The sequence below is a fragment of the Carya illinoinensis genome, chromosome 11 (assembly GCF_018687715.1).
Source record: "Carya illinoinensis cultivar Pawnee chromosome 11, C.illinoinensisPawnee_v1, whole genome shotgun sequence".
Classification (NCBI taxonomy): Eukaryota; Viridiplantae; Streptophyta; class Magnoliopsida; order Fagales; family Juglandaceae; genus Carya; species Carya illinoinensis.
Window position 1 is genome coordinate 28,088,139 of NC_056762.1, and position 144,179 is coordinate 28,232,317.

Consider the following 144,179-nt stretch of genomic DNA (forward strand, 5'->3'; position numbering starts at 1 on the left):
ATAATTAATATACTAATTAAAAGCAGTGAAAAGCATTTAATAATCTAAAATGGTAATCTAAAGCTGGTAAGAATGAATCAAGATGAAATATGTATGCGGTATGCTACGCTAATATTGTTTGGAAATTTCCATGAGCCAGCTCGAAGATTTTTTATGTCCTATTCCACCCTTGGCTTCTCATAAATGTACGAAATAACTGAGCAAAAAAGTCTCAAAAAACAAAACACATTCTAAGAAACCCAAATGGCAAAGAAGTAAAAGCATACAGAAAAAGAGAAGAAACCAACCAGGTAATATCCAAGATCTCAATAATTTGGAGGGGGGTTCAAAATTTCTCTTTGTACAATTGTTGTACAATTTCTCTCAACAGCGAAAAACAAACATTGTTCTCTCTGCTGAGTTTGGGCCGTCTGTGACGGCGTTACACGACTGAGCTTTGGGTGTTGGTGTGTTTAGAATGGATTTTTCAAGAGACATTGTGATAGAATCAAAATCTTTTTCACTTGTGAAAAAGGGGTCTCTCTTGGTTATTATGGAGACAAGCTAAAGGGTGGTGAAAAAGTTGTTACTGGTACTTTCAATGATACAATGTCTGGTAAAGGCCTTGGATGCTTGCATAAAGGAAGAAAATAGAGATTTTTTCAACACAGTCAAGGAAGGTAGTCGCTGCTTTATAGAGTAGCACTGTCAAATGGTCCCAGCCACTATATCGCAGAGGTGGAATATGGTGGTGGTGGTAGGAGGAAATTTATATTCATTCTTGAGGAGGAGGGTAGAGGGTGTATAAGGATGGGGAAGGCATTGTGGGAGTTTACTCATGAAGAGAGGGCCACTTACAATGACAGAGCATTGAAAAGACCATCAGCGGCGAAGGTCTAGCCACAACCTCACTCCTACGTCGTTGATGGTGGAGCGACCTTGTGAATTTTGAAAAGTGGACAGGAATGGCAGAGAGGTGCTACTACTAGGAAGGGTAACAAACATGGCTCTGATAGAGATTTTCATCCAGTACAGTGGTAGGGTGGCAGTGGTAGACCAGCAAGTGGCGTGGCAAAGGGGGAAGTCCTTAGTACACTACTGGACGTGAAGGCTCAGCTGAGTACTTTGCAAAATAAGGTGGATTGGCTTATAAGGGAGGAGGTGGGCTTGGAAAAAGGAGGGGGGGGGGGCTTGTTTGGGCTTGGGTGTAGGAACTGGGCAATGTAACGAGGACTTAGACCAGTTAGTTGAAGGCTCCAGTCAGTTGGACACTGTAACAGAGGATCACTTGATTGGGCCTCAACTTGCGGGGAAAAAAGGGGGAGAGCCTCAGCCTCAGCTCATTGGGCCCCTTCCCGTATGAATAGGGGTGTAACTGGTCTTGTTCGGTCCGGTTTTAGATATATTTTATAATCAAACCAGTATATACCAATTTTGAAATTTGAAGAACCGATACCGCACGGGTTATACTGCAAAACCAATACTTCCAATTTTCCTAGTTCTAATCTAGTTTTTACGATATATTATATAGTATATTTAATATAATATTTATATTGTAGTGTATAATAATATAGTGATTATATATTATTGTATATTATAATATATAGTGATATAGTATTAGTATAACTACAAATAAAATAGACTATAGTGATAATATATAGTTATTTATATAGGATTTTGAAATTTAATATTATATTAATTAATAATTTATCATATAGTACAAAATTATTTTATATATAATTATATATTATATATAAAAATTATATATAATATAAAAATCATATATTTTTTACAATATAAAAAATTAAAAAATATATGTATATATATATATGAACCAACTTGGTTTGGTTTGATCCAATGTTAGAAAAAGGAAAATCAAAATCGGATCGATTTGGACCAATTTTGAGAAAAATGGAGCCAGTATTGAATCGTACCAAACCCGATCCTGAATAAAACCCACTAGTTTAGTTTGGTTCTATCTAATTCACTGGTTTTTTTCACCCTTATGTATGGAGCATTTGTAAAGGGATTGACTATTGGCCCACCATTGATAGAAACCTTGCAACCCTACTAGAGAAAACATCGAGTGCACTGTGACCAGCTCTGGGATCATCGACGGTGGTCCAAAAAGCCCCAACGATGGTGGTGGAATTGATGGCAATGATGCAAAATGGAGAAACAGAGGAGATCCCGCCACAGAGTGTCGCAATCCTGGTCTATTATGGCCAAAAAACACCAGCAAACACCCTAGAAGCACCACTTACTCAGGCAGAGGCTCCACAACAACCTGAGGAGCACCTTGAGATGCTATTGGAAGGAGATAGGGTGAGGAGAGGCTGGATTTCACTGATGATGTTGTCAATGTTGTTGTAGACGGGTTATCTCAGATGCTCAATCCTATTGATGGTAGTGATGAGGAGATGGTTCCTGAAACACATTTAATAACTCCAATCTCTTGCAATGATGTGGGTATTGTGGTTGAATGGGAGGGCATAAATCTTTTTTTTTTTAGTGGGGGGGGGGAGGAGGGAGGAGAAGGGGATGTCATTGAATTCACAATGGGGCATTCGTCTGAATTGTATGTTACCAAACGAGTTCAATGTATCTAACTGGGTGCTCTGCAAGGTAAAGGGCATTCAACATTGTGTGGGCTTTGAGGAATAGTTTATGGCTCTTCTCACCATAAAGGTGGGTCACTCTTAGTTTAAGAAATCTAGGACCAAGAAACAGCGGGAGCTTAGGAGACTCAAATGGTCGTTGAACAATAAGGGCAGCTCAAACCCTGATAGATCCAAAGGGAACAAGATTGTATCTCCTTTATAAAGCCAAAAATGGTGTTTTGGAATGTCTACAAGTTGAATGAGGCAAATAAGCGTCTTCGCATAAAAAACTTGCTTCGAGAATGGAGGGCAGACATAGTATGTTTACAAGAGACCAAGCTGAAATTTGTTTCCAGGAATATAGTATGAAGTGTTTGGAGCTGTCCTTATGCAAATTAGGTCTATCTTGCATCAAATAGAGCTTCGGGTGGAATTTTAGTGATGTGAGGTAGAATGGTGGTGGAGAAAATGGAAGATTTTGTAGGGGAGTACACTGTGGCCTCCTCCTCCAAAAGTATGGAAGATAATTTTTTGTGGGCTTTTGCATGTATATATGGGCTGAATTTAGACAATATTATAAGACTATTATGGGAAGAACTTGCTAGAATACATAACTTGTGGGACCTTCCCTGGTGCATAGGTGGAGATTTTAACGTCATAAAGTTCCCTAGTGAAAGATCTGAAGGTAGCCAGATGTGCCTAGTCATGACAAAATTTTCAGCATGTATTTTTAACTTGAATTTGGTGGATCTTCCTCTCATTGAGAAGCCCCATGGCCCAATAATCAGACGTGATCTCGACTAGACAGATTCCTAATCTCATCAAATTGGGAAATGAATTACTTGGAGGTGTGTCAGAAGAGGTTTCCTTGCCTTTGGTTGGATTATTTTCCCATCTTGTTGGATTGCGGTGGCATCCAAGGCTGGCATCAATATTTAAGTTCAAAAACATATGGCTTAAAAGTACAGGCTTTGTGGACAAGATAAGGTAATGATGGTAATCTTATCAGTTTCATGGTACCCCCTCCTATATACTTGCAGGAAAACTAAAAATTTTAAAGAATGATTTAAAGCTTTGCAACTCTCAATCTTTTGGAGACAAAGGGGAGCGAAAGAAAAACCATGGCAGAGGAGCTATAGGAGTTAGAGAGGATCCTTGAGGATAGAGTCCTTTCCCTAGAAGAATTATTGCGAAAGGGAGAGCTGGCTTCAAGGTTGGAGAGAGTAATTTCTCTAGAGAAGATCTCTTGGCAATTTCTCTAGAGAAGATCTCTTGGCGGTAGAAGTCAAGAGTGTTATAATTTAAAGAAAGAGACTGATGCACAAAGTTCTTCTACAAAGTAGCTAATTCTCATAGGAGAAATAATACTATTGAGATGATGAATATATATATATATATATATATATATTTATAAGTAAAATCAAATTGTATTAATAAAAGAATAGGCATAGCCAGGTGTTACAAAGAAAGCCCTACTTTAGGTGGGGGCAAAAGATGCAAGGAAGTCATGAAAGGTTTGGCCATGAAAGTTAATGGTAATGGTCCAAGTACAAAGAGTTCTAAGGAAGAAAGCTTTTAGTTCCTCCATCGATCTCTCTTTGTCCTCAAAAGTCCAATCATTACGCTCCTACCATAAACACCACATGATGCAAATAGGAATCATCTTCCAAACAGCCTTAATCTGTTGCTTGCCTCTTAAATCTATCTAGCTAGCCAGTGCCGCCACAATTGTCTCAGGCATAACCCAATTCAAATCTAATCTATTAAATACCTCGTTCCATAACCCTCGAGATATATCACAGTGTAATAAGAGGCAGTCCATCGTTTGTCCCCCATTCTTGCACATACAATACCAATCTGTGATGATCACCCTTCTTTTTCTCAAATTATTTGTTGTAAGAATCTTATCCAAAGAGGCAGTCCATACAAAAAATGCAGCTTTGAGAGGTGCCTTATGTCTCCATAGTTTTTTCCAAGGGAACTGAAGAGGATGTTCTTGTAAACGAGACTTATAAAACGAGCGAGCTGAGAACATACCCTTACTAGTTGGTAACCACCACAAAAAGTCAACCTGCTAATTTTTATTTTGAAGGGAATACAACAAACTAAGAAGAGCTTCTATACTGTCCATTTCCCAATCATTTGCTGCCCAGCTGAAATTGATGTTCCACTGGATTTGTCCCCCTGCTATTACCCTCACTTCCTCCACTGAAATGTCTTTGGCATTAGCGATCCTGAATAGAGCAGGAAATAAGTCCTTTAAAGCTGCATTACCGCACCAAACACCTTGCCAGAATTTAATTATGGCTCCATCAACTAGTCGTAGTCTTGAATGGCGAGAGAAAACCCCTCATTCTTTCCTTATGTGTTTCCACAAACTCACTCCGTATGCCCCTCTCACTTCATTGGAGCACCATCCTCCCCATGAGATTTACTCTCTATCACCATCTTCCATAGTGCTTCTGGTTCTTTATGGTATCTCCATAACCATTTTCCAAGTAACGTCCGATTAAAATTTCTTAAGTTTCTTATGCCCAAACCTCCATTATAAATGGGGCTACATACCTTCTACCAAGTGGAATTTAAATTCCTCACTTATTCCCCCCACAAAAAATCCCATTGTAGTTTCTCGATGTGAAGTGCCACACTTGCTGGAATAGGAAACAAGGACAAAAAATACGTCGGTAGGTTGGATAGTGTATTCTTTATCAGAGTAATCCTTTCACCTTTCGACAGGTTCATTCTCTTCCAACCTGCTAAGCAGCGCTCTACTTTCTCAATCACTATGTCCCAAATGGAGGCCGCTCTTGAGGCTGCTCCCAACGGAAGGCCAAGGTATGTCATAGGAAGTGAGGCCATCTTGCACTCCAAGGTATTAGCCAACTGTCTTAGATTCTGAACACTCCTAACAGGCACCATCTTTGATTTGTCCAGATTCACTTTCAACCCAGAAGATGCTTCAAAACAAAGTAAAAGGGCCTTCAATACTTGAACCTGGTTACGGTTTGCCTCACAGAAAAAAAGACTGTCATCTACAAAAAAGAGATGAGAAATGTTCATAGAGCCCCCTCCTATAGGTCCGATTGAATACCCTGACACCCTCCCGTTGAGGACCAAGGCTGAAATCATCCTGCTTAGCGCCTCCATCACAATAACAAAAAGTAGAGGGGACAACAGGTCTCCTTATCTTAAGCCTCTTGTGTTGTCGAAGAAACCTGTTGGGCTTCCATTTAACAAAACTGAGTATTTCACCGTAGAAATGCAGTAATGGATCCAAAATTGTCATTTCTCTCCAAAACCACATCTCTTAAGAAGATCGAGTAAGAAATCCCAATTAACATGGTCGTACGCCTTCTCCATATCCAACTTGCAGAGTATCCCTTCCTTGCCAAATTTCAGTCTACTATCCAAACATTCATTTGCAATAAGCACTGCATCTAGGATCTATCTATCTTTTACAAAGGCATTTTGGGACTTTGAAATGATCTTTCCCACAACCTCACTAAGGCGATTAGCAAGCACCTTAGAAAGGATCTTGTATACCCCATTTACTAGACTAATGGGTCGAAACTCCTTAATCTCCTCAGCCCCAACCTTCTTCGGAATCAAAGTCAGGAAAGTAGTGTTAAGGCTTTTTCTGAATTTTCCTTTCCAAGTGAAACTCCTATAAGACCTTCATGAAGTCATCCTTTAACACATCTCAGCAAGTTTAGAAGAAACCCATAGAAAACTCATCTAGACCCGAGGCCTTATCTTTAGCCATTTTTTTCTTAGCACATCCATTACCTCAACCTCCTTGAACGGCCTCTCCAAATGGTTACCTTCCAATGGACCAATAGAATCAAAGACCAACCCATCAAGCTTAGGCCTCCAACTCACCTGCTCTGACAAAACTTGCTCAAAAAAACCAACTACATGAGAGTTAATTACATTCTCTTCCCTACAAAGAACCCCATCAATCTTCAGCGTCTCAATATTATTGGCTCTCCTGTGCGAGTTGGCTATCCTGTGAAAAAACTTGGACTTCGGTCTCCTTCCTTCAACCATAAAGCTCTAGATTCTTGCCGCCTCAAAATTTCTTCTAAAAGGACGATCCTTTCAAGATCCACAACCAGTACTAGCTTTTGGGCTAGTTCCTCCTGTGTTAATGTCTGCAATTCTTGTAACCTTTCCAACACCTAGATCTCTTGTCTTACTTTCCTTTTGTACCCCTATATCGCCAAATGACTATCTATTTCATAATTTCAAATCTTGTTTTAAAGCTTTCAGTTTACTCGCAAACATAAAACTAGGAGTACCCTGAAACTAATAGGAAGCCCACCATTGTCTAACCCTATCCACAAAACCTTCCGATTTCAACCACATGTTTTCGAACTTAAAGTACTTGCATCTTTTTTTAATTTCCCCACAATCCAGCATGATAGGCCAATGAATAGAACATAGTCAAGGAAGTCTCTTTTGCCAAACCTCTGGATAATGAATTTCCAACTCCGGGGAAATTAAGAATCAATCCAGACGAGACCACGTCTGATTATTTGCCCACGTACCTGAACCCCCCGCCAAAGGTAAATCCACCAAATTCAATTCAAAGATGCACTCAGAAAATTCTGACATAGCTAGTCGCATTCTTCTGTTGCCAAAACACTCACTGGAAAATCTTGTTACATTAAAGTCTCCACCAATGCACCATGGAAGATCCCACCAGGTGTGTAGGCCGACTATTTCATCCCACAATAATCTGCGATCAGAGTTGGCATTGGGCCCATAAACACCTGCAAAAGCCCACAAAAAACCATCGGCCACACTCCTAAAAGAACATGCTACTGAAAAAGACCCAATGAACTCCTCCCGTTTTTCCACCACCCTTTGGTCCCACATCACCAGAACGCCTCCTGAGGCCCCATCTGCAGCCAAATAAACCCAATCCACATGTACACAACTCCATATGCTTCATACAATTTTTGTCGTTATAACTTTCATCGTTGTCTCTTGCAAACATATGATGTCCGCCTTCCACCCTCGCAGTAAGTTTCTTATTTGAAGACACTTACTGGCCTCATTTAATCCTCGGACATTCCACGAGACAATTTTTTGTTTCACTTTGGATAGACCAGCCCCTTCCCCTTAGACCTATCCCTACTTGACCCACCTTCCGAGTTCATCAACCAAGTTAACCTCTTGAGTCCCCGTTGTTTCTTTGAATCCGCTTTCCTATGTTGTTAGTGTCCCGCTTCGATGGCAGTAAGTAATGCCATGAATTGCTCATCATAGCCTTCACATTTCAAACCCACCAAATCCTAGATATCCCTCACAGTGTCAAACACCCAGTTCGACACACTTGACTGATCTGGAAACAAAAAAAATTTAGAGGGATGGGATTCTGTAAATTGAACTCTAACTGCTCCTCTAGGCACTCTTCCCCAGTCAGAAAACCCACTTGGTTTTCCTCATCAGAGAGAAATAGATCTTCACTAGCTAAGTCTCCTATTACCCCTTTCTCATTGACCACCAACTCTGGGGTCCCACTTATCTGCACATTGGAGCTCACCGAGCCATCAACTCCCCCCCCCCACACACACACACACCATCGGCAACTTCTGTGTCGTTCCCAGGGGAGAGATGTCATTCGGTGTTGAAGAAGCATCTCTGCAATACCCTCTGAAATTATATTCTCGCTGACCCCCTCTATAGATACACAACTCAACTCAATGGGACTCGCTGAGCCACCATCTCCTACCCCCGAGACCATTGGCAGGTTCTTTGTTGAGAAAGGGGCTAAAAATGGCTCTGTCGATGATTTCAGCTTCTCCAACTGGTCCGCTCGAGCCACCGACGATACCTCCACCGTCGCCGGCTTCGTCTGTTGCTGATGCGACCACTCCGGCACATCTGCCGCCCTCTGGTGGCGTCCCAGCATCAACCTCGGCCCAAAGGGCTTTGCCCCAACCTTCTCAGGACCAGCCCGGGCCTTCCACATTTGCCGGGCTGGTTTAATCTTACTGGGCTTGTGTGTGGGCCTGCCAAAGCCCACCCTGCCAGAGCCCTTGTGTATGCTTGGGGCCTCACAGGCTTGAAAGCCCAACCCTTCTCCCACCTAAAGCCCCTTCTACCTCCCACGTGAGTTTTTAAAAAATTCCTCAATAAACGCACCGTTTGTGAAGCCTCTAAACACACCGTTTCCCCCAAAACTCCTCATGTCATCCCTTTCCTTAATAATCCCGACCATCCACACCACCTTTTCCAACTCCCTCACCATATAGTAAACGTCTCTTCCATAGTCCCTCTCTCGTGATAGACCCCAAGGGGCTCGATGCACGTCGCCATCACGGTCCCCCTCATCTGCCCCATGACTTGAAACACCGTGTCTTTCTGCCGGAACGAGAGCCTCTCTGTACGACTTCCCTCCCCCCTCTATCTCCTTCCATGGCTGCCTCTGTACAGCTCCATCAGACCTCTCTCTAACCTCCTTAGAAGCTTTCAAGACCATCTCCTTCAGTCTCCACCATCCTCTTCCCCCCACTTCTTCCGAGATAATAACTACACTTTAACGTCCCCCATCACCAAAGACTACCACCTCCAAAAATCTTCCACGATAATTATGACGTCTCTGAGCTACGAAGCATCGAGAACCTTCTCTCTTGGAGGCATAATAATCTTTTCTTTCACCCTTTGCACAGTCCTCCAACACCCTCCATAACCATTGTGCAGTACCCAGACCCAACCATAACTCCTGTTTACACCTTCTTCCTCTGTCAATAATGCGAACTAGACCACATTATGTCATGACAAAAACAAGTTTAGATTCAATCACTAACTCCCGTGTGAAAGACATCAAGAAACCTTTATCAAACTTAATACTAACTAACGCCCATCATTGGCAACGAACAAGAAACAAAAAAAATTGAGATTTTCTACATTAACTTTTTCGCACATGTACGGAGAGAAAAAAGCAGCCAAGGAATATAGGATCATGCATTCCATGAAGTTAAGTGGCTACTTGTATGCTAAGTAATTATAACAATGATTGTGTCGTGGATATAGTAATCAGTTTTATCTCCCTTTCTCAAACAACGATAATCAAAGAGATCCTTGTGATGTAATTTTTACCTTGATAATTTTCCTTTCGGCATGAGCTGAGGTCAATATACTTTCTGATCACCTAGAGTAATATCTAACTTTCACTGGTATAGGCTACATTAAGGCTCCTGTGATTCGGAATCATGTGGTGGATTTCTTTGAACGGTTGTTTATAGAATGAGAGGGATGGAGGCCAAAGCTTGGTGGACTCGGTTTTGACTCTATTAAACCACAAACAGTGTCTTGGTTGGAGAGACCTTTTGTGGAAGTAGAGGTCTATGATATAGTAAGAAGAATGGTTAAAGACAAAGCACCAAGTTTAGACCACTTTTTTATGGGTTTTTCCAAACATGTTGGGAGGTAGTGAAAGAGGATATAATGAATGTGTTTCAAGAATTGTTCTCGACTGGGAAGTTAGAGAAATGCCTAAATGCTACTTTTAATGCATTGATCCCGAAAAAGATCATAGCATCGAAGGTGAAGGATTATAGTCCCATTAGCCTCGTTAATGGAGTGTACAAAATTATCTCCAAGGTGCTGGCAAACAAATTTGGGGAGGCTTTGGATAAGATAATTAAGAAGCCATAAAATGTATTTGTAAGGGGTGGAAAAATCCTGGATTCAATCCTTATAGCCAATGAATGTCTAGATAGCAGATTAAAGTCTAGTATCACAGGGATTATATGTAAGTTAGATATGGAGAAGGCAAATGATCACGTAAACTGGGAGTTCCTTCTATATTTGTTGGGGATATGTGGTTTTGGGGAGAGATGGTGTATGTGGATGAGATGGTGCATCTCAACGACAAGGTCCTCAATTTTGATTAATGGTAGCTCAATTGGTTTCTTTAGCAGTTCTCGTGACCTAAGACAATGAGATCTATTGTCCCCATGTCTCTTTGTTATCATCATGGAGGTCTTTAGTAGAATGCTATTGGTCATGGTTATGAATGATTTTGTGGCTAGATTTTCGGTAGGTGATCCCAACCGGGTCCTTATTACTATATCTCATTTATTATTTACATATGACACACTAATATTTTGTGAGGCAGACAAAAATCAGCTAAGGGCACTGAATGCACTTTTACCATACTTAGAAGCAACGTCAGGCTTGAGAGTGAACTTCGATAAATTAGAGTTAATGCCAGTTGAGAACGTCAACAACACTCGGCAATTGGCTAGCACACTTGGGTGTAAGGTCACCTCTCTTCCCATGAAATATTTGGGACTATTGTTGGGGGCTGCCTCACGGGCTTTATCCATTTGGGATAGGGTTATCGAGAAGATAGAACGAAGATTGGTAGAGTGAAAGATAATGTACTTGTCAAAAGGAGGCCAGATGACTCTAATCAAGAGTACTCTCTCTAACTTATCAACATCTTTTTTGTCTTGATTTCTAATTCCAACTTGTGTGGTCGCATGAATTGAAAATCTCCAACGTGATTTCTTATGGAGCGAGGTGGGGGATTGATTCAAATTTCATCTAGTCAGTTGGGACAAGATATGCAGGCCAATCTCTTTAGGTGGGCTGAGGATAAAAAAAATATGAGAACTTTCAATAGGGCCCTACTTAGGAAACAACTATAGAGATATAATATAGAATATAAAGCCTTATGGAAATTGGTGATTGATTGCAAATACGAAAGCTTATGGGGTGGTTGGTGTGATAGAGAGGTGAATAAGGCCTATGGAGTAGTTGGGAGCACATTAGACAAGGGTAGGGGGTTTACTCGCCATACTAAATTTGTGCTAGGTGCAGATGCTCAAATAAATTTTGGAGGGATATATGGTGTGGGGATGAGGCTCTAAAGGATTCTTTTTCATCCATTTTGTAGGTGGCACGTAATTAAGAAGCTTCAATGACAGATCTCATGGTTTGATCAGGGGACAAGTCCAATCAAACGTCTCCTTCAATAGAGCGGCCCAAGATTGGAAAGTAGACAACTTTGAGGCTTTTTTCAGCCTAATGTATTCCATGAAACTGAATGGATAACGAGCCGATAAGTTGTGGTGAACACCTGTAGGTAAGGGTGCATTCTCAATTCGATCCTGCTATAAGTTCCTCACACATTTACCAAATACTCAATTCCCATGGAGAAGAATTTGGAGAAATAAAACACCCCCAAAGCACTCTTCTTCACTTGGACAGCTACCCTAGTCAAGATTCTGACGATCGATAATCTGAGGAAGAGTCCAGTCATTATTCTAGATTAGTGTTGCATGTGCAAGAAATCCAACGAGACAGTGGATCATCTCTTGTTATATTACAAGACAACTAGAGCCTTGTTGATTGAAGTGTTCAGCTGAGTAAAGTTAAATTGGGTAATGCCTACCATAGTGGTAAAGTTCTTGGCCAGCTGGACACTTTTGGGAGGTGCTCCACAAATTAAAGCCATGTGGATTATAGTCCCTATATGCACTATGTGATGCATATGACAAGTGTAACAATCATACATTTGAAGACAAGGAACGGACACCAGAAGAACTTTGATCCTTGTTTTTGTGTATTTTATTTCTATAGACCATAGCTATAGACTTTAATGGCTTAAATTTACATGGTTTTCTTGTTTTCAATACTGCGACTAGGTCATACCTCTTGTTTACCATCTTGTGTACTTGGATTATGCAAATTCTTATTAATAATATCGTTTACTTATAAAAAGAAATGTAACATTCTAGCAAGACAACGTGTGCCAAATCCTTCATGATAGTTTCTCATTCAAGCAATCATAAATGTGGCAAAGGTGATTCGTCTTAATATGATATTGGTATGAAAATTCTTGGATTCTAAACATAAATAGGTTTAATGATACCTAGTATATGAAGATTACATCATTGGGCTCCTAATATCCAAAAGCACCTCGTTCAATGTTTGCAGGAAGTGGTTTTTATAGCTTGAATGGAATTGGAGATGAACTCTGTTCGGTCAGTGATGTAACAAAAACTAGAGAGAGAGAGAGAGAGAGAGAGAGAGAGGCCACAAGTGTTTGACAGATATACTTTTAATACAAAGTATCATATGAAAATGGAGCAATGGGTGAAAACTGAACAATGAAATCTATCCTCTATCTCCTTTACGTAAGTACCACTTAATGATCGCTCAAAAATAAAAATAAATAAATAAAATAAAAAATAAAAATAAAAATCTGCACTCTATGTTGCTATGAATACTATTAATTACAGTGGACAAAACTGGAAACTATACTCTGATGCCTTCTTTCATACGACTATCAACATATTCACAAAGCAATGTAGTTGTAACTTTCCCGAAGCAGAGGATCACTGACCTTCGGCATTTGAGAGAGGGGCTGAGATTGATACTCACAATGGAATACCTCCTTTTCATTAGTTATGAACTCGGCTCGTACGCCCAAAAAGCATCCGGATCTGGACAGAACAGTGACAAATCTTCGATTTCTAGATTTGCAATGTGCCAGTTGACAAAACGACCTTGTATTGACTTGAACAGCACAAGGATGGTTGGCAAAAGCCACCATTTATCATCGTCCCTATAAGCAAATACAGAAGCCAGTTGACAAAACGAGCTTTTAAGACATTTGAACAAAGAGGGAAAAAAGTACTAAGATAAAACAAACCCAAGAAAGGAAGCTAAACTGCCTAAGCACATAGGCCATTCATTTAAGACCATTCAATGTAAGCCAGAGCTTACAGTGAGGCTGCTTGATCCACGAGAGATAGAAGCTCGCAAGTTAAAGATTTCCTTGGAGCATAAGACCAGAAGTTTTATTAAGTTTTTACTCATACATGGAGAAAGAAAACAGGTTGAGATTCTGTTGATAATATAAGTTGCTGGGTTTTTCGAAGGGAAAAGCTATTCTGCCTGGGGTGTTTTCGCAAGAAATTTAAGCTATCTGCTAAAAATGTTTTAATATGAAGTTTTTTTGTGTAAAAAAAGTTGAATGGCTCACCTTCTAGTGTTCCTAGCACTTGGCTTGTCAGGCGGCTGGAAAGAGGAAAATCCATAATGGAATATGCCACAGATAAAAGCCACAGCCTGCAGAAAAAGAACTAATCACATTACACTAGCAAAGATACTTGATACGACCAGATGAATATCAATCATCAAACATATGATCCTTTTGAAACACGTCTAGAACCCTAAGTAGTTGCCTATAGGTTGAGTGCCGAATTCTTTTACACCCATCAGAGACACCTTGAGCACAATTTCTCATTTTTGCTGCAGCCCAGTCCTTCCATAATGGCAATTACTATAAACTGCCTCCGAGAGTAACAAGTAGAAGTTACGGAAAATCGAGTTTTCTACACAGCATAGTTTGTTTCTACAAATCAAATTGTAGGTTTAGTACAACAAATTTCCACGGAACTTTACTTTTTATAAGATAATGATTTCATAAATATTAAAAAAGATTGTTTCTGTCATACGTAGGAAGAATACAAGAAATCCACCAAACCATAGAAATGAAACAGTGCTAGGAAATCTAGAGAAGTAGAAACAAAGGGAGTTATGAAAGGAAATCTACACAAATTTTGGACCACTATCCAATGAAAGAGGGAGTTTTGAAAGGATGTCTTGAACTCCCAACAACTTTTCACAATCTTCAAAGTTGTGCTCATTTCTTTCTCCAGACAATCCACAATCATCTTCCACAATACCGTGCACAGGTGGATACAAAACTACCCTTTCCAACATGTTAATAGATCCACATTTCATAAAGCGCTGCCATATTCAAAATACAAGAAAAAGCGATCCATTGTTTCCCCATGCTTCTTGCACATATAGAACTGATATGTCACCGTAAGTTTGCTGATTCCTCACGTTATCTAGTGTAAGAATCTCCCCAAGGTCACTGTTGAAGTGAAGCAGATCATTCTAGGAGGGTCATTACTCCAAATAAGTTTCCAAGGGAAAGGATTTTTATCCTGGACACGCACAGCATTGCAAAAGACTATACTTCGAATGCTCCTTTCCTAGATGGACTCCAGACAATTTTATCTTCGCCATTATGTCCCCCTTGACATGAATACAACAGGTCAAAAAACGATGTGAAGAGATCCACCTCCTAGTCATTAGGCTCCCTAACAAAATTGATACACCAATGGCTAGAATCAGGCGAGAGATTATAATGATCTGGCACATAAACATCTGTTGAGTGGAAGGTTCTGAATAACCCAGTAAAAGTGCTTTTCAATGATTGGTCACCATCATGGCAAAAAAAAAATTTGGACTTGTTACCCACAATAAATCTAATAAAGCAGGAAAAGTCCCCCTACCAAAAAGAGCTCGATTGAAGAGAATTAAATCTCATCCCTAACCCACCTTCAATCAGCAAATATACCTTGGTCCACTTCACAAGATGGGGCTGAGGCGGGCAAACACCAAAAACAAAAAAGAAACCCCACATAGGAAATTGCATTGCAGCTTTGCCAATGGATTGGCTACTCCCACCAGTAGTGGGAAGATACATGTAATAAGTGGGTAAGTTGGATGCTGTGCTCTGGATCAAAGAGTTGCTACTGTCTGTAGGCATATATAACCTGTTCTAGTTCTATAATAACATCCCAAACAGCTTTGCTTTGAAGGGAGCTCCTAATGTAAGACCAAGATAAGTTATGGGTAAGGTAGAATTATCTTTTTCTAAGCATATGAGAGGCATATATTTTTAGTGTTATTCTATACTAAGGCCCCATTTCCAAACCACACATGACACACCACTTACGTTGCGTCATCAAGTCAGAAATTTTTTTTTTTTAATTTGAAAAATGCTGGATCTATTTGGAAAAAAAAAAAAATCCTACCCCATTAATGAGTCCTAAATCCTGACACCCACCGATCTCCTTAACCTAATCTATCTCTCCCACATTCCAAAATCCAATCCCAACCTCCCCAAATCTCCCAAACCTAAACTCAACTCCACCTCAAAGTCCAACCAGCATCATTCTCTCGAACTTGCCAAATCAACTTTGCTGCTCCATTTTTATCAGCTACTCCAACTCACGGATTGTTTCAACCAAATGGAGAGTACCAATTTAGGTTAGGACATTGTACAATAACAAGCCCAAAGAGATTCAAGGAGAGTATTTGGTCCAAACAATCATGCATTAAGGCCTCGTTTGTTTTCATAGATGAGATGAGTTGAGATAAAAGTTGAATCAAATATTATTAGAATATTTTTTTTTAATATTTTTTTTTTTTTTTGGATTTGGAAAAGTTAAATTGTTTATTTTATTTTGTGTGGGAATTTGAGAAAGTTGTAATGATGAGACAAGATGACATGAGAATAGTTGTGAAAACAAACGAGGCCAAAGGATCTAGGGCTCCTTCTTTGATGTTCCTAGTTAATATGAGATTTGAATCCAGACCTTCAAAAGAGAGTTTGAGTAGCTTCAGAAGAGAGTATGAGTTTCCAAAGGGGAGAGAGAGAGAGAGAGAGAGAGAGAGAGAGAGAGAGAGAGACTTTGGTAGAGAGAGAACACGAGCTTGAAGGGGAGGAAGCAAGCCAGATTTTTTTAAAACCTCTAATGTGGCCGTCCATATCATGGGTGTGTGGTGTGTCCAGTTACAAGGGTTCTGAGAATAGAATTTTTCATTTTTTAATGGAATTAATATTGTTTGTCCACCATCAACATATTCTCATTTAACATATAAAAAAAAAAAAAAAAAAACTCTATATTAATCTAACGCCATTAATCCTATTAGAAAGACATGTACCTTTGATATGCTCAAAGAACACGTGGTAATTTAATAGTGTTCCTCTAACCCAGTTTGGAGGAAATTCTTAGAAAGAACTAACAGTAAAAAATTTTAAGGATCTTGAAGCTTTATCTAAGCATCCATTTTGAACTCTCTACGTGCAGTACACTGTTTAATCTGAGAGTATTGGTCTGTGAACTTCTCAACTATAGATTGTTATACTACTTACCATCTACCATTATGCAATTACAGTAAGAAGCATGAGTAGGTCATATCACAAACTATACATGACATGGGACACATTTTAAGTTGTAAATATGTAGATTTAGGCAATCTTAAACATTAATTACTTTCATAAAATAATATTGTAGGAAAAGATGAAATCATTTTCACACAGGTAGTTTCCCTAAGGATGCAATAATCCTATGAACATCATCATAATGGCATCTAGTATGGCTTGTGGCTTGAGGTCAGTATTTTTCCATATTTGTCCAAATTTCTTAAGTCCTTCTAACCAGCACTTACAAAAGAAGAGAAGGAAAAGGTAACTGGTAAGTTTCTCGTGAATTGTACCGCAAACTTGGTATAACTTACAATATTCGATAGAGATGTAGCATTCCACAATGCATAGATACGAGCAAGCGAAACTCTTCTAGGTTCTTTGCTGAACAAGGCATTCAAGCCAGCTGGAAAGGGGGAAAGTAGGGATAGGGGAAGAATGAGCAGCACAGCAAGGAAAGCCCCAAGAGAAATCCAATAGAATTGAAGCAACATAAGTAGAGTGACAGAAAGATCTGCCAAAATCATGACAGTGATCAGCAGCTGCAAGCTGTCCTGGAATCCAGAAATTAAAGTATTAGATAATGTACAATAGAATAATTACTCACTAAACAGTTAAGGCGATATATGTATCATCATTAGAGTACCTGACGACCAACAGGTCTTGAATTGTGCAGTAAGAGATGAAGGGGAAAGGCAAAATCCCTTTTATAATCCAGAAATTTCAACGTAGTATCATTTACAAGTCCTCCATTAATTCCCCCGGTGACTGTTTTGAGAGATAATGCATGGCTTGTACATGCCCAAGTTTGCTGCTTGAGACTTTTTCTTGGGCATGCAACCTTTTGCCTGAAATATTAACCAATAAATGACCAAACAAGTCAACTATAGATTTGTTTTGACTAACAACGATATGAACAAGACTAAATAATCAGCAACTGAGTCCTATGATAATCGCCATCACACTATCTAGGGTCTAGAAGGAGAGCTAAATTTATACATATCCTAACCGCATAAGATAATAATGAAGTTAAAAGTCTTATTATCATTTACCCACACCACATGTTGCAGTTAAAGGCCCATGTCTAAGGATACTATTGCTGTACACCAATGGAAGTGCCCTATTCCGACATGCAAGGGTGGACTAACTAGATCCTGAACCATTCTGCTAAATCTTGTGCTACGCAGGTAAACTAGTATCCAAATCATGACGATTACACTAATTTATAGCATTATCCAGACAATACTTGTTAATAATTTTGCTTTGCAGAGTGCAGCTCGTTTCATTTCTTCTTTTCTCTCTCTTTTTTCCTCATTTGTCCATCAGAATGACAGATCATATTTATCAGCTTTTCCATCCTGGGAAAAAAATTTAAAATTATTTCAAAGGTAGGGTACACAATTGTAATGATCCTCTAGAATGTTTTTGGGTATTTTACCAAATAGATTTAGAGGAAATCCTAATCTTTTCCTTTCAAACTAAATTTTTGCAATTTACAACATCAACATTTATTATTTTCAAATATGTTAAATATGGTAAATACTAAGATGATAAATGTGAGGCTGACAGAAGTAATGGATGCTAATGTGTTAAAATCTGTCCTTTGATTTGAAAGCTATGGTTGCGATGTAAGAGTCATACGTGGTAGAATACCATATGTATAAGGGATCCTTATCCGGCTATATGCATGGCATAGTACAGAAGGTTGAAGTACAGTTCATCTGGGAAAGAAGATTGACCGCTTATGCCATATGGCACTATAAATTTAAATCTACATCCATCTAACATATGGCACTATAAAATTTAAATACAAGATTAACGGCTTATGTCATATTAGTCATGAAATGAATAGAATCTGCACTGCAGGATTTGTAAGAAATAGAAAACACTCTGGTTCAGCAATTTTGCAGGCACAACTATTTAAATTCACCTTGGAGATTCATCAGCACTTCTGTCCAACAAATCCGGTGGGTGCAAATTGTGGATAGAATAATCACCAACAGCTACCAAAACACCTAGCTGATAGTAGCCAGAAGCCGTTGCTTGGAACCATCCCAGCTCAATTTTAACCCCATGGAAGTCCAGTTGTGAGTTTGCGTGACTATTTATCCAGTTAATAACAGGAATAAGTGCGGAGCGGATGGATCCATGCCTCACTGTCCTTAACTGAGCATTCAAACCAGCCACCAAACGAGTCCAAACAGTTGCTGGGACATGCTGTTTAAAAAAGTACATTTCTCTTTGTATTTAGAGCTACCAACATAATTACAAGAGAAAGAAGTGTTTTGAAGCTACATTAAAAGATCATAAACAACCAAGAGACCTGGCCAAGAAGATTTGTCAACAATGTATCACTGTGAAGATTGTAAGGTGACATATAGCTTCCACCTCCACCAAAAATTATACACATGGGGAATCTCTTCTGTATAATTGATACCATGTCCAAACGCTTCTCGTCGCCACCAAGAAAAAAATCAATATATGCCACCATCAAGTCTGGGGTTGCCCCAACCTGTATCAATGTCCATGCTTAAAAAGCCATGATAAAGTAAATGAACTGGTAGAACATTCAAATCTGAAAGCAAAATGAATGCTTTTAAGGGATTTCTAAATGCTATTTTCTTAATAAAGCAGTGAGTAGTTGTAGAAATGCCCGCATCTCATTTACCGACAGTCCAGGTCAGAGGGATGGAGATAACTTGCTAAAAATCATTCAAGAAAGAAACTCCCAGCAGTTCAATGCTAAAACTCAATACACTGTGTACCAGCAGAGCTTACAGACACAAATGAGGTTATGAGCCGGGGTTGTGAACACTAACATACCAGTAGTATTGTTGTAGTTCTTAGTTAATATCAGATCCCCTAATATGATTTTGGAATATCCGAGTGAAACTTATTATACAAAAAAAATGGCTCCACATGAAAATTCAAACCTTCATCCCCTTGTATAGAGCTCGGGATCTGCATGAGCGCAGACACGAGTGGTCATATTCAGACTTGACGTATTCCTGAAGGCGATGAATTTTATTTCTCCTTCGCCACTGCTTCCAAGACCAGGCGCAAGGATATGCAAGAATTGAAAGTATGATGTGAACTGACCCTTCCCACCAATCATAGGCAGCAACAGAGTTAATCTCATCAATAAATCTGTTAAAAGCATCTTCATACCTGCAGACCAAGAAGGGTTGCACATGATAGATAAATTTGTGAGACATGAGATGTAACAAGTTGGTGCAGATTTACAATTGCAAATGCAATCTTATGGCCATTATATTTCATATGGATGTTCAATAAAATATTGTCACTAAGAAGTGTGCATCGGGATGAAAACTACTCCAATACGGTAATGCATAAAGAAAATAGTTTCTTATGGGCAGTCAATAACACCAGAATAACAGTTTGACTCATATTGTAAGTAGTAAATACCAAGAAGTTGGAGATTATCAGGAATAAAGATTCTGAACATCACAATACGAAATTGAAAGTAGAATAGGCCATCATAATCCCTTGGAAGTTGAGAGTTTGTCTTACACAATTTCAATAATTGCATTGGGAGGAGAGTAAGGAAGATGCCATGGTTCTCTAAAAGTATTGGGACCCATGAAATACATTCTGTGAACATGGCTTTGAGTTTCCTCGGCTCTGGTTCCCCGCACCTAGGTTTAAGTGGTATATAATCAGGCTCAAAAAATACATAAGCTGAAACAAAGGAATGCTTTTTCCTCTCTGATAAAAATGAAGGAATGCTTGTTATAATCACCAATGTACCTCTGATAAAGAAAGAAGGTACGGAAAATGGTTATGTCTCTGGTGTTCAATTGTATTTTCCCGATGATAAGTTCTTGATCCAACCACTTTTATTCTCAGAGTATTTAAGAGAAAAGCTAGAAGGACCATAATGCATGACAACGCAAGTGAAAAAGGCCAGAGCCCCCCAAAAGTATATATGAGCTCCTCAAAAGGCGTGTAGCAACTTGGCATCCTATATTTGTCAGAAAGGCATTTATAGGGACAAGATGGCTGGCTAACTCCTCCTGAAGAAAGTGAACTCACAAGTGAGATATAAGCTCAAAGAAAAATAAGAGACAGAGTTTAGAGTTAAGTCATACATATAAATATTACCTCGCACATATATGAAATTAGCACGATTGGGAAGGAGTTCAAGAGAACATGGCGTGCAAAGATGTTCATCAGAGCCCTCAACATCTTTGTAAGTTCCAATAGGGCATTCCTATATGACATTGCATTATCCAAAATTCCTTTAACATACCAAGACTAGCTCACAATGTTCAAATGCATAATAACAATAATTTTTTATTGATAAGTAATCATTTTATTCAAAGAAATAGGCATAAGCGCAAGTACATAGGAGTATACAAAGGAAATACCTACAACTTCCAGAATGCATAATAACAATAATAAACATGATGTACACTCAAAGGCCATATTGAAACATCATATAAGGAGTCGAAGTGAACATTCATAATTACCCAATGACACTAACAAATGGGAATGGATGTATGCACATCTGTACACACAAAAATCTTAAGTGTTTTCAAGTATTTGAGACAGACAAGATCAATACGTAGTAACTGCCATTTGGTATTAAACATAAGTAGCAGCCCTCATTCTAGGAATCTTTTAAGAACCTACAACAAAACTAAGAAACGGGCCTCAGATGTAAACAATTGTATTTTCACAGAAAAAAATGAAGCATAGGTGCATGTTTCTGTCAATAAGGCTGCAACTAAGTTTGAGTTCGCAGGGGGGTCAACTCAATGGATTTTTTTGAACACGAGGAATTCTTCAAAATGGTGCACAGCATTTTGGACTGCTAAGACACATTATGTAGTAGTAAACACTGTAGTGCAGATTAGATTTGTGACCACAAGAGTTAGAGGTATAAATCAAGATATATCATCATTGCATGTTATCATGTGACATGGAAGAGTAAGAATCAAAATGCTGCAGAAACACAAGGTCAAGGTAAAGTAGGCTATGATGATAGTGATTCACCACAAAACCATCCTTAAAATGTGTGATCGAAGATAACTCTGACATGCGTCTTTCAATAATTGACCCCCACACAACACATCATGCCAAAAGTAGATCTTGGACCCATCAGCTACCACAAGATGAAAAAAAACTCCCCCAGCTTCTTCTAATACTCTTCCAAAGCTCAACCCTGAAAAACCCATTTATTTCAAGACCACACTAACCGCCACCCAAGCTACCCTACTTTGTGTCCACGAGCACCCTCCAAAGGCTCTTTCATAAGCATATTGTCATAGCCATTTCCCCAAAAGAGCTCAGTTAAAAAGTATCAAGTTCCTCACCGCCTACACTCCCCCTAGGCCTGTGCAGAAAAATCGCAGACCCGACCTGATTCACCAGTTAGAATCGGTTTGAACTAACTTTCGGGTAGAACCCACTAAATGTCGGTTTCAACTCAAGCAACCCAACAGTAACGCGTTTTAACCTTAAGCTGACAAATCAAACCCTAGCCGCTAGCCCTCCCCAGTTCTCTTCATCATCACCTCTGTTTCCTATCGCCTCCGTTCCCCTCCATTCGTCATCGTTTATTCCTTCCCCTCCGTTTGTCACCGCCTTATTCCTTCTCAGATTGCCGTTGGATCTTTGGGCAAGTTTCCACATCCCGATGTTCTAAGAGCATCTATAGCCGACACCGATGGGGCCAGCGGAGGCGCTCACAGGTTCTGACTTTTTGTGTTAATTATGCTGGTTCATCTGCACAGCTGAACGAGATAGGAAAGGAAGTGAAAATTAAGAAAGAGAAAAGCCGACTTGGGTCTATTTCTAAAAGATGGAGCTTCAATGACCCAGAATTGCAGAAGAAGAAGACTGCTGGATACAAGGTCTGTTATGTGGAGGGCAAGATGAAAGGGTCTCTGAGGAAGAGCTTTAGGTGGATCAAGAAATCGTACACCCAAGTGGTGGATGGATGGTGGTGACAGATGAGAATATCTTTCTTTTTTTAGCAATTTTAGAACTAGGAAACAATGAAGGTGGTGGATCACATGATCGATCTACTAAAAATGGGTATTCTATTATAGTTCTAGGATTGCTTGCTTTGACTCTTTTTATGAGCAATGATGTCAATATTTTTCTGCAGCCACATTCTCCAGATAATCGGGCTTTAGCAAGAGAATGCAAAGATGTGAAAATTGACAGATGTACATCAGATCTTGTACAGGAGGGAGGACAGAGGATTTTATGGCTGCAGCCAAAGTTTTCCAAGCTTCAGAAAAGAGCTGTATATCTTTATCATATATAAAACCATTGGGCATTTTTTTGCTCCTTATATAATGGATTGAGTATGGTGTTATTGTTAGATATCTTTTGTTTAAAAATTTAATCTTAACTTGAGTATTGGAAGTTTGATTGCCAGTCTCTGAATTGCTTTGTCTTTATCCATTTGTTAAGAATCATGAGAAAAATTACTACTAATCTGTCTGCCTTATATGAGTAATTTCATATCATTCATAAGCATGAGGGATGTTGTTTTGTTCATGAAACATGCATCTTAATAACTTCTGTACTGCAGTATGCCTTTTTTGCATATTTTTTGTTATTATATTTGACATACGAGCTTTTTTGCTTAAATGAAGAATCAAATTAAGGCTAAGGTATAGATTGCACTTAATGCTTTTTTAGGAGTTACTAAGACTTCATTGTTATGTTGTTTGTGAATGCTGTTCACAGCCTCTAACCAGGTCTATTATAAGTTTTTTTTTTCGTTTTTCATTTTATCTATATCATGAGCCCTGACACTTCAATGGCTCATAATGAATGTCCTTGACTTTCACCACCAAAATCGTTTTCTACTTAATTGGTAGAGTGCTCAGCCTCGCATACTAGTGAAATGCAGAGGCACTTTCTCTGATGTTTTTAGAACAGAACATCCTGACAGGTAAGAACTCCACAATGGTAGTTGATCAATGACTACTAGTTTCCTAACAAAAAATTGAATCTTGATCTGACCGTTAAGTTTTTTTTTGTCAGGAAAATGTACAAGTACGATATATTTGAGTTCTTGTAGTGTAGTTTGTATCTCATTTTCATTGGTTTTTTTCATCCTTTTCACAATTTATTCTCTTTTTAGACAGCTATCACATATTTTGTGGTGAGTGGACACTTTCATCATTGTTGTTAGAATCTGACCTTTGACCTTCCTTGATTTGTCCTTGTTTGTCCACCTTGAGTTTTCGCACAGTTTGTCCACCTTGAGTTTTCGCACAGAAGAGAAGCATACACATGCTGGCCGTAAAATACAGGTGCCGAACTGTTTAATTATGGCACAAGAATTGATCATATTCAATGTGCTGGATCATGCTTACATGAAGAGCATGACCTGCAAGGCCATAACCTTATCACTTGCCATGTGGAGTGTTGTGACACATTGATACAGTAAAGATGGTGGAAACTTGGGAATTCAGTTAGGTAAAGGATCTGGCTGTGTAGTTGTATTGGGTAATCAATGATGCTGCAAATACTTTTAAAGATAGTAAAGTTGATAGTAATCTTCCTCCCTCCCTCCCTCCCTCTGTTTGTATCATGTGTACAACTGCTTTTGCGTCTTTGTGCCTCTATCCATGTGTTTGTCTTTGCATGGTTATGCTACATTCTGAAAAGGAGATGCTATTATGCAAGGAATTTGAGACATTGTTTCCATGTTCAATATGTTTAAATCAGAATTATCAGAGCTGGCTAAGTACATGGAAAGTTTATTTGTAAGTCATAATTCAGAAAATCACTTTTGCAAACAATCTTCTTATCTTCTGCATCTCTTATATGAAAAAAGATTAGGTTTGTGAGAGATAACGAGTGTAATCATTAGTAATAAAAATTTTATATAAACTTAGTAAATTAATTCTTTGTAAACGCCACCCAAAAAAAACTCAGGTCTGACCCAACCCAAGTTTTTTATTTTTTGGCAGACAAATGACTGGGTTGGGTCCAAAACCAGTATGGGTGGGTCGGGTTGCAGGCCTAACACCGAACCAGTATGACAAGAGATGTAGCTTATGTTCTGTTCCCATCCCTTCCCACTGAACAAAATCACATTGTAGCTTTTCAAGTTGGTTTGGAACTCCAAATGGAGGTTGGGAATGATGACATATAATAGGTAGGCAAGTTGGATTCCATACTCTTGGACAATGTCCTACCAACTTTGACAAGTACACATTTCCTTCCTCAAACTTCCCTGCAATCACTTCAAAGACCCATAACTCTTCAAAGAGGAGCTTCATTCTTTTACAAACATCACAGAACACCTCTGCATTCCAAACTCGTAAATCCACTTTAAGAGGTTTTAGTTTATGTGCCAAGTATAACTTGGAAAACCTTGAAGACTGCAAGAATCCCACTGCTTAACTTATTCCATGAAACCTTCTAGTTCTAGCCACATTTTTTTTAACTTCAAATACCATTTGCCACCCTAAAACTGCTCACAATAAAGAAGAATGGAGAAATGATCAGAGCAAACTCTAACCATCTGCTTCTAAGACACACGAGAAATGTGAACCTCCCACTTTGAGAAGATGAGAAAGCAATTCGAACGTACCCCTTATTCGACCATGTAAAAGCCTCCTCCCACTGGTGGGATATCAAGGAAGGTTCCTCAAAACTGAAGTCTGAAAACTCTGCCACTGAAGGAAGCAAACAAGTTTGAAAACTCTGCCACTGGTGGAAGCAAATGAGTCTCACTCGATTTTCACTAAGGAATCAGGTAACATTAAAACCTCCAATTCTCACCCAATTTTTGCCTTTTTTTTTTCATTGGCACTAGGAATCTGTCTGGAACAAATTCTTGAATAATCCTGGGGTTCACAGGCCAGTTCCTTGCAAGTAGGGGTGTACAAGAAACCGACAAACCTGTCGTGACCGACACAGACCAGCCGCCGGAGTCCGGAACCGCCAGGGAACTGGTTGGCGGGCGGCAGAAAATTAACAAAACCGACTTCCGTCGGTTCGGTCGCGGTTTGAGGCCGGTTCAAACCGCTAAACCGGCCGACCACATATACATATATTTTTTTTTAATTTATACCTATACAAAACGATGCCGTTCCACTTAAACTTAAGTGGAACGGTGTCGTTTGATGCTACCATTTGTGATTAAAACACATCTAAACGACGCCGTTGGATTTAGAACCAAACGGCGTCGTTTTGATCTTCTTCTTCCTTCTTCTTCTTCCCCAATTCGCGTCCGTTTCTGAGTTTCAAATCCTCTCTCTCTCTCCCCTCTGTAACTCTCTCTCTCTCTACTATCTCAGAGAACCAGCGCCGCTAGGAGAATCGAGAACCAACCGTGAACCGCCAGAGAACCGCCGGAGCAGATACGGACAGTTTTCCTCCTCCCCATCAACCGGTTACAGTCGGTTCCTCCGAAAAATCTCACCTCGTCGGTTGGCGTCGGTTTTACCCAAAAACTGCACCAATGAGGTCGGTTTTCACCCCTACTTGCAAGTTTACCTCGGGCAATTCAATGAGACATTCTCCCAGTCTGATGGCCTCTAAAAATTGTTTACACCACCTAGAGGGAGAATACCACCAAGACCAAGGCTCTTACCACTTGAGCCAACCCTAGGAGTTACCCCATTTTTTGCCTTTTATAACAATAAATCTTTACCCAAAAAGGAGGGAAGTCATGTACACATAAAATAGATCATGATTCCCAAAAGTTCTAACCTAAGGTTTAGAGTGAAAAAGAGAGAGACACGTGATGCAGATCCTACCAAAAATTGTAACAATAAATGTTTTAGGACCCACTTCATGCTTCTCTTTCTCTCTCTTACTCTAGGGTCTAGAGTTTGGGTAGGAACTCTAAGGATTCTAATCCATCGGAAATATACCCAAGTTTCTCAAGAAAGTTATAATTTGAAATTGAAAAGAGAACAATGAAGTGTAGCTTTCCGATGTAAGAGATCTGTATTGTGATGGTAGACAGATTTCAAATTTATGACCCTCCACAAATATGGAATAATCTCAAACTTAAAGCTATTCATAGAATGTAATGGAAAAACACCCAATGCTTTCTAAGACATGATGCTATATAGGCAACACTGATCCTTTTATAGAGCAAGGCAGATGCATATTTCAAGTATTAAAGACAGGTGTCAATGTAAGACTATAAAATTGAATGGGGGCATACCTTGCAGAAAGTACCATAGAGGCCCTTCGGGCATTTTTTTCCAGTAACTGTGCCTTCCTCTCCACGAAGACCACCATTGTGCCCAGCACCTCCGCTGTTAGACACAAGTATCATGCAGTTATTTTTTTCATAGGCACAACTATCATGCAGTAATTACATGAACAGGTCCTAAATCCATCTTCTTAAGAGCTATTTAAAATAAAACAAAAATTTAAGTTTGTTTATTGTACTAAAGAGTCCTAAGATGACACATTGAGACCTAAAAGGAAGGACTAACAAAGAGACATGATGAGCATTTTTTCATTTTCAAGAAAAAATGCATAAATAAATAAAAGAAGTTCAAGCATCTTGAAAGCAGCTAATTTCTTCAAAATATATGCTGAAAACCATATCTGTTTTTCACATTCATCTTATTCATTGACTAATCCTTCACTTTCTCAAAAGTGGATCCATTTTTCTTTACCATTCTATATGTCGCAGATATTTGTGATGATTCTAAGGTTTCTAGTTTTGGTACTTGCGAAGTTGCAACAGTAAAGCCCAATATTGGCTGGGCATGTGTCACACACTCAACTAAATTCAAGCAAGCCTTAATCCAATTGATTTAGTAACTTATATAGACTTCTTGCAGAAGTATCAAATATGAAATTCTTAAATGAACTCATGCTGAAGCAACTGAATGAGTAATATGTCAATTTTGGTCCACGTGAAAAGTTCACTTCAAAAATCATCCCATGATCTTACATTCTATTATGGTATTAGTTGGATGAAAAATCATTGACAATATTATAAAAGTATTCACTGACATTATTTTCCCCTTAAAAAAAAAATCATGAAGTATTTACTTTAACAACTATTTTCTTTTCTTATGAGAATCAACCATTCTTATATGTGTGTGTGTGATATATTTTCTTTTTTTTTTTTTTTTTTTTTTACTTCCAAGCCCCACAGATATGTGGGGGCTTTGAGGTTGTGAGTATATATTCTGCCATGCGTTATTTAATTACCAAAAAAAAATACTTTTAACAGATCAGTTTGGCTCAAAATAATGTTACTAATGGATAAACTAAATTCAGAACAGTGTATATTGTTGTTCCCCGTGTCATGTTCTGACATAGGCAAGTCCTCTATGCCCCCACAGCAGCTGGGATCTTCACAATCAATAAATAAGCTGTTGTCAAGGCAATAATTCAATATGCACACTGTCAATGTGGTCTTTAAAGTATGTTAAGCCTAAACCCATCAATCTATAAATAGGGGCCTCGCCCCAGTGTAAGAAGCGATGGAAAGAGAGTGGCAGTCTCTTAATGTGTTATTCTACAATCCATTTCTCTCTTTTCCAACCATTCTCTTGCCTTCTCTTAGTATACTAAGCTCTAGTCCAACTTTTCAACCTAGTACATATGTGCCTTTTGGTATCAGAGCCATTTGTGCTAGGAAACTACTAAAAAAATATAGGTTGTATCAAATAATGCTCCACTGAAAAATGGTAGACAAATTTTTTAAAAGAAAAAACGGCATTCTAGACTTCTAGTTAAGGCTCTCTAAATAAAAGTACTCTCTCTATCACCTGTTTTATGAGAATGCTCTCTTTATGGAGAACCTATAAAATCTCATATACATGCATCCTATTTTGGGTTAGTATCAGGATATGATGAATATTATATTGAAACAGGGTCATCCACCCATGCATATTACAATTTCAGCTAATAAGGGAAAAAGGAAATCTCAGATTTGCTAGAACAACAAGTACACGTACCGAACATGTATTACTGATATGAAAGTTATTTCTCAGAATAATAGGGATACCTATTGTTTATGGAGCCATTTATACTTGCAACTGGAGCATATTCATCACCAACATCTATCTTAGACCAGTGAAAATGAACTCTCCCACCGCCACCGCCACCCCCACCTAGAGGGCCACCATTGCCCCCAACAATAGATAAAGACGATTTCTTTGAAAGCCTAAGCTCTTGAAGGAAAAGGAGGACTGTCCCACCAGAACCTCCACCAAGTCCACCAATCAAAGAACCGTTGCCATATCTCACTGCTCTACCAAAGCTTTGACCGTCAGCCCTCAAAGATCCATAAACATCAAGCTTTACGAGTGGCCACTGGATTGATCCCATTACTAGTAAAAATGATACATGAATTTGTAAACATATCTAGGTATAATCTTACAGAGATACAGGTTGATTGATGTAAACCCATGAAGCACAAGAAAAGGGCAAAAAGTTGGCTGCTCATTAAGTTAAACATCAGAGAGCATTCATAGGTAAATAATCAAAACCAAAGGAGAACATTTTGGTCGATAAACACTGGTTTCATTGTATAAACATTACCTATCATCCCGCCTCCAACCACATGCCCATATGATTGATTAGGGCCTACAGTTCCACTACCCAATTCACAGGGGAGATCAGCATTACCATATTTGTCACCCCCATTGCTCACCCTCCCGTTGAAATTCCCAGAGCCCCCTCTGCCCCCATGTCCAGCACCACTACCTGCTCCATTGGAATAGTTTCCCCTTCCAATACCTTCACTGCAACCTGAAAAAAAGATCTCTGACTATTAGAAGCCTTAAACATAAGGTGATTCGTTTTCCAAGAAATAGACATTGTTTTTTTATACTTAATACATTTCATCAATAGAAAATGACAAATTGTTAGCATTCCAATCTTGCTAGAAGAGAAACAAATTGGGAACAAGACAGCAATCTAAAGACAGTAATAATCAGACTCTTTTACCTAATTCTGAAGCAGTAATCACACCACCCGTATCAATAATAACAGTCCTTGCCCTGTGGATGTGAATTATACTGCCTCTGATAAGTCCATTCACAAGAAGATCCTCAACACGACATATCTGCCAAGGGTCAGCAGAAGCCATTTCTTTTATATAATGCTACAGGTAAGACTAAAAATTGATCTTCTCATGGTAAGCTGTCATAAAAAACAGTTTCCATGCAAGATGTCAAAGACTCAACAAGCAAAAAAAACAAAGCCTAATTCAGAACAGAACAAAGACCAGGACCCAAATGATAGATGTAGGCCCAAAACCATGGACCATGACTTGTTTAAAGATATCCACACTTGAATGAAAATATCACCAGTCTCTTAATTAAACACAAACAAAATGCCCCTAGTTTGGTAGACACAGCAGAATATGTTGCCGAGCCAAAATGTGAACATGTTATCATGGAAATACTGCAGGGAGTAGAATATGAGTTTGAATAGAAGATGCAGAAGATAAGGTAACCCTGTACATAATTAACTTTGGTGTGTTAATGAATCAAGGGCCCAAGCCAGATGGCTTGAGACAAATGAATAAAAGATCTCAAGATTATGCACCGAACTAAAAAAATTGGAAATTGGACTAAGAGAACCACAAATCTGTTTAGAGTTTCCAATAATAATCTGTTGACTTGCTTGTGGGAAAGGTTTTTTTCATGGACTCCAAATAGAAGAATTCATAATTTAGTTCTTAATGCCATATGACTACAATTGGGTGGGACAAAATGCAAAGACAATTTTTTTTTTTTTTTTTGATAAGTAAAAGTTTTATTCAATGAATGAAGTAGGCAAAGCTCATGTACACAGGAAGTATACAAAAGAAACACCTAAGAACATTCAAGTACTAAAACAGCAAAAACAAAAACTCATGGACTGCCCCACCATTAAGAACAATGGCTGAAAACCAAGAAACCAGGGAAAACATAAAAAATTTCCAGAGATCATCTACAGAATGTTCCCTATCATTAAAACACCTCTCATTCCTTTCCAATCATATGCACCACATAATACACAAAGGAATCATCTTCCACGCCGCTGCAACTTGAGAGCAAGAATGAATTCTAGGCCACCAAGCAAGTAGTTCTGTCATTGATTTTGGCATAACCCAGGACAGTCCAATTCTTCTAAACACCCCTTCCCATAACCCTTTTGCCACATCACAGTGGATAAGAAGATGATCCACTGATTCTCCAGCTTTCTTACACATGAAACAACACTCCATAACCATCATTCCATGCTTTCTTAAATTGTCAACAGTCTGAATGTTTCCAATTGCCACTGTCCAAAAGCAACTTTTGACAGAACACAAGCCTTCCAAATATTCCTCCAAGGAAAAGAAATATTTTGCTGACCATTCATCATCTTATAAAAAGATCTAACAGAAAACTTATTGGTCTCTGTACTTTTCCAGAGGATATGATCCCTTTCATGTCTTCCCTGGATACAGCAACTTGAAAAAATCAATAACCTCCTCAATTTCCCAGTCCTGAACAGATCTGAAAAAACAGACATTCCAATGCACCTCTTCATTAGAAAAACTCATCATCTCTGATATAGAAGCCTGCTGATTAACAGCCAATCTGAAGACATTCGGAAATGCTCTATACAAAGTGGACTCACCACACCAAACATCAAACCAGAAACGAATTCTTGAGCCATCACCTACCCCAAAATAAACTCGTTTCACAAAATTATCCCAACCTTTTCTAATGAATTTCCATAAACTTATCCCATAAGTCCCCTGCTCTCCTTAGTACACCAACCCAACCCCACCCCGCCCCCCAAAACAACAACAATCACTACCATACTTCCGGACAATCACCCCTCTTCACATCGCACCCTCTTCCTTATTAAATCTCCAAAACCACTTCCCCAATAAAGCCTTATTGAAACTACACAAATTACGAACACCCAAACCACCAACATCAATAGGACAGCATACCTTTTTCCAATTAACTCAAGGCACTTTTTTCTCCTCCCCCAAACCTCCACACAAAAAAGCTCTATACAGTTTTTCAATACAATTAGCCACACCAACTGGTAAAGGGAATAAAGAAAGAAAATATGTTGGTATATATTCGAAATGCTACTCTTAATAAGGGTGATTCTAACCCCTTTAGATAAATACATTCTTTTCTCCATGCCACCAACCTTTTCTCAATCTTCTCAACCACCCCATCCCAAATATAATTTGCCTTGAACGATGCCCCCAAAGGGAGGCCGAGATATTTCATGGGCAGAGAAGAGACTCTACATCCCAAAAACGATGCCAAGTCATTAATATCATGAACAACTCCTACCGGGACCAACTCCGATTTACCCAAGTTCACTTTTAACCCAGAAATGGCTTGAAAACACAACAGTACAGCCCTCAATGCTTTAATTTGATCCTCAATGGCATCACATAAAATTAAAGTATCATCGGAAAAAAGTAAGTGAGATACGGAAGTAAAGCCATTAGAAGAAGAAGCCACTGAAAAACCTGAAATAAATCCACCCCCTACAGCAGCCTCCACCATACGACTAAGAGCCTCCATAACAAGAATAAATAAGAAAGGAGATAACAAATCTCCTTGTCTCAAGCCTCTTGAACTCTTTAAAAAACCACAAGACCGACCATTAACTAAAACTGAAAACATAGCAATCGAAATACATTGTCTAACCCAACCACACCATTTGTCACCGAAGCCACATCTTCTAACGATGTATATCAGAAAATCCCAGCTTACATGGTCGAAAGACTTCTCCATGTCCAGCTTACAAAGAATCCCCAATTCACCTTCCTGAAGCCAACTATCTAAACACTCATTTGCAATCAACACAGAATCAATAATTTGTCAGCCTCTAACAAAAGCATTTTGAGATTTTGAAATAATCTTCTCCATTACCGTGCTCATACGTTTAGCCAAAACCTTCGAAATTATCTTATAAATTCCACTCACCAAACTAATAGGTCGGAAATCTTTTAACTCTGAAGCACCTACTCTCTTAGGGATAAGAGCAATAAAAGTTGCATTCAACGACTTCTCAAACTTCTGATAATCATAAAATTCATGGAGAACATGCATCACCTCCGCCCTCACTATCTCCCAACAACCTTGAAAAAAAGCCATGGTATATCCATCCGAGCCCGGAGCTTTGTCTCTTCTCATCCCACAAACCACCCGATACACCTCATCCTCTTCGAACAGCCTCTCAATTCAGTTTGCTGAAACAGAATCCAAAGACTCAAAAATCAGCCGATCGAGTTTAGGTCTCCAATCCACCGTCTCAGTTAAAAGAGAACAATAAAACTGTACAGCATGCTCATGAATCTCATCGGGAGAAAACAGAACAGTAATATCAGCTTTGAGCAACTCGATGGCATTATTACATCTATGAGAATTAGCCATTTTATGGAAGAAACTAGTGCATTTGTCCCCCTCTTTAAGCCATAAGACTCTCAATTTCTGCCTCCAAGAAATTTCTTCCAACAAAAGCACCCTCTCAAGTTCTAACAACTCTTCGTTTTTTCTTGACAATGATTCCTCACAATTCCTCTCTGACTCTTAAGGCTTGAAGCTTTTCCCAAAGAGATTTTTTCTGCTGCTCTACATTCCCAAAGACTTCCTTATTCCACATCTTCAAGTCGGCCTTCAAAGCTCTAAGTTTACTTGCCAACACAAAACTAGGAGTCCCCTAAAAATAATAAGAATGCCACCAGCTTCTCACCTCATCTACCAAACCCTCAACTTGAAGCCAAATATTCTCAAATTTAAAATAACGTCTAGCCTCGATAATGTCACCACAATCAAGAAGAACAGGAAAATGATCAGAACATACCCTAGGCATACTTTTTTGACTTACCCTCAGATAATGAGACTCCCAAGAGGAAGAAACAAGGAATCTGTCCAGCCCTGAGCTGCCTCTACAATTAAACCACATGTATTTCCCCCCAACCAAAGGCAAATCCAGCAATTCCAAGTCAAACATAAGCTGAGAAAAATCCTCCATAGCAGAAGACAAAAAAGAATTACCCTCCCTCTCACTAGGAAAACGAGTAGTATTAAAATCCCCACAAATACACCATGGCATATCCCACAAGTAATGTAGGCCCAACAATTCACCCCACAACATAAATCTATCCCGGTCTCTATTTGGCCCATAAACATTAGCCAAAGCCCAAAGCCAACTGTCTTCAATATTTTTTAAAACACAAGCCACCGAGAAAACTCCAACACAATCCTCCACCAACTCAACAACTCTCTTATCCCACATCACCAAGATACCACTTGAAGCCCCTGAAGAAGGTAAAGGGATCCAACCAACAAAGGCACATCTCCACAAGCTACAAATGATATTACAATCGATAAATTTCAATTTGGTTTCTTGGAGACAAACAACATCAACCTTCCAACTACAAATAAGAGCTCTAATACGAAGGCGTTTATTAACGTCATTTATCCCCCTAACATTCCAAGACAAAATTTTAGGCTTCATTAACACCAGAAAAATCCCTCCCTTTTACTCTGTCTCTCCCAATATTTCCCTTCTTATTGTCATAATTAATAGAACATTGCAAGCACTTCAACTCTCTTTCCTTCCTCACAGTTGATTTCGTTGCTGTGGAATTAGCAGCTTCTATAGCTACTAGGAGAGCCCTAAATTGATCTTCAAACCCCATGCATGAAATTCCCACACAACCTTGTAATTCCTCCACTTTTTTTTTACAACCAATCTGAGTTTTCCTTTTGATCAACCTGAGGAGGAAGCATCTGTAAGGGCATCAGACGACCTGGCTCCCCCTCAGTGCAGGTTTCATCATCTTCAACCAGCTGAGTAGAAGAACTGACCACCCGAAAAGATTCATTTGAAATCTCACTCATTAGATTGATGGTCATGTGGTAAGAACCTTTTTTGACTAACTTATCATTGCAGTCATTTCAAGATTTTTTTTTTTTTTCTTTTGATAAGTAATGAGAGATTTTATTAGAAACGAATATATAGGTGAAGCCCATGTACACAGCATACAAAAGAAAACACCTAAATACATCCTAGAATTCGGAAAGCGACATCAGAAAATCATGAACGGAGGATCTGTTATTCACTAAAGCTGAAAACAAAAACAGCAAGGAATGTACAAAAAAAAATCCAGATTTGTTCAAGAGAATGCTCTGTCATTAAAACACCACTCATTCCTTTCGATCCAAATGCACCATATAAGACACAAAGGAGTCATCTTCCAAGCTGCGCCCACTTGAGAACAACCATGAAGCCTGTTCCAACATGCAGGAAGGTCAACCACTCTCAATGGCATGACCCAAGCCAAGCCGATTCTACAAAAGATGCCATTCCACAAAGCCCTTGCCACCTCATAATGCAAGATAAGATGATCCACGTGACAGCAAGACCTCCTTAGACAGTAGGACCTTCCTTATTTAGCTTTCCTACCTTTCTTATTTAGCTTTCCTAATCTGTATATATATACTTCCTTACTTAGACAGATCATCTTCCTTACTTAGACAGATTATGTAAATAGTCCTAGTTTCCTTTTGTACACAGATTTGATTTCTGTAAATTTGGCTTAATTCGAGCCTTGTATCATGCACACTTGTGCCTATATAATGACATGGTTTCAGAGCCATAACTTTAAAATATTCCTGGTTCTTTCTAGTGGGATTTTTTTTCGTTAGTGGGAAACAGTCTCCCGACTGTCAGCTAAAATAGTATAGAATGGTTAAGAGGCTAAAAGGAAGACAAGAAATGGCTAATTCCTGTCAATTTTGGTCTGAATACCCTTCCCATTGGGTTTGCTATCATTATATATAGAAAAGATTTACATAAATGCTGCCAGATTTTCAGCGCCTAAATGTGCTATACAGCGTAAGTATTTCTAACATTATTTACAGCCTAAATATCTGCTATATACAATCTAGATATAAAGGAAAATATCCCTAAATATTACAAATCAAATCCCATAATATCCTAAATTTTCTCCGTAAAATCCCCCCTCAAATTAATTCTGGTAGATCAAGAAACATCAATTTGTCAACCAAGAACTGATGCCAGTGTTGATAAAGAGCTTTAGTGAATATGTCTGCAATTTGACGTTTGGTGGAAATGTGAGAAAGAGTAATCACATGTTTGTCAAAGGATTCACATATGGAATCGCAATCGATTTTGATATGTTTCGTATGCTCATGGAAGACAACATTAGCGGCAATCTGAATAGCACTGGTATTATCAGTATGAAGAGGAGTGAAATGAAGCTAATGAAAACCAAGTTCACCCAATAACCCAGGAAGCCATGTGATCTCAGAGCATGCGGAAGACATAGCACAATACTCCAACTCAGTGGAGGACTTGTAAAATCAATCTTGTTTCTTACTCTTCTAAGAAATGAGTGCATTGCCTAAGAACATGCACCAGCTAGTAACAAAGCGACGAGTATCCGCACATCCAGCCCAATCAACATCACTATACCCCACCAACTGTAAGGAAGATTCTTTAGGAAAAAACAACCCACGTGTAGAGGTGCCCTTTAGATATCAAATAATATAGTGGACAGCAGCTAAATGAAGATGTCGGGGGGCCTGCATAAATTGACTGACTTGCTACACAGCAAAAGAAATGTCAAGACGAATTATCTTCAAATAGTTCAAGCTCCCAACAAAGTGCCAATACAAGGATGGATCTAATAGAAGCTCGCCTTTCTCCTGACGAAGCTTAAGATTTATCTCCAAGGGAGTAAGAACATAGTTACCCAATTGGAGACCAGCCAATGAAATCACTTCCGACGAGGAACGCCGGAAAAAGGAAAATGGAGACTCATGAGAGAGAGAAAGAGAGAAATGAAAAAGCACTTTTTACACCTTTTGGAATTACCAGATCTACTTATCTTTAAATATTGTTTAATTCTGTGTTTCTGGCACTTCTCTTGTACATTCCCATTCTACTAAATTACATCCTTTTCCCTAATAGAATTTAGTTACTTCTCAAAAATAACTTAGTAAGTTCCTAAGGATCAGAAGACACTAGGAAGAAAATGAAACACTCTTAGTGAACCACAATGATAAATCCCTCACAAACAAATTGCATGAGAAATAATTGTTTTACACCAGTTTATTGAAAAAATAATAGGCAAGGGACCAAGTACATGGGACGTATACAAGTTGTATAGAAATATTTACTATGAGAGACCCTATGTAGCAACCCAAGGAAGGCTTACACCACATCTGAGTTATACTCCAAAAGTACTAGTCAATGGCAATGTGGGACCACATTCACCACCTATACTCAATATGGGGTATCACAATCTCCCACCCCATAAATTCTCAATGCCTCATGCATCATAAGTGGCACGGCTCAAGTCCCACATTTCTGGTTGGGATTGGCTTTGATACCTACCATTTGTAATGATCCAAGTAAGACCCAAGCCACACGTAAGCCATATTTTAAAAGGACTAATCAATGGTACAACTAGAGCCCTTAGAAATCATTTTTTTATTATCTATAAGTAAAAATATTATATATATATATATATATATATATATATATATATATATCAATAGGAGTATACAAGAAAACACCTAGCCCCTAGAAATCATTATAAAGAGCATGAGATTCTCCCTCCCAAGTAATGTGGAATCCCACTCATCACCTTTACTCACTCAATGTGTGGTATCAACATTAAGGCTACCATTTTTTGATAGTTATTATGACAACCACTTCTTTGTAAGTATCACTAACACTTCAAACCAAAGTGCCTATATTTCGTAAGAAATTTCATTGAAGAAAGGGGATGACGCCACCCAAGTGCATGAACTATGCAACAGATCACAACTGATGACAGAAGAGGAAAGGGTATCATTAACCGTGACTAAAATCTGACCCTTACTTGAAGGGAAAAGGAGAGTGTATAATTGACATGGCAGTCATCTGGTGGAGTTATCAAATCCACTGGGCATGTCTGACTCTCACAAAGGGAGTTTGTTACCCTACAAAAAAGCATTCAAATTTATAAACTTAAGATATTCCAACACTAAATCCATGAAACAACCTTAAAAGTCCTAATAATCACAATTTATTCTCACATGCTTCTACTTCCATCATCATCAAGTGGAGCTTGAAGTAAAGAACCCTGGCCAACCTGTCATGAGCACAAAGATTCAAAATGGCTTCTCACAAAGGGAACCCAAGAAATGGAATCATTTAGGCGGGAATTAAAAGTAAAGAATAATATACAACAAACATAAACATCTCGCATGCAAGAAGTTCAAGTAAAGGCATGCAAAAGATCACAAGTTTATAAATGACAGTGAATATTAGATTGAAATGAAGAACAATCACAAATTGAGGGAAAATAATTGTTTTCTTTTTTCACATATTATCTAGAAACATTAGTTGATTGCCACAATTTCCCACATTGGCTGACTCAAGTACTAGTGAACCCATGTACAAAATGGGAAAGCAGTTTGTAAAGATGAGAAGGTTGAGGAATTTCATTGTTAAACATATAACAAGGAGATCTAGGGCTTTTTTTCTTTCTTTTTTTCTTGGGGGGTAGGGGGTGAGGGAGGTGGGTTGGAGAAATCATTTTATTTTAAGTGTCTGTTTGGTGTTGGTGTCTCTATCACAAACCAGAACACTTTCCAATTATGAAAACTCTTCCCTAAAAATAAAAATATATATAATCAACCTCATAAATAAATAACTGAGTCAGATTTTTTGTTGATGGCTTACAGTTATGTTGTAAAAAAGAGACAAGGAAAGTCGCTGGCCTTGGATTGTGTCACCACGACCAGACAACTTCAGCAGTCCCTGACCATATACACCCAAGTTTGCATTTGAACTAATAACAGAGTATTCCTGCAAAGAACAATGGATGATCGTTGGCCCTCTATTTTTAATTCACCCACAAATAAGAATATCAATTAACAGGCAACACTATTTTGTATGAAGTCTAAACCATTTTACCCTCAGAACAACCAGATTCCTGACTTCAAGGACAGAAGCAGTAACAACAGTATTTCCACCACCATCAATTTCAATCTTGGAGTTCCACATGAGCAGCATTTTGATGGCAACTCTAAATGCGCCAAAAACCTTCAGTTACAAAACAAAGTACTTCAGACTTCAACACTAACTGCGACACATACTTTCTAAAGCCACAATTTACTTACAAAAACTATATATGATAAACGTAGGAGTTTTCTTGCAAAACAAAAAAAGAAATAAATAAGGCAGCCTTCATGGTTTCTTAAAGGCACAGAAGGAGAAAGAAATTCTTTTCAAGAAAAAGCATGAATCATATCTAGCCCTAAAATCATATAATCTGTCAAGTTAATGATATCTCTACTATCAAATGAAGAATAGTGACAAAAAAATGATTGGACATTTACATTACAAGGCAATGAGATCCCTATAACATCCTATACCTATCACCACAGACAAGCACTAGATGGTAATACAAGGAGAAGTCAAACCTTCACCATTCTTTGCGGAGGTTAGCATTGGCTTCACATAATACCACTCCTTTTCACTATAGATGATTCCATATGAATAGCCAAACAAAGTTGTCTTTTTACTTTTTCTAATTTTTCCCCTACAGATAAATTCAAAAGCTTCCAAAAGCCTGGATACATAATATCTCCCCATCCAACCTATTTGTCCCATTTACTGATTTAAGTTACAGTCTTATTTTTCTTCAGTGATTTGCTCACTCTGCTTTATGATGAAAATACTAATGGAAAATAACAATGGCAGAATTAAAATGCAATTTTTTTTAAGAAAATCATTGCACCGGAATTACTCAAAAATAGAAAAGAACTAGCATATCATTTTTTTCATTCATCACAGACAAGGTTTGGAACAAATAGTTCTCAGAAAAACCCTTGCAAACTCTAGCAACTTGTTTCCCCCGCCTGGGGGGCAAGAAGAAAATGGATGTGTAGGAGAATAATGGGAAGAGCAGCTGAATGTCAAGTTAAGAAAGATTAGACCAGGACCAGGATGTTAGACTTTAGAGCAGACACACACAGGGAGTGTGTGAGAGGGAGAGATGTATTTATTTGAAGTGGCAATCTTCACACTATATTGAAGATAAAGAGTTTTATTGATGAAGAAAGATAAGACTATTATATGGTGTCTGACATACACAGATAAGATGTCAGGCATAGAGGGTTGCGTGCCATGCCACGAGGATTCAACCAGGAGCATAACTTGCAACCTTGTGAAAAGCCTTGCTTAGCAAAGGGTTGCCCTAGAACCCATGGCAATGAAGCCATCATCTAATTCATGCAAGCTTCTTATAATATCCCAAGCAACTCTTTCAAACCAAATATGCATAGCCAATATCAAAATATTTATTCCCTCGCTAATTGCAAGAGATTCAACTTGCTTTGCCGAATTAAATTAAGCTGCCTTCACTGCCATAGCTTCCAAGTGACCACTCTTATCCTAGAGGATAAGAAAGCACACTGATACTATCATACTTCGTCAAAATTCTTTTTTATCAAATCATTCCCTGAATCTCTCCAACTACATTCTGACACAACCTATGAGATTCCAAGGCAAAGTGGCAAAACAGAACTAATTTGAACTCATTATGTGACTATGTCGCCCTCCTTCATGTCAACTAGATACAGCATCCCGTTATTAAAGGTTGCCAATACCTCACATGGCTTTCCAAACCATAAAGCTTATCAAATTGGGAACCCATCTTCCAAACAGAGACAAATCCAACAGAAGTAAATGAACATACTCTGGCAAAGGCATATCCATGCGTGTCTTAGGACACCTTCTAGTTTTCAAAAGGCATATCATTTTTTTATCCGAAAAAAAAAATGATATGCCTTTTGAAACATGCCTTTTCAAAAGGCATATCATGTATGTGTATTAGGACACCCTCTAGTTTTCAAGTATGAATTCCCCAATTCCAAAAAACATGCCATCAAGAAAAAAATAAATAACAATTGTGCTCCAAGTTGACAAATAAACACTACAAAAATTAAGCACCGTAACAACTATGGTGATAGATTCTTCCCTTGGAAAAGTAATTGGTGCACTAAGGCCACTTCGAGAGCAGCCTTCTTTGCATGGACAGCCTCTCCAAGAAAGATTGTCACCATGGATAATCTAAGACAAAGACACATTGTGGTGATAGATTGGAGCTGCATATGCAAAAGGAGTTGCAGGTCCATTGAACACCTTTTACTTCATTGCAAGATAGCTAGTGCTACGGGTCATGCACAAAAAAGCTAGTGTTAGGAGGAATCCCACAAATTCCAGTAGTGAGTGGAAGATCATCCTACTTGCCAACATGGGTGTATTTTGAGGGGAAGTAATGACAAGAATTTTGAGGATCATGTACAGATGTTGGAGGAACTCAAAACTTCACTTTTTAATATCCTACTCCTCCGGACAGCCTCTATAGACCTTTTTTATATATATAAGTCGACAGCCTCTATAGGCCTTGATAAGCTTACTTTTCATGATTTCTTTTCTCTTTTTTCACTTCTAGATAGGTGCTCTCTTGTATACATCCTGTGTACTTAGATTTAATGGAGTTTATTATTTATCAAAAAAAGGAGCAATTGGATCCAAGCACACAGAAAAATTGCATTAAAATTTGAGCATCTCATGCAGAATTATTTTACTTTTTCAACAAGTAAAATAAAGAGATCATATGTTTCCTTTCAATCTGAAAACAAGATTCAAAGGCAGATAGGACAATATCTAATGTAAAAATTTAAAACAAATACTTCTCAAAGACCGCCAAAAACACTCAAATGTGTGTGTACAGATAATTTACTCTGTGTCATATATGTTTCACAACCATAAATAGAACAGATTTCCATTATCTGAAACTCTCAAAATAGAACCCCAAATATTTTATCTCCCTAGTGGCACAGAATGGTCAGAAAATAATATCAGATCATTCAAGAGTTCTCTAGCGTACCAACCATTTACTAAACAACCCCTCCAGTTTGTTACTAATTTAAGTTGCAGTTATAAAATATATTGAAAATTTTAAGACCACTAGATCAGCAGTAACCTATTGTTATTCTAAAGGATTCTTTGGAATGCTAGCACTCAAACCAGATGGATATAAACCAAGATACACCCAAAAAAAATATATAAAAGCTAGGGTGGCTAACCAAACAAAATGTAAAGAAGTCAAGCATCTTAATTATATGGTTCATCTCCAAGTAAATTATTTTTCAGTCATATTCTATGTAGATTTGATCATCATAGTTCAAGGGAAAAAGGTATGACTAGGATAGTACATAAGCAGAGTTCATGGATCTATCTAGTGGCCCTCTTCAATGGAATATCATTTTCCATAACAGTTTCTAGTTCTTAAAGCAATGTTTGCACATGTATACTTCCAGTATACCTGGCTTACGCCTTTCTGTATATCAATAAAATTTCTTATTACTTATAAAAAAAAAATCATTTTCCATAGAGATGCCCAAGATTGGGAAATTGATACGTTTACAGTTTTCTTCAATCTTGTGTATAATTGTAGAGTGAATGGAGGAGCTGATAAGATTTTGTGGTCACAGTCCAAGAAGTGGAGATTTGAAGGTACAGTAGCACTATAAGCCCCTTATGACACACTCCACAAGTCCAATCCCATGGAAGAACATATGGAAGACTAAGGCCTCCTTAAAAGCTTCTTTTTGTATAGACAGCTCATTGGGGAAGATTCTCACTTTAGATAATCTAAGGAAACGGCGAATCATTGTGTTCAATTGGTGTTATATGTGTAAGAAAAGTGGGGAGAATGTGGATCAACTATTATTGCATTGTGATGTAGCCATGAGCTTGTGGAATGATATCTTTGCTAGAGTGGGGCTCCATTGGGTGATGCCACGAGGGGTTGTTGATTTTCTGGCCAGCTGGCAAGGCATCCTAGGTAACTCAAGTTTTTTTCATATGGACAGCATCACTTGGAAACATTTTGACGATTGATAATTTGAGAAAGCGTGGTTTTGTTGTTATGGAGTGGTGTTTCATGTGTAAAAAACAAGGCGAATCTGTGGATCATTTACTTCTGCACTGCGAGGTGGCAAAGGCATCGTGGGATGGTGCTTTCAGTAGAGTTGGGCTGGTTTGGGTGATGCCTATGAAAGTAGTAGATTTACTTGCATGCTGGATAGGGGCTTCAAAGTTCTCCTCAAGTGGCTGCTGTGTGGAAGATGGTTCCTTTGTGTCTCATGTGGTGTATTTGGTGGGAAAATAACAAGCAATGCTTTAATAATCATAAGGCACTCACTATAAAGGAAATCTGGAAATTCTTTGTATTTTCTTTGTTTCAAAGGTTTTCTGCATGGTGCTTGATGGAGCTTCAGCTCATGATTTTCTGTGTTCATTTTCCTCTTTATAGAATGTAATTAGGTATTTGTTTTTGTATACTTCCTGTGTACATGGGCATCGCCTATTACATTCATTAAATAAAACTCTTACTTTCTAAAAAAAAAACTCTCAAATAGCAGCTATGTGGAAGATGATTCCAATCTGTTTATGGTGGTGCATATGGATGGAGATGAATCATTGGAGTTTTGAGGATTGTGAACGGGACAATGCAGATTAGAAAAGTCTTTCTAACACTATTTCATTGGTTGATTGTAATAGACTTTAATGGCATGAACATACATAATTTCCTTGTATCTTTAGACCCTCGTGCATAGGTGTTGCTCTTGTCTATGTTCCGTGTACTTGGCTATGCCTATTTTAGTAAAATTATTATTTACTGATCAAAACACAGGCACAAAAATCTACCAAAGTAACATACCTTAATGACAGAATCACTCATCAAAAGTTCCTCGGCGACAAGCTCAAATTCAGAGACTGGGTACTCAGACAGTCCAAAGACAATTGTCCCCCCACGGTAGAGACTAATTTGGCCCCTCACCTTCACAACCAAAGAAGTAAAATGATATCACAAATTTAGTTTGGAGCAACTGAACTATAAAGACAACATCAACGAGACTCATGCAGAATATAAAGTACAGACTTTAGAAACAAATACATGAATATATCTGACCAAAGAGACTATTGAACTATGATTCTTACAACTTAAAAGAAAAAATTATAAGAATTCAACTCAAGCCCAGGCCAATGATGGGAAAGAAGAATGCCACTGTATTCAAACAGATAAAGGCTAACACCCCTATAAGGAAGAAATTCAGTTCCAAGCTCTTCAATGTTATTATTGCCTAGTAGACAAAACAATGTATGAATCTCTAGTCAAATTTGAAACTATTTCAAGTACCCAAAATAACACTACATTATTTTTCATTAATTTATACCCTAAAAGTCTCCTTTCAAATCGTCTCTCCAATGTGATTTGAATAAACATCATTAAGTACTAGGCTGACATGAGCTCCAAACAAAATAACCTTCAACATCACACTATTTACCCATCAAGAGATGTTGAATTATCAACTCTCTCGCAAAAAGAGTGGGGAGTCCATTAAATATTTATTACTTCACGGTGAAGTTTCCATGACCCTATTGAACGAGATCTTTGCTAGAGTAGGAATAGCTTGGGTGATGCCGAGAAGGGTGGTTGAGTTTCTAGCAAATTGGAGAGGCCTTCACGTTAACTCACAAATCATAGCAATTTGGAAGGTGATCCTGACTTTTCTTTGGTGGTGCCTTTGGAGGGAAAGGAATTAAAGAAGCTTTGGAGATCACAAGTGGTCAATGGACGAGCTTAGAATGTCTTTATTTTTTTTTTCACAAGTAAACGATAGTGTTAATAAGGATAGGTATAGTCCAAGTACACAAGATGATATACAAGAGATAAGACCTATCTAGGTTGTAGTAGTGGAAACAAGAAAATCATGTAAATTTAGGCCATTAAAATCTATAGCTATGGCCCATAGAAATATAAGAACGGAAAAATAAAGATCAAAGCTCCTCTAGTGTCCACTCATTATCTTCAAATGTCAGCTCGTTAAGCTCTCACCATCACATAATGCAGATAAGGACCATCTTCCACATGGCTTTGTTTTGAGAAGCACTGCCTGGAATTGACCAGCTAGCCAATAACTCAACCACTGTAGCAGGCATTACCCAATTTAACTCTAGTCCCTCGGATGAACACTTCACTCCACATGGCTCTATCTGTCTCGCAATGTAGCAAGAGATGATCCACTGTCTCGTCAGTTTTTTTGCACATACAACACCAATCTCAAATAATTACCCGACACTTCCTCAGATCATCAGTTGTCAAAATCTTACCCAAGGCAGCTGTCCAAGTGAAAAAGAGTGCTTGCGGGGGCACCTTATTCCTCCAAAATCTTCTCCATGGGAAATGAGTATTTGGTAGAAGTGCAAGGGACTTATAAAAGGATCAAACCGAGAACGTACCCTTACCTATAGGTGTCCACCACAGCTTATCGGCTCATAATCCATTTAGCTTTACGGAGTATACTAGGCTAAAAAAAGCCTCAAAGCTGTCTACTTCCGAATCTTGGGCTGCTCTACTAAAGGTAACATTCCATTGGACTTGGTTCCCCGATCGAACCATGAGGTCCGCCACGAAAGCTTCTTGATCACATGCCACCTGGAAAACAGATGGAAAAGAGTCCTTTAGGGCCTCCTCCCACACCAAATGTCCCTTCAAAATTTTATCCAAGTACCCGCACCCACCACAAATTTAGTATGGCGAGTACGCACCCCCCGCCCTTGTCTTATGTGTTTCCAAACCCCCACTCCATAGGCCCCGTTTCCCTCTCTAGTACACCAACCCCCCCCTGAAAAAAAAAAAAAAAAAAAAAAAAAAAAAAAAAAAAAAAAAAAAAAGAACTTCCATGTTTGCAATCGACCACCAATTTCTATAGGACTTTCGGTTCCATATTATATCTCCATAGTCATTTTCCAAGTAGGGTCCAATTGAAAGTTCTCAAATTCTTTATCCCCAACCCACCTTAAGGAATTGGCTTGCATACCTTGTCCCAATTGACTAGATGGAATTTGAATTAATCCCCCAACCCGCTCCTTTCGACTATGGAATACCCGTGCAACCACACAAGCTGGAATTAGAAATAAAGACAGAAAATAAGTTGGTAAGTTAAAAAGAGTACTCTTGATTAGAGTCACCCAACCTCCTTTAAACAAGAACAATCTCTTCCACCTTACCAATCTTCTTTCTATCTTCTCAAAAACTGTATCCCAAATACGTAATGCCCACGAGGCAGCCCCCAATGGCAATCCCAAGTATGTCATAGGAAGAGAAGCGACCATACACCCAAGAGTTACTGACGGTCCCAACTGGCACTAGCTTTGATTTATCGAAGTTCACTCTCAGGCCTGACATTGCTTCTAAGCATGGTAAAACTGCCTTCAATGCCCTTAGCTAGTCTTGTTGTGCATTGTAGAAAATTAGTGTCATCTGCAAATAATAAATGAGAAATCATAACAAGGCCCCTATTAGGATCACCTATTGAAAATCTCACCATAAAACTGTTTCTAAGTATCTAACCACAGCCGATAGCATCCTACTTAGGGCCTCCATGATGACAACAAAGAGAAGTGGAGACAACTAATTTGCCTATCTTAGGCCACGAGAAATGCTGAAGAAACCAGCTGAGCTGCCATTAATCAAAAGTGAGAACTTTGCCGCTGAGATGCACCATTTGATCCATGAACTGATTCTCTCCCCAAAACCACATCTCTCCAACAAATAAAGAAGGAACTCCCAGTTTACATGATCGTATGCCTTTTTCCTTTTCTAGCTTACATATAATCCCTACAATACCAAACTTTAATCTACTATCCAGGCATTCATTTGCTATAAGAACTAAATCTAGGATTTGATGGTCCGTTAGAAATGCATTTTGTGACTTCGAAATAATCTTACCTATGGCCTCCCCTGGCTTGTTTGCGAGCACCTTGGAGATAATTTTGTACACCCCATTTATAAGGCTAATGGGCCTATAATCTTTCACCTCCGATGCTCCGATCCTCTTAGGGATCAATGCAATAAAAGTAGCATTTAAACTTTTCTCAAACTTCGCAGCCAAGACCAATTCCTGAAACACATTCATTATATCCTCTTTCACTACTTCCTAACAAGTTTGGAAAAACCCCATCGAAAAGCCATCTGGACCTGGTGCTTTGTCTTTAACCATTCTTCTTACTACATCATAGACCTCCTCTTCCTCAAAAGATCTTTCTAACCAAAACGTTGTCTGTGGCTCAATAGAGTCGAAACAAAGTCCATCAAGTTTTAGCCTCCACCCCTCTCGTTCTATAAACAATTGTTCAAAGAAATCCACCACATGGTTCCGGATCACAAGAGCCTCTGTGCAGTCTATTCCATTGATGTTCAAAGAATGTCTTTAATACTATATTCCATTGGTTGATTGTAATAGATTTCAACAGCATGAGTAATCATGACTTCCTTGTATCCCCAAGCCCGTCTACTTGGGCTATGCCTACTTTCCATCATCAATAAAATTATTATTCTTACCAAATTAAAAATATATATATCAACTCTCGCAAAAATCTGACAGTGCCAAAAAGAAACCAAGCCATAAAATCCCTCAGAGACAGATTCAGGGAATGCACTCATTGGACCACATCAAGAAATGGTCCAAAGGTCAATATGCCTCTCTGAAAATCCTAATAATTCTGTTCTGACCAAATAACCATGGTTGAAGTTAGTATACCCAATAGCACTAATAACTTCAATCTTCTCCAAATAATCTAAATTGGTTGTTAAAAGCACAAGGTCCCATTATTCATTCTCGTGCCAGAACACTGACATGGCAGACAATGGATTTTAGGAAAATCAAGGTCGTCATGCACACACTTACAATATTGTTGTTACTAATACATTAAATAAATTTCATATTCAAATCCCACAAGATAGTGATGTGAGAGAAAAATTATGTCCATTCCCACTATACGTTTCATGTATATAGAAACAACTATGGTTGCAAATGAGATAAGTTCGATACTGCCCTGCATTATATAGAAATAACAAGTTGTTGCTCTTCACAACAATGAAGCCCATACTCATTTCAACTCAGCTGATCAAGCTTGTCGCCAACTTGTCTAATAAGTTATATGTAGAAGCTCTATATATTACTTGAAAAAAAAAATACTCAGGTGATAGATGTTTTTTAATTAATATAAGTTTCAAATATGGGATTCTAGGCATCAATTTGGCTACAAGCAGTTTATCGACCTCACCTTTTATCATGATATAAATTTTAGTGTTTCAAGCTCTCATATTAGAGGAATCTCCACTAGATTAAATGTTCCTGAATTATCATAATTTTCCATTAATGCTTGGTACCCAAGACTTAGCCCAACAAAAGGGTTGATGCTTCATTGGAGAATGTACCACCATGTCAGTGATGGGAACCTTAAGTGCCCAAGCAAGGCTCAACCAGAAACCAGTTGAGCTAGTGAGCATTTAGCAAGCTCCTCAATTATCCATAGAGCTGAGGCAATGTGTCGTGGTTGTCCCCATGTTGTGATAGGAACCTTATGAAATGGCCCGGGTTTAGTATGGCAGGGTGATGAATGTGATCCACATTGCTTGGTATAGAGAAGTTCTTATCCTTTATAATGATTTCAAGAAGTTCCAATTGTAACATTGATTAGTCCTTTTGGATTATAGGCTCAGGTTTGACTTAGGACTTCTTGTGTTGTTAAAAATAGTACTCGAGCCAATCCCAACAAGAAGTATAGGACTTGAACCAAGCCACCTATGATGAGAATGTCAGAGATTTAAGCAAAGAAGATTGTAATTCCATAGGTTTAGCATGAGAGTGTGGTGAATGGGATCTCACATTGCTTGAGAATGAGAAGTTCTTGCCTTTTGTAATGATTTCTAGGAGCTCTAATTGTCACATTGACTAGTCCTTTTGGAGTATATGCCCATATGTGGCTTGGTCTTTCCCTGTGTCGTTACACCTTAACTGATTGAGCTAAGCTCAACCAAAAATATTAAGCTCAGATGCTTTAGTGTTTTGGTCAATGATGGAAGCAGAAAATGAAGGCAAAAGCCCAATCATAATGTCTCCAAGCACACAGAGGTAACCCACATAGGACTAATAGCACAATTTTCTCCAATGTGCATTTTTTAACTGTATACGAAGCACTCATTTGCTGCAGATATGACAAAAAAATGGCATAAAAATACAAATGTAATATGAACATCCACCACACCTTTTACTACCAATTTTTAATGGAATGTAAAGAGAACAAAGACATTTAAAAAGTCACAAATATGTAATTATTTGAAGGAGAAATGGAAACCTGAATTCTGGTCCAAAGCAAAGGGACTAAAACTTTTGCGTTGTTCTCTACAAAAACATGTGACCATAGAGGGATAGTCGGAAAATCAAGCAAAGGGGTTTCAGTTTCTGTTGTGACATTGTCATTGCCAACCCTTAAACTCAGCAGATCTGCATTGAAGTATGTGCCAGCTGCGCCAGAATTCCTTGGACAGCCAAAACTCATACCACCTGAAACCAAAAAATATATATACTCTAGAAGTCCCATGTTTCAAAATTTACTATTTACAAATTGCAATTCCCAATAAAAAAAATTGCAATTATATTTTTAGTAAAGCAGCCATTTTCACTTTTAACTTTTAAGTATTGTCCAATATTGACTGTAAACACACGCAAGCTGTTTAGGAATCGATATATATGTACTTTTTTTTTATAAGTAAGATATATATATACTTAAGGTGTGGAAAATGGATATACCACTGGTCAGAACCTAGCATCTTGGAGAGGTCTTCAAGGCAAGTCTCAAATTGCAGGAATCTGGAAGATGGTTCCGATATGCCTATGGTGGTGGCTCTGGAGGGAGAGGAATGAATGAGGTTTTGAATATCATGAGCGATCAATGGATGAATTTAGAATTCTTTTCTTAGTACTTTATTTTCATTGGTCGATTATAATTGATTTTAACGGCATGAACTTCATAATTTCTTAGATCACTAGATTTTTTTTTTTTTTTTTTTTTTTTTTTTTAGGTAATCAAATGAGGGGTGCAACATGAGGACTTCCCAAGAGGTCCTTAGATCACTAGAATGTCATGCATATGTGATGACCTTGAACATGTTTTATGTCCTTGGGCTTTTGCCTATTCTTATTATCGATAAAATCTTGTTTACCTATACAAAAATAAAATTGCTGGGCATGTTCCAGCTTCTTCTGGAAGCTTATGCTCAATCTTTGCACCTATATCAAATACTTCATCCTGCAATTTTTTTTTTTTTTTTTTTTTGTAAGTAACAAGAGAACTTCAATCCATCAAAATCAAGCTATGAACAATCATTTCCCTGATTTGACAAGTACCAACCCAAGCCACCTGACATTGGTCCCATAGTTCTTCCATAACTTATATTTCTCTATCTAAACCTTGGATGCTAAGATCATAATACTTCAGTTTTAATGTCTAATATGATGTAATGGTTTGCTTTTAGGTACTTTTTCCATCATTCAAGGACCCCACGATAAAAAAATCCTAAAGATTCATTAGATTGGCATGATTATATATAAGATGCCAATGGTACAACATAAAAATGAGTTATCTTGCAATAAAGACTTGACTGGCTAGCTGTTTTTAAATTGTCCGTAACTGAATGTATTAAAATCTACTTCCCCCATCCTAGTTTAAATGTCGTGCTTTATGAAAACCACAAGATGAAGTAGGCAGAATGGAAGATCTTCACCGCATCAAAGTCATAGGCCGGTCAAATGAGACATCTGACCTGTGGACTAAAGCTTAGGGTAGCTCACCATAGGTACAGGTGATATGCAAAACTTTGAAACTTTAGATGGGTTGTAGCAGTGTAGAGAAAATGGGTCTGGGTAGTCCACCTAATTGTGCACTTTTGGGGAGACTGGTCAGGATGGTCGTGGAGAACTTGGCATCTACACCAGCTAATTGTAGATATAGCATCTCAACTTCCTTTTCTTTTTTTTTTTTGGGTCATTCTTGCAAGAATTATACGGCCTTCAGTTGTTTGTCACTCTATGCAATGAAGTTTTTTTTATTGTATCTGTCTGTATGTGTGTGCATGCAGCCAGTATGTTGATAAGCGTCCATGCATGCATGTCAATCAACGAATATGCTTAAACTAACTACAGAATATACCACCGCAACAAATGATATAGTCCAAGTTATGACATAATAAGGGAAAGGAAGGTTGCAGAAAAAGGAAACAATAAAAATAAAAAAATAAAAACTCAGGGTCATCTTATTAGTTTAGCACAATAAATATTCAAGCGGTGACTCTTCAGGTGTAACTCAAACCAAGGTTCTAGTGTTGGAAGCAGTTGAGGGCTTTTTCAAAGCACGGGAAGCAAACAAAACTGTGACATCTCTGGATGTGCTAGAGGAAGGGGAGGTGAATAAGTCTGTATCAGAGTGGGACATTAATAAGGAGATGTGGTTGCTGGAAATGGAAGGGGAGCCAGAGGGGGGGGACATTGGGATGTTATCAGAAGGTATGGAGGAGGTTGAGCTAAGGGATATTGAGACTAGCAGGGCTGAGGGAGATATGGATAGCCCTATCCCGCTACATTCTCTATCTCCAAAGTCGGTGTTCAGATTTTCTTCAGACTGGGTGCTAAAAGAAGTTGAGAAACTTCATGAATGTGTGGGAATTTCAGGTCCTGGGTTTGAAGATCAGTTCAAGGCTCTTCTAATTGCGATAGAGGCAGGGAGAACTACAGTTCTGAAATCAGCTGTGAAACAAGACTGGGAGTTGAAACGCCTCAAGAGTTCTATTAACTATAACAACAAGGAAGGAAGTGTAGGGAGGGAGAGGGTGAAGGGAAGGGGGCCAGCGTCTTTGATTAATGCCTCAAAGTCTTTTGTGGAATGTAAAGGAAATCAATGATGTGAATAAGCGCCTTCGCATTAGATCTCTTCTCCGTATCTGGAATGTGGACATTGCTTGCCTTCAAGAGACCAAGTTGTGTAGTATTGACAGACACATAATTCGTAATTTTTGGGACTGCTCCTTTATGGGGTGGTGTGGGATAGGCGGGTGGTAGAAATGGTTGAGGAATGTATCAGGATGTTTTCATTGGCCGTATCTTTTAAGAACATTGAGGATATGTGGACGTGGGCTCTAGCGAGTGTATATGGGCCCAATGCGGATAGAGAGAGAAGTTTTTTGTGTGAGGAACTGGTGGGTTTACATTCTGTTTGGGACCTACCTTGGGTTTTTTTGTGGGGATTTTAATATAGTTAGGTTCCCTAGCGAAAGGGAGGGGGCATCTACGTTGACAGGTGCAATGGAAGCTTTTTCAGAGCTAATATTTGACTTGAATCTTGTGGACCTTCCGCTATAAGGGGGGGCATATACTTGGTCCAACTGTCAAGGGGGTCCCGGCTGGATAGATTTCTAGTCTCTTCTTCTTGGGAGATGCATTTCCCAAATCTATGCCAGAAAAGGTTGCTGCGGGTATGTTTTGATCATTTCCCAATTTTGCTTGATTGTGGTAGCATTCATGGGGGTAGGCGTTCATTCAAATTTGAGAAAATGTGGATGGAAGTTGAAGGATTCGTGGAGAAGGTAAGGGCTTGGTGGGATGGTTATTCTTTTGATGGTACTTGATGAGTGTGCGAAAGTGCACTCTATATACCCTATTATTGGACTAAAATGCTAAAATGTGAATAGAAATCATAGGAATTAATGTGTATTCTTAAATTGAATTTCTATTTACGTTGGGATACTCCTAAGCAGTTTTTTTATGTCTAATTTCAGAGTTTATAAAAGAGCAAGTCAAGCCCAGTCAAATTCAAAGGAGGACATTCATGGGGTTTGAGAGCAATTTGGAAGAAAAGAAAAAGAAAAAAAATCACAAAATGAAACCACAAGAAGTCCAAGTCCGAAATTCGCTAGGAGACAGTCTGGACATACTTTAGTCTTTTGATTGTATCTTTTTACTCATATATCGGATTGATGCGATTCTTGATGCATTGGAAAGCTATCTTAAAAGGCTATAACTTTGTCTCTAATAAGGATTTCCAAATTCAAACTCTTGAAGGCTGTACGTGGCTGCCAAGATAAGTCCTAAAATTTAGGCGATTTTTTTATGCGGAAATCAAGAGGACATTAGGGTTTCTTTCTTACCCTATATAAGCATATCATTAGCACGAAATGGAGAAGAGGAAGAGGCACAAGAGGCAGATCTGAAGAGAAGAAAATCACTTCCATGGCCACCGTTCGCTTCAGTTTTCTCTGAAGATTTTTGTTGTCCATTATATTTATGGGTAACTAAATTCTCAAGTAGGGTTAGGGATGAACTTGCACATTAGATGGTATTTCTAATTTATTGTTAATTCATGTATTTGATTTTCAATTGCTAAAACTCTTTTGTTTTATCATTCTCAATTCATCGTTGATATTTTTTTCTCCGAATAATCATAGAATTTATTGTGTTTATGGATTCAGTCATGCTTTTTCTATTGAATGAATTAGTTCTTTGATTATGTTTGGATCAATTATTTATCTATATTGATTTAGTTTTTTGCTGCAATATCGCTTCCTGAGTATATTGTCGTCATTGGATTTTATCCATAGGGGTAGTAATTCACGTTTTTTAAAAGTGGTGAATATTTTTTCAAAAGGTTACATTTGATTTAAGTCTGGTTTATAAATCTATACCTTCCGATTGGGAATTACGGGAATTGAGTTCCTAATTGAGTTATCCAATGAATTAAGAATAATTAAAATACCAGATTTGTGTAAGGGATTCCCGACGCTCTACTGTTTGTCAAATTTGAGTACTTTTTCTGTTGATCAATTTGCTTCACTTTAATTTACATTTAAAATTAATCTTTGTTCTCTATTACTTATTTAATATTTTTTTTTAGTTTCTTTGTTCCTCTTGCTATTCTTTTAATTTGTCTCCCTGTGGAATCGACACCCCAAAGCTGTGCTACAACTACCGCGTTATTCTTTGGGTGTAATCAGTACTCCTAACTTCATTGTGGCACGTAAGCTTAAAGCTCTTAAGTTTGATGTAAAGAAGTGGAATGTAGAAGTTTTTAGACATACAGAAGTGCAGAAAAATATTCTATGGAAAGAGTTGCATGCTTTGGAGGAAGGGGATGTTCATGAGGTTTCTTTGTCAACGAAGAATACGGTTGTGACTGAAATTGAGAGAGTTTTGTTGATGGAAGACATATCTTGGAGGCAAAAATCTAGGGCGTTTTGGTTGAAGGAGGGGAATAAGTGCACCAAGTTTTTTCACAAGGTGGCCAATTCACATAAGCGCAACAACGCTATTGAAGTCCTCCATTCCGGCTCACATGTGTTGCATTCTACCGAAGAAATTCAAGACCACACAGTGCAGTATTATGAGGAACTCCTTGCTGAAAAAGTAGATTGGCGCCCCAAACTTGATGGTTTATGTTTTGACCAGCTGGGTTCAGAGGTAGCAGGATGGTTGGAGAGGCCATTTGAGGAAGAGGAGGTGCATCTTGTGGTGAAAGGTATGTGTAAAAACAAAGCCCCGGGCCCGGATGGCTTTTCCATGACTTTCTTTCAAGAATGTTGAGATATAGTGAAGGAGGAAGTGATGCAGATTTTTCATGATTTTCATACTAGTCATAAGTTTGAAAAGTCACTAAACGCTACCTTCATTGCTCTCGTCCCAAAGATAGTGGGTGCCAATGACTTGAAAGACTTCTGGCTTATCAGTTTGGTAGGTGGGATTTATAAAATCATCTCTAAGGTGTTAGCTAATTGCATGAGCGTGGGGATGGATAGTCTCATATCCAACCCTCAAAATGCTTTTGTTCAGGGCCGGCAAATTTTAGACTCAGTTTTGATAGCAAATGAGTGTTTGGACAGTCAGTTAAGAGAAGGCATCCCGGGGGTCCTTTGTAAGCTAGACATGGAAAAAGCTTATGGCCATGTGAACTGGGACTTTCTTTTCTATATGCTTAGAAGATGTGGTTCAGGGATAAGTGGTGTGAATGGATTAAGCATTGTGTATTGACCACTCAGTTTTCAGTTTTAGTGAATAGAAGATCATGTGGTTTTTTTCAGTCTTCTAGGGGTTTGAGACAAGGAGACTCGCTATCCCCTTTCCTCTTTGTTATTGTGATGGAGGCTTTGAGTCGCATGGTGGAGGCTGCCGTAAGGGGGGGCTTTCTCGCTGTTTTCTCAATGGGTAGCAACAGTAACATTAGCTCCATTTCTCATTTACTTTTTGTGGATGATACCCTCGTTCTTTCTGATGCAACAAGTGGCCAGATTCAAGCCCTAAGGGCTTTGTTGTTGTGTTTTGAAACTGTATCAAGGCTCAAGGTGAACTAGGAGAAGTCGGAGTTGGTCCCAGTGGGGGATGTGAGCAATATAGTCTCTTTAACGGAGCTATTAGGTTGAAAAATTGCTTCCCTTCCTATAAAATACTTAGGACTTCCCTTGGGGGCATCATATAAAGCAAAGAGCATTTGGGATGGAGTGGTAGAGAAGATTGAGAAAAGATTATCAGGTTGGAAGTGGTTATACCTATCAAAAGGAGGCAGATTAACTCTCATTAAAAGCACCATGTCCAATCTCCCCACCTACTATCTTTCTCTTTTCCCATTACCGGTGAAGGTGGCAAACCAGATAGAGAAGTTGTTCAGAGCTTTCCTGTGGGGGGGCATGGGGGAGGAATTCAAATTTTACCTTGTGAGTTGGCAAAGGGTGAGCTGGCCGATCGCGAATGGGGGGTTAGGGGTGTGAAATTTTTGTGTGTGTTCAACAAGGCATTATTAGGGAAGTGGTTGAGAAGATACCGAATGGAAGGGAACTCGTTGTGGAGGGAGGTCATAGATCACAAGTATGGTTGTGCGTGGGGGGAATGGTGTTCTTTAGAGGTTAGGGGGTCATATGGAGTAAGCCTGTGGAAATTCATAATAAAGGGATGGAATGCTTTTGAAAAACATCTAATGTTGGAGGTGGGTGATGGAGCACGAACCCGCTTTTGGTTGGATGTATGGAGTGGGGAGAGTCCTCTTTGTACTACATTTCCAGCAGTCTTTAACTTGGCTGGAAACCAGCAAGCCTCAATTTCAGAAATACTATGTCGTGCCAATGGGATGGTAACTTAGAACTTGAAGAACTGGTAGATTTTTACAGCTATTTGTATTCAGTAAATCTATGCATCAACGGGGGTGACCATATGTTGTGGACTCACATGGGGAGCAAAAAGTTCACAGTTAAATCTTTTTATAAGGCCTTGACAATCCAACAGCCTACTTTCTTTCCATGGAAGAGTATATGGAAGGTGTTAGTACCTTCTAAAGTTGCTTTCTTCATCTGGACAGCCACACAGAGGAAGATTTTAACGATTGATAACTTTAGAAAGTGAGGTATGGTTGTCATGGAGTGGTGCTATATGTGTAAAAAAAGTGGGGAATCAATAGATCACTTGCTTTTACATTGTGAGGTGGCTGGGGAGTTGTGGGCTGGAATCCTTAGTAGAGCCGAGCTGAAATGGGTTATGCCTAAGAGTGTGGTGGAGGTACTTGCGTGCTGGAATGGATCTCACAATAGCGCTCAACTGGCAGCAGTGTGGCGGATGATACCTTTGTGCTTAATGTGGTGTCTATGGTCAGAAATGAATGAAAGGTGCTTTAATGACAAGGAGCGTGGAGTGGGGGAAATCTGGAACTTTTTTGTATTCTCTCTGTTTCAATGGTTTTCTGCTATTGTTCTAAAGGGCAGGAATGTTCATGAGTTTCTATTTTCTTTATAGCCTACTAGAATGTAACTACAGACATTGTATACTTCCTGTGTACTTGAGCATTGCCTAGTTTCATCATATTTAACAAAGACTATTACTTATCAAAAAAAAAAAATATTCAAGCAAATAATAGTTCTAAAGTTGCATACTTTTTTCCACAAATGTTACAATTTGGACAAGAATAAGTCTTGAAGAATTACCACTAGTAATATATTTATCAATGGTTAGCATTAAAGGTTTCAAAAACCAATATGCAGAAAAGCTTAATATTAGCTCTTTGTTTCAAGTACAGAACACCAACATTGAAAAATCAACTAACAGTGATGCATCTCACTCATTAAGATTCAAACCTGGAAGACACCACAACAACCTAACACAACTGCAACAACTCCATGCTGCCTTATAGCAGTCACCCTTCCATATTGTGGCAAAGTTAGTATTAACCCCACCAACTTATTAATTATCAGATAAAATTATGGATGATTATGCAGCCAAAACAAATTGGTTTCAGAAAACTTTGATGGCTCATTATAATAATTTTTCATGTAACAATTCAGATCTATAAGGAAGTCAGGACTCGTGTAAAAAATCTATATTTAGCAGTTGACAAATCATTGCATTCTACTACCAGATACAGATTTGTGAGCAGTACAAACCATGCACAGTAACTTTGACATCTTCTTGTATGCTGTAACAATCCAGAGATATTCTTCCACCACCACCTCCTCCCCATCCCCTCCCACCTGCTGCACTTATTCTGCCATATCCCTTCCTATTCAATCAGACATGACACAAACAGTCAAGAACAAATTTTGTAAGTATTGAGAGAACTAATTACTTCTGTACTTTATCTATGACTAAAACATAGGTCCATTGTAATGAAATGAGCATAATATAAACAGTACACCATTCACCTATGGCAACTTTATTAAAGATTATATATAAAATAGTCTTGAAAATATGAAAAAAGAAACATATTCCAAAGATCTGGGGTAAAAATGTATCTTAGTCGGTTCGCACCAAGAATGTTTTGTAGTTTTAGAAGCTTCTACAAGCTTGAGATACTTTGTAAGCCTCCTGATGTACTTGTTCCGCTAGTTTTCAAGAGAATTTCACTACCTATCAAAAACTATCATTTGGTGGAAGCAAGAACAAAATTAATGTGACCCAAATCACTTAGTTGGTAAGGATTAGTCAATGATGACTCGCACACACAGCATAAGCACTGCCCTAAGCAAATAATTCACAGTTCTGTAGGGTCTGCTATTCATGCATATTCCAGTTTATTACACTGCTCACATCTTTGTGAGACAACTTAGATGAACCAGGCCAGAAACTCAAAGAGTGTCATCGAGCTGAAAGGAAAAGATACCCCTTTTTTATAATTAATAAGAGAAATTTTATTCCAAGTAAATAGGCATAGCCCAAGTACACAGGATGTATACAAATGAGAACACCTACTTACAATCAAAAAAAGAAGTCAACTAAAGCAAAACATTACAATCCTTCCCATTCCTTACAAGATTCTTCACCCAAAAGCTTAAAGTACTAAGGAAATACTCCCTAAGTTCCCTTATAGAATGTTCACAATTGTCAAAGCACCTCCCATTCCTCTCTAACCATAAACACCAAAGTAAACACCGGGGAATCATCTTCAACACTGCAGTGCTGTTACTTCTCCCCTTGATACCTTGCAAACATGCAAAGAAATCCACACATGCATAGGCATCACCCATAAAATGCCAACCCTTGCAAAAATCTCATTCCACAATGATGTCGCTACCTCACAATGAATGTACCATAATTGGAACATTTTGTGCCACCAAACTAGAGGTTTGTTAAAAGTTTCATGTGTAATATATATGGGATTATCCCTACATTCATATATATATTTTCTGTTGCCTACATTTGGAATTTTTGTGTGCACGCATAGAGATCTCAAAGCAACTTTTTAACAAAAGTGAAGATCTGGGAAACTTCAATAACTAGCGAGTTTCAAGTTCTTAGGAGGCTTGAGCTTTTGTGTTTAGACATAGGCACATTACCTCTGGAAGTTGGTACTCACTAGTTGTTTTGTAGTTGTAACAAGTAACATTGTCATTCTTAAAAACAAAGTAAGTGCTGGCACTCCCAAACCTCAACCAAGGAAAACCTATCGGTTCATTAAATTTGCATGTAAGCATGTATGAGATCACTTAATGTACTCTTTTTACCATTATCTAATAAAAAATTTTGATTGGCACCTGATGTCCAAGAACAGCATCCCGACTAATCCCAGGGATGCACAAGCCCTTGGCAAGGAGTTTTCTGCAAGTGCACCTCAAGTAATTCAAGGGAAAAATACCCCAGTCTAATGGCCCCTAGAGACTGTTTGCACCTAAGAGAATTTGAACCTTAGACCTAGGGGAGCATACCCTCAAGCCCAAGGCATTTACCACTTGAGCCAACCCCTAGGGGTTACCATTATCAAAGGAATTGAATTCACTAGGATGGATGTTCCCTTGACAGATTAGGGCCTCTCTTTGTTGGGGACTAGCCAAGTTTTGTGACACCAAAACAGAAAAACTAAAGACAATTCAAAAATTAGAGGGGCAATTCTAAAATAAAGACGACAAAGGACGGTCAAATGAGTAAAAATGAATTCTTGCTAACATAGACAATTGTATCTACCCCAGTTATGCATATGCAGCTTGAAAGTGTAGAGACTCATGTTCCCATGGTAAAAATAAGAAAAGAACAGCATAATAAGAAAAAAAAAAATCAAATATGGCCAATGCGATTTCTAATCTAGGTAAAACTTTAAACCACATATTTTAATCCAAATTGGTAAAAATACTTGATTGTATCATGTGTCAAGTATAAGCTGAACTTTCATAAACCGACTACTTTTGCTAAATATAGCTCTTTGTCCAGACTAGTACTTATTAATAATACACAACTTCATTAGAGTACCCTTTATAACTAGTAGCTATTAGTAACAACAGAAGCTAAGGTTCTATCCATATATTTGATCTCTACCTTTGACAAATGAATCTTATATGTAGAGTGTGTGCATGTGTGGTAAGTGTGTGAGAACCAATGATGCAATTTTGTAAATTATGTGATGATTTTCAAGAGCACCAATTTTGTACTCACAGCTTTACAGCATGTACAAAGATACTTCCACCAGATCCACCTCCCCCTTTTTGTCCTCCATCCCCACCTTCTGCAGTTATAGATCCATTTAAATATAGAATATCCTTGACAAGAAGCTTAACACGTCCTCCACCATTCCCGCCAAATGGCTTTTCAGCAGATGTGCCACCACCCTTACTCCCATAACTCCAAGGTTCAGACAAAGATGACCAAGAATAAACATCACCACCCCAGAATTTAGTCACATTATTTTTCAGGCAGGAAGCACCTCGGCCACCATGCCCTCCACCAGCACCATCATAGCCAACTGGTGTACCACTAGTTTGAGAAGGTGGTGGTCCACCCAAGCACGTAGAGTTAATCGAAGAATTGCTTTCAAGGGTCAGATTTGCAGCAGAAAATATTATAGAACCAGCACTAATTGTTGCATGTTGACCAACATTAACATTTCCGGACATGTTAAAAACAATAATGCATCCTTGAATAGGACACTCAATCAAAACGTGCGGGAGAATCTCTAGGTTTCCGGTACCATAGATGTAAAGATCGGAATTCAACTTAAAATTTGAGTTTAGCAAGCAGGTGGTATTAAATGAGCCAACACCTTCCAGATCCTCACAAGATACTGAATTATTAGGCTGGGATGAAAAGCTTGATCTTTTGACATGTTTATAGATGCTGGTTTCAGAACCATTACGTAAAGCTGAACCAAAATCACTTGACCAGTCTTCTGTCCCAAATCCTCTGCCTCTATGGTGCCCTGAGCCAAGACTAAGCCCAGATACAAAAGGATGCCCCAGCAGAATGGCCCAACAAAGGTAACCATGCATTAGCATAAGATGCATCATCCCTCAAGACAAGTAATACTAAGATTTTCTGTCAGACTCTCATAAAACTTCACATAAATTATGGGTTCCAACTCAATATCAACAGGTAGTACGTCGAACACTTTTCAGAAAAATATCAAGTTGCTTCAAACCATCTTCAGCATTCATGCAATCCTATAGCCAGATCTTCCGAATCCTGAATAATACCATCAACAAGAAATAACTCGGCAAATGAGAATATGAACAAGCAGGAACTTAAACATAAAAAATCTCACAATGTGGGATTCTGGAGAATGTAACCTGCAACCAGAACAAAAATGAGCTTGTGAATCAAGTTTTAAGGTCCAAAGTTGGCAATCAATGGGAAAATGAACCTTTTTTTTTTATAAGTAATGGGGAAATGAACTTTTGAGAAGATTATAAAAATAAAGAAGTTTTCTGAACAGCATCAGTGACATATGTGCAGCTAACATGTTGAACAAAATGATACACAAATCAAGGAACAACAAAACAACAATGGTGCTTTATGTGAAAAGAAAAAAAATATATATATATATATATATATATATATATATGAGAGAGAGCTCCTAAGAACATGGCAGCACTGCAGTAAAGAGGCAACTTCCTTTTTTGGATATTTTTTATAATTAATAATTCTTTATTAATAAGAGCTAAGGCACAACTCAAGTACATGGGAAGAATAAAAAAGAAATGCTAGATAGAGGCTAAAGATACAAGAAAATCAACTAGAATTGGGCCATTAAAATCTATGAAGGAGTACAAGATAGAAGAGTATTGATAAAAATAAATAAAAATTTTGAGCCCCTCCACTGTTCTTTGACGATTCTCAAAGATTCTATCATTCCTTTCATTTCAAATGCACCAAACGAGGCAAGTAGGAACCATCTTCAACACATCCAAGATTTGAAGGTTGCCCCCTAATCCTCTCCATGCATAAAATTGCTCCACAACTCTTCTGGCATGACCCAAGCCAAACCAAATCCAGAACATTTTTGGAATATTAGGAACACCATCCATTCCTTAGACAAAACAAAGGAGGGCTCTTTGTAGAAGTATATGTTGGTATATTAGCCTTTACAGGCATGTTTCAACAAATCTAGTATACAAAGGACCTGAGAAGTACTAGTACTAGATGCAATGATTGCAAAGCTGCATTGAAAAATTTTTGGATCAACTAAAAGGCACATAGAGTTTACATTACACCTGTGTTAACCCACAGTACGCTAATCAATCTTACATCAAATATCCACAGCGGCCTAATTTTTACTCCATATTATAAAACGTTTTGCCGAATGATTTTAATGAAGGAAGACTTCACGATGAAATTTCCAAGCACAACTAAACGAAGTAAATTGAAAGCATTTCCTTTACTCTTCAGTCATCTCTTACAAGAATCAACCACAATTCAATATGCAAAACGTATTTCAAATGATCATTTATTGATACAAGTTTCCGTTTCATGGTCCACACATTACTCATTTGAAGAGACAGAGAGAGAACATTCACCAGAGGAGAAGGAAGATTATGTGTAACCATATCAAAAAATTAGTCAATCAGTCATGCAAATGCCACTGCCGATCATTTCAAAAGCACACATTTGCATGCCCGCCCTCGTATGCCCTCAGTTAAAAAAGACTCGTCACAAAAAGCTGACATCGAAGTTCAACAACAAAATTAGAGCTGGAGAGAGAACCACATTTCAGCCACGGAATTAGGAAGAAAAAACACCAAAATCTCGTGCAATTTACAAATGACATAGCTTCCAGCGCAAAAGCTCAAATGAAATACTCGGACAGGGAGTTAGAGAACTTTACCGTTTGGCTGGCGAGAAAGCGAGAGAGAAGGGAGAAAAAAATATATATATTAAGTGGAAATTTCCAGCAGAATGTATGGGAAACTTCGATCTGCGTGAAACTTTAAGACTCTACCTGGGCCAGAAATGGTCTGCGCTTTGTCTCATAGCTTTTCGTTGTCTTGTACATATAAAAACACCATTGATTGAGAGGAGAAAAGCCACTGAAGTGTATGCGGGAGAGAGAGAGAGTGTCTGTACAAGTCCAAGCTACGTTTTCGCATGATAGCTGGACACCGATATAGATTGACGCGCGTGTTATTTAGGAAACAAAGACTCTTCCTTCATATCATTAACCCTCCCTTTTTGCCATATATTTCGGGATTACCATTCCTCTTCGATTTGAGTGAAATCTTCATTCTGTTTTCCTTTTGTTATTTTGTATTTTATGATTTTATTTCTTGGGCTTGAAATTTTTGTTAATTAGATATTTTTATCATATTTTTACAAACAAATCTAACGGACCACACCGGAAATGGTAAAATCTGAGGTTTAAAACATTGAAAGTAAAAATTAATGGAAGAAAAATAATAAACGTGTAAAATTCGTTACTCTTTTAGTACTTTTAACTCCTATAAATTAGTACTGCCTTCAAGTGCAAAACTAATTTTTAAAATAAAATACATTTTACACTTTTTAATTATTATTTATAATCTTATATTACAAAGGTCCTATCTAAATTAGCATATTTAAGGATAAAGTTTCTTTCTAGGTTAATAATAGACACAAGTCTCATGTAGACAAATCCCGTGCAAACTTCTTGTAAAAATGTGGGTCCTACTAAAAAAAAGTATACTTTTTATTTTGGAATTATTTTTTTACAAAGGTCCTATACAAGAATTGTTTATTGGAGCTTGTACAAATCATTTGTCTTCCTCCAAATTGAATTGGAGCAAGTTTCCTACAACCCATATAAAAAATCGATACATGCAAATTCTTCTATTTGCAAGATGATGTATAAAACACAATATCTATATCACTTAAATGATAAGATTTAATTTATAATATTCAAATTTTATAAGCTTTCTTCAAAATCAAATTATGTCATGTAAAGTAAAATCATTTAAGGCATATTCTTGAATCTCCTCTCTTTTCTCTCTTGAGAGAATAGAGGTAGTGTAACTTAATCACTAGATTATAGTGGAGGGGGAGGGGTTCTTTTTTTCATACAAATTCCTCTATTTGGTGTTTAATTATGGAGGATTACGAGAAATGTAGGGATACTTAAAATAGAGTAAAAAATAAGATGTAGCCATTGAACTGGAGGGTGAAGCAACTACAGAAGTTCAAAGAAAGGGTGAAAGGTGTTTCATAGGAAAGATCTAGACAAAACGACTGATAGGCAAGAATATTGTGGAGTTGACGATTGCTCTGAATGGTGCTAAGTATTGGATTCCCCTGCAATATGAGAAATTATCGAAATTTTGTTTCAAATGTGGAAAAATACTACATGAAGGGGAGGTTTGTCAACAATTTTCTCAACTCAATGATGAATCAAAACAATTCGGGCCTTGGTTACTTGTAGATTTGGGTGGTAGAAGAAGGCAACATAATCTGGTGGGGAATTTCAGTACAATGGAAAAGAGTAACAAAAAGGAAGTAGGATAGAATATGGCAATGAGTGGTGGTGCTAAGGAAACTAGAAAATCTCTGACAAGGAACACAAATTTGGAGTCCAATGATGGTGAAGGAAGATGCGGGAGTTCAAGAGGAAATCATGGGAGTGATCGAGGGAGGGAAGAGCTTATTAAAGGAAATGCGATGATAGAGATGTGGGAAAGAAAGGATTAGAAAAGGCAATATTTTGACTGTAACAAATATTTTGCCGAAAGAGGTAGATATGAACACTAAGGGGCAACAAGATAAAGATGGTGATCTAAGAAAGGAAAATGCACTTTATCTGGACTTTCTTCATATAAAGATGGTGATCTGGCAACTTTAAGGCTTCTAAACAGGCTAGTAATAAGGATTTCTTGGATGGACTTGAAGTAAGGATAAACACAAACACATATATGAATGAAAGGCTCTCTTAGGAATTTAGTGCAGATGAAATCTCTTTGACATTGAGACAAATGAACTCTACTAAGGCTCTAAGGCCTAATGGCATGGTTCTAATCTTTTTTCAAAAATATTGGGTTGTAGTTGGAAAGGATGTAACAGATGATGTGCTATGTACCCTTAACAGTGGGCAGTTTTCAAATGAGATAAACCACACCTTCATTACATTGATTCCAAAGAAGAAAAAGCCTCAAATTGTTTCTGACTATAGGCTAATAAGTTTACACAATGTTATTTATAAGTTAATTTCAAAAATCCTTGCAAATAGACTTAAGGGCATTCTATCGAGTGTGATCTCAAACTCACAAAGTGCTTATGTTCCAAGGAGGCTTATTACTAATAATGTCTTTGTAGCTTATGAATTGATTAATTTTCTCAAATAAAAGGGAGCCAGAAAGAAAGGCTTCATGTCTTTGAAACTTGACATGAGTAAGGCTTATGATAGAATTGAATAGGGCTTCTTAGAAAAAGTGAAAAAGAAGATGGGTTTGGGTGAGCAATTGGTGAATTTGATCATATTGTGTACGAAGCCAGTGTCCTTTTCTATCTTGGTGAATGAAGAGCCTAAAGGCCCTATATATCCCATTCGAGGTCTAAGACAAGGGGATCTCATATCCTCTTATCTATTTCTATTGTGCACTGAAGGCTTGATTTCATTAATGCAGTAGACTGAAGTGTATAAACAGATTGATGGAATAAAGATCTGCAAGGAAGCACCAAAAATAAATCATATTTTATTTTCAAATGACAGTGTTCTCTTTTGCAGGGTAAATATGTAGACAAATTTGGATATTCAACATCTACTTGAGGTTTATGAGAAAATCTCGGGTTAGAAAATGAACAGAGAGAAGACCTATATGGTATTTAGTAAGAATGTTCCTAACAACCAACAAGACGTGATCATGGCATTTTGGGGGGTAAAAAATTATCAACAGTATGAGAAATATTTAAGACTTTCTCCAACGTTTGGCAAAGGAAAGAAGAAAGTTTTTTTCTAAACTGAAGCACAAAGTATGGACTAAGCTTAAAGGCTAGAAGGAAAATTTGCTATCTCAAGGGAGTAAGGAAGTTCTTATCAAGGCTATGTCATCGTCCATTCCAACATACACAATGAGTTGCTCCAAACTCCCTAGAACCCTATGTACTGAGCTGGAAAATATGATGGCAAAATTCTGGAGGGGTCAAAATAAAGAAGCATGAGAACAAAATTTGATGAGTGAGTTAGAAGAAGATGTGTGAGTCAAAAAACAAATGGAGGAATTGGATGTAGGGACTTGCAGACTTTCAATCAAACTCTACTAGCCAAGCGGGGATAGAGGATTTAAAAGAAGACACTACTTTGCTGCATAAAGTATTTAAGGTTAAGTATTTCCCAAAGACCAATTTCAGTTGGTCAACATTAGTTGCGGCCCATTTTTATGTATGGATAGATATTTGGGAAGCTAAAAAGAATTTGATGCAAGAATGTAGATGGAGAATGGGGATGGAAAATTTATTAATATGTGGACATATTTTTGGCTGCCAGACCGTAAACTTATACCAAATACTTTCCACTGCACCCACTGATCAAGATAATGCAATACTGGCAAGCCTTATTGATGATGCCACAAAGTGGTGGGATGTGAAAAAAGTCAGAAGAATCTTAGCTCCCTGAGAAGCAGCAAAAGTTTTGAAAATTATTATTAGTTCAAAAAATAGACCAGATTGTCTCATATGAGAACATGAAAAGAATGGGACTTATAGTGTCAAAAGTGCATATAGATTCTTTCATGCACTTGGACAATCCAGGCAGGTAGGTGAATGCTTAGATGCTGAAGAATAGAGAAAAGTGTGGAAGAGGATATGGAAAATGAATATATCAAATAAAGTGAAAGTGTTTGCATGCACAACCTGTAAAGATGGGATCTCAACTCTAAAGAATTTAAAACATCAAAAAGTAATTAAAGAGGTGGAAGAAGATGTGAGTCATGCACTCTTCTACTGCCCTTCCATAAGTGATTGTTGGCAAAAACAATTTAGCTACTTGATAGTAGCTAAACAGAAAGAAGACTTTGTGCATCTTACAAAGAAGGTTATGCTCAGAGGGAGTAATGGGGATGTGGAAAAGTTTTTTCTTATGGCCTGAGGTATGTGGTATAGAAGGAACCAAAAAATGTACAAAGAAAAAATATTAAAACTTGAGCAAGTTGTAGAGTATGCCCGGTCTTTATCTCAGGAACATAAGGAAGCTCAAGAACATCGAAAGCAGAAAAAGTTGTCTAGTTGCAATTGGCTGCCTCCTCCTTTAGGGGTGTTGAAATTGAATGTTGATGGGGCTATATTCCATGATCAATGCAGAGTAAGAGTGAGGATTCTCTTAAAAGATAATAAAGGTGGGGTCATCTTATTTACTAGTAAAAGAATAAAATGAGGTGAATAATCTAATGGAGATTGAACTGATTGCTATCTTGAAAGGTTTACAAGTTTGCATATCTTTGGGCATACATGAGCTCTTCATTAAAAATAATTCTCTACTTATGGTTAATGAGTTATTTGCTGATGGAGAATGCATGTCTTTGCTATACAACCCGTTATATGAGATAAAGAAACTGATAAAGTTTATTCCGAAATATACTATCCAACATACTAGATGTATGGCTAATAAAGCAGTTCATAGAATAACAAAACATGCCTGAAATTTTGATGACTTGATAATTTGGTGGGATTCATATCCTGATTGTATATCACAAATTATTTAATCTGATTCTATGATGTAAGTGTGGTTGTTTTGAATCAAATGATTCCTAGACACAAAAAAAAAAAAAAAAAAAAAAAAAAAAAAAAAAAAAAAATTATGCCATGTAAATATTTTGCTAGATGTGTTATCCACATCAGCATGTAAATAGAAAATTTATTTTTTTAATGAATGGACACATAATAATTTTTTAAACTAAAATTTAATTAAAAAAAATGTACTAATCGCATGCTTAATGAAAACTTGTATAGTTATAAACGAGTCGGAAGAAACTCATCTTAGGAAAACTTTGTCCCACTTGTAAATTGTAATGTATTAAATCTCAAAATTAAGTTAGAGGAAACTCTTTAAATTTGTCACATATCCTTTGAGACCCTCTTACATCTCTTTATAGAATGCCCGATCTCAAGAATCTTGTGGAGTCAGAGTAAGTGGCCTTTAAATCTCTCGTCCCTATCTATAAACTCTATGAATGATTGGTTCTCCTTCATATTAAATCCATAATAGAAGCCGGGTCTCAATTCACAAGAAGAACAACTGTTTATACTTTTTGCAATACTGATCACGGATTACATCTGGAGGCTTCGAAATGATATAGTCCATAATGATACAGTTTTATTTCTTCAACAAGCATCAAAACAGTTGAACCTCTCATACCAAGAAAATCTTCATGCTTGGGAAAAAAAGCAAAATGCAAAGGCAGATAAATTATGGCAAAAATCATTTCAAAACCAAATCAGTATCTCCTTTAACGCAGCTATCAGAAACACTTTTTCTGTAGTCTCAGTAGTAAGTAAGAACACAAAAGGGGAGATTATTGAAATATGGACTGAGAACAATCCAACCATAACTCTGTTGATTGTAGAAGCACTCGCAACAAATTTGACTCTCAAAATGGCTACACATCTTACTCAACCATCTATCAATCTAGAAGGGAACTCACAGTTAGTCATTTCTTCTATCAATAGAGAAGATGCAGTTTGGCAAATCGTTCCGATCACAGAAGATATAGCAAACTCTTTAAGATCTCAAAAGAACTAGATTTTCAAAAAAATTGATAAATTTCAAAATCGATTCACGCACTCAGTGGCACAATGGGCCGCTACAAACTCTAAGTTTGATAGCATTTTATTAACTAGCATTCTTAATAATATTTTGTATATTGATAGTAGAAAAAACCCTCCTTAGACGTTTTGTATTTTCTTTTCAATATATATATATGCAAGCTTGTTTAGGGAAAAAAAAAAGTGATTAACATATTTTTAACATTACTTTAAAAAAAGTTAAAAAAAAGTTTATCACATATTGGGTTGGAGGATTGGAAACTTCTTCTAATCCATTTAAAAAATGTTCATCGAATATAAAAATAGATTACCTAACACATGATGGTTGGATTCTAAGAAAAATGCTGATTTTTATGACCTTTAAATAAATGGACAATAATATAGTTCAAATTAATGGTCTGGACGTGATATACAAAAATAGTGAACAACTTTGCCCTTTGGAATAATGCGATAAGATCTCTTTTACCCTTTCAAAAGATTATGATGTTAAAAAAGATATTTAAGAGGAAGATAGGGACACGTTTATGGGTCTTTGGAGCCATTAAAGTTTTAAACTCACATCATGACCGTTTTCATTCCATTGGTGGGGCCACGGTCGCTCGGATTATATTATCATTCACGGGACACTTGTATCAATTTTGTTTCAAAAAATTTATAAAATAAGAATATATTATATAGCCAGTCATAAAATATGTGATAATATTTTTATAAAAGAGTGAGTAAATATGAGATTTATATAAAAAATAATAATTTTAAATAATAGTTATAAATTTTATTTTTTAAAAAAAGAAAAAATTATAAAATATTTACATATTTTATAACTATATCTAACATTATTTATTCGGTATCCTCCCTCTCGTAGTAGCATCCAATACATAAAAGTTATTTGTTTTTTCTAGGTTGGATTTATTTATTTCCAAATTGCCAATCACTTGGAGTCACGTGTAAATGGCAGAGAAAGGAAATACACTTAGCTCTTGTTTGGTTAAATAAATCATTTAATTTCATTTTATCTAATTATTATATTTAAAAAAAATTATACATCTAATCTCATCTATGAATCTCATCTATGTAACCAAACGGGACATGAAAGAGCATGGAGATACACTAGTACAACCAAATATTTACAACCTTAACTAATACTTATTATATTTTATAAAGAATTCAAAACTTAAAAATGATAAGCCTTACTTGAAAAGAATGGTTGGAATTTAGAGAACTCAATAGAATAGAATAACCCTCTGAATTCAACAGAATATTAATCTCTTTTTAAAAGCTAGAAAGTTGCGCTCATCACTACTTATACGTTTAGTTTATGTGAGAAAAATGTTAAATGAACATTTAGTACATGTTTGAAATTGAGATGAAAAATATAACTTATAGTTTTAGGGTTTATAGCTTATAACTTAAGTAATAAGTTATACTATTAAAATTATTTACTATTTGGTAACCATATATTTAAAACACTTTCAAACATATTATATTTGTTTGGAAATAAATTAAAAAAATATTTTCTGAGGTAGAAATGAAAATGATTTATTTTTTTTTAAATTATAATTATATCATCAAAAGTTTGAAATTCGTAATTATCTGAAAGTTATATGGATATTTTCGCCCATTGACAACTTTTTTAAAATTCAAATTACCTTTCGCATTATCCTAAAGTTGTAATGATACTTTTTCATAAACGTAATTTTTAATTTATTTGAAATTAAAAAGTATTTTAATATGTAACACTCAATAACTTAATTTTTTTTTTTATTAAAGATCTTTTAAAGCTAGTTAAACACTTTTTTAGATTCTTAATACAACTTCAAACATACCTTTAAAGTGGGAAGGATAAAAAAATTGTGAGACTTTCATTTCAATATACTTTTTAAAGATAATTTAGATGAATTTAATAAAATTATGATGTATGCGTTTTAATTTATGAAAGTTGCTCCTTGAAGTTAACATTTCTTGTAGATCGCTTTCATAGTAAATGAATCCACGATTCAATGTGTACATTTCACATTTGCATTTTTTTTTAATATTTTTTTGTAGATATGTAATAAACATAAATTATATTAAGATAAAATAAAAATAAAAATAATAATAATATAAATTAAGAAAAATTAAAAGTAAAAAATAAAACAATATAAAAAAATTTATCTATTTTGTGGTAGAAAAGACTGGCTTACTACTTATTTATCAAACTATTATAGTTAAGTTTTAACGAGATCCAACATAACCCATAATTATGAAAATGAAAATGATACACATACAATTCTTTTTATAATCATTTATATATTTATGTTTTAAATTATATGATGTGTAGTGTAAGGATGATTAATAGAATTTTTCTTAGTTCTTCATTGTTTTCGTTTTGGTTGTTTAGATCTGCTAGATCTGATTTTTTGGTTTGGGTGTCTGGAATAAGCCTCTCGACGGTTCATTGGTTTCATTTCTGTTTTCCGTTTAGTCTAGCCGAAGTGGAGTATGGATGGTTTTGGTGGTTATGGGCTGGCGACGGTGACGGGGATGAAGCTGGCGACGGTGAGAAACCCTTGTGCAGGAGGTGGCTCTGTTACGGTTGGATTGTTGTCAGAAATCATTGTGCAGGAATGGCGTGGTGTAGGCTACCTGTGCTTGATGTAGGCTACAATGAGAATCATAGGTGCTGACAGAGATCTATGTGCAGAAAGGGGTTGGGCGAAAGGCGAGTGGGCATACGGCATAGTGTCTTAATAGTTTGTTTTTTTCAGTGTCTGTTATAGTTGCTTTTATTTTAGATTTTAATAAATATCTTTTGAAATAGGCAAGTACCTCTCATCTTTTGAGGATGAGGGTTGTGAGTCCTCTCCTCTTATAGAGGGTGAAGGTTGGATAGTTCCTCTTCTCTTTTAGAGGATGAGGATGGTTTGTGTTGTTTTTTCTTGCAGACGAGTCGAGATGGACATTTCTGTTTACCAGAGTCTCGCATCTCAATATGGTGTCGTCATTGGAGAGCTTAAAAGTTTTAGACATAGTTCGGCGCAATGAAAATTGTGTACGGGGAGCGTACAACCGATGGGTAGTTGGCTTGTAATCGGGGCTTGTTATCCGCAATTATTGGTCACAGCTGTAACTTCCTTCATTCAGTAATGAATTGAAGTCTATTTCAAAAAAAAAAAAAATAGAATTTTTCTTAAAATGATAAAGTATGTTTAGGTTCCGTTTAGATTTGAAAAACATTTCATCTCATAATTATAATTTTTTCAAAATCTCACATAAAATATCATAAATAATTTAATTTTTTTAAATTTTAAAATAATAATAATATTAAAAAAATAATATTTTAATAATATTTTATTTCATTTTTATTTTTTATCTAAAATTATTTTTATTTTATTTTTAAATCCAAACCTTCCCTTAGTTTGTGAAGGGATGAGAATAGATATTATTATTCTTTTATTTAGCGAATATTCATTACAAATTGATAGAAAGTGTTCCATTCTTTTTTGCAGAAAACTACCAAGATTATTTTAAAGAGCTTAAAATAATTAAACCTATAAAAAAGAGCGTTGATGTCAGAAAGCGTATTCCTAGATGAAGGGACGGGTGCAGTTAAGCATTGCAGCCACGAGAGCCGACAGAAACGCAAGTCGTACACGTGCCTGGAAAAAATGTTGATGATTGGTTGACTGGAAAAGCATATCAGAAATGGACTATGATCAGGTGACAGGTACCTTCCGCAGGGGCACAGATCGAGTGCGTGAGATGATGATGCCCACCCCGATTCACATCCTCAGGACAATATCTGATATCACCAGTAAGCTTCATCTCATAAAATATGATTAATTAATAAATAACTTAATTGCAGATCAATTCGTAAAATTCATAATTTTATATAATCTGAATAAATTTTATAAATATTTAGTTATATATATTTATATATTATTGATTTAAATATTATCATGAATCCAGTTATAATTTTAATTTTTTTTATTATATAGTTATTATTGTATTATGGAAACTGCTTTTGAGACTTATGATTTAACCAAATAAATTGACAAGTACAAATGTACTTTTTTATAAAAAAAAAAAAATTTCCTTTTCTTTCAATAATTTTTTATATATCTTTAAATATTTTTTTTTTAAAAAATACTAACTCACTAATAATAACTTCCTTAATCATTAAATAAAAATAAATAAAAAATAAAAAATTCAATCGGTCACTTTTATTGATTCAACTAACATTTTCATTGTATTATATATATGAAATTATATTAATTGAGTTAAAAAAAATGAATATATAAGTCAGCTTAACACATTTATATGAAACGAATTAAATGAATGGTATTGAAGTTAATGCAATAAAAATTAATTACTAAATCAGTTAAGCAAATATGTTGTGTCGTCCGTTAATTAAACAATTTGGATTTAGAATTTTAAAATCTAACCCGTTTAATTAAATAGATTGAATTCAAATTGATCTATATAATCTAGAGAAATATTATTTCTATCGAAAAATTGTCTCGAATGTGTCATAATTCGACTTTTTTTCATTTTTAATTAGTGATTAAGAATTTTTTTAAAATAATGTTATGATTTTTTTTAAAATGTTTATGATGATTAAAAAATGTATAAAAAATTGCACAGGACAATTTTTCAAGATGTCCTTCGGTGACCAAAGAAGGACTCCATATTGATTGGTGGGCATTCGGGATCTTCATCTACGAGATGATATACGGCCGCACGCCCTTCGCGGCTCCATCGAACGAGGCCACCCTGTGCAGCATCGTAAAAGAGCCCCTTAGCTTCCCAACCTCCACGCCCTCCGGACTGGGTCTCAAGTTTCATGTTTGGAGGCAAAACAAAGCACAATTTCAGGAACCAAACAGATCGCGATTCAATGGGAAAAACAAGAGAAAAAACAAAGCTTTTACACCACAAATAACAAGAACTACGTAAGACAACAAAGAAGAGGAAAGAATGTGCAAAATAAGGCTTTGGCCAACCTGCAAAAAATATAAACATAGCAAAATGAAAATGCAAAAATGAGAGAAGATTTAATCGATTTTGCAGAAAATTATAGAACCAAAACAAAGAGAAGTGAAAGGTAGAAATTACCAGTTGAAGAACGGTAGAGAAGAGCTACGACAACTAAAGGAAGAAGAAGAAGGGAAGTGAACGGTGCTGAGAAGGAAAGAAAGAAAGAAGAAGAAGCCCTAAGGCATGCCAAACGACGCCGTATTGCCAAGGAGAGAGGGCTGGGTTTCATGGCTCACAAGCTAGGCTGGGTTTCTGAATGGGTTTGGGCTCAAAATGAAGGGAAATCTAACAGCAATAAGCCCAAATCGAAAATAGGATGGTCCAACAAAGAGAAGAGCACAATAAAAATAAATAAAGCCCAAATAGAAACATTACAATACAATGAAAAACACGTTAAAATTAAAATAACAGAGTCACTAATTATATTAAATAAAATAATCATTTAATTAAAATACATGAAAATACAATCAAATGAAAATAATTTTATTTTGGCACGTATGTTATTATGATGTGGAGGAACAACAACAACCCAATGAAAAACAGATGAAAGAAATAAAATAAAATGAAAAATGAGAAGAAGAGAAGCACGGATTGATGAAGGGGATGAAAACAACGGAAATGAGGTGGAGGAACAACGGCGCGTAGGAGAAATAAGGAGAAGAAAAGAAGAGATGAAGAAGCCCTAAGGGCTGGACCAAACGACGCTGTTTGGGAGGAATTTAGTGGGTTGGGTTGAAGGCTCACGAGTTGGGCTGGGTTGAAGGCTCACGGGTCGGGCTGGGCCCAAAAGAAAAATAAAATACATTCAAACAGGTCCAATCCAAAAATAGAAGAGTTCAATAAAAGAAAAATGCACAATAAAAAAAATAAATAAGAGCCAAATAAAAACACTACAACTTAATATTAATAAAATAAAATAATTAAAGTCTAACATTAAACTAATTTAAAGTAAATATCAATTTAAATGCAAAACAATAATTAATACCAAGAAAACGCATCAAAATAAATTTCACAACTTAAAATTCATAAAATAAATTTTTTCATTCCTACAGTTTCTATACTATACACAAACATTTCAACTTTAAATTATAATAAAATAATAATTATTTTTTTATTTTACTTTTTTTATAAATTAATTATTTACACATTTATTCATTCTCTAATCCTATTAAATATATAACATATAGGAGCATACTAACTATTTTTTTATTTTGCTTTTTTTGTAAATTAATTATTTACACATTTATTGATTCTCTAATCCCATTAAATATTTACAATATAGGAGCATATGCCGTTTATAGAGGCTGTTGCAGTACAAGTTTCAGAAAAAACAGTGGATGATTCAACTTGCTGCAGATCCAGAAATATTCAATCAGCAACAACACAAAAATTTTAATGTTCTCTCTATTGGCCCTATGCAATATGGTCAAGAACTACAATGATCATGAAAAAAAAAAAGAAATCTGTTTGTATTTCTGTTTTTTTGTTCAAATTTGCTCTAAACAAATTTTTGTATAAGACAATAAAAAAACACAATTAAGCAAACGTGCAGAGCACATTTGGCCTCCACTAGTATATATATATTTATATATTATTGACTTAAATATTATCATGAATCCAGTTATAATTTTAATTTTTTTATTATATAGTTATTATTGTATTATGGAAATTGCTTTTGATTATGATGATTTAACTAAATAAATTGACAAGTACAAATGTATTTTTTTTTTAAAAAAAAAATTCCTTTTCTTTCAATAACTTTTTATATATCTTTAAATATTTAAAAAAAATAAAAAATATGAACTCACTAATAGTTCATTCCTTAATCATTAAATAAAAATAAATAAAGATAAAAAATTCGATCGGTCACTTTTATCGATTTAACTAATATTTTCATTGTATTATATATAAAATTATATTAATTATATTAATTGAGTTAAAAAAGAATATATAAGTCAACTTAACACATTTATATAAAAACGAATTAAATGAATGGTAGATGTGAATTTCAATCGACTCGCTTTGAGACATTCCACAAGCAATAAAAGTTAATTACTAAATCAGTTAAGCAAGTATGTTGTGTCGTCCGTTAATTAAACAAGTCGAATTTAGAATTTTAAGATCTAACCTGTTTAATTAAATAGATTGAATTCAAATTGATCTATATAATATAGAGAAATACTATTTTTACCGAAAAGTTGTCCCGAATGTGTCCTGATTCCACTTTTTTTTTTTTTTTTTTTTTTTTAATTAGCGATTAAGAAAAACTTTTAAATAATGTGGTGATTGTTTTAAATTTTCTTAAATGTTTATGATAATTAAAAAAAAGTATAAAAAAATAAAATGCACGGGACAATTTTTCTAGATGTCCTTCGGTGACCGTAGAACGACTCTATAATCTAATATTCATATTCATATTAGACATAAACATAACTTCCAACCCGGTATCGATATTGAATTTCAATTTTTAAAATCCAAAAAAAAAAAAAAAAAAAAAACCAACGACCAACATCGACAAGAAGCAAATCCTATCGGCACAAGGGTCTTAAGATGGAGCCAAATCTAGGACTAGGAGGAAAGACCTCCCACATGCTCGATGAGAGAGACAGAGAGAGACGCTTGGCCTCCATTGTACCGGCGGGAGAGGACGCCCCGATTACAGAAGGGGTGGGGTGGGGTGGGGTCGGTCGGGGTTATGTGAGAGAGCAGAGTTGAGAGCTTTTTTGGCCACTACTACATTCTCATTAGGGGTGTTCAACCGGATCCGGATCCGGGTATCCGGCCATAACCGGATCCGGATCCGGCTTTTAAAAACCGGGCGGTTATCCGTCCGGATTGACCCGGATTCCAATCCGGGCGGATAACCGGGTCTAATCCGGATATCCGGATTATAACCGGATATCCGGTTTTTTTTGTAGTTTTTGGCTTAAAACCCGGATATCCGGGTTATAACCGGGTCTAATCCGGGTTTTTTTTTTTTTTTTTTTTTTTTTTTTTTTTTTTTTTTTTTTTTTTTCAGACTTTAAAACCCCAAAAAATATATATGGCACTTTAAAAAAAATATATCTGATATATATAAATAAAAATGCAAAAATAGATAAAATTTTTGTTTACATCTCAATGCAAAACATAAATAAATAATAATACAATACAACTAATTAAAAACTAATATAATCCATTACAAAGAACAAAATAAATAATAATACATTACAACTAATTAAACTAATACAATCCATTACAAAGAACAAAATAAATAATAATACATTACAATGCTGCTACTATTTCAAAAAAAAAAAAAAATTACAATGCTCTTCACATCTTGAAAGTTGAATATGGAATTGAGGAAGCTGCACAAGGGAGGATAACAGTCAAGCATCAACTGCACAAGCATAATCTATATCAAGTCTCTAAATTAATAGCAAGTCTCTAAATCAACAAGTAATCTAGAGAAAGTATCAGATACAAATAACATAATCTAGAGAGGAAGCCTCAACAAGTAATTAATAAAATGGTCAAAAATCTAATCAGATGAGGCATAGACTGCACATGAAAATAATAAAAAGAACAGTTATTTACCCCTCCTTCAGCGTCAGGATAGATGTATGCACAGCATCATCAAGCTCCATATCATCAGTATACCTAAATAGAAAAAGGAAACATGGTCAACCTCATAAGCAAATAATAGTTAAAAGAATGCTCATGCTGAACTGAATTGGGGGACGGGGTGATATATAATAAAGTTGAGGGAAAATATCCAACATTAGATATCAAGAAAATGCAGAATACGGATCCAAGTCAATAGAAATGGAACTTCATAAATGTTTCAAGTATTGCTAACGAATTTATCAAAAAAAAAAAAAAGAAAAGAAAGAAAAGTATTGCTAACGACATTAATTCTTTTCATTGTAAAGGATCCAACTCATAACAAGAATAAATCCGTGGATTATAAACTCATATATTTGGATAAAAGCCTTCACAAGATCATCTCTAAGTTTGGATTTCAGCCAACCTTTCACAAAATTTTCCTTTGCCATGTGGAGCTTATTTCACCTATTCTAGCAATGATGAATATGAAAAGAAAACATGGTGAAGCAGTGCGATCAGCACATCCAAAGAGTGTTTAGGAAATAAAATGTGCAATGAGTGTCAGATAAAAACACCAATTCACCACTGCGAGTATCCATACTCACACTAGATGGACCAACAGAAAAATAGTACAGGTCATGATATCTCTATATTCTAGAATGCTATGTTTCTAGATGATGTACTTTATCAAATTTCTCGATTTCAGAATGTATCTCTATGTCTTTATTCCCTTTTTCTTTTGCCTTTTAATTTGTAGTATTTGTTCAAAGTAGTCTATTTGCAGCCAAGACCTCTCCCTCACCTGTCATAGTAGACAATCACAGTTTCCAATTTCTGCACAAAGACACAACCAGTCAACTATATTGGACATGGACACATTGATTTCCATATTAATAAAAGAAAGACTTATAGGTATATGAATAATTGCCCAACAATATTAAATGCAATATGGCACACAAATATTTTGCTGAAAATTTATGGGAAGTCCAGCTAAAAACTTGCTTGAGGTTTGTCAACTACTTAAAACCAAGTGGACCATGCAAGATGTACAAGCTAGAGAAGACTGAAAATACAAGATGTTGATGACTCTAAGAAGGTTGAGACGGAAGGGGGAAAAGTTAGAGCAGTGTTTTCAAGAGGTAGAACTGCGTTTATAATCATATTTATTAATTAAACGTCTAGCCCACCACATAAAGCTTAATCATTTTCTAAACCTTTTCAAAAGTGAAAGTTTATTGTCAGCATATATAATTAAGGAGGCTTTTCAGTAGATAATGGAGATAGATCGATCATTTAAAGCCCAATATCGATACTAGCATGAACTATGAGACATAGATTATTTCAAGAGAACACTGTCAAAAAACAGAGCAAACCCAGCAGAGGAAAAAAGAAATTACAAGGATTTCCAAAACAATTGTCCACATCCATTGCTAAATTTGCTATGCTGTTTTTAACCACCAAACCCAAATGCCAGTCACTAGCAAAAACAGAACAAGCGAAAGAGATATAAACATATAAATCTGTAAATGATTATAAACCCAACCCCAGAAAATCAAACCCAAACTAGACCAAGCGAAAATCAAACACAAACCCAGAAAAATCCAACCAAACCGAGAGAAAACCGAGAGAAAGACAGAGACAGAGACCAAAAGCATGAAAAATCGAAAGAGATATAAACATCAGCTTCACAAAAGAATAAACCCAGAAAATCAAACACAAACCCAATAGACCAAGCGAAAATCAAACACAAACCGAGAGAAAGACAGAGACAGAGACAGAGAGATTAGCATACCGTCGGTTTCGAGACAGAGTTAGATTTGCAATCGGCACGGCACGGCACGGCTAGGGTTTCTCTTTCGGTTTGGAGACGAGAGATTGAGCTGAGGTTTGGAGACGAGAGATTGAGCTGAGAGGAAATTTCGTTCGGTTTTGGAGAGGAAATGTAAGAAATACGGTGTCGTTTGGCAAGAGAAAAAAAGAATCCGGATGTAATATCCGGTTACGGATTACCGGATTAAAAAACCGGATCCGTAACCGGATCCGCTTTTCTCTCAACCGCCCGGGTGTAATCCGGGCCGATAACCGCCCGGATTCACCCGGATCCGGATTTCCGGACCGGATCCGGAAAAAATCCGGTCCGGATGCACACCCCTAATTCTCATACAGTGGTGTAAGAATCCTTTCCATTACCCCAACCAGCATCTCTTTAGATATGTTCGAACTCACTCCTTTTCCTTCTCGTATTTATTCTCATTCCGAGACTTTGATCCCACATGTTCAAGCAGTGGGTAATGCATATGCCATTTCAATGAAGTAGATGAAAGGCTGCATTAAGCTATATGGAGAATCTTGGAAATAATTTCAGCATACAACACAAGACCCCAGCTTTTCATCCCCTATATTCTCCGATTCTCTCGTTTATGCTTTTCTTGCATTTTTGGTTCTTATTTTTACAGTATACCCAAAACACTCTGTGCTTATAAAAATCGTCTAGAAATTCACAGAAGCCCTTCTAACATGATACGGAAGCAGCTCTTCCGGAGAGAATGGGCGTCAGAGAAATCCAAGTGGCAGGCAAAGCCCTTACAATCCACGAACTCGAGGACGTCTGCGACTCAGTCAGCGGCCGAGCACTCACCGGGTCGTGGGTTTGGGGCTCTGCCCTGGTGTTGTCCGATTGGATAGCGTCTCAGAATTTTGATTTCCAGGACAAGACCGTCCTCGAGCTTGGCGCCGGGGCTGGACTCCCCGGCTTAACGGCGGCTCTTCTCGGCGCCGGGCGAGTCGTGCTCACCGACATTGGGCCGCTACTTCCTGGGCTGATAAGGAACGTGGAAGCCAACGGGCTGCAGGACCGAGTCGAGGTGAAGGAATACGTTTGGGGATCGGACAAGTCACCGAGTCAGTCCGGGGACTTGGACGAGTTCAACCTGGTCTTGATGTCGGACGTATTTTTCAACACGGAGGAGACGGCTGACGCTGAAAAGGGTATGTGGGGAAAGGAAAGATACCGTGGTTTGGGCGGCATGCGAGGTTCGTCCATGGACCGCTGAGTGCCTGAATGCGTTGGCGACTCAGGGCTTTGGAGTCATTGAGTTGTCGAGTCAGTTCAATCCCTCCAACACCTCCAATTCGCTGGAAGAAGAGAGTTTTGACATGTTCGCCATTTTCCAACTAATACCACCGAACCAAGAGACCGACGTTGAAGCTGCCGTTCCCTCTTCATTTCTGTAGTTTTCCCTACAGTAATTTTGCTTCTCTCGTCCCGAGTCCTATGAATGAAAAAATCCACTTCTTGCGGTAGCACAAATTAATCATACACGTGATTTTTTTTTTTTTTTTTTTTTTTTTCAAATGTAGTAAGCACATCACTACCAAATAATGTTTTTAAAATCGTACCGTACTGGCCGGTACGGTCGGTATATTCCGTACCGGCCACCGGACTGGTACAGAAATTCTGTAATTTCGTACCGGTTCAAATACCGGCCGTACCAGCCGTTACCGGCCGAGATTTCGGCCTGTACCGGCCTATGTACCGGCCCGTACCAGCCGGTATTTCGGTTTTTTTTTTTTTTTTTTTTTTTTTCATTTTTTCAAACTACAAATTTATTTTTTTACCCCAAATTTAGACTAAACTATTTATAATTTATATAGATATATGTATTTATGTATACTTTATTTATATATAAATTATTATTTTGAAATATAATTAATATATATATTTATATATATAATTTATTTATATATCGACTATCCCGAAACGGTACACGAAACGGTACCGGTACCGAAATATTTCGTTCCAGTGTCTTGACCGGTACGGCATCCGGTACGGTATTCAATAGAAAATAATTTCAGACCGGGCAGTCTAATAATAGTCAAATAACAGCCCATTGGGCCCTCTAATGGGCTGTTGACAAATACACTCCCCATTTTAATTTTCTTGTGCCTGCACCCTACGTGAAAAGTTTCACCCACGGAACCAATCCTGTCCCCTCTCCCTCTCCCCCGTCTCCCATTTTCTCCCATTGAATGTCAGTAAATTAAAAAAAAAAAAAAATACAAAACCCTGGGCAAGTCAACATAGAAGGAAAAAGAAATCAGGCATCATTTTAAAGCTCACTTCTAACCCTTTGTCTTCTTCTTCTGAGATTTTGCTGTATGATGATTTCGGTTGGAAATATGTCAGCCATATCTACCCTTACGATGACGATGGACGGAGGGGGTCGATCTTGCCCATACTTACGATGGGAGGTTGACGATAATTAATTAATCTTCTTGATGGAAATTAATAAAAAGAGGACCCCGAGCCCGAGGTAGGTAGCTAGCAAGTTGGGAATTGGAAATGTATGAGAGAGATAAGGCAGGGTTTATTCGGAAAAGAGTAGAGAGAGGGGGCTCCAAGATCAAAATAAATCAGCGGGAAGTAATTTAAAAGATAATCATCTAGTGTATTGATACTTATGAATTTTATGTGGGCTTGCTTACTTGGAAGATTTTTATTGAATGCTGTTAATGGCTTAATATTATTAGATAGACCGTTGCAAAGCGGACCCCATAACATCATCTGTTACACTCACCGACAATTCACACAATTTTCACCTCATAACATTAAATGTTTCTGTTTATTTATTTTTTTTAAAAACATTTTTTTTAAATCTTTTAAATATTTTTTTAAAAAATTATAAAATTATTAAAAAATAATTTCTTAATCTTTAAATAAATGAAAAAATAAATAAAAAAGAATTTCGATAAATTTTTTGGGTAGTCACTCTCACAGGTATATTGACCTTCCAAACTAAAATAGAGAAAGATAAAAGGAGAAAGGAGAGTAAAGGTAAAGAAATTCATTGTGTGAAATTAACACTTTAATATCTTTTATGGGACTAGTGTGTCTGTTTGAGATAAAGTTTGTTTGGTCTTAACACATTTTATCTATTTCAATATCTAAATACCATTCAAATATAAATATTTTTTAATTTTTAATTTTTAACTTTTTTATCTAATTATTACAATTTTTTCAAACTTAAAAAAACACAAAAAACAATTAAATTTTTTCAAACGTCAAAACAAAAATAAGCAATGCTACTATACCCTCTCAATTTGCATACTTGGTGTGCCCTGGTACAAATTGACTTTTTTTTTTTTTAATATTTCAAACAAGTTTAAAGATTTTAAAAAAATAAAAAAAATATCAATATATTAATATTCACTTCTTTAATCAATAAACAATTTTTTTTAAAGAAAATTAAATGCATGAGCAGTCAAAATGAGAGGCAAAATGAGGAAACATATTAGCATTATTTTTTTTTAAAATCTCATAAAATATCTTAACTTAAACTATTTTATTATTATTCATAAATTATCTCACTACTACTCATATTATCTCATTTGCATAATCAAACAAGACCTTAAATAGTACTTCTAATATCTTAAAAACTTTTTTAAAGAAAAAAAGTATGTTAAAAGTAAGCACCTGAAAATCCATTTTTTAAAAAGCACCAAATTAAAGTTTATTGAAAAAATCTTACAGATAATGTCATATTTTTAAAAAACCCCCGTAACTAACTTTAAAAGCACTTAGATAGATTTGAACAGTAAATTGAGATGAGATGAAATTTTAATAAAATATTATTATAATATTATTTTTTTAATATTATTATTATTTTAAAATTTTAAAAAATTAAATTATTTATTATATTTTATGTGAAAATCTGAAAAAATTATAATGATACATTACACTACCGCCACTGCTTATTATTTGTGTTTTTTTTTTTTTAAATTTTTTTACATATAGTTTTTTAATACTTTTAAATATTTTTCTTTTTAAAAAATTCAAAACATTATTAAAAAATATTTCCTTAAATCACCAAGTAAACAAAAAACAGGGCCAGCAATAACTTTCAAATAGCAGTGGGGCTGGCGTTATATTTATATTGATTAAATGAGATGAGATAAATTGAAATAATCTCTCTTTCAAACCGAGCTTAAGTGCATGTTTACTAAAAACTAAATAACTCTTTAATGGTAAAACCTTTTAGAAAAGCTTTGCAATTAAAAGTTGAAAAACTCTTTCTTATCTCAATCCCAATGAAGCACTAAATATCAAACAATAACAGTGACGAATATGCGATTCAATGGGTTGTCCTAAATATTTTTCTCGACTCTTGAAGCAGGTATCAGATGCCTAAAAGCACAAATACTTTTAAGTTGCTCATCATATTATATCAACCATCAGATATCAAGACAAGCCAAATTACAGAGGAAACCACGATCAAACATTCTATATCATATACCACCGCAGTTTAATCTCTGGGTGGCATAGTTTTGTAACCGAAACATTCCTGCGGCGACAACGTCTATTCAATATCAATATGGAGTATAATTACATATCAGGACGAGTGAAAGGGTTAGGCTCGACTTTCCCCGGCCGGCTCTATAAGAATCTTCAGCAGTTAATGCTTTTGTATCAACGCTGGTTTTCCCAGCATGCGGTAAAAGGCTTTGCTTCTATACGTTTCTTCAATATCCAAACCCTTTCAACCAAACCATGTCATGTAATGCTCTCCCTTGGAACACTTAATACCTTCTCTCAAACAACAATACAAAACTCCATGCAGGTAATTAGGGGGTTATCCTTTTCTCTCTCAGCCACGGATGTGCTGTCCGGTGTTTTTTCTCGAAGCCCGTTCATCTTGATCAACTCATCTTATTCCCAACCCCTGAAGTAATCAACACTATGCATTGTGGAGGTAATTGTACTGAACCAAAAGCCAAACCGTTTCCGATTCGTAGGGCAGTACATATAAACTTGGGCACACAAGAGAGCACAAACCAAGTTGCTGAGTGCAAAGACTATAACCCATCACCGCCATAAAACCCACTCTCTCAACCATTATAATGGATTTTCTGAGTTTGAGAGTTCTGACTCTGACCCTGCTGAGGCTGCTGTTGTGGAGCCTGCAAGTTTAGCGGTGGTTGTGTGTTGTAGTGGCCAAAGGGCTGAGAGTAGAGAGAATTCATCAAGCGCTGCAAATAACTCAGAGAGCTTATGAATTTTTTTAACATAAGAGAACAACCAGTCACCAAGACAAGGAATGGTGCAGAATTATTCAGCCAAACGCAGAGACCATCAAACTCTTTGCAGAGCAGGTAGCAAGGTCTCTTGTGGCCAAATGCCTCTCACATCTTAATATTTTGATGATTGCACCTATGAAATATACCTATTACAACATTGGTATTAGAAGATTAGAAGAAACCTGAGACTGAAGTGGGTTGGCATTTGCCACACCGAAATGGCTCTGTGATGCATCATCTTGTGAGGGATCGTTGAAGCCAACCTGAGTAAATAGACCCTGCGATCCATGAGCCATGTAGTCCTGCAACAGAGCAGATATTAAGGAAAAAAATCAGAGAAGAAAACAAAACATGAGGGTAAAGGGAAATAGGAAAATAGAGGGGGAAAAAATCCTGAGGATGGTAGTTAGAGCAAACCTGAGACATAAAATCATTCCCTGTGCCAAAGCGAGAATATCCAGCTTGAGAATTTTGGTTCAGAAAGTTCCCAGGAAACCCACCCTGCGCCCCTTGGGTAACATAATCAACAGCATATCCACTTTGTGAAGCCTGCAGATCATGCCAGCAACACGTCAACATAATATACAATAAGGTGGCATAGTTTATTTATTTTTATCGATAAACGAGGGGTGCAACACAAGTTCTTCCCAGGAGGTCACCCATCCTAATAAGGTGGCATAATTTATTAAAAACTCACCCAACAAATAAAATTCAAAGTTGCATTTTCTTTTAAGTATAACTTGACGTTAAATCGAAAAGAAAATAGGTAACAATTACTAATACTGTAAAGATTAAAATCACCAAGACATCTTGTAATAGATAGATTATACATCCACTGCCTTTTAGCAACTACATCTAAACCTATTATAGACACTAGTTTAATGCAAAGTGGAAAAATCCAGAACATCTGATAGCTCGATGAAAGCTGATAGCAAAGAAAAAAACCTACCTGGAGTTTTCCAACATTAAATACATCCACACACACACACACACACACATCACCGATGCAAAGAATATATTTTCAAGAATACAATAACTAGAATTTCCTTTATACCTGAGTGGAAAAGTCAGCAACATTATATGGAACGTGTGATCCCTGGCTTTTGAAGTCATCACCCAAGAAATCCTGATGATTAGAAAGACAATCAGGAATCAAAAATAAAACAAGCAAACATACATAAAGTTGTCTATACAAGTACAATAAACACCTGAGACATGCCCCCCATGGAAAATCCATCACGAAATGTTTGGCTTGGCCCTTGAACTGGCATCTGCCACATAAGACAAGATACTGTCAGGAACAACGATGCCAATATTGGGAAAATCACAGGGATTTATCGTAAAACATAAATCAAAAGAACAAGGACAGACATTATTAACAAACCCAGGCTGCGATAATGGACCACCACCGACAGATGGCTGGCTGTTTGGATTCTCCAGAGCTGGAAAGTTAAAAGTAGAGCCAATATTTCCAATAGCTTGCTGGGTGCCTTGGTGGTGTGAAAGATGACTGCCAATAGGAGCACCAGCATTGCCACGACCAGCCCCAAAACCTCGACTTCCTGGTGGAGGGGCATGAGAAACAGCTCCAACTGGCCCATGGGCAGCTCCACGAGTTGGAATAGCATATGGCTGAGAAGGGGGACCGCCATGAAATTGTGGAAGGGGAACCCGGGGCATTGGATACCCAGCAGGATGCACCCCAGGCTTATGGGTACCATTAGGAGGTCCAGGAGGTACAAAAGTACCTGCAGTTGGATAAAATTGCATCACAATCATGTACTATTTAAGTCATTATATATTTACAGTGAAAATGAGGAAATTGGAGCCACATCCTCTTCCAGATTTTAAGTGTAAGTGTAGGACTCCTGAACACATACATATCCTAAGCACTTGAGAAAACTCCAAAAATTATGTGACTAACAATTTAAAGATGCAATATGATAGCAATAACATACCCCTACCACGACCGCTTCTTCTATCAGGATTTTGGCCAGGTGATGCAACAGAACCAAATGTATCATTAGGCACAACTCCAGGTCCACTAAAGAAAAGTCTCCTATCATTATAGATCTGTGCCCAAAGAAAAGCAACCATAACATCAGCTCTCATCCGAATAGAAGTATCATAATCGATAACCAACTCCTCAAAACAACCATGGAATTGCTCTTATCCAAATACAAGCTTTCCAAACCGTAACCACCCACGCCCCTTCGCGTGGGAAAAAAAGAAATGAAACAACCTGAAGATCAACTTTTGCATTTTTTCCCACTCAAAACCATACCTTTTTGGGCTTCTGAAATTGAACCATACTCTGCTTCAAGTTATTCAAAGGCCCTTCAACCAGGCATTCATGTTCCTGATGAAAAATTATGCCAAAAAAAAAAAAAAAACACCAGAGACATTTTTTTAGTAATAAATAGTGCATTGGTAATAGCAGGTCAAATCTGCAATGATTATTAGAGCCACCCAGAAACCACTAAATCGTTTCACTGTAACATCATCAAATATTTGAGAGAGAGTTCACCAAAAGGAATAATGTGTAATTCCAAAATAATTAGACAATATTAGGGTAATCAATCACACAACATTCTGAGAGATATATTAGTTGGCTAGCTTCAACACTGATTCAAAGCACATGGCAAGTATGATAGGATACAACCTCAGATAACCATTTTTTTTTTTAAGCCTCAGATAACCGAAACAATGTAAAAACAAGAGAGGAATACCTTGTAGTGTGTCAATAAGCTATTCCACAGTGGCTGTTTGCTCAGGACTTTAGGATTCCCCAGAATGACAATACCATATCGAGCACGTGTTAGAGCAACATTGAGCCTACGAGGATCATTGAGGAATCCAATTCCCTGAAAAGGAGAGTCCAGCAGTCAAGCGTCAATTCATAAATGGTAACTTAAAGAACATATTGTAACATCCCGATCCCAAAAATGTAATTATTATTATTATTATTATTTTGAGATATGTTTTAAGATAGATTTTTCCCCCGTTGTTTTTCAAGTTTGAATTACACCCCTAAATTGGAACCAACTCCCAACTTCAAACTCTACCCAAACTCCTGAAAACTCACGTAAAACCCTTTCCCTCATCTCTATAAAATCCCACGAAACCCTCAGATTAATCATTCAGAAATCTAGTCGACAGAGAGGGAAAAATAAAAAGATTTGCTTGCATAGCTTAGTACTCTGCCCAGCCACCGCTGATCACCCCAGGACGTCAGAGCACCACGAACACTGCCAGAAATTGCCGGCCACCCTGGTGCTGTCGCACAGACTCCCTCAGGTAAGCCATTGCCGTCGCCCACACCCTTCCCCTCGGTTGTGTGAGTTTCAGTTTCTCCCCCTAAAATTTGATCTCTCTCTCAATAGCCTTCTATTTCTATATCTATCAGACTGACTCTGGAAACTATCCCTAGAATAAAGCATAAAAGCTAGCCGCGAACCTCACTTTTCAATTCTCTGAATCTGTCCAAAATTTTCTCTCTCATCTACCCTCTCTCTGTAGTCTCTCAAAATTTATTACTTTTGTCTTATGCAGCAGAGAGATGTCAGATGATGGCCTAATAAAGTGAACTTAAATAAATCTCTCGAGCCTTAAAAGGGAAACTTTAGAAGAGATATTACGGTCATGCCCTTCAGTTTTTGGGTTTTGTTTGTATTGGGCTAATGTTTTAAATCGGGTGGGCTTGTTTTATGCAGAAACTTTCGAAATAGTTAAATGAGTTGATTTCTTGTAGGCTTGATGCTTTTAATGGACTGGTTGTGTTTGCAGAAAACTGTTTTAGTGATTTTAAGTGGGCTGTTTTCTTTAATTGGGGCTGGGCTGGAATTTAAGTTAACCCAAAGTTTTACATGAATAAATATTTTTTTTGATAAGTAAACGGTAGTATTAATGATAAAGGACAGAGTCCAAGTACACAAGAAGGTATACAGGTGGAGCATCTATCTAGTTCGATACATTAGAAACAAGAAAATCATGAAAACTTAGGCCATTAAAGTCTATTGCTATGGCCCAAAGGCATAAAGTACGGAAAAATAAAGACCGAAGCTCCTCTAAAGACCGCTCCTTATCTTCAAACGTCCGATCATTACGTTCACGCCATAAGCACCACATGATGCATATGGGGACCATCTTCCACACTGCTTTGATTTGAGGGACCCCACCCGGAATTGCCCAGCTGGCCAGAAGCTCAACTACTGAAGCCGGCATTACCCAGTTTAACTCTAAGCGACTGAACACTTCGCTCCACAATGCTCTAGCTATCTCACAATGTAGCAAGAGATGATCCACTGATTCACCCTCTTTTTTGCACATACAGCACCAATCTGAGATAATTATTCGACGCTTACGCAGATTATCTGTTGTCAATATCTTCCCTAGAGCCGCTGTCCATGTGAAGAAGAGTGCTTTGGGGGGTGCCTTATTTCTCCACAGGCTTTTCCAAGGGAATTGGGAATCCGGTCGACATGTAAGAGATTTATAAAAAGAGCAGACCGAGAAAATACCTTTACCTGCCGGTGTCCACCACAACTTATCTGCACACGAAACCTGTAGTCTCGCTGAATATACACGGCTGAAAAAAGCCTCAAAACAGTTCATTTCCCAATCTTGGGCAGCTGTACTAAAAGTGACATCCCATTGGACTTGGTCCCCTGAAAGAACCATAAGGTCTGCCACTGAAGCTTCTTGGTCACAGGCCACTAGAAAGACAGATGGAAACGCATCTTTTAAGGCCTCCTCCCCACACCATATGTCCCTCCAAAATTTTACACGAGTAGCCTCCCCCACCATCAGTTTAGTGTGTCGAACAAATACCCCCCACCCTCTTCTTATGTGCTTCCAAACCCCCACGCCGTATGTACCATTCCCCTCTCTAGTACACCATCCGCCCCACAAGCTACCATGTTTGTAGTCCACGACCAGTTTCCAAAGTGCTTCCGGTTCCACATTATATCTCCAAAGCCACTTCCCCAGAAGGGCCCGATTAAACGTTCTCAAATTCTTAATCCCCAACCCACCTGACTGAATTGGCCTGCATACCTTTGCCCAGCTGACTAGATGAAATTTTTGTTCCTTCCCCAACCCACTCCATAAGAAGTCTCGATATAGTTTTTCGATCCTGGCCGCCACACTTGCTGGAATTGTAAAAAGAGACAAAAAATAGGTTGGTAAGTTAGAAAGGGTACTCTTTATTAGTGTCACCCGGCCTCCTTTAGACAGGTACAATCTCTTCCACCCTGCCAGTCTTCGTTCAATCTTTTCGATTACTGTATCCCAAGTAGATATGGCCCTTGAGGCGGCTCCCAAAGGTAATCCCAAATAAGTCATAGGGAGGGACCCCACCTTACACCCAAGTATATTGGCCAGGTGTCGAGTGTTACTTACATTCCCAACTGGTACTAACTCTGTCTTCTCAAAATTCACTTTTAGTCCTGACGCTGCTTCGAAGCATAAGAGTAGCGCCTTTAGTGTCTTCAACTGGTCTTGCTCTGCCTCGCAGAAAATTAGGGTGTCATCTGCAAAAAGTAAATGTGATATCGAGATAAAACCCCTACGTGAATCTCCAACTGAAAATCCAGCCATAAAACCATTTCTCACCACCGCCTCTGTCATCCTACTCAAAGCTTCCATGACAATAACAAAGAGTAGTAGGGATAAGGGATCGCCCTGTCGTAATCCACGAGAGCTACTAAAGAAACCTTTTGGGCTACCATTAGTCAACACAGAGAATCTTGCCGTCGAAATGCACCACCTAATCCATGAACACCATTTTTCCCCAAAACCATATCTCTTCAGCAAATAAAGGAGGAAGTCCCAGTTAACATGATCGTATGCCTTTTCCATATCTAGTTTACACATTATACCTGCTTTACTAGACTTTAATCTACTATCCAGGCACTCATTGGCAATTAGAACAGAGTCCAGAATTTGTCGACCCTTTACAAAAGCATTTTGAGGATTTGAAATTATTTTACCCAAAACCGCCGCTAATCTGTTGGCAAGCACTTTGGAGATGATTTTGTACACCCCACTAATGAGACTGATAGGTCTGAAATCCTTCACTTCTGTTGCTCCCGGCTTCTTCGGAATCAAAGCAATAAAGGTGGCATTCATGCTTTTCTTGAATTTTCCAGACACAAATAGTTCTTGAAACACTTTCATGATGTCCTCTTTTACAACCTCCCAGCATGTCTGAAAGAAACCCATCGAAAATCCGTCTGGACCTGGTGCTTTATCTTTCCCCATTTTTCTGACTACTTCATATATTTCCTCTTCCTCAAAAGCTCTTTCTAACCAGGCCACTGTCTGAGAGTCAATAGAGTCGAATCCCAATCCCTCTACTTTTGGTCTCCACCCCTCTTGTTCTGTAAATAAATGTTCGTAGAAGTTTACCACATGTTCCCGGATCACTGGAGCCTCCATGCAATCTATACCATTAATATTGATCATTTCCATAGAATTGTTTCTCCTATGAGAATTAGCCACTCTATGGAAGAATTTTGTGCTTCGATCCCCTTCTTTCAACCACAGTGCTCGTGACTTCTGTCGCCAAGAGATTTCTTCTAAGGAGACCATTTTCTCCAACTCTGATGTCAATTCAGCTCTTTTGGCATTTTCGACTATGGTAAGGGGTCTATTTTCATTAGCCCTCTCAATATTCTGTAACTCCTCCAACAAAGTTTTCTTTCTTCCCCCTACATCACCAAAAGTATGTAAATTCCAAAGCTTTAAATCATTCTTTAAAGCCTTAAGTTTACCTGCAAGAATGTATGATGGGGTACCATGTAACTGGTATGAAGACCACCAAAGTTTTACCCTGTCCACAAAGCCCTCGCTCTTGAGCCACATGTTTTCGAATTTAAAGTATCGTAGCCCTCCCTGAATACCGCCACCATCCAATAGAATGGGAAAATGGTCTGAGCATAAACGCGGCAACCTCTTTTGGCACACACCTGGGAAATGAGATTCCCATTCCGGCGAAATTAGGAATCTGTCAAGCCTAGACCATGTCTGACTATTGGACCAGGTAAAGGGCCCACCTATCAGCGGAAGATCCAGCATATTCAAGTCAAAGATACATTCAGAAAAATCAGTCATTGCTGGTCGTATATGACCGTCTCCTGATCTTTCACTAGGGAATCTTGTGACATTAAAGTCTCCGCCAAAGCACCATGGAAGATCCCAGCAGCTATAAATACCAACAAGTTCTTCCCATAACAATCTCCTATTGCTGTCAATATTCGGTCCATAAACACCTGCAAAAGCCCACATAAAATTATCCTCCACCATCTTGAAGGAGATAGCAACAGTAAAATCTCCTACAAAATCTTCCACTTTTTCCATCACCCTTTGATCCCACATCACAATTATACCGCCCGATGCCCCATTTGAAGCTAAAGAAACCCAATCTACATAAGGGCATCCCCATACACTTCTCACTAATTCTTTGGTCACCAATTTGAGTTTAGTTTCTTGTAAACAAACAATATCCGCCCTCCAACCCCGAAGCAAATTTTTTATGCGCGAACGCTTATTAAAGTCATTCAACCCACGAACATTCCACGACACAATTTTTGGCTTCATAAAGGAGTCGCTAGCCCTTTCCCTTTGGACCTGTCACGGCTCGAGCTACCCTCATTCAATGACCATTTAAGTCTCTTGAGCTCCCTTTGTTTCTTAGTTCCAGCTTTCTTGGACTGAAAATGACTCGCCTCAATAGAAGTGAAAAGAGCCAGAAATTGTTCCTCATAGCCCACACATTCCATGCCCACCACTTGTTGAATCTCCTTGATCTTTCGGAAGACCCAATCGGAGACCTCAAATTCGGTCGGTGCTAAACAGCTTAACGGAACTGGATCTCCCACACCAAGGGATCCATCCCCCCTAGCTGCACTCCACCCTCCCATTCTACTATTGTGCCCACAGCTTTTTGCCCATCAAAAGGAGTAGAAGGGACTTGTGAATTAGGAGCCAAAACCCCATCAGTATTGTTCTCTACATTCCGATCAGACTCCAACAAAATATTCGCTACAATTCTCTCAGCCCCCTCCTCCGAGATCAACTCAAGGTGCATAACAGGGCCGTCCGTCAATTGTGGAGAGAGCTCCTCAACGGTGTCCCCCACCCCCCCTCAACCTCATCCTCTGATAGCATCTCAGGAGACTCAACTAAGTCACGAGAAACCTCCAACGTGTGAATCGGCTCGTTCTGTGTAGTTGAATCCGGGAAGAAATTCGTTTGAAACAAGAAAACATTTCTCTCCTCTTCCCGTGTCGGTAAAAGCTGTTCCACTAGTATCGCCGGATTTTTCTGAGTCACCAGCGCAGTCTGAATCACCGGCGCAGCCTCCGACGAGATCACCTCATGATTCGGGTTACCCACTCTTCCGCTGGATCCCGTTTTCTCTTCTTCCGGCGACGGTAGCACCTGTTCCACCACTATCGCCGGCATTTTCTGAGTCACCGGCGCCGTCTGCAGCACCGGCGTAACCTCCGATGATCTCACCTCAGGAATCGCGTTACAGGTCTTACCGCTGGAATCGGGTCTACGGCTCCATATTGTTTTCGGTTTACAAATACCGGGTATGGGCCGCCTGTGTTGAACTAGAGCCCAGCTCCACATTCGAACCCTTTCTCACCCCCAAGTCCAGCCCACCCATTCTTCCTCCTCTACGCCCCGTTTTAGACTTAAAATATTGAGTTGCAAGTCCTCCACTTGCTTCTGTACCTCACTCAACGCCCGAAGCAGATCTTCCTTATTTAGTCCAACAACTTCCCTGCCATCCCCCACTCGGTTCTGAGCCCCTACAGAGCAGACGACAGGTCCCTTCAGTCTATCATAGGTAGCGCCCAACCTGTCAGTTTTTTGATCTTGGACAAAGACCCTAGGTTGCTGCAGTGCGTCCCTGTAAGACCGTGTAGGAGCATCCACCGTCGTTGCCGGTGGTGCTAACCCAGTAAAGCGATTTTCTCTACCTCCTTCCTTCAACAACTCTATCAGTTTCCTCCACCCCTTACCATCTCTTTCCTCTGGTATAAAGATACAGTTACGACGGCCACCCCTACTATACTCTACCAAAGCCATGAAAGCTCCTTGGTTGTTTGAGCCCCTTTGTGCTATGTAGCCCCTATCTCCATCCCTATGTGCTGTGTAAAAATCCTTTTTCCCACCTGTTAGACAATTCTCCAAGGCCAAAGAGAACCATCGAGCCGTTGCAAACTCCAACCGCATGTTTCTAACAAACTTCCACTCTCTTTCGGTGAACAACACCCAACGTCCATTCCTTATCACTTCAAAGGATTTCGATTCAATCACAATAATGTTCGACATATCGATTCAATCACAATATTAAAACATGAAATCAAGAGCCCAGAATGACCATTTTTTCCACCTTAGGTATACTGTTGTTGCAGAGAGAGGAGAAATCTTGTTTTTATGAGCCCATAGACTTGTTTTTATTAGAAAATATTTAAGGGATTTTAAGCATATTTTAAAGTATACTTTTTTTAGTCTATTATTTTAATTAATTAATATTCTAATTGTCTATTCTATTTAACTATGTTTTTCAGAAAATTATTAAGTTACATTTTTTAAATAGAAGTTAGGGGATATGTTATGAGTTTTGAATAATATTATTTTATGTAATCTTTGTATAATTATTAAATTATCTCTTTGGTATGCTTATAAGTATTTAGAACACTACGGCACGTTTTTCTAGAAAAGTTAGTAACGATTAGTGTCTTGTATAGGTTACGAGCTACGACGTGAGATTTTGGAAGCAGCGCTAAGAGGTAATTAGTATGATCATATAATTGCATGTGTACTGTAAATGTTATAATGGTATATGAAAATATGATATTTGTCTACACTACGCTACGAGCTAAGTTAAGGTTAGATTCCTTTCATGATCTTCGATGAATTATGACATTATGTTTGTATGAATGAATTTGTTGTTGATGGAGTGAATGATTCTAAAATCACCTGGAAGTCATGAAATGTTAGTAATTTAAGTCAAGTATGTCAGGTAATAAAATAGCCAGAATATGTATGCCATGTTCATTTAGTACTTAGATTATATATGCCATGTTCATGTAGTGATTTAATCATATATGCCATGTGATTTCATGAAGTATTTAGATCAAGTATATCATGCAAAGTCCATAGAGAACTCAGATCATATATGCCATGGAACTTTTATGTCCAGATCATATTATGCCATCTACAAGTATATGCCATGATGTTAAATAAGTTCTCATGCATTAAGTAAGATAAGATGTTTAAGGGTGATACGGACCTAAGCGTGTTCATCACAAGCTATGACGGTGCCATGAACCTAAGTGTGGTTCACCATATGTTAAGAGAAACACAGACCTAAGCATGTTTCACTCCAAGTTATGTTAAGGATGACACGGACTTAAGCGTGTTCATCACAAGCTATGTTAAGGATGACACGGACCTAAGCGTGTTCATCACAAGTCATGTTAAGGATGACACGGACCTAAGCGTGTTCACTACAAGTTATGTTATGCGGTGCCACGGACTAAAGTGTGTTTCACTCCATGTCATGACAAGTTATGGGGTGCCACGAACTCAAGCGTGGGTCACCATATAATAAGTGAAAGACAAGATAAACAAGTAATTTATGCATACATGTTATATATTTGCCATGATTATGTATATTTCCGCTCATGTTGATGATGAATAGGCATGCTATGAGAATCTGTGAATGACATATGTTTGTTTGAAGAGTCCTTCAAAAATTAAGTCTAAGCTAAATTATATTTCACAGTATGATGTAGTATTTACTGAGTATGATGTACTGTTTACTGAGTATTTGACTCATTTTTTTGTTTGTTTTCTTTGTTCTCTTCTACGTTTAACTGTCACATATGATGATTGTAAGGACGTAAAGCTGGAGGACCAAGAGTAGATCTAGTGCAAGGACTTAGTTTCGTTTATGATTTTTGGATAAAAAGTCACACGTAGGGTTAGTTTATGTTTTTATTTTACGTTTTCAGTTTCATGTGTTAAAAAACAGTTATGTTCAGTTTAATTAATGTTTTCAATAAATGAGGTATTCAGGATATGAATCTCTTTACATTATGATATGTACGTTAGTAACATCTCTATCCTACAGGAATGGGGTGTTACAAATATCTTGAGGGAATATAAAAGCAGAACTACTAACATATGCTTTGCCTACATTCAGAATCTACCAATCAACTAAAAACATAGATTGAATTAGGTAAACATAATTGAGAAGCAAATGGAGATTTTTATATTCACTTCCTACGTTATTGTCTTCTCTTTTTTTATTGGTAAGCTATGCATGCATTCAGCAGGTTTGGACCCATGACCCTGCCTCCCCCTTCCTTACAAGAGGAGAATGCTGTTTGAAAATAATCCATTGGAACTTCCTTAGTTATCAGTTTAGTTATAACTACATAATAAACGTATCACAATAAAAAAACTAAGCCATCAAGGTACATCAGTACAAGAATCAAAATAAATAAAATCATTAAACCGTAAACAAGCACATCAAAAAAATTGAAACTTGTGTTTGCAGGGAACCTTCATTTGAAAAATTGAAATCACCTCTAACAACAATGTTGATGTTGATAGCCACCACAACAACAACAATAAGTAGAAACAGATCCATCTCAACTTCCTAACCAATCAGAAGCTAAGCAGGATCAATCTCGAGTCTTTATGACATAGATTTAGGCCTTGTTTGGATACAAAGGGGTTTCTAAAAGTCAAAGATCTTTTTCGAATCAAACACGGTTTCATTCCCAAACATGCATCTACAACGTTGAAATTCCTCAAAAAATTTTCAAACACCCAAAACTTTAAACACCACCTCTCATAATAATTTATAAAAGAAATTAAAAAATAAAAGTAAAGAAAAAAACTAAAAAGAATTTACAGGGCCACCACAGGGCCGCCATGGTGGCCGGAGTCTTCTGGTCACCACATGGTGGCAGCCATCAGGAGGTGGTCGGGGCTGCCCACTCTGGCTGGTGGCCAAAGTTTTCTGGCCACCCCATGGCAGCCACCACGGGGTGGCTGGGCCAGTTTAAACTTTTTTCTATTTAAATAAAAATTTTGATATTATTTATAAAATCATCTCTGAAAACTTCACTTTTATAATGGGTCCTACCACTTTTTTAAACTATAAAATCGTCAACTTAAAAAGTTTTTACACCATTCACAAACACACTCACGCTATTCATGAAACCATCTAACATCCTAACCGTAACATACGGGTCCTAAATTAGGGCTTAGGATTATTATTATTTTTAGAAAATATTTTAACAGATCAATTTTAAATTAGTAATTTTATTTGATTGGGTTTCTTCCCCTATCAACACCCGTATATTATTGTGGGTTTCCTAGTTTGTATAAGTTTCCTAATCAATAACCAACACTCACCTCAAAACCCTCCCATAAAATCCTCTCTTTTCCTCTGTGCATCAAACCCACAACAATCCCTCCACCAAATAGAATTCTCACGGCCAGAAACCTTCCCATTCACGTGAAACCAAAATTCTTCTTCTACATAGCAGAACTACTCCCTCACAGACCACTGTAGCTTTCCTCTCAGCAACCAAGAAGCCACCTCGCTGGAAACCACCACAGAGCACGCCGACGGTAAGCCCTCCTTCCTCCACGATGTGAGTCAATGCTCTAAACCTCTCTCAGTCGCTTTCTCTCCACTGTTAAAAACCAAACAGCACCTGTGGTTTTGCTCAGCCCACCGTCGACCTTAAAGGACGTCGGAGTACCACCCACGCTGCCCAGAAACTGCCGACCCAGCCACCTAAACTCAGCCACACATCCCTCCTCCCTTGGTAAGCTACGTCGACCTCTCCCTCCCTCTGCCTTGCCGTTTTGACAGTTTCTATATCTCTAAACTCTCTCTCTCTGTCGCACCACCATGTCCAGGAGGAGCCTCTAGTTGCGCCGCTGTGACAACCAGCTAGCCACCCAGACCCACAGTTGCAGTTGGTTCTCCTCTCTCTCGGTAATTATCACAGATTCGCATGGCTTCTCCCTCCCAAGCCTATGCGCTTCTCTTTTTTTATTTCTTTTGTTTCAGACTTTCCCAAAAAGCCCATGCATTATTATGGGTTTTACACAAATACCCTTCAACCCACTTCCCATAGTCTTTCCGTAAAATGCCTCTTGAAGGAACCTTGTTCATTTATGTGGGCTAAGCTTGGGTTTAAATGGGAATTGTGTTTTAAAATTAATTTGGGTCAGGTTGCATTTTTATAGAAACTATTCTAGTGATTTTACGTGGGCTATTTTCCTTAATTGGGGCTGGGCTGGAATTTAAGTTAGACCAAGTTTTACTTATATAAATATGGGCCCATACACTTATATTCTTATAGAAAATATTTAAGGGATTTAAAGTATATTTTTAAAGATACCATTGGGTCTATTATTTTAATTAATAGTCCCATTGTCTATTTATTTTGATGTTAATAAAATTATGATGTTATACTTTAAATAGAAAATCAAGGAATATTTTATGAGTTTTAAATAATATTACTATCTATTACTCTTAGTATAATTGAATATGTATTAAATTATCTCTATGGTATGATTTTAAGTAATTAGCATGTTACGACACGTTTTTCTAGAAACGTTAGTGACGATTAGTGCCTCATATAGGTCACAAGCTACAACGTGAGATTTTGGAAGCAACGCTAAGAGGTAAGTAGTATGATCATACCTTTATGTGTGCTGTAATATTCAGTTTTTGCATGAAAAATGTGATGTTTACCTACACTACATTACTAGCCAATTTCAAGGTTAGTCCCTTTTCACGAACCTCTATGAATTATGATGATATACTTGTAATTGGTGTATGCCATGATGACATGGATTGTTGTTATATGGATGAGATGTTATGTATGCCAAGTAATATTCATGTAATGTTTAGATCATGTTATGACATGCCTATGTTGTTCATGACTTTTTGTCTTTAATTTAGAATGTATTTAGGTGTTCTTTTATATACTTCCTGTGTACATGGGCTATGCCTATTTCATTCATATCAATATAATTTACTTCTTACGTATAAAAAAAATGGCATGCCTATGTTATGTTATGTTGTGTAAGACTCATGTTGATATGCCATGTTCAATGTTATGTTATGCACAAGAGTATGTCATGCCATGTAATTTCATGAAGTCAAACATGTTCACATGCATTATGTAAGTTGATAAGAAAACCCATGAATGACAAGTAAGCTTTAAGATTGGCCTTAAGTTATGGGTGGATGTGCAAGCCACGGACTCAAGCGTGGTCCACCACATGAAAGATAAGATGTTTTTTTTGATAGGTTCCACCACATGAAAGATAAGATGTTAAGAGGTGACACAGACCCAAGCATGTTTCACCACAGGTTATGATATTTTAAGCGGTGCCATGGACTTAAGTGTGGTTCACCATATGTTAAGTGACAACATGGACCCAAGTGTGTTTTGCTACATGTTATGATAAGTGATACGGTGCCATGGACCCAAGCGTGATTTACCCTATGCTATGATATGTTATGTACGGTCAACGACAATTGGACCAATGCACACATGCTATGATGGCCACTATGTAAGTAAAAGACAAGATGAATAAGATACATGAATGATAGAAAATGCATGGAGTTAGTCACTCATGCATCCACGTTACATGTATTGTCATGATTATGTATGATTCCGCTTATGTTACTAATGAATGATATATATGTTATGTGAATGTGTGACGATATATGTAAGCTTTCAAAGTTAAGCCTAATGTTAAATTAAATTACGTTTACAGTATGATGTGCTATTACTGAGTCTTCGACTCATTTGTTTATTTCTCTGTTTTTATGTTTTAATGTCCCAGATGATGATTTCGTGGATATAGAGCAGAAGTGTCAGGAGTAGAATAAATTTCCAGAGACTTAATGGATGATTTGGACATTTAAGCAGTGTTAGTTTCACATTGAACTAAGTTATGCATTTTCATTATGTTTTCAGCTTTACATTATCTAAGACTGTTAAGTTACGTTAGTTTGATGGTTCAATAAGTGAGGAATTTTCATGACTTCGAATTTCTTCACTGGGCATTATGCTATGAATGTTCGTAATATTCCTAACCTACGGGAAGGGGTGTTACACAAACATACTCTTAAACTCATGCACATAGATGTTGCACACTAAAAATAATTAGTGTAGATGTTACATCAACTAACCTGATGTTCATTACTTCTCACACATGACAGGATGATGTAGTCTTTTTCCCTTCCCTGAAATGAATCGACACTTGCAACCTGTAATAAACAAGAATTCTTAGAAACCATAATAAAAAATCAATAGGACCCTAATCTGGTTAGTTAAATCTAAAAATGACCTCTATCTCCTTGTAAAGTTGCTGTCTCAGAGCACCATTTCTTGACATATAGTTCACAATATAAGCTCTTTGTCCCTCATATGGTGTTATAACCCCAATCTGTGAGACATGTAACACAATTTATCAATGAACAAGAGGAAGTGAACCTATGGAAATTCAGAAGCAGAGATCCATAGAATTACCTGACTAGGGACTACACCGCTCCTTAAGAAAGTAGTTACAATCTTTTCAACATTTGCAGCCTCAGTCCTATTTAGATAGGACGTTCCACTGGCGCTTATTTCCTCTTGTCCCATCTACAAAAACAACTGTGTTATCAAAACAGTATCTCAAAAAGAAAATTGAAAAAAATAAAAAAGTAAGATTTTGACAATATACAAACCAAAAAAGAATTGGTCCAGATTTTACATCAAAATCAACTTATTTCTAAAAATGAAAGCCATAATTTGACACCCAAGGGAGATATCAAATCAGAAAACAAACTAGTTGTACCATCACTTGTTGATACTATTTATGTTCATAGTGACCAAATCTAACAATAAACTAGACAGGCTGTTAATACCTGGACATAAAAGAACATGGGACGATTTGGCACAGGCCAAGGAAAGTCAATGCCCGTTGACTGCCTTTCGTTTACAGTTACTCCATTCTGTAGAGTGCCTTCGTAGAAGTTGTTAGAAGGAAACTCCGAAAGAGATGGGTGCATACGGTATTGAACCTAGGTGAAGAAACAGAATGTAACAAATCAGTCTTGCAGCATGCATTTTTAGCAATGACATCAAATAATTACATAAGAAAAGTTAACCTGTATATTTTGGAACAAATTTAAGAATCTTTTTTTATGTCGAGGAATCCCGGAAACCATGCAAATGCAACACGTCTTTTATCCGGTTTACCCAAAAACTGTGTAACGGGCCCAAATCATACAAATCAAGTAAATCACCGGCTTGTCACCGATGGGATATTGTCCACAGAATTATTTGCACCCAAGGGAACCCAAGAGCTAGGGAGAGCATACCTCCCAAAACTAAGGCCCTTACCACGTGAGCCAACCCCTAGGGGCCGGCTAGGGGTCACAAACCTTAAAGATCCCTTACAAATAACAAAACTAATTACATCAACGGATGCAAACAAAATATACATACATTTTCAAACCAATCCCCCCCCCCCCCCCCCCCAACAAAAAAAAAAAAAAAAAAAAAAACTACTCATCGTAGGGGAACACAAGTTTTTCTCTACATTCCACATTACTTATATTTAGGTTTCATAGTTTAAAAATAACCCCTAGGGGTTGGCTCAAGTGGTAAGAGCCTTGGTTTTGATGGCATGCTCGCTCCAGATCTAAGGTTCGAAACCTCTTGGGTGCAAACAATTTCTAGGGGCCATTGGACAAGGGGAATTTCTCCTTAAATTACCTGATGTGCATTTGGGGGAAACTCATCGCCCACAGCCTATGCACCCCCGGGATTACTTAAGACACCCGGTGCCAATAAAAAATAATAATAATTTGAGGTTTTGGTTGATTTTGGAGATTACTATTTCATTTTATCATTATTTTCATTGTTGAATGTAAGAATAGCTTTTCTACTGTTGAAAAATATCACTACAGAAATGGCAGATGGTACCATTCAAGTGCTGCACACAGCATCATTGTGCCCCTGCTAGCTTTTACTAAGATAAATGATTCCGTAAGGTGAACTTTGAGAACTACATTTTAGCTAGAGAAAATGCACTCAAGGTCTCTATCGATTACCTGCAATCTAATAGGTTTGACACCAAGTAGAACAAGCCGTTCAAAGAGAGACTGGGCTAAACCAGCACGAGCTGCTTTCTTGCACATAATGACTGGACCAAGCTGGCAATGATCACCAACGAGAACCACCTGATATATAATTTTCAGTCAGATGACCAATTGCAAAAATGGAGTATAATGGCACATGAGTAATTATTTGGTAGTCACAGAGTAAGAACGCATGGTACTCTAATCCTATCATAAGATGTCATGTCATTAAAAATTAGTTCTTATGTAAGCAATTTTAACAAAATAACATTTTTGAATGAATAGGAATACCATGACATTCATACTCTAGGAGCACATAGTAATATTCCCTAAAACTCAATCTCTTCATACCTGCTTTGCCCCTAGGACCAAAGGGATAAGACATTCAGGTTCTGTTGCCTGAGTAGATTCATCAATAAGTACCTGAAAAAAGGTACAAAGTGTGAGCTTTCAGGTTGCGAGTCCTTTTGCAAAAATCCACACGTTAGATGCATTTCAACCTGGCGAAACCTAAAATTTGCCAGCCGAGGATCTCCAGCACCAACACACGTGCAGCAAATGACATCAGCACTCTGAGAGATCTCTCTCTCAGTCGCCCGTTTCAGTGCTTTATATTTTTTCTCATCACTGCTAGACAGTTCTCCTGTACTCACATGGGAAAACCTCAATTAAAAAGTACCTTACTTTCAATTCAAAGCTGCAGATGTTATTCCAAGAGATCACAAAACTTTCATCATATGCAACGCTTAGTGAATGGTACAACTTACAATTTACAAACAATAAAACTGACGGTTAAGAACATCAAATTTGCATGCTGCCTACATGCCCATGCAACATGATATCAGTTACATTAACACATTATATTGAAGAGAACAGAAGAACTTGAAACTTTTTTTTCTATTGGCACCGGATGTCTGGGAACTTAAAATTGACCCTCGAACTCTATGGGCTTGTTCGGAAAAAGTTTCCATCCCAAAATTCTCATCTCATCTTCTTCCCAAAGTTCAAACATCACTCAAATACAAATACTTTCAAACTAATCATTACAATTTTCTCAAACTTTCAAATAAAAAATAAAAAATAATTCAACCTTCTCAAATTCTCAAACAAAAATAATATTAAAAAACTATATTCTAACAATATTTTAACTTTATAATATTTTTTATTCAACCTTTTTTCTCCTTTCCCAAAACCCCATAAAACATTAAACTATCTCACTACTATTTACAAACTATCTTACTACTATTCATAACATTCTCATCTCATCTCACTCCCCAAGCTTGTCCTAAAACTCCCAATATTTAGTTGTTTCACACCTATATCAAGAACCCAATGGCCAAGAGCAGATAAAACGATTGAACGACATGAATGATAAGACAAATCAGTCCCAAAAATGCATAAACCAACATTAAATTATCTGAAAGATCAAATTATACAACACTTTGTGGTAAGTTATTTTTAGTTTGAAGAAGTTTACATTTTAGATTTTGTAATTGGTGTTTATGAGAGAGAATAAGATAGAGATCGGTCTCTCTCTTCTCTGCCTAATCAGGAATTCATTTCTTCCTGCTAGTCCTTTTACTTTCTTTTGAGAGGTGGGATCAATGTTGAGCTCCAAGTGTTTGAAGGTGGAATCGAAGACTCTTGTTTTTTCGAATGAGGGGGGTAGTTTCATTTGCATTACTGAGAGGAGCAAAAGGGTGGTCAAGTTTGTTTCTCTTAGTGTGTCGATAGTGTCATGGGTGGTTAAGGTGATGGAGGATTGCTTGGCTCACCCTTGGCGTGATGGTTTTGTCAAAAAGTTGAGGGATGGCCATGGTGTCCTTATTATCCAGCGTCATGCTAACTCGAGGGGCCATTTCCTGCTTTTGGAAGAATATGGGAATGGGAATAAGAGGGGTTCTCTGATTACCCTTGAAGGTTTGAAGGGTAGAGGCTCGGAAGATTTCGTGTTCAATGCTCACGTAGTGGCTAGCTCTAAAGTCCCTGTTTCGGTATATGAAAACAGGGCTCAAAATGATCAGGCCTTACAAGCTCAGGTTTGGTATAGGGAGGGTTCCGATGGTTCATTGCCTTTGAGAAGGGCTCCCCTCTCAAAGGGTGCCTCATATGTATCAGTCTTGAAAAAGCCGGCATGTATTCTGGCAGGAAATAGATCACATAGTTGGGAGGATGATCGTCAGAGAAAGGGGAAGGTTATTGGCGGTGATGTCCTAAATTCGACAATCTTCATCACATGTTGACAAGTGGCATCACAAGGAGGAATGTGGGGTGGGCTGTTCGCATTTTGTGGTTATCCCGACGGTGGGAGAAGTTGAAGGGGTGTTGGGGGCTGCTAGAGCATAGCTATTGTGAGTTATGGAGAAGATTACAGATTTAATGAACAAAATAGACACAGGCTTGCATATGGTCATGGGCCTGAGTAGTGGGATGAATGGCCCACTTCATTTAAACCCATTCTCACCTATAGACAATTGGCTTAAGTTGGTAAATGGATGGGGCAATGGGCTCGGCTTGACCAAAAAGGCTGGAGGACCGACCTCGAGGCCCGTTTCCAAAACGTGGTGGGTCAAACACCCTACCAGGTCCTCTTCCTCGGGCCCGAGCATGAATATCTCTCAGATTCTACTGGTGGTCGTTCAGGGCATCCCTCTGCCATCATAGGAAAAGGTCGACGGCGAGCTTCCAGTTCTTGAGTTAGCGCCGATCTCCGTCTCAAACAGGGAGAACAGTGGTGGAGGGGCTGTGGATACCTCTATGGCCGTGCGAAATGAGTTTCACCTGGTCCTCAAGGCGTTACTAGCGTTCCTAGCATCCCTATTCATTCTGATTCTTCCCAATTGCCCTCCTTAGTTTCTGGTGAAGTCGTATTTGACGGATTTGTGAGGTTGTCTCCTCAATTGAATGTTGAGGAGGAATCTTCTAGGATTTTGTGCACTATTGAGGATGATGTTTTGGGCATCTTGGATGACAGGTCAGTTGAAGAGCTTGATTTACAGTTGGTACGCAGGGGTTCTAGAGTGGAGGCTTCTCTTAATGGATTGGAGATGTGGGGGATAAGCCTAGTCCCATTTGCTCTATGCCTCCAGTGTACTCTTGGGCAGGTGCTCATTTTCATTGGGTGTTACAGAAGGTGGACGAAATCCACAATTGCATAGGGATTTCTTGCGAAGGCTTTGAAGTACAATTTAAAGCTCTTCTCAACACCATCGAGGTGGGACAGTCTTTCTTGGCTAGATCTTGCTCGAAATAGAAAGAGAGCTTAAGACATTGGTTGATGGAGTGCATAGAGAGAAAAAGGCTTTCTAATTTAATTCACTTTACCATTAAATTTCTGACCAGCTGTGTTTCTGCAGCTTTAGCATTCAAGAGCTTTTTTTATCTTATTACTTTCTTTAATTGGGAGTATCTTATTTATATTGTCTCTGAACCTAGATAATGCCTTTGATCATTAATGAAACTTGTCTTCTCAAAAAACGATCCAAAAAAGTTAGATCCAGAGACAAATACATCTCAGCTCAAGAAATAAGAAGTCAAATCAAGCTAGCAAACCATCACATCATCTGCTCTAATTTATGATCCAGAAGAATTAAAGACCTCTCAACAATCCATTCTAAAGATACTATCCACTAACAACAAAAGTCTGAAAAAAGGAGAATATGTTTGACCTTGTTCGTCTTTTAGTAGTTGCAACTTGTGAAGTTCACTCTTTTCAGATGTGTCAAGATGTCGAACCTGCAAGAGAACTAATAATGATGAAAACACAGAACATAAGAGTAATTTCAGACAGAATATTTCAAAATTTCTGGAATTAACAGACCTGATAGTGAAGGGTTAAATGCTCAACTGGAGAACTCACAGCTTCCCTTGATTTTGCACAAAGTCTAACAACCTGGAATCACATCACCCAAAACCCCACCAAAAAAAGAAAAAGAAAAATTTAAACTAAATGAAAATCAAATCAAATGAACTAATGATAACCTTGCAAGTTACTTGATCTCGACACATAACATAAAAATATCATGGCTAAATATCCACAGTGCCAAGGAATTAGAGTCAAGTACACCCACTTCTAACTCATACAATAACATGCCTTACAAGAACCTAGATGCATATGATTTTCCCGCACAAGATAATTTGTGAAAAGGGAATATATCACATTATTTATTTCAATATCGATCTGTGTGGGACATCACATTATATATTGATACATTTTTTCCACCAAGATAAACAGGATATCAGACAAAAAAATTTTTTTGATTGGCACTAGATGTCTGGGAACAGTGTCCCAACTAATCCCAGGGGTGCACAAGCCCTCAAAAAGGAGTTTTCCACAACTGCGCCTCGGGTAATTCAGAGGAAAAATCTCCAAGTCCGATAGCCCCTAGAAATTGTTTGCACTCATGAGGAATTGAACCTTAATCAGACATAAATCATTAAGATAATTTGGGCAGTTCCATTCTTGAACAATTGATGAAAATAATCAAATAACATTAATTGATGATAGCATGATAACAATAATAAGAAAGATCCAACAATATAAAATGACCCCTATTCAATGCACCATAAATTGAGAGATAAGAGAGTGGGATACAAGCATTTTACAGCATCCAAACTATCGTGGACATTAAGGGGATGTTTGAAAAAGTTTTTCATCTCATCTCATCTCATTTCCTTTCCAAACATCATTTAAACACAAACACTTTCAAACTAATCATTACAATTTTTTCAAACTAATCATTTCAACTTTGCCAAACCTTCAAATAAAAAACAAAAAACAATTCAACTTTTTCAAATACAAAAAAATAATAATATTATTAAAAAATTAAATTCAAACAATATTTTAATTTTATAATATTTTTTATTCAACTCTTTCCTTTCCCAAAACCCAATAAATACTTAACTCAAACTATCTCACTACTATTCACAAAGCATCTTACTACTATTCACAAAATTATCATCTCATCTCATTCCCCAAGCATCTCCTAAACAAACAAGTGCATTAGCATAATCTAAGAAAACTATTATTTACCATAGACAACAAGAAAGCATCTAAAAAAACAGTACGTCTACAATTCTTCATCATTCATAGTCTTCTTTTATCATTGAAGGCTATTGCATCTGCCTGAAAAGGATAGACATCAAAAATATGATGCAAAATTTGAAAGAGGACGTTACTCAATGATGTCGTGGAAAAACACTTTGATAATTTACAATTGTCTTTGCCAGTTTGAAATAATTGATAACAGATCCCCAAAACTTAGTTATGTACTACCTCTCATGGCTGATAAAGATCATATACATGTTACTTCTCTTTCCAATAAATCCTTTCAACAATAGATGTTACACAAAAAGACAGAAAACCAAACAAAAATAAATTTTATAAAATCAGCATAATGGAAAGCAAAGCTCTGCTTCCTCACCTTTAACCCAGTGGCACTGATCTTTTCAGCTAGTTGGTCTACAGCAACATTACTAGGGGCACAAACCAAAACCTGACAGAAAAATTTATTAAGTTTGATAACCAAAACAATTTATTTTTTGTAGGTGTAATAACCAAACAAATCAATGATGGGAAACATGTAATTAAACCTACCTGCCCTTGGCCTTGTTTGGCCATATGATATACAATTGCTGCAGAAGTGACAGTTTTCCCTGTGCCAGGTGGACCTTGGATCAAACTAATAGGTTTCTGGAGGACGCTCTTTACAGCAAACACCTATCAAAAGAATAATGAACCACATTGAGCAATGCAACTTTGAGAAGGAAATTAATTAAAAAAACTAATGGAGGTAAACAAGACTAAGTCACATGTTGTACACGCCACGCATAGAAAAATATGTGCTGAAAACACTTTATTACAGTTATGTTCACTTGCATGGGTGCACATATGCGAAAGCATTATTGATCAAAGGGTCTCAGCCTTGGAATAAGGTGTTGATATCTTGATTATGGGAAAGTTGGGAAAGATAGGCAAGAAGATGCGCATCAGGGCTGTCAGAGAAGGAAGGCCTACTGCTAATGGTACTGTATCCTTTTTCCATCTAAACAAGATATATATTCTTTTTTTTTTTTGATCGGTAAACAAATATTTATTGATCAAAAGAGTAGGCATATGCCCAAGTATACCTAAACAAGATATATATTCTCATAGGGTTGTGTACACACATGTAATTAAAAATATCCCATATATTCTAAGTTGCAACTTTAGACTTCCCAAATTTCTTTCATACCTAAAACATTCAACCAATTACATGAATTACATACATCTGCAACACAAATTCAAGAATAAAACTATAAAAGGTAGAATCAGCACAGCATACTTGAGAGGCATTGAGCTCAGGAAGACCGGGTGCACCAAAACGTTTGGGCAGCGTATTGCGAACCATTTGAACTTCAACTTCATGTCCCAACAAGTGGTGGTAAATATACCTGCAAGGAAGGTGGTATTTAAATAGAGACTAAACTATTCAGGGGCAAAACATACATGTATCTCTTTTTAACTGACTGCTTAGAATAGGCTGATCTGATATTAGCTTAATGCATCAAGAACACTAGTAGACTGAGTCACAACTGAAGCTAAGGATACAATTTCAGCCCTGCTGTAGGTTTCAGGCTGCAGCAGTCCTTTGTAAGCCAGTTCATATTAATTTTCCAGAATGTTTTCAGAAAAAATTCTGGATTTTTTTTTTTTTTTTTTAAATGACGGGGGAACCACCCCATGGCAGAACCCTTAGGGCTCACCCATGAAACCTAAACCCCCGGGGAGACCAGCAAAGCAACCCACCGCCATGGCCTCCCACTTAAATCAAAGTTTGATCCCAGGGGGAATCGAACCTATGGCATGGGGCTCATGCACACATGTTTGCCCTTATCACTTGGGCTACCCACGGGTGGTTTTCTGGAAAAATTAAGCTTACAAAATAAAGATATAACAGCCGAGATTAAAACTGCTTCGAATAACCTAATTACATACAGACAAAGCAGAACTACAACCAGACCTACCCACTAACACTAGTCTCATCCACTGCAAAAGTTTTCATTGCTCCCTGCATGCGATCAAAGCTTGTACTTTTCCACACAAAATCAACACTAAAACCATGGTTCAAATCAACTGGCACTCCCTGCATAGAAAATGAACCACAGGGAAGCTAGTAATGAAACGTTCAACAAAAACTTAAAATAAGCTAAGTCAACTAATAATTTAACTACCTGACTAGCACGAAGTTCAAGCGCAACCTCCTCTTGTGCTGTTAACTTGATCTAAAAAAAAAAAAGAAGAAATAATCTGTAATACCATTCATATATTGGGGCTACATGCCATTGCATACAAGAAAGGAACAACTAAACATTTATCTTGGATGTCTCTCACAAGGGCCTTACCACATGCCCCACTGACTGCCATGCTGGGTGAGCTGCATCTCCAGAGTAACGCAGCCGCAACTCGTCTCCAGGTACAAGGCGCAACTCATTGTCTTCCTATAACAAAACATGAAGTTTAATTTTCAAAAAGGAAAATAGAAGTAAAGGTGCCACACATGCTCACAAAATAACTGTGGATAAGAAAACATAGAATAATATGATAGTAATGTGAAGACGTTTGCAATTGAAGTGGCAAAACTAAGAGAGTGACGCACCTTTGGAAAAACAAAATATGCGATACGCTTCTTGTTAAGACCAATATCCCACCGAATTGTGACGTTGTCCTTACTTTGAGATTCTTTCATCATCTACAACATAATTGAGATAATGAGATTACTTTTTTTTATTGATAAATTGAGATAATAAGATTACACAAAATGCTTTGCACAAAATCTTGCACCAAGCAAATGCTTTGTTCAAAAAATCAGAATAAAATTAGAGGAGAATCATGGAATCAGTAAGCCAATTTTATCTTCTTTGGCACTATTATAATAGAATAATACAACCCTATAAGAAGAGAAAAGAACTAGTAGAAGATAAAGAAAAATATGAAGCATACTTTATCGTAGTCAGCCTCAAGCTTAATTAGTGGTGCAAATACATTTTGATACTGCAAATGAAATGAGAAGCCATCTTATTAGTAAACATCCATCAGTACAAAAAAATAGTAAACATCTATATGTAAACTACAATTTTCACCACAGCCTTCCCAAGTTGCCATACAATCATGCAAAATCAAGCACCTGATATGCATCTTCGTACTTCAAGGCTACAGGCTGAGGTTCATCATCCACACCAGGCTTTTCAAGATCCTCAAGGGAAGCATCAGGATTTGTCTTCCAAAGTTCTTCTACCTTGTTTATCTGTTGAGCACTGATCTGACGTGCCCTCAACTGCTCTTGTTCAGAAGGGATCTGCCGAAGTGCAACAGTTTAACAAAGTTAATAAAATAGAAAATCAATCACCTCATAGTGAAACATAAACCAATGCATCAGAAAACATCAACCTTGACAAGCCACTGCAAAAAGCACCGATCATCAATCAGGGGACACCACTGACTCAGGTCCCAATTCATGTCCTTCAATGCATTAACACTTAAGCAAGGTTCCCTACAAAGAAGAACCACCACACTCTCTGTCTTTGCCGAAATAAATCCAAGCAGGAACACATTACGACATCCACAATTGTAGCATTCAAGGATTGTTTCTCCTAAAGGACTGTCTTTATGAAGACAGACTTCCTTATGTTTCGCTCGAACCTACAGAACCAGCATTACAGTGAAAATAAGAAAAAATATAAGAGATGCTGATCCAGTTGCAAAATGGTATACACTTGATCCTGACACAAATGAAGAAATAACATCAATTCTAGCAAATTTAACTATTTTTCACCAAAACTGAATGAATATATTTTTAATAAGTAACTTGAATGGATATATTTATCCATTTAAAAGCAGAGAATGAAATTAAATATTTACTTACAAAATGCATAAAGAGAAATCGTGCCTGTACATTACTAGTGCAAGTCGGGGAAACATAGCTGAAAATTTTCATGTGCATAAAAGATAGCATAGAATTATTTCAATGAAACAAATGCAGCACCTAATTAAAGGACGGGTGTCAGAAAGCACAAAGCTAAATACAAACCACAAACACTCATTTCAAAAGAAAGCCTTGATATAGTGGTAATACAGCTCCATAACAAAAATATTCCTTTCAACACGAGGAATATATTTATGTAAAAACACTATCAAAACAGAAAAAAACAATGCCCCTTCTTTGGACAAGAAAGTGAAATGATTAAATAGTAGACATTAAATCCCTAAGAATCTGAAGGTCAAATGAACCAAAATTTTCTAGACTAACTGCAACAAATTACGAACTTCCAATTTTAACAAAACATAGAGCAATATCACATTTTAGCCCTTCAAAGAAGAGTTTATCACTCTCACTGCATAACACATATGCATCTACTGATAAGTGAGCCAATTCTTCATAGTTGAGTTCAGCCATATAAGCAAAGATCACAAAACCACACAATGCAACAACCACAGAAGGTTACAACTACAGCTACATCACAAGGTTCATCCGAGAACACATTCAATGAATCTTTACTTTTTAATGTGCCAATCGGGGGGGTGTTGTAAATGGAAAATTAGAAATGATGCCCAAGATAATTTTAAAAGAGTGCAGAAAATAGGAGATACGAAAATATTTTTCTGATAGGCAAGATAAAATTTTATTAAGAAAACAATAAGGGCATAACCCAAGTACATAGGAAATATATAAGAGACATGACAAGCAAATGGTATGAGCTCTAAAAATCCCTCAAAAAAGGCATAGAAAGAAAATATCAAAGACATATTACTGATCGTATTGTTAATGATCCATTTAAATGCTGGTCACGAAATATGCAATCCACACTAAGCACAAGCAAACCTTTTTAGTCTTCAAGCCCACATTAAGGCAACGTATATCCTTTTCCAAAAAGTACAGAACCCCCAAAAACATGAAGAATTCTTGTAATCTTCTAAATAGCCTTCCTTGTTTCAAAAATCATCCTATCTCACTAAATTAGTGAATTCACATCCAAATGACACTAGTCTCTGCTTATTACCTAGTTAGCTTCCTTTCTTAGTTTGTTATAAGTGGTTTGCTTGCTTCCTCACAAACCCAAAATTCGATTCTCAACATCTTTCATTAAAAAAGAAGATCATATTACAAACTAACCAAAACTGAATTTTATTTACACAATATCCTCAGATTCTTAAACTTTCTCAATTCTATACAACCTGCCAAGCTATATTCTCTAATTTCCAGCAATCCAACCATCAAATATTAAAACCAACAAATACCACATCGACCCAAAAACAAACAAAACTTTTATGCTATTCATTACTGATCAGAAAAAAAAAATATTCATTGCATTCACATTCCAAAAGATTAAAAAAAATTTTGTAGATGTTTCCATAACACAACCAAAAGAAAGCCCACTCACCAGGTGATTGACGATATGCGAGCCGGACGTGTTCCCCCTGGAATTGCAGAACCACTTGCGACAGGACGGGACGTTGCAGCGCACCACACAGGCTGGGTTAGACACACCACAGTACCTGCACGCGTGTTCTGTAAAATCCCCTTTCCTATAGTCGTAACTATCGTCATCACCGGTCTCCTCAAAGTTCAATCCTCCCAACCCAGCTGCCAGGGCTTCGACCACCTGACTATTGCTATTATTATGATTACTGTTATTGTTATGCGCACCGCTACTGCTGCTGCCCGAGACAACGGACCGGGCCTTTGTGGCGCCGCCTGGGGCAGCCGAAACGGGCGAGGTGTCGGAGTGGTGATCCGAACCAGGGCCTCCGCCTCCGCCGCGGTCAATAGGGTCGGACAGAGAATCGGAGGGCGTGGGCCAGGAGACCACCGGGGGGCGAATCGGGTCGCGGAACTCGGGATAGTCGAAGTCCTCGCCCTGCGTATTGAATTCGAGGAAGGTGTAAGCGTCGTTGGCGGTGTCGGGCTGCGACGCCGTCTCGAATAGGTTGTTCGGTTGAGAATCCATATCAGAAATCAGAACCCAAACGGAGCGTAAGTTCACGAGAATTCCGAGCGTGAAAGTAGGGTTAGGGTTTTATGTATGTGGGTGCGGGGGGGGTTGGTGTTTGGAAGTGAGATTAGGTCTACAATTAGGGTTTTGTTTCGAAACACAACTGAAAATAACAGAGAAGTGAAACGTTCAGGGAAGAAGAGAGAGAGTACAGATGGGACCTTGTGTAATTGGGTTTGAAATTTTTATTAGGACGACAGCGCGTGAGGCATTTGCACGGATATGGGAGAATGCTTGCGTCATGCTCATTGCTCCTCGAGCTCACGTGCGTATTTGTTTGGGTGTGTCGTGTGTGGCCGTTGGCGGGTGGTGTGGCTGTTGGCGGCGAATACCGGTGCAGGCACGTGATATGGTATTATTGAGATAAACTACTTAACATCCGGTTCATCTTTGAAGTACAAACCAAACAGATCTAATTATTTCGTAGATTTAGGTATGGTTTGGTAACAAAAAATTTTTATCTCAAATTTAAAATTTTCATATTATCATTATAATTTTTCTAAATTTCTATACAAAATATAATAAATAATTCAACTTTTTTTTAACTTTTTCAAATCTCAAAACAATAATAATATTAAAATATAATATTTTAATATTTCATCTTAAACTCAAGATTTTCATCCCACTTACCAAGCAGAACCCTAGTTTTTTTAAATTTCAATTCTACTTTTTCAAATCTCAAAACTAAAAATACATCTCAATTAAATTTTTAACTTTCATCTCAAATTAAAAATTCTCATCTCAACATCTAAATTTAACCTAAAGCACATCGCAATTCATTTAAAATATAGGCGAGGAAAAAAGTCCTTCTCTTTGCTCTGTGAGAGTGAGAGTGAGGTGAGTGTTTCTTTGTACTTTAGTACAAAGAATTGTGTCTCTCAGTTTGATCTGAGAGTTTGTGTCATTTGGTTTTAGTGAAGATGGTGGAAGAGGAATTGACTAGGAGGTGGGAAGGATTTCACTTAATAGATGTGGAGAATGAAGTCTTGGAGCTGGCCAATGAGGTAGATAAGGAGGCTGAATGTCGAGGTAAACATTGTATTCTTGCTCTAATCCTCCCGGAGAAAGGAGCCAATTAAGAAGCTTTCAAGAATACCATGTCACAGATTTGGAAACTGGATGGATGGGTTTCCTTTACAGATATGGGGGATCACAGGTTTCTAATTGAGTTCCAATTTCAATTAGATATGGAGAAAGTTATTTTAGGCAGGCCTTGGTGTTTTGATAGAAGCATTGTGGCTATTCAATTATTTGATGGAAGCATTCCTTTCAATGAGATTGCATTTAATTATGAACCTTTTTGGGTGCAAATACATAATCTTCCATTAAATAATATGAATCAGGAGGTTGGTGGGCAAGTTGGTACCACCATTGGTAAGGTTCTGAAAGTTGATGTAGATGAGGAAGGATGAGGATGGGCAGGTGTCTGAGAGTTTAGGTTGAAGTGGACTTATACAAACCTTTGGTTCGAGGCAAGAGGATTTCAGCAGGGGGAAAGTCTGCTTGGGTTGATTTTAAGTATGAGAGGCTGCAGTCCTTTTGTTTTAAATGTGGTGTTCTGAAACATAAGGGGAGGAGTTGTGTTGGGCAGTCTTCTGACATCAAATTTCAATATGGACCTTGGCTAAGAGCTCAACCAATGCACTCTAATATATTTGATGCCAAGAAATATGGTGGTAGGCACAATTCAGATCACCGGAATCAGTCTCAGTCAGGTAAGGGGGATGGCATGGAGGATACTTTTTTCCAATCTAGTAGAGAGGATAAGGGGGAGGATTTTGTGGCTTCTGAGGAGATTTCTTCTCCTGGGTTTACGGGTAATTCAAATGTTGAAAGTTCACATCCCTTATCTCATGAGTTAAGGTCTGGTACTTTTCAAATACCTGATAACATGAGCCACCTGGATAACTACCCGATGATTTTGAATAGTCCTGATAAGGGGGAGGAGATGAGAGGGGCAGAAGTTTCTGTTATAGAGGTGGTTGGGGGTAGTTTTGGCATTGTTGGCCAACTGGAGTCTGAACAGGAAAAAAATCTTGGACAACAATGTAATTCAGATAAGGTGTGTAGGAAATCTTCATGGAAAAAGAGAGTACGATCAAATAATGTGTCTTGCCTGTCAAAGTCAGGAGCTGAGTTTGAGAATAGGAAAAGGAAAGAAGATAACAGGTATGATGGGGTGGAGCTACCTGTCTCAAAGAAATCCAAATCAGGAAATGGTATGGATATGTCTTTTGTTAATGATACAGTGGTGGAGGCTGCAATGCAGCTCCACCACCAACTATGAATCTCTTGAGTTGGAACTGTCGGGGGCTTGGGAACCCCCAGACAGTTCATGAGCTTCACTTATGGGTGAAAACTAAGTTCCCACATTTTGTTTTCCTCATGGAAACAAAGTGTAGTAAGGGTAGGGTGGATTATGTGAGAGATAAGTTGGGATATGATTGTAGTATAGTGGTGAATAGTAGGGGTTTGAGTGGAGGACTGGCTCTTTTTTGGCATAGCTCCAAGGATGTTTGCCTGAATACATATAGCCAGAATCACATCTCAGTTACAATTGCAGAAGATGATGGTGCTAGACAGGTGGTGCTTATAGGTTTTTATGGTTTTCCAAATGCTGCTAATAGAGAGGAAGGATGGAATCTGCTCAAGCTTATTAAACCAAGTATGAATATGGCATGGATCTGTATGAGAGATTTCAATGAAATTCTCCACCAACATGAAAAATATGGGAATGCTCCAAGGCCTTACCAACAGATGGAAAAATTTAGATTGGGTGTGGAGGAATGTGGCTTGAGTGATATGGGGTATATAGGAAATAAATTCACTTGGTGTAACAATAGAGAAGGTTCCATGTTTGTCAAAGAAAGGTTAGACAGGGTTTTTGGGAATAAACTGCTAGTGGATTGGTTTACTTGTATTTATGTTTTCCCTCTTCCAACTCAATCATCAGACCACAGTCCTTTGGTGGTTGAGGTTAGGAAGGAATGGCAAGAAAGGCTTAATACAATTAGGCCTTTTCGATATGAAGTAAGTTGGGACAAACATGAAGCTTGCAAGAAGTTGATTGAAGATAATTGGAGGAATACTACTCTGTGTAGTTCAAGGCTTGAGTCAGTTACTAAAGGTTTACAGTTATGTAAAGAATCTTTGCTGAAGTGGAGTAGGAAAGAAGCCAGGAAGGGGAAAGGGGCTATTCTGAATAAACTGAAAGACATTTCCAACTTGCAGGCTGCTAATACAGGTGGCTTAATTGAGTGCATTAAGGAAAAACAAAAAGAGGTGGAGAGGTTATTGGAAGAGGACAACCTAAAATGGAAACAAAGAGCTAAACAGAAGTGGTTGCAAGCTGGTGATAAAAATACTAAGTTTTTTCATGCTTGTGCTAATCAAAGGAGAAGGATAAATGCCATAAAAATTGTAGAGAGAGAAGATGGTTCTGTTACAAGCTCAACTGAGGAAATTGCTGGCTTGTTTTTAAGACACTACCAGGGACTGTTTTCTACTTCCAGTCCTATGAATATATCTGAATGTGTTGGGCCTCTGAAGACTCAGATTACTGAGGAAATGAATGAGGGCTTGATCAGGAGGTTTTCTGAGGATGAAGTGAAAGCAGCAATTTTTCAAATGAATCCAATGAGTTCACCAGGACCTAATGGTTTCCCAGCTGCATTTTATCAAACTCATTGGGATACAGTTGGTAGGGAGGTCAGTAGAGCTGTGCTTGAGGTGCTTAATTGTGATGGTGATGTTAGGCCAATCAACAGCACCTATATTGTTCTCATTCCTAAGAAGAGAAATGCAAGGAAGGTTGCTGATTTTAGGCCAATCTCCCTTTGCAATGTTCTCTACAAAATAATCTCTAAAGTGCTGGCTAACAGGCTGAAAGGGGTATTACAAGAAATTATAGCTCCAACTCAGAGTGCTTTTGTTCCTGGGAGGCTCATTATGGATAATGTGATTGTGGCCTATGAAGCTATGCACACAATGGATAAAAAACTTAAAGGCCGAGAAGGTTTTATGGCTCTAAAGCTTGATATGAGCAAAGCTTATGATAGAGTGGAGTGAGATTTTTTGCAAGCTGTTATGGTGAAGATGGGGTTTCATTCAGATTGGATCAAGTTAATTATGAAGTGCATTAACTCAGTCACTTATTCCATTCTCTTTAATGGCTCTCCTCAAACCTCTTTCCAAGCTTCAAGGGGTATTAGGCAAGGTGACCCCTTGTCACCTTACTTATTTATCCTATGCTCAGAAGCATTAAGCTCTCTTCTTAATCAAGCTGAGGAATCTAAATTGATCACTGGTATTCCAATAGCTAGTGGTAAAATGTCTATTAACCATTTGTTTTTTGCAGATGATAGTTTGTTATTCTGTAAAGCAAATGTAGTGGAATGTAGTCGAATAAAAGAGCTTCTTGGTCTTTATGAACAAGCTTCTGGACAAAGGCTTAACTTGGATAAGACTTCTGTTCACTTTAGCAGAAACACCAAGGAGGAGGCAAGGAGATTCATCCTGAGCATAGCAGGTGTAAGGGCTTCTAATTCCTCTGAAACTTATCTTGGCTTACCTGCCATTATAGGTAGATCAAAAAGGAGAGCTTTTAGCAACATTCTAGATAGGGTGAGAAGCAGAATCAGCAACTGGAAGATGAGATTCCTTTCTCAAGCTGGTAAGGAAATTTTGCTGAAAGCTGTTATTCAATCACTTCCAACATATTGTATGGGAGTGTTCAGACTACCAACTTCCTTACTCAGAGATATTAATAGAGTTATGAAGCAGTTCTGGTGGAGTCAAAACCAAAGGGAGGGCAGTGTTAATTGGGTTTCATGGAGACAGATGGGAAAGGCAAAGTCTGTTGGAGGATTGGGTTTTCGAGAATTGGGTAGTTTTAATATGGCTTTGCTTGCTAAACAAGGTTTCAGAATCCTTCAAAGGCCTGAAGCTTTGGCAAGTAGGATATTAAAACTCAAATACTTCCCTCATTCCTCCTTTCTTGATTCTACGATTGGTAATAATCCATCTTATATATGGAGGAGTATTCATGCTGCAAAAAGTCTGGTAGAGGAAGGGTCCTTATGGAGAGTAGGTGATGGTTCTCAGATAAGACTATGGAAAGATAGATGGGTTCCCAAACCATCTTCTTATCGAATTCAAAGCCCAGTACAGGTTCTCGAGAGTAATGCTGTTGTTGCTGACTTGATTGATCCAGATCTAAGGAGTTGGAACTCACCATTAGTTGATGCTGTTCTAAGCTGTACTGAAGCAGAATTGGTTAAGAAGATCCCCTTAAGCACCTTTAATTGTTCTGATAGAATTATTTGGAGATGTTCAAATAATGGTATGTTCTCTGTTAAGAGTGCATACCATTTGCACATGGAGATGGTGGAAAGGGAAAAAGGACAGGGGTCGAGTTCAAATGCCAATAGAAGAATATGGATCAAGCTGTGGAAGTTGAACATCCCTAATGCAGCAAAAGTATTTGTCTGGAGGGCCTGCTTAGAATCTTTGCCTACCAAGGAGAATTTGTTTTAAAGGAAAATTGTGGAGTCTTCTGCCTGTCCATTGTGTTTGATCAATACAGAAACTGCTGTTCATGTACTGTGGGAGTGCCCAGTAGCTCAGGATGTGTGGAGTGAGTTTTCAAGGCAAGTTCAGAAAAGTAGTTTCACTAGTTCTGTTTTTCTGCATTTGTTAACTTATATGGATGGTTTATTAGAGAAGGAGATGTTGGAAAGGTTCCTAATGACAGCAAAGAAGATATGGCAGAGAAGGAACTTGTTCATCTTTGAAGAAGTCTTCATTCATCCTAAGCAGGTAATGCAGCAGGCTCAGCAATTGTTGACAGACTTCCAAGACAACCAAGTTAATCAGCAGGTCCTCAAAGATTCACCTGAAAGCAGTAACTTGTCTTGGTTTCCTCCTCCTGCAGGTGTGTATAAAGTTAATTGGGATGCTGTAATTAAGGAAGAAGATGGTAAAGTTGGAATTGGCATTGTCATAAGGGACTTTGAGGGAGGGGTAGTTGCATCTCGAAGCTTGCAGAAATTCATGTTCACTGATTCATTCACAGCCGAGACTCAAGGAGCATTACAAGCAGATGTTTTGCCAAGGAGATAGGCTTGAGGAGGATCATTTTAGAAGGGGATGCACTAAATGTTGTGAAGGCTTTAAAAACTGATTCTTCTGAGTCTCACTTTTCAGGTGTTCTGTTATGGGATGCCAAACATATTCTATCTCAGTTTGATTATTGGGATGTTGTTCATGTAAAGAGGCAGGTAAATGTGGCTGCCCATGTTTTAGCTAAGTATGGGTTAAGTAGTGATGAGGATGAAGTTAGATTGGAGGATAGTCATTTATGTATTCTCCCTTTTATTTGATTGATTATATTGAATAAAGGATTCTTTGATTAAAAAAAAAAAACCTAAAGCACATCGCACATCCTTTAATTACGTTGCAAACCTGCTTTGAGAGTTGCTCCCCAACTCTAACTTTGAAGAACAAACCAAACAGATGTGATTATTTCATAAATCTATCTCTCAGTTTTTTTCAAATCTCAATTTAATTTTTTCAAATTCTAAAATTAAAAATTCATCTCAACTTTCAACTTTCAAATCCTAATTTAATTTTTAACTTTCATATCATACTAAAAACTCTCATCTCAACATCCAAACCTAACCTAAAGCACACCGCACATCCTTTAATTATGTTGCAACCTGCTTTGAGAGTTCCGTAACGATTCCCTCCCATTTTGCTCCCCAACTCTTAACTTTGAAGGACAAACCAAAACCATTCATATGTGATTATTTCATAGATCTATCTCTTAGTTTTCACAAAACTCTTCCCACACATACTGCTTCTCTCTCCCTCTATTACTTATCTCTCTCTCTCTCTCTCTCTCTCTCTCTCTCTCTCTCTCTCTCTCTCTCTCTCTCTCTCTCTCTCTCTTTTATAGGTTGCTATGCACAGGGTTTGACACTGTCTAGTAAGGGATAGGGTCAAATTGCAAACGTGCGTGCGTAGAGGCTGAATACAATGGAGTCGAGAGTTGGGAGGCTTGGGTACTTGAATAGGTTGCGGCATTGAGAAACGCTTGTGTACTGGTGAGCTTCTAGACCACGTCCCTGAAGTTGTTCTTGTTGATATTGTACGTCAACAGCTGATGTTGTTGCTGCTGCGCTTGCACCTATACCTGCTATTAGACCTATGGCTGATGTGATGCTGGTTGTGATTATGGGTGATTATGATTGACTTTCGACTTTGATTGGCAAGATTAGATGATTTTTTGATGATGGGTTAGAGATCTTGTGGGAAAGTATGTTGAGGTGTCTAAGGTATTGGTCTTTGTTAGTATTATTATTGCTACCACTGTGCTTGTGGTAGTAGATGTAGTAGCGGTAGTGATAGTAGTGGATTGACAACTTTTATCCTCCATGCGAATCTCTCTCCTTTGTTTTCTCCCTTCTAAAGGGGTTTTTTGGAGATAGAGATACTAGTCGATTTTGTTCTACTTTCGTGGTTGGTTGTGAAGACTGGTTCATTTCATTGAAGGTTCTAGAGAGGTGACCGAGAGTTTCAATTTAAAATGTTTCAAATACGGAGCACAGTTATAATTCTGCTTGTTTTCATGCATATGACTTTTTAGGGTTAATTTTTAGTTTGCAAATACATTTCCAAGAGATTTGAGTGTTTTTTTTTCTTGGAAGAAATATGCAAGCTTTTATGAAAAAGTAAGGATAAATTATATGTTTCATATATTGGCATAGGGAACCAAACTGAAGCGGGGAGAGAGAGAGAAAGACATAGAGGGAAATAATTATAAGCCAAGTTGGCAATAATTTAAACTGGCTACACGGGGAACCAATCATGTGCAGTGTGCTTTAATAAACTGGCTGCTTAGTAGCTTTTCTTTATTAATTTATTTGTGGGTTCTTGAACTTCTAGTTAGTAGGACATGTGGGATAGAGCTATGTTCCTATGGAGGCATCTTTCCTCCTTCAAAAATTGCAATCATTTGCCTTTTCGTCACTTTTTTTTTTTCATTCTCCATGAAGTTAATGTGTTTTGGTGGCTTGATTTGGGTATTTGGGATATTTTAATATATTTATGAATAATAGTGAAATAGTTTCAATTAATATTTTTTATTAGATTTTAAAAAATGAGAAAAAAATTGAATAAAAATATTATAAAGTTAAAAAAATTTAATATTATTTTTGTTTTGAGATTTAAAAAAGTATTATTGTTTTCTGTGTTTTATTTAAGGTTTTTAGAAAATTATAATGATTAGATAATAATTAGATGAAACATTAAAAATTTGAAATTATAAGTATTTTTATGTTTAAGTGATTTTTGAGAAGAAAATATCTGAGTATACGTCATAACAATTGTGTTGCCAAACAAATCTTTAATATATGAGGAAAAAATGTTAAATGTACTCATAAAGTTAAAAAAAAAAAAAACTATATAACCACGTGACTTTTCACATTTTTTTTTTTTATATCTTGTCTTTTCTAATGAAAGTGGTGTGTAGATGACAAAGCGACATAGATATGTAAGTTATTTTGAAATATTTTTTGAGTATAGTTAGCATTGCCTTATATATAATAATTTTTTCTTAATTTATAGGATTGTATTATATGTTACAATTTTCATCAAACTTACCTCATGTTATATTGTTACAGTATCTTGTATCAATTATTAGATTAACTCTTATTTTTTAAAATAATAAATTTATCTTTACACGACAAACTTAATATTATAAATAATAAATCTTTCATGCATCTTGTGCTCTTTACTAAATTCTCGTTTGGATAATTATTTCAACTCATCTCATTTCATCTATTTTTTCCTAAACATCATTCAAACATTAATATTTTTTCAATTTCAAATCTTAATTTTTTTTTATCTAATCATTACCTAATCATTACAACATTTTCTTCAGGATTGCTCAAAGCCATGGAAGCTTTGGCTCTAAAACTACTTGTGGCTCCTTGTGGCATTTTTTCCCATCCCTATCTCACATTTTCCCTCAATCTCAGCGTCCTTCAGTATTCTTTCTACCCGCTCCATCATGGTTATTGATGGTGGTTTTCAAGCTATTTTTTGTTACTTTCGTGGTTGCTCAGATGCACACCATAGACTCACCTCACCTATCATCTTTGGATTTTTTTTCGTAGTTTTTGTTTTGGTGATTTTGGTCATTGAGATTGATGTGTTTCTCTATTTATATGTTGCATATGTATATTATCATAATTGATTGTGATGATCTAACCTAGCATTAGGCATTTAGGATTTTCTTTTATTTGTCTATTGGAAGGCAATTTTGGCTTAGAAAGTGTCATTCAAGTTAGTGGCATCATTTACCAATGAGCACTTTCCATGGTGAGGGTCTTCTCTTGTCTTTGTACAAGTTCTATGTCTGGATCCAATTAGTTTCACTAGTGCATTTAAATTTTGTTTTGTGATTGTTAGTATATCTATGTGCTTGTTGACTTTTACTTAGTTTCAAAGGTAAAAGATGTTTCTTCTTCCTTCTTGTCTCTCCAATGGAAGAGGAAATTTCTAAAAAAATGGAAAAAGCTTTCTTTATTAGAGTGTGAGCATAATGAAGTACAAATCTCTGCAACTCTAACAAGTGATGTGTCAGTTAGATGAAAGCATTGTCTTCTACGAAGTTACTTACAAGTATTATAATAAGGATGCGATGAAATCTATGATGGTGAATTGTTATGCTTAACTCAACTCAAATAATAAAATTAAGAACACTGGTTTGGAAAATTCGATGAGCCAAATAACCTCCAATAACATTGTAAATTTTGGTAGGGAAATCGATATTGCAATACTGATAATTTGATAGCTTAAATACAAACTACAAACCATCTGCAACCAATTAACATAAAATAACTTCTTCCTAAACTAAAGTGACATGACATAACATGGCCCATGTAAGCGCATGACTCGGTCACTATTCTAAGGATAAGCATAGAAATAACATTACATTAAAAAAAAAAAAAAAAACTAAAATGACCCTTAACACTAACATTGACAAACCTTACATAGCCTTGGACATAAGTCCGAATCTCGAGTATTCTGGAGCACTTAACACACTCCTCTCCTTCAAAAGACCTTATTCGCAAGGTTTGGAAATCTCCTCTTCAATCTAAAAGATCCTCCCACGTAGCATCTTCATCTGTAGTTCCTTTCCATTGAATCAATGCCTCCACTCCTGCTTGATTCCCTTTTTCTTAAGCCTTCGTTGCAACACCATTTCGGGTTCGGGAGCTAGGGTTCCATTTGTGGTGACTATCGGGAGATTGGGGATGGGATGTACTTGAACTCCAAGTTTCTTTTTCAGGCAAGAAACATAAAAGATATGGTACATCAACGATTTTTTGGGTATATCGAGTTTGTAGGTGACTTTTCCAATTTTTTAAAGAATTTAGAAATGTCCATAATACCATGGAGAGAGCTTGAGGTTCTGATGCATGGTCACCAACATCTAGTAGTAAGGGGGCAATAAGAGGTAGACCTAATCTCCTACAGTAAACTTTATGTTGGTTCATTTCTTGTTAGTTTAAAACCTCATCTTGGCTTGGGTTTCTTGTAAGATTTCTCGGACCAAAGTGGCAATGAAGTTCCGGCTCTTGAATTCTTCTTCAACAGCTTGAACATAGGTAGATCTTGGTTCATACGGGAGCATCCTCGGTGAGGGTTGGCCATAAACAACCTCAAAGGGATAGAGATTTGAGTGGAAGTATGCACCGAGGTGTTGTATGCATATTTGGCCAATTACAATCATCTTGCCCAATCTCTTCGTCTTTTAATTGAAAAACATTGTAGGTAATAGTCTAACCCTTGCTCATGATTTTAGTTTGGCCATCTATTTGGGGTAGTACTCAGAACTAAGCAATAATTCTTTACCACAGATCCTAAATAACTCATTCCAAAACTGACTTGTGAAAATTGGGTATTGGCCACTAACATTCATTTTGGGCATCCTGTGCAGCTTGAAGATGTTGTCCATGAAAAAATGTGCTACTGTTGTTGTTGTGTATGAATGTGTGAAAGATATGAAATGACCATATTTTCTCAATCTGTCAACCACCACCATAATCACAGTGTGTCCTCTCGAGGTGGTAGCCCTTCAATGAAATTCATGCTAATGTCCATCCAATTCTGTGAGGGAATGAATAGTGGTTGAAGCAATCCTATAAGGTGAGGGGTTTCAACCTTATTACAGTGAGATGTATCACATTCTCAAACAAAGCTTGAACATCACTGTGTAAACCACGCAAAAAAAAAAAAATCTTCTTTTAATTCTTGCATATGTTTTGTGTGGCCCCCTAATGTATTGCTATGGAACAACTGCAGGATCTATTGCTGGAATGACACCAACATCTTGAGGTGTAGTCTACCTTTGTAAAAAAGCAAACCATTGCGGACTTGGTAATGAGAAGGGTGCAAGGTCCATTGATGACAATGGCTAACTATCTCTTACAACTGGGGATCTTGGAGGTAAGATTTGTGTAGCTCTTTCATCCATTATGCTTACATCATACTGACTGCTTGAAGCTGCATGTTTGCGTGGTTGGTATAAGTGTTTGGGTTTGGTATTGGATTGGTTAGTTGGGGTGTGCCTTTTGTAATGACGATATAGGATAATGCGTCTGTCTCCTTGTTGGTTTTGCCACTCTTGTACTCCATCATGAAATCATAGCCAACTTAGAAACCCACTTTTGTTAGGCAGGAGTCCTACACATTGCTGCAATAGATACTTCAATGCTTGTCGATCAATTCGTATACTGAAGGATTGCCCCCAATAAATAATGTCTCCACTTCCTCACTACCATCAACAATGCTAGGAGTTCCTTCTAATAAGTTGATAGAGTTAGGTGTTGCTCGGGGCTTTCGATGAAATACAAAATTTTAAAACCATCTCGTACAACCAAATACTCTTACGCATACAAATGAAATGTGAGACACAAAAAGATCTCATCCCATGCGTTCTTTTTTTTTTTTCTCATTTTTATTCATTGAGAATACCTATCATTGACAAAACAGTAAACTTTTTCCCAAAACTGAGCCTAAAATTCATCAATGTTGCCTTTCCTCCCTGTTTGAAAGGAATGTAAAAGGAGAAAAGATTGTAGAAATTTAAAAGATGTTAGGTGATATTGTATCATTTCTGTTAACCATTATGCTGCAATCACACTGGACAAGAAGAAAAACAGATCTGCCACTCAACACCAGGCTGGAATTGCTGAAATCATGGGATCTATCAATTCTGATATAGTCAAGATTTAAGGGAAAAGATTGTGGAGTTTTCCTTTATTATTTTGATACTGTAATCTTGTATTTATGTCATTGTAATTCTGTCTTTAATTACCCGTTACACCACAAGATGTATATATAAGAATATGCAAACATGAAATAAAAGATAGAGTCTCTTTAAACTCTTCTCTGTCAGCTCGTGTTCTTTCATGGTATCAAGAGCCACAAAGGCTAACACCACTATTCAAAATGTTTGATACATCTTCTATGGCCTCCTTTCTTATTCCTAATCTCACTCAGCTTATTTCTATTAAACTAAACAACAACAACTACCTATTATGGGTTTCACAGTTCCTACTAGTGTTAAGAACCCATGATCTCATAGGAATTATAGATGGCACTGAGCCATGTCCCACACAATTCCTTCCTTCTCAAGAAGGGCTACACCCACTTTGAATCCAGCATATATTCTCTGGAATAAGAAGGATCAGTACCTTTTGAGTTAGATTAATGCAACTCTAACTGAGAGTGTTCTTTTCATTGTGTTTGGATTTAACACCTCATGCCAAGTCTGAATTTCCTTGGCCTCTTGGTTTGCTTCTCACTCTAGGTCTCAAGTCACTCATCTAAAGAGACAACTTTAGACACTAATAAGATTTTTGGTCCTACACTCAATATTTGCAATTAGCCAAGTCTTGGGCAGATCAGCGTGCAGCTATTAGCAAGCCTGTGGATGATAAAGATCTAATTTCCTTCATCATCAATGGGCTACATCCATCATAAACCCTTTTTGTCACCTCCTTTTCATTTGTCACCTGTACCAATCTAATAAATCTTGATGACTTTCAAGCAGAAAACTATGAGATTCTGCTAGAAACTCAACAAAAAAGTATAGCACCTGAAACTAGTTCCTTTGCTCTCTTTAGGAACAAAGGCAATAAAAACTTCAATTCTCACAAATTTAAATAACCTACCAATTCAAAATCTTTCACTCCAAAGTACTCAAACCAACAATTTTCTTACAACAATTCCAGTCAAGCTTCTATAGCCAAATCTGCCTCCATATTTCAAAACAATACTTAGGTCCCTTGTCAGATTTGTGGAAAAACTAATTATCAAGCTCTTGACTATTTTCACAAGATGGATTACTCTTTTCAAAGAAGACATCCTTCTTACCATTTAGCTGCCATGGTTGCCCAAACCAATGCTCAAGTTAAAGAAAATGAATCTTGGTTTGTAGATAGTGGAGCCAACCAACATATCACTACTTCAATTGAAAACCTCAATTTCTAGCATCTTTTCCAAGGCAATGAATCTGTAGTTGAGGGCAATGGTTCTAATCGCAACATTGCAAATACTGCTTCTGCTATTCTTCAAGCAAATGGTTCATCCTTTAACTTACAACACATACTACACTATCTAAAAGCTTATGCAAATTTACTTTCCATACAACAGTTTTGCATAGATAATTCTTGCTATTTTATACTCACTTCTGATTATTTCCAAGAAGACATCCTCCTTACCATTTAGCTGCCATGATTGCCCAAACCAATGCTCAAGTTAAAGAAAATGAATCTTGGTTTGCAGATAGTGGAGCCAACCAACATATCACTACTTCAATTGAAAACCTCAATTTCTAGCATCCTTTCCAAGGCAATGAATCTATAGTTGAGGGCAATGGTTCTAATCGCAACATTGCAAATACTGCTTCTGCTACTCTTCAAGCAAATGGTTCATCCTTTAACTTACAACACATACTACACTGTCTAAAAGCTTATGCAAATTTACTTTCCATACAACAGTTTTGCATAGATAATTCTTGCTATTTTATACTCACTTCTGATCATTTCTTTGTTAAGGACATTGCAATAAGGAAGATCCTACTGCACGGAAAGAGTGAGAATGGACTCTATCCAATCCAACTAGGAAGAACTTCCAAAAATAAGACAAGCCAAATCACTGCTCTGCTTGGCATTAAGACCTATACTTCAGTTTGGCAACTTAGATTAGGCTATCCTCATCTTGTTGTAACTCAAAAAGTATTGTAATGTTTCAATCTTCCAATCAAGGACTCTAATAATAAGATTCCATTTTGTTCTTCATGTCAACTTGCAAAGCACAAATAATTACCTTTTCATAATTCCACTCGACAAAGTATTGCACCACTTGAGTTTATACATTCAGATGTTAGGATATCACCCATTCGATCAAACAGTGGCTGCAAGTACTTTGTTCTCTTTATAGATGACTAATTTAAGTTCACATGGTTGTTTCGAATTCAACAAAAATATGATGTCTTTGCATGTTTTATCAAATTCAAATCCTTAATAGAAAATCTCTTATCACAAAAAATTAAAACCTTACAAACAGATGAGGGTGAAGAATACACATCTACTCAGTTTAAGGTTTTTCTTGAAATTCTAAGTTCACATGGTTGTTTCGAATTCAACAAAAATATGATGCCTTTGCATGTTTCATCAAATTCAAATTCTTAATAGAAAATCTCTTATCACAAAAAATTAAAACCTTACAAACAAATCGGGGTGGAGAATACACATTTACTCAGTTTAAGGTTTTTCTTGAAACTCATGGTATTCTAAGTAGAATTTCATGTCCACACACTCCAAAACAAAATGGTGTGGCAGAGTACAAGCATAGACATATTGTGTAAACATGTTTAGCACTTTTAACTACTTCTAGTCTTCCAAAATCTTACTGGGTTGATTCCTTTCTCACATCATTTTATTTGATCAATAGGCTTCACATTCCACTACTGAACTTCAACTCTTCATACACCAAATTGCTGAACAAGACTCCTGACTATCTCTCTCTTTGAGTCTTTGGATATGCTTGTTTTCCTTTGTTAACACCTTACAACAAGCACAAGTTAGATTTTAGAACAAAAATGTACATTTTCATTGGTTACAGCTCAAATCAAAAAGGGTATAGGTGTCTTGATACATCAACCAATAGGGTTTTTATTTTTAGGCATGTCCTCTTTGATGAAGATTCTTTCTTAACTCGAAATTTAACCATTCTATCCTCCAAAATAGAAAAAGGAACTTCCTCAAGTAATGCTCTTCTCAATTCCCCTCCCTGTTTCAGTTTTCCTTCTTCAACAACTTCCATTATCTCAGAGCCCACATTACCCTCTCAGCCTAATTCACCTTCCCTATCTCCATTACCTGTTGTACTTTCTCCTCAACCTTCTCATCCATCACTGCAAATAGGTGTTTAAAGTAAAGCAAAAGTTACATGGTTCCCTGGACAGATATAATGCTAGACTTGTTGCCAAATGATATGAACAACAAGATGGTATTGACTATACTGAAACTTTCAATCCAGTCATTAAACCAGCCACCATCCGTGTGGTTTTGGCAATTGCAGTCCACCATCAGTGCTCAATTTGACAATTATATGTCTCAAATACTTTTCTCCATTGTCAATTAAATGAGGAAGTCTTTATGGAACAACCACCAAACTTTGTAAATAAACAATTTCCTAATCATGTCTGTAACCTTGAAAAGTCCATCTATGGCCTTAAACAAACCCTTCGGACTTGGTTTAATAAGCTTTTAGAAGCACTTAGTGGTCTTGGCTTCAATGAATCCCAAGTGGATCATTCACTCTAAATGGCTGGGGCAAAACCTTATTAGTCTCCAATTGTCTCTGGTTCCAAACTGTCTCAAGCTTATGGAGTCCCTCTTGAATAGACAGATTGAAGGTGCCTTGCAATATTTCACATTAACAAGGCCAAAAATAGCATTCTCAGTCAATCAATTATGCCAATTCATGCATTTCCTTATCAATACTCATTGGACAATTGCTAAGAGAGTTCTAAGGTATCTTAAAGTAACTCTCAATCATGGACTACACTTCACTCGTGGCTACCTTAGCTTGCATGCATTTTGTGATTCAGATTGGGCAAGCTTTACAAATGATAAAAGATCTACAATAGGTTATTGCATTTACTTAGGTCCATGTCTTGTCTCTTTGACTGCTAAAAAGCAAGTGGTTGTATCAAAGTCTAGCATAGAAGCTGAATACAGATCCTTGGCATTGGTCACTACTTAAATGTATTGGTTACAAATGTTACTTCGTGACTTACATGTTCCTCTTCATCAAATTCCTACAGTTTGCTGTGACAATGAAGGTGCACTAGCTCTAGCATCCAATCCAATTTTCCATGCCAGGACTAAGCATATAAAGGTAGACTATCATTTCATTCGTGAGAAGGTCCACAATAAAGACATCTCATTAAAATATATATCTTCCATGGATCAAATTGCTAATGTGTTTACTAAAGGCTTAACTTCAACTCGTTTTCTATTGCCAAGGGACAAGCTTATGGTTCATCAACTTCCCATACACTTGAGGGGGGATGTTAACCATTATGCTACAATCACATTGGACAAGAAGAAAAATAGATATGCCACTCAACACCAGGTTGGAATTGCTGAAATCATGCATGGGATCTATCAATTCTGATATAGTCAAGATTTGAGGGAAAAGATTGTGGAGTTTTCCTTTATTATTTTGATATTGTAATCTTGTATTTATGTCATCGTAATTTTGTCTTTAATTACCTGTTACACTACAAGATTTATATATAAGAATATGTAAACATGAAATAAAAGATAGACTCTCTTTTCAAACTCTTCTATGCCAGCTCGTGTTCTTTCAGTTTGGAGTGGTTGACATAAAAGGATCAGAGCTTATATAATGAGCCTATGAGATACCCAACTTATTATTCAAAACTAATACCTAAAATTATATAATTATTTATGAAAAATTATACAAATATAATTTGTTTTATGATTTATTTTATAATTTAATTTCAAAATGACAACAACAGTGTAAAATTTAAATTTCAAATGAAAAATCTAATATATTGATAAAATGATATTCTCATGTTAATTAATTAGAAAATATATTGAAAATTAATTATATACTAGTTTCATTATTTTATAATAAATTTAGAGATTATTTTGGCATTGTCTCATTATTTTATACCAGTTTCAAATGAAATAAATTTGGAAAAAAATAATCTTGAAAATGTTCAATTTAAATGAGTTGGGGGGTTTTTTATTTAATAATTGATAATAAAAAATATATTTATCAATATTTATTAATTGTTAAAAACACTTTTCAACCATTGATGGAACTCGCCACTTTTTCAAATCTCCATAAAAAGTTAAAACTATCTCATTTCCTTTCTATATCCAAACATATCTTATAATAGGACCCGCACACTTTTACAAAACTAACTCAAACATCCTTACTTAAACCATCTCATTACTATCCACAAAACTCTTAAAATTTATCATCTCATCTTACTTTCCATACGATTCATTAGGATTTTTCCTTTCATCCTTTAGATGAGATAAGTAATAGGCTGACCTTTTTGCATTAGGATTGCTCCCAAATCTTTATGTGTAGCATCACACTCTACACAAAGGACTAGCGTGGAGAGTGAAGTGAAACGAGAATTTTGTAAATAGTAGTAAGATAATTTGTTAATAGTAGTGAGATAGTTTGAGTTAATGTTTTATTGAATTTTGGGAAATGAGAGAGAAAAAGTTAAATAAAAAATATTATAAAATTAAAATATTGTTATAATATAATTTTTTAATATTATTTTTGTTTGAGGATTTGAAAAAGTTGTTTTTTTTTGTTTGTTTGAAAGTTTAGGAAAGTTATAATAATTAATTTCGAAAATTTGGAATAATTAGTTTGAAAGTATTTGTATTTGAGTGATGTTTGAGAATGAGATGAAATGAGAATTTTGGGATGAAAGTTTTTTCCAAACAAGCCCTAAAAGCTTTTGAAAAATTTGGCAACCTTAATACTGGTGGATTCACCATGGCCTCCTTCAGTTGATTGAAAGCATGCTAAGCCTTCTCATTTGAAAGGAATTAACTCTTTTTAAGTAGTGTAGTGAGTGGTGCTATAAGTGCTCCATACCTTTGTACAAACTTTTGATAATACCTCGTAAGTCCTAAAAATCCTCTTAGGGCCTTAAATTCTTTGAATCTGGCCAATTCAGTATAGCTGTAATTTTATGGGGATTTGGTTTGACTCGCTCTTGAGAGATTAAATGCCACAGATACTCAGCCTCCTTACTGCCAAGAGTGTATTTAGAAGCCTTTGCAAAAAGTTGGTGAGGCTTTAGAGTTTCCAAAACAATACATAAGTGATGCAAATGATCTTATAAAGTTTTGCTAATATTAGAATATCATCGAAGAAGACCATAAAAAACTTTTTCAGATAGGGCCTAACTTCATTCATCAGCCATTGAAAAGTTGATGGAGCATTGGTGAGCTCAAAGGACATCAACAAGAACTCATAGTGATCCTCATGGGTTTGAAAAGCAGTCTTGTGTATAACTTCAATATTCATCCTGATTTTGTGGTACTCCGAACATAAATCTAACTTAGAAAAAAGTACAACTCCATAAAGTTCATCAAGTAGCTCATCAATATTAGGATAAGATACTTATTTATCACCATGTCCTTGTTGAGAGCACGATAATAGACACAGATATGCCATATTAGTAAAATAAGAGAGGAATAGAAGCTTTGACTACTTATGATTATTCCATTGTTTTAACATTGCTACCACCAAGCACTCAATCTCCTCCTTTTAATAATAGGGGTACCTGTAAAGCCCCACACAAGTGGAATTGAATCCTTCTTGTAGCTGAATTTTGTGATCATGATTCTATGGTGGAGACAAAGCATACGGTTCGGCAAAGACTGCTCCAAATTTATCTATAACTCGTTGTACAGCAGGTGTGACCAATGCCTTAGAGCTCATGCAAATCCCTTCTTTTACTTGAAGCCATATACCCTTAGTAGAGCCTTTCTTGAGTTTATTAATATGATCTTCTTCTTCTAGAGTTATCATTGATGACTTCATACTCTGAAATTGCACTATTGCGCCATTAAAAGAAAATTGTATAGTAAGGTCAGTGAAATTCCACAACATAGACCCAAGACTTCTTAGCCAATCCACTCCCAATATCACATCACAGCCTCCTAGGGTTAATAAATAGATATTTGCTTTAAAGTAAAGAGTTTGTAGTTGAATAAGGACTGCTCTAATGAAACTGAGGCAACGAAGGCTGTCACCATTAACTAATAAATGACTCCCACCCACTAGCAGTCTCGCCTTTTTTGCTATGTAGGGATCAATAAAACTATGAGTACTTCCAATGTCAATGAGGAGCACCACCGATTGATGGTGAATGGCATCTTCCAACCACATGGTCTTGGATGATGGTGAACCTGCAATAGCATGGAGTGAAATGCCGAGCAACTTCCCTTCCTCGTTTTCCTCCTCAATGTCATCTTCTTTATGTATCAAACCCAAAGCATCATCTGACACCTCTTGCTCCTCATTAACCCTCATGCCTTCTGGAAGAAACATTTTAGGCCAGTTGCAACTATGACTCGGCTAAAATTTCTCATCACAATAATAGCATAGTCTTTTTCCTCCTCTTGCATTTGGACAAGGGAAATTCTCTTAATAAGCAGGGTAGGTCTTCAGTTGCGAACATTCGATGGATTGTTGGGTTGGTTGTTTCTGCTGGTGGTAATCTTAACATAGGTGTAGGTGTGGGTAGTCTAGGGGTATTGGGTCATTAGGATGGGCCTTGAGGTGGGGTATATGGTGAGTACTTTTAGGTCCTGCGGTTTACTTCCTCTTCTTGTAAATAGGGCAAACCAAAAGCTATTGAAAGAGTGTGGGGCTTAAACATGGTGACTATTATCCTGAGATCATCCTTGAGCCTACTGAGGAAGTTGTTGATATGGAACTCCTCACTAAGCCCACAAAGGGTGAAAGCCCTAATAGGATCTTCATAGGCAGAAGACCAAAACAAATCTGCTACCACAAATTCTTTCCAAGAATTTACTAGTTTGGAATCCATAAGCCAACGGTACCAGGAAAGAGCCTTGCCTTCCTTGTGAAAAGGAGCAATCTATAACTTATGCTATTTCGGGATGCTACAATAAGAGAAAATTTGTTGAACCTCGAAAAACTATTCCATGGGTTCTAAACCATCAAACTTTGGAAAGTCAAGTCGGAGAGTTCGAACTTGAATTCCTCCATTCCCTTTAAACAACATATTACTATTGACTTTTATAACAGCTCTAGATGAGCCTTCTTCCAAGTGATTGTTTCCTACCATAACTGCAAAGTGATCATAGCTCGTCTGCTGCAAAACAGTCTCCAGTAAAACTACCTTTTCCACTCTTGTTCTTCCCTCGAATGGATTGTTTCTCCCTTCAAATTGGACACTGCATTAGCCAATTGCACGTGACGAGTACCCTCAACTATGGGGCAAGAACAGCTCTAAAACCACCATTATGCTTAAATCAAGTAATAAAATCAAGAACATTGGTTTTGGTAATTCGAGGAGCCGAATAACCTCCATTAACACTACAAATCTTGATAGGGAAACCGATATTGCAAAACTGATAATTAAAAAGCCTACATACATACTCCAAACCAACATGGCCCATGTAAGCCCATGACTTGTTCACTATTCTAAGGATAAGCCTAGAAACAACATTACAAAAAAAAAAAAAATGAGATTGAAATTAACAAACTAAGATTAACAAACTCTACGCAGCTTTAAACTTAAGGCTGAATCTCGAGCATTCTAGAGTAGGGGTACCCCCTTCCCGCACCCCATCCCTCCTCATGGGCAGGGGAGGTTTTGTCCCAGACTCTAGTCTCGCACCTATGGGCTGGATAGGCCCTAAAGCAAAAGATGAGAACGAAATTAATCAATGCATTCCATTTTTTTGCCTTGAATTGAGCCTCTATAAACCATGGACAAAATAACCAGAGTGCTTAAAAGGAGGATTATGTCCAAGAAACCACCACCCCATTCCCACGATGTCCATCTTAGGCCCAAGGGCCACTATAACTAACCAATAAAACACTTAAAATTGAAAAGATAAACAAACCACCAAATGGAATACCATCGAGTTACAAGTTCCATGACATAGGAGCGAGATTATCTACAGGCCACGGTCATGTGCGGCCAAGGCGGCCTACTTGAAGACTTGGGGCCACCATGCGAATGTTGCTTACAATCTAAATAGTTTACTTTTGGTCTGAGTAGACTTATAACACGAACTCTAAAAACCTTGAAATCATTTGTGGTCAACATTTTGTGAAAACTTTTGCCCATCCACAACTGAATGTTTTGATACAACTTGCTTTGAGTAATGCTATGCATCACACTCTCATCTCAATTCCATTCTACTATGTAAGATGTAATATATTTTATCACTATTGAATGATAAAGAATCATCCAATAAAAGATCATCAAATGATAATAAATGTGTCACATCCTATATAGTGGGATGAAAGTGAAATGTTAGTGTAGTGTATAAAGTTTTACTTTAATACAACTAATTTGTGTTGACTCAACTCTCATTGTACGAGAGATCAATTGGTGATGAACCATACTTTTACTTGTTGAAGAAAAATAAAGGTTTTTTGAAAAAAAATCCTTATAGTTACTTAAGTGCACACTAATTAAGTAAAACATTCTATTTTGGTAGTCTCTTCCATGAGTTTTGGCAAAGGTTACACATTAAATCGGCAAATTGGCAGGTTAGAGTTGCTAACTTGGGTTATCTTAATGGGAGGTTTGGATAGTGAGATGAGTTGAGATGAGATAAAAGTTGAATAAAATATTATTAGAATATAGCTTTAATATTATTTTTATTTTAAAATTTGAAAAAATTGAATTTTTTTATTATATTTTATTTGAAAGTTTGAGAAAATTATAATGATTATATGAGATGAGATGAGTTAAGATTAACTCATTATCCAAACAAGGTGCTCTTGGCTCATCAAATCTTATAACTAATAGAAGGTGGAACCAAAAACGGGGAAGAAAAAATTCATGCACCCTATTCGATCAGCAAAATAGTGTTAAGGTATTACATGATCAATTGAAAGATTTCCAAGTCATCATCACAAATACCTAAAGATAATGTTCTACCATCAGGAAATTCAAATCTTCAACAACCTCAGTCCACATCCATATCTTAACTACTCATGTATTTTAAATATTTGAATTCAAACTTATAATTGTGATTTCTAAAGATCTTGATAGATCTCATATTGTAACAAACTTATCTATATTAATACATGCATGGTCAGCTCTAGAGTAGGCTGCCAATTGCTATTTTGTGGATAATTTTACATGTTATCAGTTTCTTCAAGGCTAATCGTCACTTCTCGATCCTACTATGGACCTACCTTCTCACTCTGCTATTACCAACTCTTCTAGTAACTTTGCTTCCATATTATCTTCTACTTTTGCTGCTCCAAAATTTTCCTACTTGTGTGCAATCAAGCTTGACATACCAACTATCTTTATTGGGTGTCTCAGTTCCTTCATATTCTTAGAAGTAATGATCTTCTTAGACTTGTGGATGGATTGAACCTTGCCCTCTGAAGTATTGCTTGGATGGTTGTGGCCTTCATACTACCACTCTCAATCTAACGTTTGTCCTTTGGACAAAGAAAGACTGGTATTTATTAAGTTGGTTTATCACCACCTTGTCTGGTGACCTTCTCTCTATAGTTTATGGCTTGGACTCTTCACATCAAGTTTGGACTTATTTGTCCTCATGGTTTGCTTCTCAATCCAGGTCTCGGATTGCTAATTTGAGCACCAGTTGTAGGCACTTCAACAAGGATCTAAATCATGTTCTAAGTACTTGAATCATGCCAAAATTGGATCTAAATCCTGTTCTGAGTACTTGAATTAGGCCAAAATATGCTTTGATTAGCTGGTTGCCGTTGGCAAACCAATTGATGAGGATTAGTTAATCTCTAATGTCACGAGTAGATTGAATCCTAGTTTTCATCCATTCGTTACATCTTATAATTTGGCTACCACTCCTCTCTACTTTGATGATTTCCAGTCAAAACTGCTTAATCATGAAATGATGATTGCATCTACTCAACAATTAGACTCTACAGCAGGTGGCTTCGTCTATACTTATAAGAATGGTGCTAGTTGAAGTATAATAATTCTAAGAAGCCCAATGCTTCTTCCTCTGATTCTTCTGTATCTAAGAAGTCTTCAGACACTTCTCTTAAACTTGGTCCTTGTGCCCCATGTCAGATTTGTGAAAAAAATAGACACTCAGCCCTTGACTGCTATCACGGGATGGACTTCGCTTATCAGGGTCATCACCCTCCCTCCCAATTGGCTGCTAAGTTCTCTCATTTTGCTGAGGATGACACTTGGATTGTTGATAGTGGTGCTAATCACCATATCACTGGTGATCTCAGCGAACTTCAACTTAGCTCTCCCTATCAGGGTAATGATGAAGTAGTGTTGGCAATGGCTCAGGTTTGCTCATTACACACACTGGCCACTCTTCCTTTTCCACACCCCACTCTAATCTTAAACTCACTAATGTTTTACATTGTCCTCATGCCATTATTAATTTATTATCTACACAAAAATTTTGTTATGATAATAATTGTTGGTATATGTTAACTACTGATTTTTATTAATTACTTCGAGAGGACTCCTTTACATGGGCCAAGTAGGGATGGATTATATTCTATCCAATTTCCTTCTTCCAATAATAAGGCAAAGAAGTACACAACTTTCCTTGGTGTATCTAGTGACTACTCCATTTGGCATGCACATCTCGGTCATCCAGCTCCTAAGATTTTCCAACTCCTCAAATCTCAGATTCAAAACTCTGTTAGAATATCTTTTCCTAAGTCTTTTGTTTGTGAACCTTGTCAGCTTACTAAATGCAAGTGCATACCTTTTTCTACTTATGCCAAGTAGTCTTCTAGTCCCTTGAAACTAGTTCATTTTGATGTATGGCGTTCTCCAATTGTTTCTTTGAGTGGTTGTACTTATTATGTAAGTTTTATTGATGACTACTCTTGATTTTCTTGGATTTTCCCTATTTACACACTAGTCTAAAGTATTTTATTTTTTTGTTATGTTTAAATGCTATGTTGAATATCTCATTTGCTAAAATTAAAGCTCTTCAAATTGATGGAGGTATTGAATTCCTCTCTAATCAGTTTAAAGAATTCCTAGAACAATAGGGTGTTTTTAATTGTATGTCATGTCCCTACACATCTCAGCAAAATGGTATTGCTAAGAGAAAGCATAGGCACATTGTGGAGATTGGTTTAAGTCTTTTGGCTCACTCTCATATGCCATTTCCTTTTTGGGTTGATGCATTTTGCACGGCTTAGTTTCTTATAAAGTACATGCCTTCATCTATTTTGGCATTTAAGTCACCTTATCAAGTTCTATTACAAAAGAATCCGGATTATATATTCCTTAAATCTTTTGGATGTGCATGTTATCCACTATTAAGACCCTATTAACAATCATAAACTTATGTTTAGGTCCAAACAATGCATTTTTCTCGGCTATAGTTCTAATTCTCGGGGATATAGATGTTATGATCCTATCTCAAAGCGTGTGTATCTAAGCCGTCATGTGGTTTTTGATGAGACCTTGTTCCCTGCCAAGGACTGCACTTCATCTCTATTGAAGCCTCGTTCATTTGAGTCTGTTGCCAAGGATTTTTCATCTACAAGCTTCCCATCTGTAATTCAGTTACCTATTTCTAATTCTCCCATTTTATTTGATATGCCTCAGTCTTTTATTCATTCTGTTCGTATGGATCATTCTCCATCTATTGCCTTTATGCCATCTACTTCTCCTTTAGTCTCACCTATTGTTTCTCCATTGCCATCTTCTAGTTCTGATGTAGCTAGTTCTATGCCAACATCTACAGCTCCCCCAAGTCATTCCAAGCCTAAAATTCATCATGATTTTTATACTTTCTACTCTACAAAATATCCATTGTGTGCATTGCATTTCTTTGCCATTCCAACATAGCCTTCATCTTACACTCAAGCATCTAATTTTGTTTGCAAAATGGAGACAAGCTATGAATGCTGAATTTCAAGCTCTTTGGGATAATAATACTTGGGTTTTGTGTCCACAACCAACTAATAAAAATATTATTAAAAACAAGTGGATATTTAAGGTTAAACAACGAGTTGATGGTTTCATTGAGAGGTTCAAAGCACGCCTTATGACTAAAGGATTTCAACAAAAAGAAGGTTTAGATTATGCTGAAACATTGAGGGGATGTTTGAGAAAGTTTTTTTTTTATTTTTTTTATTTTTTTTTAATTTTTTAATTTTTTAATTTTCTTATCTTATCTTATCTTATCTTATTTCCATTCTAAACATCATTCAAACACAAATATTTTCAAAAATTTCAAGTAAAAAATAAAAAATAATTTAATTTTTTCAAATCTAAAAAAAATATATATATATTCTAATAATATTTTAATTTTATAATATTTTTATTTATTTTTTTCTCTCCTTTTCCAAAACCCAATAAATACTTAATTCAAATTATCTCACCACTATTCATAAACTATCGTACTACTATTCACAAAATTTTCATCCCATCTCATTTGCCAAGCATCCCCTTAGTCCTGTTGTCAAAGCATCTATTGTTCGACTTATTCTTGCTTTGGCATTGCATTTTGATTGGCCATTAAGGCAATTGGACATATCCAATTCATTTTTATATGGAGACTTGGAAGAGGATGTGTTTATGGAACAAACTACTGGTTTTGGGGATTTTTCTCAACCTTACTCAGTTTGGATATTCACATTTTCCCCTTGATTTATGTAAATGATATTATCATAACATGTTCCAAGCTCTTTGTTATTATGCCTTTGATCACATTTTTACAAGTTGATTTTGCTTTAAAAGACCTAGGACATCTTCATTATTTTCTAGACATCAAAGTTGCTCGCACTTCTTCTTGTCTTCATTTGTCATAGTCCAAGTACATTGTAGATTTGCTTCATCAAGCTCACATGGTTGGTGCCAAACCATGTGCTACACCCTTACCTACAAGAGCTAAATTATCTGAGCTTGAAGAAGATCCTTTGAAAGATGCCACAGGGTACAGACAAGTGGTGGGTGCTTTGTAGTATTGTAAGCTAACTTAACCTGATATTTCTTTTCCTATGAATAAATTGTGTCAATTTATGCACCAGCCAACTATTGTTATGTTATCTTAAAGGCTCACTTTATCATGGTCTGGTATATGGTCGTGGCTCTCTCGAGCTAAATGCCTTTAGTGACTTTGATTGGACTGGTAGCATTGATGACATGTACTCAACCACAGGCTATGCCATTTTTCTTAGGCCCTGATATCATGGTTTGTCAAGAAGCAGCCTATCGTTTCTCGTTCAAGTATATAGAGTCAAAATATCTGTCCATGGCTTTTGCACACCCGAACTCTTTTAACTTTGAATGGTACTCAATTATCTTCGTGTTCCATTGTCTATTGCTACAACTTTATGGTATGATAATTTGTGATAATCTCAGTGCATTGTCATTTGTCTCTAATCCAATTTTTCATGCTTGGACAAAGCACATAAAAGTGGACTATCACTTTGTTAGGAAAAAAGTTGCACGAAAGGACATTTCTCTTCGACATATCTTCACTATTGCTCAATTCGCCAATTTGTTCACAAAGTTTCTAACTACAGCTCGGTTTCATTTGCTAAGTGACAAATTACTAATTCGTGAACTCCCCATTAACTTGAGGGGGATGTTAAGGTACGTATTACATGATCAATTGATGAAGATCTTTTAAGTCATCATCAAATACTTGATCTATAATGCTCTACGATCAAAAAATTCAAATCTTCAACAACTTCAATCCACATCCATAGTTTTAACTACTTGTATATATATTTTAAATATTTTAAATATTTGAATTCAAACTTATAATTGTGATTTCTAAAAATCTTGATAGATCTCATATTATAACAACAATTGTAACAAACTTATCTATAGTAATATATGCACGGTCAGCTCTAGAGTAGGCTGCTAATTACCATTTTGTAACATATTAATACTAGTCATATTATAAGGGGCATTTATTTACTTCATAATTGCACATAACGCATGGAGTACCGGGAGTCCAAAAGCCATGCATTTTGCGTCTTTCCTAGAATGGACTGGGTAATGTTCCATTTGCTCTCTGTTCATTCCACCTCACAATCTGTACGCATGCATGGAAAATTCTTTGAACCATATACCCTTGATAAAGTACTCAAACAAATCATTATACATAATTAATTCCATATAAGAATAAAAAAGTATATTATATATGACGTCATAAGTAGTGTTGAAGATTTCTTACCCATTCAACAGGACACAACGACCGATAATACTCTGCGAACTTCTCACACTCTGCGAACTTCTCACACTCGGGTACGTTGTCACCCTTCACCTGAATGCACCTAAATAAGCAGTCTTATATATTAATGTTCAAATTGTCCATGGAAAGATTGCAAAGAATTATTAATATAACTACATTCATATATAGAGAATGTTGGGATAAGAAAGAGGTATATATATATATACTAACTTGTGGTACTCAAGGTAGCGTATGTAGCAGTGGCATGTTTGGTTCGTGAAGGGAAACCTCACGTCATTTGGTGCTGTCTTCAACTCCAGTACCACCTTATTCGATCACATGATTATCTCCATAAACACAACAATATTTGAGTATTTTGAGGTTCATATTTGTTGCTGCTCACACGTGGTGATATTATATCTAGGGTCTATAAATTTAGGAAGGAAGATATATTGTTACAACAACAAAGAAATTACACAAAAGTAATCCTACAACCTGACATAGTTTCATGTGATCCGTCAGATCTACTTTACAATAAAAACAACTTTATAATCTGACAGACCACATCAAGTCACATCAGTTTGTGAAATTACTTTTGTATAATTACTTTATAACTACAGTATTTCTCTTAAGCAAAAGAGAGAAAGTTGAACATAATTACTTTGTGGCTACAGCATTTCTATTAAGCAAGAGAGAGGAAGTTGAACATAACAAAGGGTATTAAAAGAAACACTCACCTACAGTACCAGCATACCAGATATTTATGATAAAGTCATGCTTAGGCCAAATGTAACCTTTGAAATAATTTCAAGGTTAAATGGAAAAGAATATAAAACCATATATATTATGATTGGAATTTCTTATAACATTTTATCCAAATAATTTCTACAATTCAAAAAGAGTGGCATAGAATGTAAATTGTGCAATATGAAATTGTGCGTGTATGTATAGATAATATATATAAACTCTAATATTAAATAGGATGAGGTTCAGTACATGATGTTGTTATATATATTTTTTCGAATTATAAAAGGGGTTTAAGTCGGAAGATATATAACGTATCCTCCTAATCCTAAGAGTACTGTAGTACCACATGATGAGTAAAGAAGCAACCTCGTACTCATCTTTGTTGTCCTGGTTTTCTCTGTTGTTGCTGGCGGGGTGGCAAGGGGCTCTAGAGACCGTGCCATATTCATGAGCAGGCGTAGGAGCTTGTTCTCCCCGCGCCACCTTGTTCACGTCTCTGGCTCTCATCTTCTCGTGCGGATCCACGACAGCGTCCACCGACATGGCTAGCTTAATCTCTTTCTGATCTCCTGCAATTTCCTTCCCTCGATCTACCGCTCGATCTGCGTGCATATATTCTTGTGTCTGTAATCTAAAATTATTTTCGGAACTGATATATATTAAAGCATGTGCGAACTTAAAACGGTGGCTGGCTGTTGCAATAATAAATTGCACCGCGTTATTTTAACTGAAGTTTTACTTTTTCATAGTGCGAAGCCACGTTGAAGTGAACAGCACACACTTGTCCTTTGGTTGGGGTTGTGATGCGTCTGTAGCTAGCACAACAAGCATGCATGCATGCACGCACATCTAGAATTGCCATACCTTGAAATCATGAACATATAATTTAGTTTTAGATTTGTTTACTTCGTTTTGTAAATAATTAAAATAACAAAATATTAGACCAGCCGCTAAAAATTATTTGGCCATATTTTAATTTATCGCACATGCATGTTTAAATTCTTATGGAGGTATATGCATGCATGTCATGTTTATATCTTTTATTATATATTTTATATATAAAAGCCTCAATCCTAAAAGTAATAGTATTTTTTTTTTCTAACATTTCGTTTTCCAATTTTATCTTTATGTGTTTCTCATTTTACAGCTTCGTCCTTCAGCTTTCTATCACCGCATCCATTTCTAGCTCGATACAATTCCCAAACCCGAGTCCTTTTCTTTTTGGGTTAAGGCGGTTTGTCCTTTCCTTCTTCGAGGGGTAAGGTGTGAGTTTGAAAAGCAAGGGTGTAGCCTAGTCTAGAATCAGGATAACACAGAGACTAACATGGAGCATGAACTGGAGAGTACGTTTGTGGGAAGGATTTCACCCTCACAGAGGAAGAAAAAGGAGAAGTATTTTTATCAGAAGAAGCAACAACAAAATCAAAACAAAGAGGTAAAAGATGTATCATAGTTCTCATACTTATGGAAAAAGGGTATCAATAAAGAAGCTTTCAAAGCAACCGTGACCAATATATGGAACCCTGAAGGTTGGATTGTCTTCAACGAGGTGGTACATAATAGCTAGGTTGCTGATCGAATTTCAGAAGGATGCGGATATAGAAAGAGTAATAGCTGGCAGACCTTGGTCTTTTGACAAGTATCTGATTTGTGTTCAAGAATTTAATAGTCAAACTACTCCTAATGAGATTGAATTCACTCACAAACCTTTTTGGATCCAACTCCATAACATGCCTTTGGCTGCTATGACTCAAGAAGGTGGGGAAAGCATAGGAGCTTCAGTAGGGGAGTTGATAAAAGTTGATACTGATGGGGAAGGAATTGGTTGGGGAAAATTTCTAAGAATCAGAGCCAAGCTAGACATTATGAAACCACTAGCAAGAGGAAGATTGTTAAGAATTGAAGAAACACAAATGGATAGACGTCAAATATGAAAGGCTGCCAATTATTTGTTTCAAGTGTGGTGTGCTGAAACACTCAAAGAGGGTATGTCCAATGCATAAAACAAGACATAATTCAAGTGGGTCAGGTAGTGCACAGTATGGGCTGTGGTTAAGGGCATTACCAGTTAACTCAAAGGGTTTCGAAAGTAGGAAATATGGGGGCAAAGGGGACAAAGTTCAGGCCAATCAAATATCTAAGAGCAGGATAGAAGAGAGTCTAAAAAAGGTTCCAAATTCAAATTCAATTGAAAAAAACTTTTCCTTGTTACCAACTGAGGTAGAACTGCAAAAGAAAGTAGATGGTGACCAGACAGATAACAGTCAGATGAAAGAAACAACACTCAAAATTGAATTACCTGATGTAGAGAAAAGGCCTTTCTATCATCTGAAGGAACAACAAGTCAACAATTTTTAGGGAACCCAGGTAAGACTAGATAGCACATATTTGGACCTGCATAAAAATCACGTATCCTACAATAACTCTGTACATTCCTTCGATCATATTAGGAATCATATTTCTAGTTCTGTACAAAATACTGCTAAGAAACAAGGGTGGAAAAGGAGAGCCAGCGGTATTTAGCTGGCTATTGATACTGAATTGATTGAGAAGGAAACAAATAATGAAGAATTGTCAAGACTAAAAAGAGGAAGGGCTTTCTTTGAAAGAATTGAGCAGGAGAATCAGTTAAAAAAGTCTAAAGCTAAACTCAATCCTCAAAGGAGTATAAATCAGGAAAATATGGTGGAGGCTGCTAAGCAGCCCCACCAAAAACAATGAGGTGCTTAAGTTGGAATTGTAAAGGGTTTGGGAACCCTCGAACAGTTAGAGAACTTCACTCAATGGTGAAGAATAAGTGTCCTAACTTAGTTTTTCTAATGGAAATTAAATGCAAAAGGGAGAAAGTTGAAAGAATAAAAAATCAGATTGGGTATGATAGGAGTTTTGTAGTTGATTGTAAAGGGTACAGTGGAGGAATAGCAATGTTATGGAAATCCACCATTTCTGTTGAATTGGAATCTTACACAAGTAGTCATATATCTGTTAACATTACAGATTCTGTAAATGATAAAAATTGGCTTCTAATTGGATTTTATGGTAATCCTATCATTGCAAAAAGGCAAGGGAGTTAGTAGCTGCTTATGGTATTAAAACCAATGGAGAATAGGGCTTGGTTGTGCATGGGGGATTTTAATGAGATTATACAACAACATGAAAAGTATGGATGAGAAGCCAGGCCATATGCTTAGATGGAAGACTTTAGGAAAGCAATGGAGGACAGTGATTCAAATGGTTTGGGCTACCAAGGGGCAAAATACACATGGTCTAATAATCAAGAAGGGCCTGATTTCACCAAAGAAAGAATTGATAGATCTCTAGGAAATCCTCAATGGATTAGTAATTTTAAAGAATTTGGTGTTTCCAGTTTAGTAGCATATAACTCTGACCACAATTCAATTCTCATTAACTTGAGTAGTAATGGAGAACCAGAAAGAAGGCACAGAAGAATGTTCAGATATGAAACATATTGGGGAAGGAAAGGAGAGTGCTCTAATCTAATTCAAGAAGCGTGGCAGGGTCAAACATATGAAGAAAAGTCACTTGCAGCAGTTAGAAAAAGACTGACAAATTGTAAATATAAGTTGATTCGTTGGAGCCAGGATTTTGAGACGGCAACCAAGGGTGTTCTTGAGGCTAAATAGGTTCAGATTAAAAGCTTGCAAGAAACTATCATTGGCAATCATACAATGGAGATAAAACAAATTCAAACAGAAGTTTCTCAGATGCTAGAAGTAGAAGACTTGAAATGGAAACAACAATTCAAACAAAGATGACTTAAGGAGAGGGACAGAAACACTACATTTTTCCATAAATGTGCCAACCAGAAAAGACAAACCAACCTTATTAAAAGCAGAGCAACCAACACATCTCCACAAGGAATCAGTGAGATTTTTTAGAACTTTTATGAAAATCTATTTACTACTTCTGATCCTTCAAGAATCTCAGATTGTATAGAAGCAATGCAAACTCACAGAAGAGATGAATCAAAAGCTTATAAAAGAATTTTCTATAGCTGAGGTG

The 144,179-nt window shown here is 37.1% G+C and overlaps 4 protein-coding genes and 1 pseudogene across 7 annotated transcripts; 1 reads left to right on the plus strand and 4 right to left on the minus strand.

The window, feature by feature from the left end:
• Positions 1–4,653: 4,653 nt before the first annotated feature.
• LOC122282350 lies at positions 4,654–5,726 on the minus strand. The gene is made up of 2 exons (XM_043094309.1): positions 5,260–5,726; positions 4,654–4,813 (listed from the first exon to the last, which is right to left on the minus strand). Exons 1-2 carry the CDS (start codon positions 5,724–5,726, stop codon positions 4,654–4,656), a joined length of 627 nt encoding a protein of 208 aa, XP_042950243.1.
• A 6,913-nt stretch (positions 5,727–12,639) lies between these two features.
• Positions 12,640–62,363, minus strand: LOC122280995. Of its 3 annotated transcripts, none has more exons than XM_043092172.1 (23): positions 62,206–62,363; positions 59,430–60,452; positions 56,951–57,066; positions 48,841–49,049; positions 43,355–43,474; positions 38,533–38,661; positions 38,299–38,424; positions 37,650–37,705; positions 37,454–37,553; positions 29,533–29,650; positions 29,125–29,334; positions 28,589–28,913; positions 26,780–26,873; positions 20,731–20,839; positions 20,377–20,642; positions 20,140–20,264; positions 19,542–19,776; positions 18,932–19,120; positions 18,539–18,825; positions 17,255–17,456; positions 16,923–17,162; positions 13,585–13,670; positions 12,640–13,164 (listed from the first exon to the last, which is right to left on the minus strand). In XM_043092172.1, the coding sequence occupies exons 2-23, from the start codon at positions 60,275–60,277 to the stop codon at positions 13,005–13,007; spliced, it is 4,350 nt and encodes a 1,449-aa protein (XP_042948106.1). In that variant the 5' UTR covers positions 60,278–60,452; positions 62,206–62,363; the 3' UTR covers positions 12,640–13,004. The 3 variants fall into 3 exon arrangements, with proteins under 3 accessions (XP_042948106.1, XP_042948107.1, XP_042948108.1); XM_043092173.1 differs by having other exon boundaries at positions 62,092–62,358; XM_043092174.1 differs by lacking the exon at positions 62,206–62,363 and adding an exon at positions 61,784–62,067.
• A 16,377-nt stretch (positions 62,364–78,740) lies between these two features.
• On the plus strand, positions 78,741–79,897 carry LOC122281875 (annotated as a pseudogene).
• Positions 79,898–82,780: 2,883 nt separating this feature from the next.
• On the minus strand, positions 82,781–112,049 carry LOC122280751 (regulator of nonsense transcripts 1 homolog). 2 transcript variants are annotated; one of them, XM_043091762.1, is made up of 29 exons: positions 111,271–112,049; positions 109,280–109,531; positions 109,017–109,187; positions 108,833–108,883; positions 108,489–108,581; positions 108,235–108,330; positions 108,064–108,114; positions 107,857–107,975; positions 107,175–107,283; positions 106,448–106,570; positions 106,275–106,346; positions 104,672–104,743; positions 104,520–104,586; positions 101,352–101,494; positions 101,203–101,274; positions 100,825–100,953; positions 99,634–99,789; positions 99,254–99,367; positions 99,072–99,170; positions 98,914–98,991; positions 86,387–86,521; positions 85,942–86,016; positions 85,616–85,730; positions 85,029–85,405; positions 84,866–84,928; positions 84,712–84,783; positions 84,075–84,206; positions 83,840–83,959; positions 82,781–83,582 (listed from the first exon to the last, which is right to left on the minus strand). In XM_043091762.1, the coding sequence occupies exons 1-29, from the start codon at positions 111,835–111,837 to the stop codon at positions 83,469–83,471; spliced, it is 3,837 nt and encodes a 1,278-aa protein (XP_042947696.1). In that variant the 5' UTR covers positions 111,838–112,049; the 3' UTR covers positions 82,781–83,468. The 2 variants fall into 2 exon arrangements, with proteins under 2 accessions (XP_042947696.1, XP_042947695.1); XM_043091761.1 differs by having other exon boundaries at positions 82,781–83,609; positions 111,271–112,048.
• A 27,168-nt stretch (positions 112,050–139,217) lies between these two features.
• LOC122282352 (cytochrome c oxidase subunit 6b-1-like) lies at positions 139,218–140,699 on the minus strand. The gene is made up of 5 exons (XM_043094310.1): positions 140,530–140,699; positions 139,914–139,936; positions 139,641–139,746; positions 139,413–139,512; positions 139,218–139,271 (listed from the first exon to the last, which is right to left on the minus strand). The coding sequence occupies exons 1-5, from the start codon at positions 140,697–140,699 to the stop codon at positions 139,218–139,220; spliced, it is 453 nt and encodes a 150-aa protein (XP_042950244.1).
• Positions 140,700–144,179: the final 3,480 nt, after the last annotated feature.

Bases quoted from the DNA above. Each gene is read 5' to 3' on its own strand.
- LOC122282350 (XM_043094309.1), bottom strand. From the start codon at position 5,726: ATGGAGGCGCTAAGCAGGATGATTTCAGCCTTGGTCCTCAACGGGAGG. The intron at 4,814-5,259 runs GTATTTTTTGTC...TGCTCTATTCAG, and splicing joins ACACTATCCAACCTACCGAC to GATCGCTAATGCCAAAGACA.
- LOC122280751 (XM_043091761.1), bottom strand. From the start codon at position 111,837: ATGGATTCTCAACCGAACAACCTATTCGAGACGGCGTCGCAGCCCGAC. The intron at 104,587-104,671 runs GTCTGTTAATTC...GTTCTCTTGCAG, and splicing joins ATTTAACCCTTCACTATCAG to GTTCGACATCTTGACACATC. The intron at 84,929-85,028 runs GTCTGTCCTTGT...CTTATGTGGCAG, and splicing joins AGCCTGGGTTTGTTAATAAT to ATGCCAGTTCAAGGGCCAAG.
- LOC122282352 (XM_043094310.1), bottom strand. From the start codon at position 140,699: ATGTCGGTGGACGCTGTCGTGGATCCGCACGAGAAGATGAGAGCCAGA. The intron at 139,937-140,529 runs GTACGAGGTTGC...TTTATTGTAAAG, and splicing joins AACCAGGACAACAAAGATGA to TAGATCTGACGGATCACATG. The intron at 139,513-139,640 runs GTTAGTATATAT...CTGCTTATTTAG, and splicing joins CGCTACCTTGAGTACCACAA to GTGCATTCAGGTGAAGGGTG.
- LOC122280995 (XM_043092172.1), bottom strand. From the start codon at position 60,277: ATGATGCATCTTATGCTAATGCATGGTTACCTTTGTTGGGCCATTCTG. The intron at 37,706-38,298 runs GTAAGCCATCAA...TGCTCATGACAG, and splicing joins CTCTTTTTTACAACATAACT to GTTGGCCAGGGTTCTTTACT. The intron at 13,671-16,922 runs GTAAGTTATACC...CTTTTTCTGCAG, and splicing joins CTACATCTCTATCGAATATT to GCTGTGGCTTTTATCTGTGG.